The following is a 121,896-nucleotide window of genomic DNA, read 5'->3' as shown; positions in this document are numbered from 1 at the left end:
AGTCAGTGACCGAATTGAAAAGTGGGTTATTCAACAAAGTTATAGTATAGTTAGCTATGTCCCTTTTAAAACAAGTACCTCGGTGAAATTTAAACGGGGCGAAATCGTTTTAAGTGTTACAGAGGGTAAATAACAAAGGGCGAAAATAACCCCGTGTTTTAAATTTTGCTATCTCGTTCTCTTCTTCATCGCTGATTCTTTGTGTATGTTATTTAGGAAAAATCATTCTGCGATTATTGAACCAAAAATATTTAAATATTGTACTTTTAAAGTATTTAAACTTTCTACTCGATAGGGATACGCAAAATCAACGTTATGAGGCGTGAAACAGAAGTAATGGAAAGTTACTAACCATCAAAGTTTTAAGGTTCATGGATGCAAGCTTATATTGGATCTAAAAGAAATTTTATCATATCACATAATGGATGTTTTTTGCTGGTGTTAGAGGTATGTGAAAATTCTTCCATAATTCTTAATTTAAACAAAATACATATTGTGGACAATCATTTTTTCTAAAATTATCATTAGCATGCAATCAATTACTTGCTTTTAAAATCAGTAAACGATTTTAACTGGAAATCAAGTCTTAGCAAATTCCTAAAAGGAGACATCAGACATTTCTGCAAACAAGAGCCTGCTGTCATAAGGTTTTAATTAGATTGTTTTGAAAACCACAGTAAGAAACAAATGATGAGTGAAGAATCAAAAAGTAATGCCAAAAAAAAAAAAAAAAATAATTATTTTATTTGCCCGTATTTTCCCCATTTCTGTTAATCAGTACTGTTATCTTTGGATTTTTTTTCTGAGAGTAAATGACAGTTTTCATATGTTGAAAGTGATAGATCCCACTCCGAAAAAAAAATTCATTAGTCTATAGAGAGTCCTTAAAGCCAAAAAAGGTTCCGACTTTGCAAATTTTAAACACATTAGAAACAATTTCAACAGTATAATAAAAAAGGCGAAAATTACAACACACCTCACAGATATGTTTCAACTTTATTTGAAATTATGTTTTCAAAACCAAAGTTGCCTCTGATAAATCATATTACAATATACATCAGAAACTGATGTAAATACTTAAGGACAGATTATGCAAAGACCATTTTGTCAAAAATATTGAAAATAAAAACTTAAGTCATGTTCAAAGGAGTAAAACAAATAACTTTAACCGAGTAGATTTTCATTTTTGATTCAAAGTTTTACAATAACTGGATTGAAGGTGACGAAAATGTGTTTAGATTGATTAGGATGGTTGCAGAAAGGTTGAATTTTGAACATCATGGAAAGTTTTCTTAATATTTTAGAAATTTATTATATGCACCAAGATAGGTCCAAAAATATATACCAATCCAGGTATCCATTTTTTGTTTGTATCATCTGTCCTTAATACCTATTTTACTTCTGTTTCATCTTGATAACAGGCTGGTAGAAAAAAATGTGTACACAAACATTTGTTTACCTTATATGGCTATTGTTATCATTGTGCACGGCCGAGCTTACCACGAACAATTGTCCAATTAGTGACTGAATAGAGGAGTATGTTGGCCTGCTACATGTTTACATTGTACTTCTAAAAGGTGGTTCAGGTCAATCTACGATGCGATATTTAATTGACTGGAAAAAAAAAAGAAAACATTTGTTTTTGTTTTGTTGTTGCTTTTTGTTGTTGTTGTTGTTGTTGTTGTTGTGTGTGTGTGTGTTTTGGTTGTTGTTGATTTTTTTTTAATGCAAGGATTAGAAATTATGAAACATGTCCCCGGTCGTGCTCTAAATAAGAAAGATAGGAAAATGAAGGACATGACTTTCACCTAATAACTTGATATTGGTGTATGTAATTAGTTGTCACTAATTGTTGACTGGAAATTCAAAGATATACAATATACATAATAAAAGGTAGTCTGTGTCAAGTTCAGAATATTTTCTAATTTATTTAAAGAACACCAGCGCTTTATCGATACGGAGAACGAGCAGTATCTCTTTGGCATTTAAATGGCCAATAAAGGATTTTTTTACATTACAATACGCGGGAAAACGTGTGTTTTGTCTTTGGATAGGGAATCCACCTGACATTTGTATTCACCGAAAGGCAGACGCAAATCGCAGTATAGCTTTGAGAAAGTTAATTTAACAATTGTTTGTAAATATGAACATGGAAATAATAGATAATGATAGACATACTGTATTTCATCTATGAAATGCATGAACAAACGGTCATGGTTCTTTTTTTTTTTTTTGATTGCTATGGATTTGGTCTTTTCCAAGGTAAAATTCCTGCAGTATTCATAGTAACCCGTTATGCAATTCAATTCATCCAGCTGATTTGTAGGTTTTAAGTCACGTTGATACCTCATTTAGCATGAAAATGTAGTCTGCCGCCAGAAAATATAGTTCCCATGAAAGCATGTTTGTCAAAAGAGAAATTTTAATACATAACTGCAGAAAAAAATGCCAAAAGGAATACTTATTAATGAAGTTGAATGAATTTTAGACATATTGAAGTGCATTTCCATTGAGATTATGCAAATACTGAAACGTAACATAACTTTTCTGCTTAAGATGTTTAAATGTGCTAGTCACTTCTTAGCTATACTTCCGTGAATAATTTACCTTATTCATTAACAGTCTTGCTGTAGTCTCACGAAATCTCGCCAGAGCTTCTGTGAACTCCTCGGGTATTATAATTTGCAGAACATCGAAAAATAAAAAGGTTCCGAACACATGTTTAGGGGTGTATAGACCAATTTCATTGTTAAGGTGTGTTGGAAAAATTATGGAACGAGTCGTATTCAGGTATATTTAAGGAATTTTTTTTAAAGTTTTGTGTGAATTATTGGTGCATAAATCACACAGGCTTGTCACGTAGGCATATTTTAAGGAGCGCGCTATTTTAGATACACATGCTTTATTATAGAGGTTAGAATCATTGAGTTGCAAAGAACAGATGAATTTTCTCTATTGTTCAAAATTGTATCAATCATTCTGTTAGATTTAGCCGTTTATGTTAATATTTATTAATGACACGCTTAAAATACATTTATGTATAAAATGCATTGATCTGAAAACATTTATTTAGTATATTTCATATTATGTAATTAACTGTAGCTAAACTTTTAATAAAATTGTAGGGAAAAGGTGTTATAAATTTTAAAAATCTGTTCTCAATCCATTTTTATTTATAATAACAATAAAATGCATGTATTTTCATATCACATCAATTTCATTTTCTTGCCCTAATAAGGTCTGGGCAGTACTAATGTTATGATCCAAATACTGTAAACGTATTACATTTGGCTGTGTATTCTTTTTAATATTTCAAAATTTTAAAATAAATAAAATAAATAAATAATAATAATAATAATAAAAAATAACATAAAAACTCCAAAACGAGATGTTCCATGTAAGATCCCACAAGAATCACTTTATATCATTTTGAGAAAATGTGACTCGCATTATTTCAATTTAACATTGGAACTTTAATAGACACATTCCAAAAGTTTCTTAGAAGGGTAGTACGGCTCAGATTGTAATTATCATTCAAATAATAGAGGGAAGTCCCTTATAATAAAAGTGAAAAAGACAAATAGAATAGTTAAAGGCTTTTGTTGGAAATGGAAGACACTAAATACCGTGACGATTCTTAAGATGACAGCAAGGTCATTTCCGACCACCTAGTGTATATGTTCATTACAATAGAAAAGAGAGAAAACATTATGACATGAAGTGACATTATTCATCAAAGCAAAATGAAGCCTTATCATCAACATTCTTTATGCTTGTTATTTTCCATTCTGAAAACCTTTGTGTTCAATTGAATAACAGTGGTGCATAAATGGCTGTGCCAGTCAGGCGTATTGCACAATTTTAAAGAAAAATGCATTTATTTCTCATATGCAATAAAGATTTATCAAGTCAATGTATTTTGAAATAATTTATTCTCTTTTTGGCGATGTTCTCACGATCAATATATCCCCCTTTTTATTTTAGTGAAATACAAATACGCACACGTCACGTCCAGGTGATCATGAAGAATTACCATCAGAGGAAATCTCAGATATATTCTCCTGATTGTGCAAGTTATGCAAAGAAAAGAGCAACATTTTAATACAGATGCTTAGAAAGAAAACACGTACGTAGCTGCTCTCATACTAGACAAGTGATTGTCATCAAAACAATACGTGCTACGCCTAATACTGTGTACTACATATATGCCAGGTTCTTAAATATACCAGATAATTCGCTATAAAACAAGCTGGTAATTAAGGTCTTCTGTCTTCTATGGAAGACCTTCTTGTTATTCTTAAGTTTCTTTTTCACTTTTATTTTTATTGAGATCTTCCGTCTTCAGCGGAAGACCTTTTTATTATTCTTAGGTTTCTTTTCCACTATATTTATTATTATTGTTTTTTGTTCTTACCGATTTCGTGCACGCGATTTCTCGGAAACGGCTTGCTCGATTTTCATGAAACTTTCAGGTCTGATAGAACGTCAGAAAATCTAGATATATATATATTTTTTTATTTTGATGACGTCACTTTCGGTTTGGACATTTCCGCGATTAAGTGATTTTCGGAGGGTCACTTTGTCCGAGCTTTTTCTCGAAAAACCACTAAATACAGAAGCATAATTTCAGTGACGATAAAGCTACATACATGTATGTAGAAGTGAATTTTGTATTTCATTAGCACCGGAAGTACGAAACGCCGATACTCGCTATGGACCTAAAAAAGTCATATCGAGAATTTCAGAATTTCTATCAATTTTTTTTTCAGTATCTCTTTACCTGTAAATGTTTTGTAAAACATATAGAACAAAATTAGTGCAAAATTACAAGATCTTTCCATCGATATCATAGAAAAGGGGCTGGCCCCTAAAATAAGGGGTCTAAAGGGGCCGAAATATTTTTCTTGATATCTCAAAAAGTATTGAGAATTTGTAATATATCAAAGAAGCATGTTGTTCAAAATGACAAGTAACAGCTAGTGGGGCCGTCAAAAGACGTCGAATGACGTTACTTCCAGCCAAACAGGAAGTAGTCAAAAAATGCTTATTTTCACAGATATTGGCATGGAATTGAATTAATAATATTACAGAGGATGTCCACCCGTATTTTCCAATAAGTATCGTCACTTTCGTTTACTTCCGGTTAAGCCGAGTTTTCAAACTCAAAAGTCCACTCAACAAATACACCAATACAAATAAGGAGCAGATCAACCACGGACCTCTAAAACATCAAGATGTGATCAGGTGCCATGAAGGAGTGAGCTTCCCCTGCCGACAGGTCGGGATCGGGAAAACGAAAAAATCTGTAAACAATTCAGTGTGTTTGTTTGTTTATTGTTTAACGCCCCTCTTGAGAATTTTTTACTCATATTACTTATTTTTGCAGATATTGACAGAAAATTAAGGTATTCCATCCCCAATAGCCTCAGACTAAATGAATCTGAATACATAACAGATGTGTAAGGGTGGAATATCCAGTATATTTAGACAAAATTCCCATTTATTACTATCAGCAAGTAAGAATGGAACGTGTCCTAATTTGTGACCTTGACCTTTGTTGACGAGTTATTCCCTCTTTTTCTTAAATGATAAAAATCAATTTAAAAAAAAAAAAATTATACGGTAAAAAAAAAGTTTTCAATTGTCATTCTATTTTTAACGATTTAATGCATCTTTCCTCCGCAGTATTTTACGATATTCTTATTATTTGATTTTTTTATTTTAAAAATAAATTGCTTTTCTCCATACAGACTTCAATGCAATTTCTGTTAATTAATTACTGCTTAGATAATTACAATTTTGAAACTTTCTCTTGGTAAATCCTTTTCTACTGTAAAATACTGTAAAATGTGAAATAATATCAGAGTATTATATACGTGATGGATATTTAAGGATAGAGAATTAGGTCCTATTAGGGATGGAAAACCTTAAATGACTAACATGACTAAACCTCATTTTCTGTGGGTTGGCGTCACTTCTCACGTATTGTCAATTAACAATGGCTATTTTCATATTTATGTCGATTCGATATATCCTGGTGAACTTGAGATAAAAGATACCACAGAGTCTGACACATATGTTTCATATTTGGATATTTTACTTGAAAAAGACATTAATGGTAATCTAACAACCAAGCTTTATGATAGACGTGATGACTTTAACTTTTCAATCGTCAACTTCCCTTACTTATGCAGCAATATACCTTCATCACCTGAATACGGGGTATATATCTCTCAGTTGATTCGATACGCAAGAGCATGCTCTACGTATGTACAATTTCTAAAACGAGGTAAATTATTGACAAATAAGTTGATGATATCAGCTGTCTCGTTTAAAGTCATCATTTCGTAAGTTCTCTGGTCGATACAATGACCTTGTCAGCAAATACAATTTATCATTGAGTCAAATGCTGACTGACGTTTTTCATACTAATTGTTAGGCCATTATTTACACACTGAATTGCCGACGAATTTTTCCGTTATTTCCCGATCATGACAAGGAGCACACTGCGGGTGTGACCGGTCGGCAGGGGATGCTCACTCCTCCATGGCACTTGATCCCACCTCTGATGTTTGGAGGTCCGTGTTTGCTCTGCTCCTATTTTGTATTGTATAATGGACTTTTGAGCTTGAATACTGTTCGTTATCTCCATATATTTCATTCTCATCAATCCAGAAGTAGTTATGAATTGCTTAATATCACGTATATCATCGTAGATTGCAATTAGTACATATATATATATATATATATATATATATATATATATATATATATATATATATATATATATATATATATATATATATATATATAAACAGATCAACATCATTTTTGGTCTAGTGGCCTTCTTCATGATGAATGGCTTACCCTCCATTATTTTTTTTTTTACAGGCAGTGATACTTAAAACCTACCCGTTGCTTTACAACGAGCTTTGCTCTACGTATTATTGTTTTTTTCTTACCGATTTTGTGCACGCGATTTCTCGAAATTGGGTCGATGGATTTCCGTGAAACTTTCAGAACTTATGTATCATCACTTGAACCTTATGCATTTTGATATTCTGTTTTGATTATGTCACTTCCGGTTCGGAGATATTGTCGATTTAATGATTTTTGAAGGGTCGGGTTGTCCTGAAATTTTCTTATGAATGGTTCTAGATAGAATCATGAAACTTTTAGGTATGATATACCTATGTCTGCAGATATGCGTAATGTATTTCATTTTTACCGGAAATGCCGCACGTCGGCGCTCGCTATGGTCCGAAAAAAGGAATATCGAAAATTTCAACGCTTTTTCTACAATAGCTTTTCACCTGTAATTAATTTGTTAAAACGTGTGGAACATAATATATATATATATATATATATATATATATATATATATATATATATATATATATATATATATATATATATATATATATATATATATATATATATATATATATATATATATATATATAAAACTACAAGACCTTTCATCCACTATCAACAAAAAGGGGCTGTCCCCTAAAAAAAAAGGATCTAGAGGGACCGAAAGTTTTTTTTTCTCAGTTTATCAAAAACGCGCGAAGATTTGTCAGACATATTGAAGCAAAATTGTTCAAAATAACTAGGTGCAGCTGGTGGGATCATCAAAAGTCGTCTAATGACGTCCTTTCCGGTAAAACAGGAAGTAGTCAAAAATGCATATTATTTAAGTTTGTACACGTTCATGTGTCTTTTGAGTCATCGGAAGCGTCCAAACTCATTTTAGGCCGATCGATGTCACTTCCGGTTAAACCGTAAATAGTCAGAAAAGGCTTATTTTTGTAGGTATTGGCAGATAATTGAATGATTAAAGTCATTGGAGATGTCCGATATATATATATATATATATATATATATATATATATATATATATATATATATATATATATATATATATATATATATACATATATATATATATATATATATATATATATATATATATATATATATATATATATATATATATATATATATATATCGAACGTCTCCATATCGGACGTCTCCAATATATATATGATTTTATTGTCTTCATTATGTGTTTTGAATAATTTTTAAATGTCTTTGATAAATATCATATTTTAAATATTAAATAAAACTATGTGCATTTATACAAATCAAGTCATACTCCTGTTAATCTGAATATTAAATCTCGGGGAAAAGAACAAACTTGATTTATGCTATGGATTTGCTACCCGAATTTCACACCTTCACAAAAGTATCCCGTTGGATATCGAGTACTTTGAAGTAAAAGAGAATACTTTGTTAACCAAATAGTGTGTTAGCATGAACAAATATCACGATTTTATTTATGAACTTGTGTACATGAAATTTGAACATTACTGGTCAAAGCAATTTCATTTGAACGATAAGTTTCAGTTAAATTTATGAGCGCCGTTCAAAAATTACGCGGACTCTGCTATGGTTTACTCTTACGGACGTTAAATAGTAATGAAATTTCATAGAAACACATTTCTTAAACATTCCAATAAATTGTTGGCAAAAGTTTTGGATTTTTATAAAGAACTAAGTACGTTACGTATTATTCGAAGGCCCACAATTTTTCGTATTTTGATATACAAGTTTGCAAAAATATAACTACTATGTACATGTAGAAGAAGATTGGTAGTTTTGATATATGCAGAACAAAATTTCGCAAGTACGTTGATTAGAGGTATTCACAGGATTTAAACATCCGTTCTTTCCGGAAATTGCTATTTTTTTCCACTATTTTTACAACAAATTCCCAAAATTGAAGTAGTGCACACCCCTCGAGCAAAATAAAACATATATATTTGAAAATAATTTGATAAAAGACAAGCAAAAGTAATGGTAAGAATTTGCTCGAGGAATGTGCAGTATGTTAATTTGGACATTTCATGACTATTTCCGGTGGCGGATACCAAGTTAGTCGAGAGGCGAGTTCTTATCTAGGAGCAATAATAATGGTGTATTTCGTGTAATAATGTAAAAGAAATAATTTTATCATTGATTGACCATATTTATATTGTTCATACAAATATATTTGTCATGAAAGTAGCATAAAAACTAAAAAAATGTTTTATAGAAATGACAAATTACGATATTTTTTTAAACAACTAAGCCTTACACTTGCTAAATGTTGCCAGCAAGAAGGGAAGAGATCAATTTAATATACTAAAGCAATAAAATAAAAATGTTCAGCTGACAAATGAAATCACTAAAAGTATTATTGCAGAAAAGAAAATGCTTAAATCCTAGCCTTTATTTCATCTTGCTACTGAAACGGCCTAGTTTTTTTGGAAAGGGGGGGGGGGATAAAATCCCAATCTTTTGGATGCTGTTGGTCAGGACTGATCAGATTAATTAATATTCTGAAGTCTTGTATTTTCAGTCATTTATACAAGTGCACGGTTGATGTTTCAATATATTTTTAGATTTTATAATACACGCACAATATAAGCGTGTTGCATCTGCATCTGTATATTGTAGACATTGCCGTTAATATTATGCAAAGCAATATAAAAAACAAAGGCTCATATTTCACCTAGTAAAAGAGCCACAGCGCATTTGATAGGCATTTTCGCCTACTCTACTGGTGATTCCTTAAATTCATTGTTTAACCAAAATTTTGTCATACAATCTTAGTTTATACATGCGTAAAACCATACCACACATTAATGATATTTCAATATTAATAGTTTCCTCATATGATAAATATGAAAATTATCCAGTTTGTATGGAGTATATAGTAAATATTGAGGTATCCACCTAAAGATGACAAACTGTTGTCAAAGACCACCCTTAACCAGAAAAAAAAAAAAAAAAAAAAAAAAAAAAAAAAAAAAAAAACACTTTTGAAAGATTTTATTCGGATATCACTGCACTTTTAATTTTGGTTAAAGGTGGTCTTCATATTGAAAATGATGAAAATATATATTCAATTTTTCTTCTCATATAATCGTAAGATTTAGCAATCTGTCTTAAATTTATTCATTCAACGTCATTGACTTCGTTGGCCTAAACTATTTTATAAAAGTTTGCAAATTCATAGCTACTTGTTTTATTTTTATTGATTTTATAAATCTTTTGTCTCAGAATTTGAGTACTGAACAAATTAAATGATTGTCATTTGACATACGTGCAACTACGAATATATAACACTCCTCCTCAAATCATATTACATAGTTTGATCTTGAATTGAAAAGGTATATCTATAAATAGAATCAGGTGATTTCCTTTTGCATTCTTGAGTCAGCCGTGTCGTCTGAGAGGCAGCTATGGCTCTTTTTTTTTACCCGTATATTCTACTTAAGATCATTCCACATATACCAGAGTTGTAATTTCTTATCTGTCGAGGATCCAGTGAAGTTAAAAGAAGACTGGAATGAGAAAGCGACAGAAAGGTCCAAAAAGGAATTTCGGACAAAAAAAATAAATAAATAAAAAGCTGTATCGAATGATGGGTTCACTTTTCACAATGTTACCTGTATAGAAAATTCTTTCACCCCATTACGGCAGTGTAAGTGTATCACACAATATAAGTACTGTGGAACAAAATTATTTGTCAATGTGGACAAGTCTGAAAACAAGTTATTTATCAGGCACGAAGAATCAGGGACGCAGGGCCCCTTCCCACTTTTTTCCGAATTTTGAAAATGTTCATTAAAAGACTACCCCCCCCCTTTATTTGCTGTAGCATAGGTAAATTTTAGGAATTTAGTGTCTTGGGGGAAAATTGGTTGTGAAAAAAAATGAAAGAAAAGTTTGAACCTACCGTGACGGTAGGCCTCGGTTCTTAGGTCTCATCCGAAAGACCCGCAACTTTCACTTCAAAGTGCCGAGCGCTTGACGAAGGAACAGTTGCTACCTATTTTTTATCGACTTAGGTCGGTCGTAGCCGTGATTTGAACACACGACCTTCCGATCACGGCGCGAGAGCTCTACCTGAAATGGATTGATAGTGCCTATATTCATTCTCTCCATAGGTTTGGTATCAAAGGCTCACAATACTTACTTAAAGATAGGCTCTCATATTGAGCAAAACTTCAAGCAACAAAGTCGAAACTTCAAGCAACAGTAGTTATTTATAATTATATTTACGTATTTTAAAAAAAAGATCGTAAAAGTGTTCTTCAAAAAAGTAAATGTTTATACATGTTTATTTTTATTTTATTTATTTATTAATTTTTTTATTTAATTATTTCTTAATTTATTTTTTTTATTTTTTTTTTATTTTTTTATTTTTTTTGAGAAGCTATACTAAGTTGGTGAGAAAATTCGATAGAAGGTTGCCCATGCCAACTATCCAAGAGAAGTGCTACAGCTTGTTTAGGGGGGGGGGTTACTTGATTCGTGCATTTGAACAGAACCATCTGGAGACATATAAAATTATTAATCGAATGACAGTTCTTTTTCAGTTTTTTTTTTTAAACTTTTTCAGATGACAAGACAGAAACGTTTTAAACACACTTTGCTTATATAAATTCGTGAATGGCGTCGCGATAATGGGCTGGGGAATTTGCCCTTTCAATGTTATCTATTAATCAAAATTTCAAATACTTTTCGAAAATATCTTTAATGCTTTCTCATAAACTTTTATAGGGAATTTGACATTTATAAAATAGTGTTAAAAGTTTTAAGGACATACTTAACGTAGTTTGAACTTTACTGTCTTTTTCCCTGGAGTTAAAGAGTTCCAATACTTAAAAGGAATTGTGTGCTACATTTGTATGTCTATATATGCTGTTGTACACTTCTTCTTAAACAAGTTTGGATAAACAAAACATCTAGAATATGTGCTTAGTAATTCTTGTGTATTTTTCTTTGAATTATACAAGAATTTTCATCAATTGATATCTTTTCAAAACCCCTGGTAATACATGCTGATTTTTTGTCGAAGAACATCTGATGGCACTATAATCTTAAATTAAGAATATCTTGAAAAATTATCAGTAGGTAAGGTACGTTGCGTATGTCCTTAATGCAATCTTAAAAACAAACCAAGTAATTCGCATAAAAATAGTCTAGCTTTTAAAAATCAAACTCTTGCTTGAATTAGAATAATCGGATAGTTGTAATAAACGTACTATTAAATATACGTTACGCATTTCTCTCTCACTCTGTCCCCCCCTCTCTCTCTCGTTTTAAAATCATATAAATTAATCTTTTATTTGTACGTATATTGTCGAACCCAAAAACCAAACTGTTTGTCTCACTCTGGGGCCTTTATTTAACCGTTCGATGGGTCAACAAAACGCATTTTGCCCGAGAACCTAGTAAATAAATGTTTTGTTATACCTTTGTATCTTGTGCAGGCTTCCATGATGTAAATTTACTTAAATCACACTGCGGTTAAAATTGGTCAATTTCGTCACTGTCGAACATCAGCGATTGCAAATGAAATTCAACTGATCCCGCCCACAATTTTAACGTAAGCGGTCCAATTTCTCATCGACAGGTCAAATATCTTACTCCGCGGCCAAACGTCGATTTTTTTTTTTTATGACCGCTCAGTACAACATTAGGAATGCGTATAGATTTATATAGAAACCAATTTTAAAGGTATATATAACAAAATTTTGTGTTGTACTCTGGAAATCTTCAGAATAAACTCTGAAATATTGTAGGAAGCAAATGTCAAAAGCGATTTGTGCATATGTGTATAAATGATAGAGGCTGTATTCGAATGATTAAAATTCTGTATCAGACAAGGGCGGTCGTCTGTGAGAAAATGGATTATCTGTAAAAATCTGAACAGAAACTTTGAGTTGCTAAAGTCATGAAAAGAGAGAGGCGCTTCACAGTTGCTGATCTTGTAAATGCACAGTTACGCAGTAAAATAAAAAAGAAATTAAAAAAAATGGACAAACAAAATTAAATTATACTGGTACGATTGTTAGCAATATAAGTAAATTGATTTCTGTTAAATCGAATGGAATGAAACTTCAAATAAATATTTTATATGAGAAAATGTGTTCTTTTTTTAATATTTCTTGAAAGTAATATAACAAACTTTCCAACAACCCTCGTATTTGCGTAGCGTCGCTAGGTTGACGTCATAACGTCATAGTGTTATTTTCCAAAGAAACTATCTAGATTCAGATAGCGTTGTAGGAAAATTGAGTTCAGATAATTACAAAAATTAAGCTGAATTAAAAAGATGACATCTTAGGCATGTTTCAAAAATATCTTCATCAGATTTGGGGACAGGGCCGATTTTGATCCTTAACGTACTTTCTTCTTTCTTCTAAAATTATTGCTGTTTTGCTGTCGCTGATAGAGATGCACGGAGCACGACAAAAAAAAAAAAAAAAAAAAATGAATAACAGGCGTGCGGATTCCAAAATTTTACGCATTTATTTTATATAATTTGCGATATTCTTCGACAATTTACTCAAAGGTATCCTTTTATTGTTCTATAATTTTGTATGTAGATTTCTGACGTAATAATTGAAGTATTAACAGAAATATTGTGATTTTTCTCCGATGCGATTTCTGTGAAAACAACTGCAAAAATGACGTCTCGTGAATTGACAGAGCATCGTACTTTTATCAAATTATGTGTTATGCTCGAAAAAACGCCAACATAGACCCAAAATATGCTTGACAAATCATGTAATAAAGCAGGGTATTCCCAACATTTGTCTACATATAGCAAAGTGGAATTTAAGACTGTTAGACCTCTGTAAAAGGCAATAAATGAGGGGATGGGAAGAAGATCATCGACGAAAACTTGATCTGGACTGTTAAGAACGCGATAGTGACCAATGTCACAAAATATTTCAGAAATATCGACAGCTTTGGGGTTAAACAAAAAAGAAAATGTCCGGCGCGGATCCAGGAATTAAAGTTAGAGAGGACCCAAAAAGTAGGCAGGGGGTCTTGGGGCCGCCTTGGGGCCCACAGTGGTTCTAGGGCGAAGGCCTGGTGAGGGCCCAAGGGGCGAAGCCCCTGGAAGCTCCTGGATTCTAGAGATTTTGTAGGTTAAAAATGAGGTCTACAGAGTAGACAATTTTTACATTTTCTCAACGAAACTATGATTTACGCTAACTTTGACAATTTTAGGGCGTGTGTGTGCTCCCCCCCCCCCCCCCCCCCGTCAATCCGCCACTGAATGCTATACTAGTTTTATAAAATTTAAACTTGACAAGAAATGGTGTATGGATGTTTTAAATTTAAAAACTTGTTGCAAAGATTTTTTAAAGTCCGCCGGTTTGATATGACTTTAAACTAAGGTCATTCCGGCAAGTTGTTGCCACGTGGCGCAGTGGTTAGAGCGGTTGCTCTAGAGAGTTGATCCTTACGTCGCGGTTTCGAATCCCACTGTGGAACGTGGAGAGCGGTCCTTCGGATGAAACCGTATAAACCGATGTCCCGTGTCGCAGTAGGTGCTGGCACGAAAAAGATCCCTCACTGTTCAATGGCTCTGAGTGCCGAGTATAGGACAAAATTTGCAGCTCTCCACTGGCGTCTTCATAGGAGACACAAAATCTCAAGAGGAACGGTAAACAACAATAAGCAAACAAACAAACATTCCGGCAAGTTCAGGGTCACTGGCAGAAAAAAAATTGTAAAATTTCTGTCAAGCTATAAATTTGTAAAGGAGTATCACTGGAAGCTCTTTCTAAAAATAGAGGTTGATTGAGATCGAGGGTTTGTCCTAACCTTGACCCAAGGTTATTCCAGAAAGCTCAGGGTCAAAGACAGAAAAAATATTTTTTTCCGTGGTTTAACTTTGTAATAGAAAATCACTGGAAGCCCTTTCTTAATTCAGAGATTGCGTATAATCCGAGGGTGCGTCATGACCTTGATTCAACGTCTTTCTGGCAAGTTCAAAGCCATTGTCAGAAAAATACATAATTCTTTTCCGGATATAACTTTGTAATTAAAAATCACTGGAAGCTCATACGTTGTACAAAGGTCTTACAAAGGTCGTTTATGACCTGAGGGTGTTTAATGACCTTGACGAAGGTCATTCAGGCATGTTCAAAGTCATTGATATATAAAAGTAAAATTCATAACAGGTAAATATTTTTGTAATGGAGAATCATTGCATGCATCCAAATTTTACTGAAAAATTATTAATTACTAGAGGATATGCAATTTTTAACTTACTGAATTAAATATTTTCTTTTATTTTGTTGTAATGCAGAAAATATGATCTTTGTTATAAAACATTATGTGATAGTGTATAATAATGCATCAAGTACTTTTATTTACTGAGATGTCTCATGGGTTTGGAATCAAAGTTTTTAGGCCAGCGCAAAAATCAAAGGAAGCCAAATTTTTTTTTTTAGATATCCAAACTGGACTAAAAAAAATCACAATGAATCTTTAAATAATTGAGGTGAACCTTATAAATTACAACTATCGAAGGTAACATTTTTTGACTTGATGTGTGGTCTGAAAGAAAACAGATGATCTTGTCCATTCGGAAATCTACAGAAATGGATTGACCATAACTGGAAACAGTTGTGGTCTTGATGCAAGGCTATTTGGACTAATTAACTGTCTTTCCACTGGTGGAACATTCGAAGTTAATGCTTCATTCTAGATTCCTTTTCACTTAAGAAAGTGTAATAATTTTGACCCAAGGTTAGTACTTCCTGTCACAGCTTCAATGAAAGACTTACTCGTTGCTTTGCAGCGAGCTTTGCTCTAGTTAAATATATATGTTTCAGCCATTCAGACTTAAGGGGTGTCTCTTGGCTCCATAAACTTGCTTACTAGCCACTTTGTAATTACTAACACTAGCCACATTTTAACCCTTTTTTTCCAAAATATAAGAAGCTAGTCACTTGAAATATTGTAGGCTTATATTTCACACTTGGAACTTATCATCAACTACAATACGACCCCTATTTGTCTCATAACGATTTCACCTAACAAGATCTCTGCAGATCACATCACCTGCCGTGACACCGTATAGTGTACATGAAATAAGATATATGTGGCCATTCTGCGACACAGATATTTTTGATATAAATCATTTAAAAGTATAATGAGAATTTAGGAATATTTCGCCTTTGCTTTAATTATTTCGTTTTGATATATATAACCTTCTTTCTTGCAATGTTATTTAATCAAATGTCCTGATCACTATAAATACATTCAACGATTTCTTGATAGACACAACTAGAATCCGGCCTCTGGTTGATTAATTTAGATCTTGAATCTCGAAATTAGAATTTCGAATCTCGTATCTCGAATGATCCTTCTAGACTTTCGTACCTACGCTATGCATTTTCTTTTTTGTCATGTCAAGATGCATTAAGAAATAACTTGAAAATAGTTGAAATACTCACCCCATAAACTATATATTTTCTTGCTGTTTAGGCCAGGATACATGATGTGGTTGGTCGGTCAGATGTCCTTACCGTCATCCGCACCCCTTTCATTTTATAACTGATCATAATAAATGTATCCTGAAAACAGTTGAGATTCCCACCTCTAAATGCATATTCTTGCTGCTTATGTCAAAGTGAATTAAATATTATATGCAAATGCCCTCTTCATTTTATATTTGGTCAAATGTCTTGAAAATGGTTGATATTCCCAATTTTAATACAGATATCTTTACTGCTTATGTCAAGATTCATTTAATATTCATATGGGCAAGAGCCCCGGGGTAATGCCCACCCATCATTTTGTAAATATATTTTTCAAATATCATTTAAAATGGTTTACATCCCCAACGATATACTATATATATTATTGCTGCTTTTGTCAAGATGCATTAGGTATTCTGGGTAAGTGCCTCCAGGTTATTCCCATCCCCTACTTTTATGATTCTTTCATTTTATAATTGTTTGATTGAATTTTTTTTATATTTGATATTTGACACTTTGCCATGGAACATTTTTGAAGACTCAAAACCTTCATATTTCTTAAACTACAAAAATACCACTGATTGAATTTTTTGAAAAAAAAAGTTAATATATTTCCTTTTAATATAAGAAAACTGCTTTTTTACAATTAAAAAAAATGATAAAATATAACAATATGCTATTCAATTGTAAAAATACTTTGCTTAAGGATTTACACCACACTCATACTTTTTTTTCTGACGTAATTACTCCGAAAAAGACGCCAGATTCCCATGTGTTAAGCATACTGACCATAACAATGACGTAACAAGACACATAATTTCAGCAAATTAAATTCAACTTTTCCTCATTACTCGGACTAACGGACACAAATTCCAGATGGGAGAATGTTTACATAGACTACAGACTTTCATATGGTGTTTAATTTCGTAAATCCTATAGTTCTGAGGTGGTTTAAGCGTGTGTCAAACATAGCATGTTATTGTCAAATCTCGCTCAAAATATTGCATAAAAAAGACCTAGCTGTGAGAAAATGACAAAGTTGACAATCAAAGGAGAAAAGTGGACGATGTTACAGAATTAGTTGGCATTAATTCGTCAGGTGTTTTAACCAATTTTGTGGGCATGATCAAAGCTCAACAGATGTTAAGTTTAGGCTGCCCCATAATTTTCTTGGAAAACCAAACTGGCGCCGGCGTACTTGTAACCCCACCGTGACTAAATATATTCGCAATCTTTAACTCATGTAAAATAAATAAAATTGTACATGACAATGTTACTCAGATTCATTTTTTTTAAGTTGAAAGTCATAAGCAATAGTGAGTTTTAGAGCGCCGAAGTTGCAATCATATGCCGAAGTTGAAATAATATGAAAACAATACGCACAGAAACAAATCCGGGAGAAGACTTTTGTACCTTTAATTCCTAAGCGATAAGAGTCTTGTAACTCAAGATAAATTTGTGGAAATCTGCATTGATACACTCCAGTTTTATACAGAATATGTTTTGTATAATACAGTGGAGAGCTATAAAATAGATCGAAAGTCCAGATGTACCATGTAAATAAATAAAGAAAAATAAATGAATGCCTATGATAGCATTACCGGACATAAACCGTGCATATAACCAACCATGAAATGAAATATGGAATTGCAGATAAAGAGTACCATTCCTTTAGTCTTACTCTACCTCCATGCAAACTTTCTTTGAAATATCTTCTCAAAGAAGCATTTGACAGCCCTTTTCCATTCTTCTCATGTGGAAAAAAATGCGACTTTTCAGTATTCTAGTTATTCGAAATTCTGACGTCATTTCGTCTTTTTCGGAGTTGTTACGTCATAAAAATAAGAAAATGACATCGAAACAAGCGCAGAATTTCCAGCTCTTTCCAATGGTATTAAATTTATAAACTTTAGTGAAACGGTTAATATTTTATCAAACAGTTCTCAGTCTCAGAAGTTTTCAAATGCCCCATATATATATATATATATATATATATATATATATATATATATATATATATATATATATATATATATATATATATATATATATATATATATATAATAAAAAGAGGTGAATATTAATTTTAAGAAAAAGAGAATAACAATTCATTCAAATTTTAAAATCACATATAATTTAACTTTATACACATTTAACACTTTATACACAACCATTCCCCACGATAAATTAAAATCCAGGCTTTTTGATCTCATTGACAGCTGCTTTTTCCATAAAAATGGAACTCGTAGATTTAATTACCTTGTCATTGGTCATTTGCAAAATTATTTTGTTAAAAAAACATTCTGATTGTACACACAAGTACTCTGAAGTTGACATTAAAAAGATGCTTGAGTTTCTGATTGACAATATCTATGTGGTTTCTGGAGACCAGGTCTTCCAACAATCTATTGGAATTCCCATGGGTACCAATTGCGCCCCGTTATTAGCTGACTTTTTTTGTATTCATATGAAGCAGATTTTGTACAAAATCTTATACGTGATAAGAAGAAATCACTTGCTGTGGTCGTCAACTCGACATTTAGATATATCGACGACGTATTGTCAATTTACAATGGTTATTTCCATTCTGATGTCGATACGATATATACCGGTGAGCTTGAGATAAAAGATACTACAGAGTCTGACACATTTGATTCATAGTTGGATATTTTACTTGAAAAAGACGTTAATGGTAATATAACAACCAAGCTTTATGATAAACGTGATGACTTTAACTTTTCAATCGTCAACTTCCCTTACTTATGCAGCAATATACCTTCACCACCTGCGTACGGGGTTTATATCTCTCAGTTGATTCGATACGCAAGAGCATGCTCTACGTATGTACAATTTCTAAAACGAGGTAAATTATTGACAAACAAGTTGATGAAACAAGAATATCAGGAGTCTCGTTTAAAGTTATCATTTCGTAAGTTCTATGGTCGATACAATGACCTTGTCAGCAAATACAATTTATGATTGAGTCAATGCTGACTGGCGTTTTTCGTACTAATGGTTAGGCCATTATTTGCACACTGAATTGTCGATCATTTCCCGATCATGACAAGGAGCACACGGCGGGTGTGACCGGTCGGCAGGGGATGCTCACTCCTCCCTGGCACCTGATTCCACCACTGATGTTTTGGAGGTTCGTGTTTGCTCTACACTTATTTCATAATGTTTAATGGACTTTTGAGCTTGAATACTGTTCTTTATCTCCATATATTTCATATACAAGTGTTGTCTGGTCAAATCGTGGACAAGTCGTATAGAGTGAAAAATTATCAACATAGCTTTTTTTTTTTTTTTTTTTAAATTTTCCATACTCTTTAGTAAATTTTTCATCGATAAACATAGCAAATTTCAGAGTTATATGCTCATAAAAAAAATGGGATGTTTTTGTTGTGTGTGATATCGCCTTAAGGCGCACGGACGATTACGGAAAAAAAATGTCTCAAATAACGTCGTCTTTCATCTTTGCTAAAAAAAAGTTGGATAAGTCCCACTTAAATTCTAGGAAATTTACTGAATTTACACTCTAGTTCCCCTTTATTCTTCCATAAACAGTTAAGGATCAGTTAATCTAGCACAAACATGGGACCTTATGAAAACTTGTGTCAGTAGGTTATGAAAGGGATTCTCTCTTTCACTGAACGAAATAGGTAGATATTTTTTTTTCTCGACGGTCTGCAATAAAAGCGTCTTTCGTTATTGCCAATAGCTGATTGTATGTATGTTTTGATTTACCTAGAAACTCGATCAAAAAGCTTCCACTTTAAAAAATGCCAATTCCACTTGTATTCTAAACTATTAGTGATATTTTATATTTGATTACCTTCTGCTGTCATTTAAAGTGAATTTACTCATCATTACTCAATCAACATGTCACTGAACTGCTCTCCAAACGTCGTAATTTTTCATGTATTGCGTTTAACATTTTGCCATTTCAAAGTCTCGGAAAACTGCCATAAATTAAGCGAATTTCCTTGAAATTTTCCAAATGATAGTGAATTAAAAATATGATAATTTTCACACCAACCTTATCTATTTTGTACTTTTATTTCGAAACAGTACTCGCATATTTCTTGATATAACCTTGATTTTTTTGGTTGTGCATCGTAGAACCATACCCTGTGCACATTCAAGTATGATATAATCCTTATTTTTGCTTATAATTCATCAAATATATTAAGATGGACTTAAATATGACGAATAAACATTTGCTGAAAATTTCAACTCAGCGCGTCCCTAACAAAAAATACTATAGTAAACTATAGTTAACTATAATTTACTATAGTTAACTATAGTTTCGAAGTAAAAACTTTGGAACTTTGATTTACTATAGTAAAAACTTTAGAACTTTTATTTTCTATAGTGAACAATTTGGATTAACTATAGTAAAAACTTTGGAACTTTGATGTACTATAGTAAAAACGTTCGAACTTTGATTAACTATAGTAAAAATGTTCGAACTTTGATTAACTATAGTGAAAACTTTGGAAATTTGATTTACTATAGTAAATACTTTGACACTTTGGTTTACTATAGAAAACCCCATGGAATTATGTTTTTGATTCTCATTCTTGACATTTTATGATATTTAATGTTCAAAACTCATAAAAGCTTCAGATAACTTTTTATAAACCGGATCCTTCCCGTAAAAGATTGTACAAGAAATGAATTTTAATGTAAAGTTGTCTGTCGCGCCATAGATGAGCAACATTTTAATGTATTTATTTCAATGCAGATGTAGTGTTATTTTTTTTTTTAATGGAGAATGTACAATAATAAACAATAAAATAAAATTTTCGTCATTTAGATTTAAAAAATCTCCAACAACTTCAGTAAAATGTTTTTTTTTAAATTTATAAATGTATATATTGCATTTGAATTAACTAATTTGTAAATTTAAATTCATATGTACAAAAACCTCCAGCCCCTACCAAACCCCAAACACACCCCCTAAAAACGGTAAAATAAGCAAAAAATATTCAAATGCTTTAATAAGTTGATCAACTATTTTTGAAAACGTTGATATTGTAAAGTGTAAAGTGATGCTTTGAAACTTTGATTAACTATAGTAAAAAAGTTGGAACTTTGATGAACTATAGTGAAAACTTTGGAACTTTGATTTATTATAGTAAAAAATTTTTTAACTTTGATTTACTATACTGAAAACTTTGAAACTTTGGTTAAGTATAGTAAAAACTTTGAAACTTTGATTTACCATAGTAAAAACTTTGATACTTTGATTAACTATAGTGAAAACTTTGGAACTTTGATTCACTATAGTGAAAACTTTGGAACATTGATTTACCTAGTAAAAACTTTGGAACTTTGATTTACTATAGTGAAAACTTTGAAACTTTAATTTGGTTAACTATAGTAAAAACTTTGAAACTTTGATTTACTATAATAATAACTTTGATACTTTGATTTACTATAGTGAAAACTTTGGAACTTTGATTTACTATAGTTAACTATAGTAAACTATAGTTAACTATAGTTTACTATAATATTTTTTTTTTGTTTGGGGTGCATTATATTTCGATAAAAACGCGATAACAGGGATTATACATGTATCAAGAAATCCTCAAATATACTTAGGACATATCTAGCACTACTGAACCGACCTCCCTGAATGTTATTACGCTACTACATGTAACAACAGATAATAAGCAAGAGATACGATCTCTTTCATGCAAAAATTATGTTAAAGAGTCACGGAGATAGAGAGAATATCTTATTAGTAGCCTGTTTTGTCTTTTTTTATAACTCAGTACAATCGTTCGTATGTAGAAAATTTACATTTAAAAACAAAAGTAGTAATATCCCACCTACACAACATACTGATTGTGCACACACGATTGCAATAAACGAAAAGTATTTATTGACATAATGACAAGTTCTTATTTTGATGTAGTTGCCAAATTTCCTGCAAAGAGGTATCAGAAATATCAAGTTGTAAAAAATACATGTACCTCCTGTCAAATGGGCAAAAATACTAACTGCATCTGAAATGTTCAGCATGTCTTACATCGACTAAATCTGCTACATACTGTATGATTTCAATTCTTGCACAAAAATACCCTCATTGTCTTTATATACCCCCTCCAACAATTCTGCAGATGTTGTTTACATTTTTAAAATCTATATTAACCGTAATTTTAAAACTAAAAACGATTAAATTCGCCTTCCGATTTGCCACTAGTAGTCCCCTACTTTAATTATTATTATTATTTTATTGAATTTTATTTATTATTATTATATTTTCTATGTGTATGCACATTTTGGACAAAAGCGTTCGGGTAGTAGTTGGAAAGGGTTTCCAAAAGTTACCCCTTTTGGCTGTTCATGAGGAGAGAAAATTTTCATTCGACTAAGTGTAATTTTTTTTTTTTTTTTTTTTTTTTTTTGTATAAAGTCAGGTTAGACTAGCAGTCAAATTTCATTGTCTAATTCTTTTACTTTTTGAAAACACGAATAAAGTTATTTCGTAGATGTACACATGAACAAAATCAACTTTGAAGAAAAAAAAAAAAACATGGTTTATTTTTACCTTGGAAAAAATGCATATTTTTCAATTTAAATATTTTTTTTTAATTAAAAAAAAATGTATAAGATTGAAAACAATCCTTATAATTTTTCGTACTTTTTTAACGAGCCTTTTTGAATTTATGGAAGAAAATCAGTCCCCTTTTCTCCTTAACTCAGGTTTCTCACGGCGTCTTTCAGACTTGTAAAGAAAACATTTATATGATGAATCTAGAAATACACATTAAAAATTCCAAGCTTGAAAATATATTTTGCTTTTAATTTGTTGTTTACATTATGCTTTATCACAAACCCTAAACCAAACAGTGCAGTTAAATGTACGCAGCAAGGATAAGGCTGTCCGTAAAATATCAAACTGTACGAATTGCAGAAACCTCTCTGAACTACCTAGATATGACTTCATGAGAGCATATTACGTCACGTCACTGCATACTTGAGCTGACATGACGGAGAAAGTGTCTTAATTTTACATTCTTTTCACATTTTCTGCTTTGTTGTTCAATTCAATTCTCTTGATTATTTTGTAAGCTCCAGTGTTCTGTTGTGATGTTCAATATTTGCAATTTAATATCGTTATTCCTTTCGCTCGTCCGGTATACACATACTTAAACAATTAACAAAAAAAGTGAATGTGAAACGCACCCTTACACGTCCGTAGACAGAGCTAAAATTTATGAATTGTGTATAGATGTTACTGGCACAAGTGATTGATAGGATAATTTGAAGATATTCTTTGTGGATCTACAAGGGAAGAATGTCCTCTAACTGAATTTGGCTGGGGTATTGAATGTTATTTATCTTATTTTCTATAAATTGCGATAAAGAGTGGAAAATGCGTCCTTGTTTGTGGGTAAGTTGGAATTCTCGTGAAATATTTTCTTCAGAAGTAAAGATCAAACTTGCCCCCATCACTTTATATGTACAAAAGATCACGATGAATTGAATTATGTAACAATTTTGTTTACCATTATTTTTTTTTGCACTTGTACAGATGCAATTTTTGTGCAACATATATGAACTCAAAAGTGTCCATCACGTGATCAAAAAAGTCATGTGACATCACAAAAATGCTTTATTATCATACCTGATTAAACTCTTATTGCAAGTTGACTGCAAATTTATACAGAGATTACATATTAAAATTAAAGTCTAGCTCAAAATAAAATGTATATTTTTAATGCATATTAAGCCTTCGGACAGCCTTAACATAGCTGCGTAGACGTTAAGACAATTTCTGAAATATTAAGACCTCCTCCAATTGCTCCTTTCTTCTTTGTAACACAGGCTATTCGACCTTGATTAAAGATCGGTTACATCTGCAGATATATTTAGTCTTTTGAATCCCTGTTGTATTGATTCGTTCAATCATGACATGTGCATGTATTAGGACTAAATTTTGAATACTTGTTAATTTGTGTTTATTAAAACTCATTTTCTAAGGATTTTATGTCCATTGTCGGATGTATTTCATACAAAATACACATGCAGTCTCATACCTGCTTATGAATTGGACTTGTATTGAATTTTACTGTATTTTTTAAGTGAACGTATAATGTTGTATGTACCAACTCTCTTTTGATATAAATGGTAAATGGTTTCTTAATTTATTTAAATAAGAAAGGGATTTATATGCATCTTTCTGTTGCTTCTATAAAAAAACGGAAATTCTTTTCGTTCATATGAACCTCTATCAAACTGTAAATTCATCTATTTTTAAATCATTCATATGTATGAATAATCATGTACAGTTGTATCAAACTTTTTTTTTTTTGTTTGAGGAAATGAATGCGATCTGAAATCATTTGCAGAAAAATATAAAGGTATGAGTAAAAAAGGTGAGACCAGTTTGTCGTAATTAAATATTGTATTCAGCTAAATTCAGTAAACAATTTTTCTTTAAATACCTCGTATAATTAAAGGCTTTCAGTTCTCGTGTTCATCATAACTCACTGTAAATGTGTCTATATATTCGTGAAAATTTGTAATTCTTCTGATTACGTGAGGACCCTAATAAAAAAAATACTATAGTAAACTATAGTTAACTATAGGTTGTCGCTTGCGCCGATAAATAAGCGATATTTATTTCAATGTATTTAATTTTAATGTTATGCAGATGTAACGTAAGTCTTATTTATGAAGAAAAAATAATATATTATAAAAAATTGTGTCATTTAGAATCAAAATATCTGCTTGACCAGTTTCAGTCAAAATGATTATTTTTTTAAATTTATAAATGTAAATATTGCATTTGAATTTACTACTTTGAATATTTAAATAAAGATGTACAACAAAAACCAGCCCCAACCAACCCCATATGCACCCCCTCCCCTACAACGGCTAAATAATAAAACAAAATTAATAAAAAAAAAGTTGTTGAACTAATGAAAAAAACTTTGAAACTTTGATTAAGTATAGGGAAAACTTTGAAACTTTATTAACCGTAGAAAAAACTTTGGAACTTTGATTTACTATAGTGAAAACTTTGGAACTTTGATTTACAATGTACTATAGTAAAAACTTTGGAACTTTGATTTACTATAGTGAAAACTTTGGAACTTGATTTACTATAGTTAAAACTTTGGAACTTTGATTTACTATAGTGAAAACTTTGGAACTTTGATTTACTATAGTTAACTATAGTAAACTATAGTTCCAAAAACTATAGTAAACTATAGTTAACTATAGTTTACTATAGATTTTTTCTGTTAGGGTAATAACTCAACTAAGGGGGAAAATACTCATCTTTTACATATTTAGAGTTATTCCTCTTTGATTAATTAATTATGAAAACAAACGGTATCGATATTTTATAAAAGATAAAAAAAAAAACTATTTTTACTTGCATAATTATAAAAGAGACCAGTATCTGAATGTTATAATTAGTAGCCAATTGTAACGGAAAAAGCTAATGTGACAAAAATTTTAGATAGATAATGCAGTGGTATCATCATGAATACAATTTACAAATGAAATAAAAGAATTTTAATGGAAAATCTTTCCTTTCTTCCTTTTTAAGTAAGTGAGGGGGTTTAATGCAATTGCGCATAGACCCAAGGGTAGGATTTGGTATTTTTAAAGGAACCACAATCAGAGCCTTTAATGCCATATTTTTTTTAATACATCGGGATTGTATTGCTAGTCATTTTGACGCTGAATAATTAACTTAAAATTGGACATAACTTAAACGATTAATTGCAAGAGTTATCTCCCATATTGTGTTGTTCGTATCTAACTATAATAAAAACTTTGATATACTATAGTGAAAACTGTGATATTAAAGTAAACAATATCTAATTATAGTTAATTACGATATATATATATATATATATATATATATATATATATATATATATATATATATATATATATATATATATATATATATATATATATATATATATATATATATATATATATATACGAAATATTCCAAAACATTAATTGGCTACTGCATAAAATGAGAGCAAAATATGTGAAAGGGGTTTCTGTAGCAAAATTATTTTATTTTATCTTATTTTAAGCCCTTAGGGTGAAAGCAAAAGTTCCAAAAACTTTATTGCACATCTACATCACACTACCAATCATATTCCAAATTATGATTTGGCTAATGTGTAAAATGCAAGAAACGTTTTTGGAACCACGTTTTTGAGAGAAACGTCTTTTTTCACGCCTTTTGGTCCCCAGGATGGAAAAGAAAACTCGGGCACCTACACATCTACAGCGGGGACACCAACAATCATATTCCAACAGATTAATTGATTTTTGTATATATATGGGAAGTTTGAGAAAGAAGATGATGTAAAAGACCGACCAGAACAACAACAGTATACCAAATCTTGAGTTAGAAAAACAAACTGGACAGGAATGTGTAGGTATTAAAAAGATGTGTATTCAAAAGACTAGTTATCGTTGCGCAGTTGATTTGCATCACCTGCTATCAGGCTACAAACTTGATATTCCAATGCCAAAGCCCAAGATCGAAATATTTTATGAAAACTGAAAAAAATACGAATCTATAAAAATCCTTTTCAATCTATTTTTGACAAAATAATTAATGAATATTGAATGAAAACTGTAAGTATTGTAGAATGTATACGTTTTACAAGCTTTTAGGAGTATTTGCATTGGAACACAACATCACTGGTGGGACTTTTTTAAGAGGACTAAAAATAATTACTGAATTCATGGCTTTCCAAAAGTATTCCTTAGGGAGGGATTCTTCTCGGGTATCTGACTAGATATTCAAAGTACATCTGCTTATATGTCTTATATATTTACATGTAAGTGATTTAAAAAAAATCATATTTTTCTTTCCTCATCATAGTTGTACAACTTAAAATAGAAATGGTAAACTGAGTTTGAAATCTAGCAGGGACTATATTTTTGGCGGAACCACGGCGTATGAAAAATCCCTTTTCTGCTTCTCAAAATTACTATAGAACAATGAATATAATTAAAAAAATTCAAACAATCAGACTTTAAAAAAATCAATTGTAAGTAAGATTAATAATAATGGACTGAAGTTTTAAAATATATCAAATAATTTTTTTTTTACAAACAAACCACGATTTTATTAGCTTTTAAAAGCTTTAAAATCTAAGTAAAGATTTGAGCAAGAGATCTGTAAAAAGTGTTTTTTCTCCCTTAGTAAACGGTCAAAACTTGTTTTTGTATCGATTTGCATCTTTAAAAGACTGCTTTACCATCTGTAAAAATAAGAAAAATTCAGATATACCAAGCATATAAAAATGCTAAAATATCCTAAAAATTTAAGAAAAATTGAGGAAATTTGAATTAGCCAATATCTATTTTAGTTGAATTATGCATGTCGATTTGGTAATATCATCTGAAAAACCCTATATGGTAGTATCTTTTTACCCAAACAGAAAAACATTTTAACTTTTGAAATAAAAGTAGGCATCGCATGATGGGAAACAGTATTTTCTTTACTTTTAAAGTGAATGAAATAGATATGACCTTGACCTGACCTTGGTTCTAAAATAAAACGGTCAAATTTAATCTTACTGATACCCTCATTTAGTGATTATGTCTTCTTGATTCTATGAAAATTTCATCAATTTTTATATCCAAGATATATGAGAAGAATCCCTCCTTAACTGCAACAGCAGAACTTGCCAAATGTCAACTAATGAAGTCGATTCGTCTAATATGGATAAATAGACATTAAGATCAAGATTTTCTCTATTATGTTAAATTTCTTAAACACACCACCTATAATTTGATTCACTTTGTTCGAAGATCAGACATGAATTTAAACTGTACTCATAGTTTCGGTGAGGCATTATGAAAATGTTTCATCACTGTATCTTATATCCTAATCTGAACGCTGATTTTGACGTAATGTTTAACGGCAGGTCGTCATATGAACACAAATGATGAATTTTCCTACAGTTCCTTTGATACATATTCCATTGTCTTTGCTAATTATCAGATCTTTAATATTTTTTTTTCATTACAAAAAGTCGATATAGACGGTCCATAGACAAGGCTTTGCAAATGAAAAATATGTTAAGAAATATTGAATAAATTTCTTCCATTAATCAAATAAATGAAGGACATACATTTACAAGTCCCCACGCCAAACATTTTATGGATGCGTTTGGCATGAACGAATAGGACGATTTACTTTATGTATTAGTTGTCTTTTTAAAAATATGCGAATTTCTTTTAAGGCATCTGTAAAAACTATGGTGTAGCCAATGCTATGCTTCAAGTTTAATGATGGAAAATAATTGACTGGTTTCTCTCTCTGAGAAGAAGATGCTGAGATGCATCATCTTGTTGAAAATCGTAATAGGGTGAAAGCTGAAACGCAATATGATGTTTATATAAATAATTAAATGAATGAATAAATAGATAATTAAATACACAATTCAACAAACATTTATAATGAATCTACACATTTCCCTTTTTTGAAGTGAGCACTTAATTTCAAGTAATTTTAATAATTTCCATGCAGAATTCAAATCTGATAAACCTTTTAACACACTATATATATATATATATATATAAGCTAGACTTATTGAATTGTGAACGGAATTAATTTTAGTTGTTTGAAATGTAGTGCCCAATTGTAAACTAGGAAATGGTCGCCCGCGTGGCGCAGTGGTTAGAGCGTCTGCTCTAGAGTCGCGGAGTAAGGAGTTGATCCTTACGTCGCGGGTTCGAATCCCACTGTGGGACGTGGAGACCGGTCCTTCGGGTGAGACCGTATAAACCGAGGTCCCGTGTCGCAGTAGGTGCTGGCACGAAAAAGATCCCTCACTGCTCAATGGCCGTAAGTGCCGAGCATAGGACAAAATTTGCAGCTCTCCACCGGCAAGTGGTGGCGTCTCCATATGAGTGAAAAATTCGCGAGAGGGACGTTAAACAACATACAAACAAACAAACAAACAATACACTAGGAAATGTATTCACATTTTTTGTGAATTTTAACAAAAACTCCTAGGCTTTACATATAGATCATCTTTGCATGTACCAGGAAACATGCAACATGATTGTAGGGAAGTATGTTAAGAAGACAAGAATATTTACTGAAATGTTTGGTGGTTTTCTCAAAGTATTCCTTAATTGCAACTGCATTACAGGTACATGAAGAATGTCGACTCATGACGTCTGTTTATATAATACAGATAGATAGCCATTACAGTCTTCATTTTCTCAATTTTTGATAAATTTCTTGAAGGGACTGTACTACTCATCTCATAAAAACTGACGTAATGAAATTTTCCGATCGGGTATTGATCATTTTTAATACTCATAAAAGTCTTAAAATTTGAAAGGTTCAAATTTCAAAATTAAATAATTTTGATTATATCATTATAATTAATAATAATTTATGGCCCACAAAAATGCACATCGTAACGTGCACTTTAGCACTTATCTCGATTAACTTTATATCTTATTTATTTATATATATTGGGTAAATTTGAATTTTAAAAAAATGTTTAACAACCATCCTTTTAAAATTTGATTTACTTTCCTCAAAGATAAAACATGAATATAAACTGAGAGCGCTATGAAAATGCTTTCATGACTGTGTATTTTTCCCAGTCTGCTGAATTCATGATCATCATATGAACACAAATAACAAAATTTCGTCTTGTTGCTTTGATACATTCTCCTTTGTCTTTACTGATCATCAGGATTTTACTTTTTTATGAGAACGTCTTAAATGCTTTAGCATATAAAGTTTATTTAAGTGGACTCAATTTAACCTGACTACTGTATACAGGGTTATTTTTGCCAAGTGTTTTTTTTTTTTTTGGCCCTTTCACATATGCAAATATTTTTGCCCCGTTTTAAATTCGCCCAATCACAGTTTTGTTTAAGAAAATATACTGTATTTTTTAAATCGCTCCGTTTTAAATTCGCTTACCTGTGAGTAGGGCGGAAGGGGCGAAAATAAAATGGGGCGAAAATTTCCCTGTATACAGTTTCGTTAGGTTTTTAACAATATTTTGGCAAATATGTGAAAACACACAAACCTGCGGAAACAGAGCGAACAATATCATTTATTTAACGTCTTAGTTGAATACGCCATAGCAAAGCCACCAGGAAAAAAAAAAGATTTTTAGGGGCTCTGTGTTTTATGCCCTGTTCATAGATTTGTATGGTTTGTGGATTTTTAAGGATCTTTGTTATCTTCACATATTTTAAGATGTAAATAAATTCTTATATATCAATACTTGTAAAAGAAAAAAAAACAGTTTGTGTTTGCCAAAATCCTATATAGTCATGTCCCCTTCCTACAACCGTACTAGGCAACACTCTAGATCTCAATGGTCGAATGGAAGCAAATTTATTAACCGAAATCTGCATAATATCAACGACAAAAAGTCCTTTGAAGTAGAGTTGATTTTGCTTATAAAAAGATGATATTTCTTTTCACCATATATAATCATTATGTCTACTTATACACTGAAAAGTAAAAGAATAGAAGATTACGAAGAACATCTAGTGGGAAATTTATCCAAATTCTACAATTGTGCAGTAAATATAATAGGATATATAGATTTAATATGGAAGGTTGGAGTAAACTACCCTGGAAAGGTCCAACTTCTAAGGATCCCGTGTTTAACAACTGGACAACAGCAAAGTTGTTAACATGGGCGGTAGATGACTCCGTCACTGTTAATTACTTATGTTTGCTAGCTAAAAAGATTGATACCCATATATATATATATATATATATATATATATATATATATATATATATATATATATATATATATATATATATATATATATATATATATATATATATATATATATATATATATATATATATATATATATATATATATATATATATATATATTGTTTATTAGAATATTTCTCGTTTTCCAGATGAAAAGCGTCAAAAATTTAACATTCTGACCTCTTATGATCCCTTATTACATAATATATGATCAAAATGTAAATATATGTAATTGCAGATTATTAAGAAGAACAATTTTGCTTTATTAATTTATAATAAAATATTGAACCTTATTAAATTATACCTTAATCAGCTTAATTTTTTATCTCAAACAAAAAAAAAATGTCAAAAACTATACCAGCACTCTAACGATCACTTTTTTGCCCAATAGTTTGAAATATCCAGAGAGGACCATACAAGAATAATCAGATTTCTATTATTTGAAGATCATGAAGATGTGTTGCAGAAGTTAATTATCTCTTTTCAGTAATTTAAGCTTTCTTTTACTACATGTAAAATCCATGTTTGTTATTAAAATTATACCCTAGTAGACATTCCTGAATAATGATGTAATTCATATTATGTAACTTGTACCTACATGTATATGACCATGCATTGTCAAAGTTGAAAAGTTATTGTGTTTTGAGTATGTGATTGTTTTTTTTCAATGTTTTACCTGTTTCTGATATATTGATAGCAAATTGTAAAGTATGCCCAGCTTTATTTCGAGATTCTTTTTTGATGACAAAAGCAAATCCAGTTACATTTAATTCAGTTCATTTCAAAGCAAATTTGTTTTTACAAGCAACAACTGAGTAAGCATTTATAACATGAGAGCGGTGGCCAGACTGCCACATGGGATACCCGACAGCTTCAGGAAAAAGGTTTGTACTTGCCTAGAAAAAGAAATATATGTAACCTGGGAGGAAAATTTCCTTATCAAAATGTTTATTAAGGAGATGAATTTAATTTTTGAGAATTCCTGAGGACATGAACTACCTGTTGGGATGTGAGTACACGCAGCTGGCCACCCAGTCTCTGTTAACAAAATCAAAATTCAAAACACACAAGCTATTCCCATTGTTGACTTTTGAAGGTCATGTTTTTTTTTTTCATTTACTCATTCACTTCATTGTCAATATGGTTCATACAACATAACCTAGCTTCTGAATTTTGTAATTTTTTTTTTCTGAAATCAGTTTCCAAGAATCTGAGTGATCACAGACATCAACTCTTGCATACAGATATGAGAGAGGAAAGGAGGGACAACTGTGAGCAATAACAGGATTCAATTCTTTCATGACTACTTCTACATCTAAGCTTCTGCAGTGTTTCCTGCAATTTACCAATTAACACAAAAGGCATATATTTAACTACATGTAGTAACACAATGTGAGAAACAAAAAACAATGAAATGGGTTACAGGAGAAAAATAATGACCTTCAAATATCAACAAAGAGGGCAAATTTCCTTTCAAGGAATCCTAAACACTGCACTTTATAGAGTTCTACTCGTAGCGTAGTTGTATGCAGTTAGAGTTATCTGCCTTTAGAAATAAGATAGAAAAAAAGATTATGACTAGTTAATTACACATTTGTAATAGGGTAGAACATTCGTAACATTTTATTAGACTAAGATTAAGTAACCGAATTCATTATTTCCATGAATTTTTCCAATGTTAGTAAACAAAAGTGATTTCTGTTCACGAATACCGGTAATCCATTCTCTTGGAACATTTTTACCTGTGGAAATAAGGCAAAAACTCTATGTTGAAAATGAACTAAATAGTCTCATTATACACACCTTTATATGAAATATTTAGCTCCAAGCCCAAAAAGCGCTTTTTGTTAGTGTATTTATCTCCAAGCCCGAAAAGCGCTTTTTGTTAGTGTTTAAAGCTTCCCTGAAAGTAAAACCTTAAAAAGTAAAAAAAAAAAAATAAAATAAAATAAAATAAAATAAAAAAATATCCTATTTTATAAATACATGTAATTATACATCTGAATAATTCAATCATAAATGCAGTTGTTTGCTATTTATCTGCTTAATTTTAAAGCTGTCACGTCCTCTTACTAGGTTTGTCAGTTTAGGATAGGAGTGCAGAGTTATATCACCTAGTCTTTGCCATAAAAATATATTAGGTGATCCTCTTTGCGACATTTAAAGGTCACTAGCTTTTTTGCTGCATCGACTTCATTTCCTGTCTTTTTCTTTGACAAATCCAAAGTGACGTTGCAAGGGAGAGATTGTAAGAGAAACTGATTTGTTTTCAAACTTTCTGACCGTTCACGGTAGCTCCGTCGGAAGAGCGCTCGCTCCGTAAGGTCTTGAGTTCGAATATCGGCCGCGACTAACCTAAGTCGATAAAAAATGGGTAGCAACTGTTCCTTCGCCATGCGCTCAGTTCTTTGAAGTGAAAGTTGTGGGTCCTTCGGATGAGACCTTAAAAACCGAGGCCCCGTATCACGGCAGGCGTTGACACGATAAAGATCCCTCGCTGCTCAATGGCCCTAAGTGCCGAGTAAAGGTCAAAATTTGAAGCCCTTCACCGGTATATGGTCTCTATATGAGTGAAAAATTCTCGAATGAGACGTAAAACAATATACAATCAATCAATCAATCAAACTTTCTGTACTGTGACAATACGGTTTTCTCTCCATGAATCCACATACATGTAACTCCACTCCACTCATTTTTTACCCCAAGCCCCTGCACAACATACCGATTGTGCACAAACGAGTGCAACAAACGAAAAGTATATAATGACATAAAGACAAATTCTTATTTTGATGTAGCTGCCATGTTTTCTGCAAAGAGGTATCAGAAAATATACCTCCTGTCAAATGGACAAAGATCTGCATCTGGAATGTTCAGCACTTGGCCTCGGGCTTGTGTTTTACATCGATTAAATCTGCTACATACTGTATGATTTCATTTCTGCATAAAAATAACCTAATTTCTCTATATACATCCCCTCCAAATTTCTACAGACGTTGTTACATTTATTTAAATGCAATATGAGCGGCAAAATTTAAACCGAAAACGACTAAATTCGCCTTCCGGTTTGCCACGAGTAGACCCCACTTTAATTTTCATTTTTTTAGTATATGCTTTTCATTACTATATTTACAATGTGTATACGCATTTTGGACAAAATGTCGTAATTGGATGTGGGTTCCCAAAGTTAACCCCCCTCCCATTTTGGCTATTCATGAGGAGAGGAATTTTTAATCGACTAACTGTAAAAATCCTTTATTTTCAAAAAAGTCAAGTTAGACAAGCTCTCAAATTGCTTACCTTTTAAGCACATGGATAAAGTTTTTTTTTGTAGAAGTACACATGGACAAAAACAATTCTGAAGAACTTAAACGGAAAACAATGGTTCATTTTAACCTTGGACAAAATGCGTATTTTTCAATTTAAATATTTTTGTTACGTAAAAATATGGTTTCATTCTGGAAAATTACTTTCTTCATGTAGATAATTAAAAACATAATCTTGATTTTTTTTCTTGTGTCCTTTTAAAAGACCCTTTTTGAATTTAAGGAGGAAAATCAATCCTCCTTTTCTCCCTAAGCCACGTTTTCTCACGGCGTCTTTCAGACTTGGAAAGAAAACAATTTTACAAGGGTTGTTCGGAAAGTTCACGGACAATGCCAATCTTCGTAATAATATCTTCAAGAAATTTAAAATTATCATATGTAAAAATATTTATTTTGTTAATGTGTGAAGTTTCATTACATATGAATCAATAGAATACATGTAATTTTATCTTAAAATCAACACGTTTTGTAACAACTGAGCAATCTCAACAACAATGTAATGTCAAAAACATACCGGCAGGAGGTTCTAAAAAATACCCTCTCTATTCTTTCACATAGTGTTACTCAATACCAAGGTACTCATTAAAAACGTTTCTCAATCACTTGAAATCTAGTTTGCTATCAATTGTACATGAGTAGCATCATTTTGTTTGTCAATGTTATATTATTTAACTGTATAAGTGTACTTTCACAATATCAGCATCTGTGAAGCGCCGAACTCTTAGTATGACGTTACTGGCTTTTCAATGTTTTTGATCAGATTTTTCCAGATAACCCGTTTTCTCATACATCACCATCTTCTTATGCAGAGCGTCTATCATTCAAATATTGCTTGTACCATGTACGCACACATGCATGGTTCCCTTTTGACATATTTCCTCCGCATTTTCAGAGTTTTTTCTGGAGTTTTCCAGAGTACATCACAAAATTGTATGCTTAACTGCTGCTCCGTGCCGTTCTACGACGTCTTCTTTTTTGCCTTTTTCAATGTGGACTTCCTATCATTTGAAAATGATTTTTCTTCAACGAAACTAAACATTAAGTCATATTTTTGAATCAGAAACGATGAAACAATTTGAACGTGTAGAATTTTACTGATTTCGTGTCATTTTACAGAACATATGACTTCAGACATTTTTTAGTATCTTGATTGTGAATTACAAAATTTTGACCTGTTTCGTGATCCGATTTTTGCATTTTTAAAGTCTAAAAAAGTTTTAAAATAACCCACGATATTGCCAAGTTATTGAATACACATCAATTGAATTTATTGTCCAAATATTTCTTCCAAATTTGGATATAATATGACGTTATGTAAATCAGTTATGACGGTAGTGATTGAACTTTTCAAACAACCTTCGTATTATGAATCAAGAAATACACATTAAAAACTCCAAGCTAGAAAATTTATTTAGCTTTCAATATGATATTTACACTATGTTGTATCACAAACTCAAAACATATCAATGCATTTAGATATAGATATAAAGGCAATTTCAATTTCTGAAATATCAAGACTCATTTCTTATTTGCAACGCAGGTTATTCGAACTTCACGAAAGATCAGTTACATCTGCAGAAAAATTTAGTCTTTTGAATCACTTATGTATTAATTCGTTCATTCATGCCATGCCATGTTCATATATTCAAGATTAAATATTTATTACTTGTATGTTTTGTGCTTATTTAAACTCATTTTCTAAGGATTTGAGGTCCAGGTGCCGTTGGAATTCCATATACCATACGCATGCACTCAGATTCATACCTGTATATAAATTGAACTTTAATTTTAATTTTATTTAATTTAATTTTTTTTTTTATAATTTTAATCATTTTTTTAAAGTGAACTCATAATGTTGTATGTTACAATTCTCTTGTGATTTAAATGGAATATTGGAATATATATATATATATATATATATATATATATATATATATATATATATATATATATATATATATATATATATATATATATATATATATATATAAAGCACTAAAAACCAACAACAACTAAAAACCAACAACACTGTATATCCTAAATGTCGGATCTACTAAGAAGATACAAGGTCACGGATGGAAATTTATATAAAGCACTAAAAATGACCAACGACACGAATAATAATTGTCAAATTTTCGGGACGACCTGTCCCCTCCTCAGGACAAAGAAAAAAAAGTTAAGAAGTCATAAAAACAAAGGAAATAGAGAAATAAAAACAACTAGTACTACTACTAAACTACCAAACGCTAAATATTTAGTGTTACTTGTTTAATTTGAAGTTTATAAACAGTTGTGAACAAAGAAATCCGGAGCGATATGAATTGCGTCCGGTCTATCGGATGTACTCTGGTGAAGTCACAACTAGTAGTGCTAGTTGTTTTATATATATATATATATATATATATATATATATATATATATATATATATATATATATATATATATATATATATATATATATATATATATATATATATATATATATATATATATATATATATATATATATATATATATATATATATATATATATATATATATATATATATATATATATATATGAAGATCTGTATTTTTTTTCATTTCAAACAGTTGATAAAGGCAGTGTTTTACAACTTTCGATATTATACATAGAGAAAGCTGTGCTTTTTATAAAACCAAAAGCAAAATGGAATAAATTCCTTTCAGTATTACCTTAAATGAAGGATAAATGAAGGATAAACATAACGTTCAGTCCCTGAAAATATCATAGATGTGTTAAGCGCCAGTTGAGTGAATTGGAAAATTTAGCTTATGAACTAGTAGTCTGAGAAAATATGTGAGTCTCTTTGGAGGAATCTGACAAAACTAGTATATTGTGAGTGCTACGCTTCAAGTAAAATGATGGAAAATAATTGACTGGTTTCTTTCTCTGAGACACTGAGAAGAAGATGCTGAGACACATTATCTTATTGAAAAATAATCCAGGGTGAAAGCTGAATACATTCATGCATATATATATATATATATATATATATATATATATATATATATATATATATATATATATATATATATATATATATATATATATATATATATATATAAAATACGAAATCGAATCGACTACTGTTAACTTCCTTTTAACCTAACTTAGGTTAAGATAATATTGAAGTATATAGATATATTTGCCATGACACACTCAACATGATCGTAGGGAAGTATGTTAAGAAAACTAGAATATTTATTGAAAATGTTCCTTGGTTTTCTCAAAGTATTCCTTAATTGCAACAGCATTACGGGTGGAACGTCAAATTATGACAAAGTCTGTTCATATAATACAGATAGATAGCCATTACAGTATTCATTTTTCTAAATTTATGAAAAATTTCTTAAAGGGACAGTATGGCGCATCTCTCAAAAAACATACTTAATAAAAATTTCCGATGGGATTTGGAATTCATTTACAACTCAACGTTTTAAATATTTAGAAAATTATCTGATTTATAATTAAATAATTTTGATTATATCATTAAAATTAATAATTTTTGACCCACATAAATGCACATCGCTACGTGCAAGTTTTTGCAACCTATGCTATTTATGTATGCGCTACAGTACCTTGACAGAGTCGGCCCATAAAACACTAAAACTGTAAAGAGAGCTTGACCTAGCCAATTTCCTGACCAAAATTTATTTGAGATATCAATATGACCGTCAGATGAGGAAGAAAAGGAAAGGAAACTGGGCAATATTCTCGCAGGATCTCGAAGATTCTCCGTTACAGGTTTGATGATCGGTGATTTTTTTTCATTTTTCACATTTCCATCGCTTTTAAAGAAAAAGTAAATAGGTGCAAATTCAATATAAAAATACACATATGTTCTATGAATATTATTGTCATTTAAAGTGCAAATTTTAATGGAACTGTCATCAAACATGTTTTGATGTTTTGGCGCGGTAACGTTTGATTTGGTGGTTTCCCTCTCTCGATCTTCAATATAGAAAATATCAACATCTGTACTTTTGTTTCTTTCAAATGCGTCTGAAAGCAGATTAAAAAGGATATGACTAATAATTCATCGGAAAAGAAACGATATTTGCTTTTGAGAAGTGGTCTTACCCCATATTCTATTTCAATTGTAAACTTTGCTGTTCAGTAACATGTGATTCAGAATTCACATGGTGAAAATAACTAGATCGAAAATTACCCCCGTTGGTACGACGCTTGAATTTCCGGGATATATCTAATTATGTTAAGATCTAGTTTTGCCGAATAGAAGGAGATTTATTCGCTCTCCAAAATGTGCATAAAATACAAAATGGGATATATAGGTGGAATATAGAAGGTTGGAGTAAACTACTCTGGAAAGGTCCAACTTCTAAGGATCCCATGTTAAACAACTGGACAACAGTAAAGTTGTTAACATGGGTGGTAAATAACTCCTTCACTTTTAATTACTAATATTTGCCTGAAAAAAAAAAGCATGATACCGTTGTTGAATGTATATATATATATATATATATATATATATATATATATATATATATATATATATATATATATATATATATATATATATATATATATATATATATATATATATATATATATCTGTGTGTGTGTGTGTGTGTGTGTGTGTTTGTAAACCCTGTCAATTGGACACGTGCTTTAGACGGCACACGTTTAAATGAACACGGAAAAATCCAAATGAACACGAAATGGTGGTGTTCAGTTGGATTTTATCATAAATCAACTGGAAAATGTCCTAGGATGCATCCCATTTCAAAAAAATGAAGTGTTAATTTGACCGGATGCATGAGATCTGTGTAATGAGTGTGTATAAGATGACCACGGATCCATCATTTTTTCTTCTCGGCGAGACTTACACACATTGCGAGTGCGCATGCTCGTTACATCAAATGACGTCGTAAATGACATCATAATACAGTACCCGTTTCACACTTAGTCATGTACATGAGGACGAAGTAAACTTTGTAAAAGGTAAGTAAAAAATCTGTAAATAAATAAATGAAAAATTTTGTGTATTAAATATGGCCTATGAATTAATGAGTAAAGATATGTGTCCATTATGACATTACGGCATTATTGTCTACTCAATATTTTTCCTACGGTATGTATACATGTATATGCTGTATAGTTACAATGTGCATCGTTGCATGATTGCAGTATAAATGGTTTTAATCAATATACTAAAAGTTATTATTATTAATGTTAGTAAAAACATAAAGAAATTTTTTTCTATATCTACATGTATGTCTCTGGGAAAATAAACACGTTCCGTATTGGCATTTGTTGTACTCGCGGAGAGAAACTATTTCTGCATCTAATATTTCAATTTTATTGAATCAACGTTGATCTTTTGCAATGTGTAGCAAAATATATTGTCAAAAATTTTAAATGTTTTCTTGCGTTTCGCATCTTGTTTATGTGTCATGTCAAGTTCGAAGGTTTCGTATTAAAAACGAAAGTAGAGTCGGTCACGCCATGTGTTATGGGCAGGGGAAACGTTCAGTCTGCCTGGGTTATATATAGGTACGTGGGCTGCTAAAATCATTGTTAATATTGTGTACACATTAAGCTGTCAACTAAAAAAACACATGTACTTCTGAGGCGTGAATATTAGAAATAATTTCTGCACATTTAAATTATGAAAGGGGAGGGGGGGGGGGCAGCTGTTTACTTCTCCCAGGGACATAATGATATAATTGTTAAGCATGTATAGGTCCCTGCTTCAACGTGATCTTCTAGCCCTGACAAACTGAAGATATAGTGCAGCTTATAATATAAGTTGATATTTATGTCAAAGACATGCTGTGCATTTAGACAGTGACATGCCCTAATTTTAATGTACAAAGATTTCAAAGTATGAGAATTTAAAGATTGATACTTGTCATTTTATTGACATGCACTCATTATTGCATTGGGACAATTTTGAGAGAATATGTAAATATAGCTGTGACAGGGACCTATATACTAGTATAACAGTATATAGGTCCCTGACTGTGATGATTCATGAAAATGATGCGACTTCTACTAAGTTACAGTCATTGAAGAATATTTTCCTATTTATTTATCATCCTGGAATTCATGTTTTAAAACTGATGTTATTATTATAATACATTTCAGGTAGATTCATTGATTTCGGATCAGAAAATTATCAATGTTCATGGATTCCCAGAACACAGCAGGGAGAAGTTTATGGTATGAATGCAATTATATAATATTCATTCATTTAATAGTATAATTAATTTAAGCTACATGTCAGGAAAAAAACAAACACTACCTGAAGTTCTAATGAGCTGAGTTCATGTTCATGATAATGTGTTTGTGTATCAGCATGATCTGTATACCTTTTCCTGCATTGTTTCATACTACAGTCATGAATCAGTGTTTTACATGTAATATTTATTTACCATAATGACAGTCTGTTGGCCCAAGACCGGCAAATATTTGGGAGGATCAATAAATTTAAAATTAAGTCTGTATGTTATCAGTTAATTGTGCCAGTATAAAAAAAATTAAAGGTTCAGTTTAAAAGACAAAGATGGAACTTCACCAGTGATACATGTAGTCCAGATAAAGAGTAAAATAAAATTAATGAAATGGGATATTAAAAAAAAAGATGTTTGCAACTGACAGTCATACCAATAATTTTCATTATTTAGCTATTTTCCATAATCAGTCAGGGGTGAGACTGAAAATCATCATTTTTAAAAATGATGATTTCTAGTCATAAACTTGAGTTTTAAAAATGACTAAAATTCATCATTTTGTAGAATAATGATGAAAAACAGCCATAACTATTTGGAGTTTATTTTAAAATATAGAGTTATTTCTAAAACTAAATATGACTGTATTTCATCATTTTTCATCAAATTGTTTAATTATCTCGTTAGTTTTACGGGGCGCACTAATTTATTTTGGTTTCAGTTGTTAGTCAAGATGTTTCTCTACACATGGGTCCATGGCAGGATAGTGTACTTTATCTTATTACTGTAGTAAATGGGTTGGAAGAATTCACTTGGGAATGGAAATATGATGAAAACAAGTCATATTTACAAAAATAATAAAAACATGTACCTTATGTAGTTAGAAGAAATGACAATTATCAATCATTTTTAAATATGACTGATTTCAGTTTCACCCCTGACTGATAATAAACAGGACAGATAATTAATACTACACCATTGGCCATTGTTGTCATTGGGGTATACCATGTAATGTATTAATATATTAAACAAATAAGAACTACTATAAATTCTCTTTTATTGTGTGCACACTTTTATTTTCAGCAAAAAAACAAAAAACAAAACAAAACAAAACAAAAACAAAACAAAAACAAAAAAACAAACACAAAACAAAAAAACAAAGAAGGAGGGATACACACTTATACATGTATTTATTGGGGTATAATGCAACCACTGAAATTCAAAATGAAGAGATTTACTTCCATTCAGGGATTTAAAAAAAAAAATAAATGAAAATTAAGATTTTCCAAATGCAGAGAATACAAGTATGTTATATGGAATTATGATTGAACATTTACAAATATTCAAAATCCTTCAAAAGTTTTCTGTCATCAAGGGTGTACATCATAGAGACATAAATAACAGAGATTTGCAGCTGTTTGAAATCTTGCAGTTTTTTTTAACTCACTCCCACTCTAACATGAGGCACTGGAAAATGCAGGGAAAAGTCATTTTTGTTTTTTTTTTTTTTGAATATGGGATTAATTATGCATAAATTAGTGAAGCTAACATTGGCATTATGTAAAACTGGATCTATTAGCAATTACCGGTAGAATAAAAAAATCAAAAATTTCAACAGGTTTTATGATTTTTCCCCTCAAAGTAATAAAAAATGTAATCACACTAGATGACTCTGCTCACTTATTTACATTATCAATAGAAAGGCCAGAGAAGCTACATTTTATATATATACATGCATATATATATATATACAATACATGTATATGCTTTTAAAGCAGAAACATTCCTTTATTTCGACAGTTGTTCATTGTTAACCATAATTGTTAACATTATCTATTCAACGAAATTAAATCCCACATGAAATTTTACATTTCAGTATAATGAGTAGGGTTACATTCGTAACAACGAAATTTAATGCCCACAAAACCTTCTCAGATAACAAATAACAAAATTTTATCCCCACGAAAATTTGTGCTTCTACAGTATATAATCAACACCTTAATGCGAGTAAAACTTACAGCAGATGCATTTCGTATTTTTAAGTGCAGTGACTGGAAAAGCACAGTAATTACTCAGACCAAAGTCAACTTAAATCATTATTTAGTGTTATGGAAAAAGTTGTTTGTAAGTGTATTAAAAATACTAAACAAGACAATAAAAGACAAGACAATAACAACAAAAAATATAAGAGGGAATCATTATTAATTAATGTTTGATATCGATTGACTGGCAGACCCTGTAAACCTGAGTGATCAATTATGTTAAGAGAAGTTTGTTAATAAAGAGTATCTGTTACCACTTTAACCAGATATTAAAATTTCATTTAAAAGGTAAACATGTTGTTGATAGTGAACAAGTCTGTGTGCCAAGAATATTATATGTAATTTCAAATGAACAAGAAATGTTATCATCTGTGTATTACTTAGATTGCATAAATTAAGCTCTCTGTATATATTTTTTGATGGAATTAGAAGAAATCTGAAAGATTGTAACCCCTTCCCAATTTTTTACCCTCCATGATTATTTTAATTTCAGTTTTCACATACAAATCAATTACACTCTATGTCAATTTTAAATTATATTCCACTTGAATATACTGTACACCAAAGAGCTCTGATTTTATGGTATTTTATGGAGATAGAGACTAATTCGCCCTGGGGTCTAAATCAAATTTAATAAATCTATTGAAATCCTAGCAGTCTGTTATTGAATTTTAGTTAATGCAAGCATTCTTAACAATTGAATAAGAAAATCATATTATATAAAGGCATACATAATGAGCTAATCAGATCTACTTTACTTTCTTGAATTTCAACATGTTCAGCATAGGGTACATTACACCCTAAGAAAAATATTCAAAGACATTAAAGTATTGATGAACAGAAATCTCTACACATTGTTTATTTAAGTGAGAAAACACATGCAAATAAAGTATTCAATTTATTTATCTTGGACTAAAAACATTTTTGATTTAGTGTATAGAGGGTCCTTAACAGTCCTTTAATTGTCTTTAGTCTAATCGGGATCGGTATTCAACTTAACATTCACTTTCATTTTAATCATGCGAATGTGATTTTGACAGCTGAAAAGAATATGTATTAACTGGTTGTGAAACTTTGTTGAGGGTGTACAGTATGAGATATGTACATTTTATGTCGTCTTCACAAGGAGGGTTTAATTCGAATTGAACGTAAGTTAATACAAATTAAATTTGAACCACATTCACATGGAGAATTTATGCAAATAAGTTAATTCAAATTAATTTACTGCGCATCAAATTTCTTTGCATTAACTCCATGTGAACACTAAGCAAAGCAATAATTAGAATTAAATTTTGATGCATGCGTAATATAGCACGATTACATGTAAGCCACATGCCATATGTTTGTGGTCAGGTACATTATTTACATGATTAAATACAATGAAACAAATGAAAGCCACCAGTCCTCCTCAATGTTTGGAAATATAGGATTTTTTTTAATATGATGACCTGAAGTTGAAAATACACTGTTTTATAAATAACTATATTTTGTATTTCCTGTCCTATACATACTAACGGTACATTACTAGATATATTATGTATAATGATATACTGATGATGCTTTATCAATGGATAGTAATTATTCATTTTTATTCCTACATTAACTTATTCAGGTGTGACCGGTTAACAGAGGATGCTTACTCCTCCTAGACATCTGATCCCACCTCTGGAATTTCCAGAGGGTCCTTGTTTTTTGCCAGGCACTTCACAGATTTGTATTGCTTATAGATTTTCTTAGATTGATCACTATTCATTATATTTAATTTTTTTCATTCACATGTATATCTCTTTGAACTCAAAATTGAAGACACCACAGAGGCTTATACATCTGTTTCATATTTGAATATTTTACTAAAGACATTAATGGCAAGGTAACAATTAAACTTTATGATAAACATGTAACTTTAATTTTTCTATTATTAACTTCTCTTACTTATGTAGCATTATCACCTGCATATGGAGTTTAAGTCTCCCAATTGATTCAAAGGGCAAGAGCATGTGTACCAAGTACAAACAATAACTAAAATGAGGCAAGCTATTGGCAAATAAGTTGATGATACAGGTATAGCCAACATTTTGCAAATTCTGTGTTTGTTACAATGACCTTGTTAACAAATACAGTCTACAGATAAGTCAAGTGTTTACTGATGTTTTCATACAGAAATTGTTAGGCTGTTATTTTCATACTGAAGTGTCTACAGATTTATCCATTCACCCTATTATGACAAGGAGCTCACAGCAGGTGTAACTAGTTGACAGGGGATGCTTATTCCTCCATGATAACTCATCCCACCTCTTTTGAGCTTGAATACTGTTTGTAATCTTGATATTTCATTAAAGGTCTTCAACATTCTAATAGATGGGAATCACTTTATCTTTTCAGTTATGAACATTTCTTAGCAACAAACCCTGTAAAAAGAAGGACGTCTGTTCTACAGCTTGTGGTGGATTATAGAACACATGATATCAACCAAGTTTAAAGGAAGCATGTATAGCCACATTAGAAAGATTTAAGGATTGTGAGAAACCAAATATGACAAATCAGAATAACTTCCATGGGAGTGTGAAAAAAAAGAATAGTAGAGTGTAATCCTCAGGACTTTCTTCAGACTTCCATAAAGTCAGGAAATACTGTTGAACTGACAAAATTAACAAAAATCATGATTGTCAAAAATTCAAGGAAGATGTGCAAGTTAAGACTAAGAAGGATTTTAGGAGTTTTGATGACAAAGAATCAACCTTTGGAAATATGGCTTTAAACTTGGATCTCTTTATTGGTAATTGAATTAAACATTTATCTTGATTGTTAATAATCTAACAATTATGATTACTACCATTTAATTTTAACTAATTTTTACATGTAGTTTCTCTCATTGATTTTTTTAAATACATATATTTTCAATTTTCATGAAAGCTAAAGGACAAGGTGCATGTATGACTTTACACCCCCTCCCTCTTTTTGAGTTTTTAGCTCACCTGAGATGAAAGCTCAAATGAGCTTTTCTGATCACATGTCTGTCCGTCCATCTGTAAACTTTTCACATTTTCAACTTCTTCTCAAGAACCACTTGGCCAAATTTAAGCAAAGTACAAAACATTCTTGGGTAAAGGGGATTCTAAATTGTTAAAATGAAGGGCCAATTTCCCTTCCAAGGGGAGATCATCAGGAAAATGCAAATAGGGTGGGGTCATTGTAATCATTGTAACATCTTTTTTCAAGAAGCAATGAGACAGAAAAGCTGAAACTTATATGGAAGCTTCCTGAGGTAGTGTAGATTCTAAATTATTTAAATCTTGCCACTGGGGGGGGGGGGGGGGGGTCACGATGGGGCCACAATACTTACTTACTTATAGGAAAAATCTTTAGATATCTCCTTCTCAAGAACCACTGTGGCAGAAAAGCTGAAACTTATATAAATGCTGCCTAAGGAATTGTAGATGATGAATTGTTCAGATCGTGGCCCCTGGGGGTAAGGTGAGGCCTCAATAGGGAATGGATGTTTTACATTGAAATATATAGGAAAAAAAATCTTTAAAAATCTTCTTCTCAAGACTACTGGACTAGTAAAGATAAAATTTAGTTGAAAGCTTCCTGAGGTAGTGTAGATTGTAAATTGTTCAAAACATGTCCCCCAGGGGTAGGGTGGGGCACAATAGGGGATCAAACTTTTACATTGAAATATATAGGAAAAAAATTTAAATATCTTCTTCTCAAGAAATATTGGACTAGAAAAGATGAAAATTAGGTGCAAGCTTTCTGGGGCACAATATAGGGATTATATTGGGTAAATCTTTAAAACGCTTAATTCTTCTCAAGAACAACAAAGCCATGATGAATCATATTAATGTGGAAGCATCCTCTGGTAGCATAGATTCATTTTTTTTAACAAATAATGGCCACTATATATATGATGGGGCCACAAAATACAATCAAAATTTTACATAGAAATACATGTATATTGGGGGAAAACCTGTTGCAGAACAGCAGGGCCAAAGTGACTCAGGTGAGTGTTGTGGCCCATAGGCCTCTTGTTTTGTTGTCAGCCCCTAGCTTTGCTTTGAATCTAATCTCATAAATGCTTTCTCATTTAAAAATTACAAAGTCTAGAGTAAAGATTCATTGAGTTAAAAGTAGGGATGAGTATCGAAATGCAAAAAAAAGATAATCATGACAATATTTTGACTTAATTGTGTTTTATGATATATATTGATGCATATCACTTTTTTTTTTACTTCTGTTCTACGTGTTCTACTGCAGAATATAAAAAATCATAAAAGTTTTCACTGTAAAATTGTTAGGAATAAATGCATTCTTCAATCATTATGAAATAAGGTTTGTTTATAAGGCCAAATAAAAAAATATGTGTGGTTCCGGTTACCCGACCTTCCCTATTTTATACCCCCGACCCTAACTTTTTTTTTGGCAATTTTCATATTTTTTCCGGAATTTCGATTTCCATCAATGGCTCCAGTTTAAGTTTTAGTTTCAGCAATGACGGCCTCCTTGCAAAACATATTGCAAGTGTTTAATAGTGTTAAATCCAAAGCAAGCTAGCATATAGGTGTCCCCGACCAATATTGACTAGTATATTATCACACCACATCTAAATGCCATTTGCAAAGCAGTGATAGGTATTATTTAGAAAAAATTAAGAAAATCATTTTGTTAAAAAAAAAAAATTAAAAAAAAATCCCTACCTACCTACCCTAATTTTTTTGGAAGTGTAACCGGAACCACACATATTTTTTTGTTTGGCCTAAATATAATTTATAGAATAATTAATACAAAATTCTATATCTCAAAACAAAAACAAACAAAAAAAAACCAAAAAAAAAAGAAATTACATTTTGTAAAGTACAGTGTACTTTACGATGACTTGAATTCTTTTCTAATTTTTAAATTGACAAATAAAAAAAAGAGTTAAGATAAATTATTGCTTTTAACTGGAAACCAACTTCAGTTGAAAGGTATCTCCATACATGTATTATTAACTGGTATAACAATACACCCCTAATTAAAAGACTATGTGTGACAAATAAAGGACATATAGATTTAATGAATTTATATTTGCAATAAAATCATTAGATACTTTTAGATAAAATCTGTTAAAAGCAGGCTGAAGACATTAAGTGTATATGTAGACAACATATTTAAACAAGAGTACATGTTTCAAGGAACACATGTGTCACCTGCTTTGTAGTTTCATTTCAGGTGTAAACAAATCTATGAGTGCATGGTCAGCTTTTTACTTAATTACTATATATAAAGTATGATAAACTGATAGTTCATGCATTTGCCTGTAAAAAAAAAAGACATACATGGATTAAGTATACGACTGCAATAGAATCTGACAATCAAAGAAAATATGGTTCCTTAACCCTCAAAGACATGTCAAATAAACATTTAAATTTGAATTTATTAGAAATAACTATTTATCATTTTATTAATTGTTTCCAACAATCCTCCAAAAGATTTCAGTCTGTCTTTACTGCAACCATTGTCAGTCTTCACGATCCATTGTTGAATACTGATTCCGATGTATTTTTATGGTATTTTGAATACATGTATAAGTTTGTGTGGTATCAGAATATTATACAGTTTCAAAGTACTTTTTCATGAGCTAAACATGTTTCCAATAAGCATTCAAAAGAGATTTCAGTCTATCTTTACCATGTGTTTACTGCAAATCTTAGTCTACATGATCCATTGTGAAATACCCATCATGATTTATTTTCATAGTATTTGAATATATTAAAGTTTGTCTGGTAACTGAATATCATAGCCGGTTTCAAAGTACATAATCATGAGATCATGAACATATATTAATGCTAATTATCTAAACCCTGCCTCTCAAAATTCAATATTCATAAGTTTAATTAACTGCCCAAGATATTTTTTGCAAATTAGGTCAAATGTCAAGGTCAAATGGATTGTAATGCTGATATTTTTTATATTGCCTTATGACAAATAGTATACATGCTAAATAGCATAGACTTACCTCTTAAATGTCAAATATATGTTGTATATCAGCACTATGAACTATTTTAAAGGTCAAGGTCAAAGGTCACAAGGTCGGTACCTCCATGATAATTTACAAAAGCTGTAGTGCCAAGCAATGTATGTGCAAAATATCAAATCCATACCTCTAACAATTCTTGAGATATAGGGTGTGACAGACAGACGGACAGCTAGACACAGACAGATGCTTGGTAAAGTGATCCCTCAGTGCCGATCTGCAGGCGACACCGAATAGTGAATGAATTCTAGCAATGGACAGGCTTTCTACAGCGCAGTGTATATATGTGAAAACTTCCTACACACAATATTGTCATTAAAAAGCCCCTGCAACCTTTACATCTAATATTCTTGATAATTACTTTCTTCAAATTTTAATCTGCCATAGCAAGAATGATGCAAGTGATGAAAAATATTTGCTAAAAAGGATCAATTAAAATTTCTAATGTTTAAAAAAATGTTTTCTTTACTCTTTATTCATCATAATTTTATGTGAATCTAGTTTTAAATTTTATATTCTGTTTTAATCACCAAATGTAAGATTATCACTATTTAGAAAAAAAATTCTCAATTAAAAAAAAGTTGGGTCTTTTAACTTTTGAGGGGGTGTAAACTTCTTATTTTATTAGTCCCCTGTGGGTGAAACTGGAGGGGACTATAGGTTTTCTCCTTCACGGTCTAACTGTCAGTCTGTTCCATTTGGTTTTCCACACTTCTTTGTTTTATTACAGCTATGCTCTGAAAAGTGGGGTTTTCCTTTTAATTTATTTAGTAAGCATGTTCTACATGTTCTACATGTATATGACACATCATGTTCATGTACACATGTACTTAGGGATCAATATTTTTATGATGTTCATTTTTAAATTAATGAATAAACTACTGTTTTAGAGAGTCTTCAAAATATTTGCACACCGTATGTAATTATTTTAATCCCCTACCAGTGACACCGGAGGGGAGTATAGGTTTCCCCCTTATCTGTCCATCAGTCTGTCTGTCAGTCTTCGTCACTTGGTTTTCTGGATTTTTTTTTTCTAAACACTCGCAGATACATGTGTATTCAGCTGATTTTAAGTATATGTGAGTGTACCTGGATAAGTTACAGATCAAGTTTGCATTTCATTACACTTTGTTGATTTTTGACAGAATTATAGCCTTTGGGAACCAGATTACTGTGACTTGCCAGTAGGCTTATGCAATACTCTCAAGATGATTGTTATTTTGAAATTTATTTTCATTTACAAATAACAATTAACATATACATATAACAGTAGAATGTATAAGGATTACATTTAAAACAAAAATAGCACATCATAAGTACATGTACATTGTAGGGCAACATACAGTTTATAAAATGATAATGTATAAATATGCAGGAAGGATTTTATGATTGGAAGTGGTTTTTTTTTAAAAAATGCTTGATTAAATGATCATTTAAATTTAATTTCAATATATAGATGCATGCATGATGGTGGGCTGAAGAAGAAAACCAGGACAAATGAAAATTCCTAGTGTTCATCAGAAAAAATGATCGAATCATGCAGCCATTTTGAGTGCTTGAATGCCCAACTGAGAGAGCCAGCCAATGCGGAAAATATTTCTTGGAAGTTACACCAAATCTGCTGTGACAATTGAATTAAAGCTTTAAAAGTACATTTAAAAACATACTGCCTTAAAATTACATTTGTATATGGTGTAATTATTTCAAGGAGATACAACACACCTGGTTTAACAGTAAGGTCCATAGCTAAACATGGATATGGAATTTAGCTCACCTGATCCAAAGGCTCAATTGCAAAGGTTCAATTGCACAATTCTGATAAAAAGAAGTCTTTGGTGTCCAACAATGCATTATTTATATGTTTGAGTGTTTACCTCCATTAACTTTTAACATTTTCTAATTTTTTTTAACATTTGGTCAATGTAAACCACATTTGGTACAATGTATCTCAGCTTAAAAGGAGTTATAAAGCTTATTCAAATAAAGGGCTGCATCCTTTTCCAAGGGGAGATAATGAAGAAATATGAAAAATGGGATAATGTCAAAGACATTTAAAAACTTTCATTTTATGATCTATTTGGTCATATAAGACAAATGTTATCCAAGAGTTTTCTTAATGAGCATAGATTCAAGTTTTTTTCATTGCCCCTAAGGCGAGGGTAGAGCTGCAGAAGGGGTTATATGTTTTGCATAAAAATAGGTATAAGTGAAAAACTAGCAGGGTGACATAAATCAAAGTCATATGCAAACATTACAACATCATATGGATTTAATTTTGTTCAAATTATAGACATTGGGGCTAAAAGTAAGGTTTTCATTTTGCATGTATGTATGTGTCAACATTTAAATTTGTTTAATTTATGGGCATTGGGGTTAGAAACGGACTGAAATTAGGGTTTAAATTGTACATGTATAGAAGTGTCAACATTTTTTATAGGAATATGGAGGGGGAAAATCTTTAAAAACAATCTTTTTAAGAACAGTAGACACAAAATGTCTCAGGCAAGCATTTTGGCTTTTGGCATCTTCAGTGTATTAGATTTTCATTCATATAATTTTAAGATCATAAAAGTACACCCTAGCTTTTCTGAAGAAACAAAGTGAGTTTAATTTTTTAAAATAATAAATGATTTTAATGGAAAAAGATGAATTAAGCCTAGTCATAAAGGTCCAGTTTTCATTTTGAAGTCTTTGTGAGGGTTTTTACTTATTTGAGAAGTAATTTGAATTTGTACTTGGTTGTGTGTGGCACATAATTATATCTGTGTAAACCAGTATATTATATGCAAATATTGTTCAGAATTAGTTGACTTATTAATGAAATTAATTGTAAAGATTCAAGTGATCCTTCTGGTCAGGTGTTTTTTTTATTACAAGTTCTTTTTTATCATTTTTTTTTTAAAGCAAATTTGAAAATATGTAAAGAGATAGGCATTATTTACTATTTATATTTCAAGTCTCAGTGGAAGTAATGTTTGAGGTCCAAAATTGAAATATATCAGTCTGTTTTAATATTTGATCTCCTAGCCTAGCCCGTATTCTTCAATGTGATAAAATATTCTCATTATATAAATGAATTAATAAAGTAATAAAGTAAATTTGTATTCATTTTTATCAAATATCTATGTATATCTTAAAAGATTCTTTGTTTGCATTTGCAATATCCGGTAACATGCCTCAGGCTGGCCCTACCAAATCTAGGGACCAAAATGTGTCACTCTCCCTGCCACCGTCCTTTACAACTTGGAGTTTATGATGAACTAGTGAATTGTGTATGAAATTACGTATGACTTGGGGTGTGGTGAAGTTTGAGACTGTGATGGCTGGGGCCATGAGAGTAACTTTGTTCAAGGAAAAAACGCTACTGAAAGACACACGCTTGGGTTTTTCTACAATACAGAGTACTAAATTTCATGGGTGATATTGAGGATATCAAATCTACATCCAATAAAGAAATCAGTGACAATGTTAAGCAACCTCAACTCCCCCCCCCCCCCCCCCGCTCCACATTTTGTGTACTTGTATGAGAATCCCCCCCCCCCACTTTTTTTTTCAAATTTCCACTTTGATGATACTGATGGAAGGGGTTAAGAAAAATAATATATTATTTAATAAGGTTGGATACAGGTGGTATTGAACCAGGGCTTTGGAGCACACTCCATTAAAGAAATTCTGGAAATATTTAAGGAACCTAAAACCACTTTTCTTCCTTCTATTGATAGCACATTGCCGAGATCACAAATCCACAAAAGTTCTGTTCACTAAATTCAATTTTCATACTACAAGAGTTGAAAGGTCTTGATTTTATTCCTTAGTAATAATTCATCATTTATTTATTCAAAATGAAAATAAAAAAAATAATAATTTAGCACGAGTTTCAGTGCCCCCCCCCCCCCCAAAAAAAAAAAACTCATAAAGTTCAACGAATGAACGCATTATCTGAAGACTGGGTATAAAATTGTTGTCCTTCCTCTTTGTGTTTTATGTATGCATCAAGATCATATCCCAGTCACTGTGGTATTTAAGAAATTTTATGTAGTACAGTGTATGTAGATAACCACTACATGTACATACAACGTTGACTGGTGTAATTTCATGTGCACCATGTAGTTAAACCTATAATTACAAGATTGGTGAAATCATAGTGCACTTTTGAACGTCACAGAAATTCTTTTTTTGTGACCATGGCAACACCGTTCACTGAAATAAAAAAAGTGAAACAAAGAATTCTGTGTATCTTAGCGTACTCTACTTGTATATACCAAGTTTTATTTAAATCGGGCAAAACTGTCGGAAGAGATACAAGAAGTCCACACTTACAAATGACGAACACTACCATTGCATAAAATCTTTCTATCATATAAAATCGACAAGTAGAGCTTAAAACTAATTCAATGCATGCTTTATTTTGATAGCATCAGTCACTTCTCTTTAAAGGAAGTACATGTATTACTTGTCAATTTATTTGTATTTCTGGGAAGTTTTTTTTTTTCAGTTTTACTACATTTTAATTTGAAGGAAAAAAACCCCTGCTCGCCCGGGGACGCAAAACAAAGCATTTATTTACTGTGGCCTAATGAAATGAGCTTGTTAGTCCGTTGGCCTGTATATTATAGATTTTTGCAAGAGTATCTGAGGGCCCGGAAATACAACATCGTTATTTTGGTATATTATACTTTTATGTAAATTACTGGAATTTGATTCTTTGAGAAACATTTGTTTAAAAAACACTGTTACCCTCTGAATGATGAAACAGATAGAATTTAGTAACAGTCAACATTGCTTGACGACGAGTGATATCAAACCCCCCCCCCCCCCCCCCAAGAAAAATACCGCCCAGAATGTATGCGCGAGCGCTTCATCTTTATTTACAGTATTTGTATTAAACACCCAGAATAATATAATAAATACTACATGTAGTAGAGGGTATCATTTGAAAATTTACAATGTTACCCTCAACTATATACATGCAGTATTTATATAATATGATGTCCATGGATACTATAACCAAAGAAGTCATTTTTTTCGTTTATGCGATATAATGAATTACCTTTATAACGGATTAAAATTGTTCGTCCCTGGCACCTGGCTACAAGCATGTTTTACTTTGTAATGCGGAGTACACTGTATCTATTAACAATAGTCACAAGAAGTTCTTCAAAAGCGCGTGTGTCAACACAAACAAGTTATGTGATTTGCTGTTTCATTTTAATAATTTTTTAATAATTTTCCATACATGTTTATTTAATATCTTTCATAAATGAAATTCAATTCAGTAAACACTGTGCCGTGTCAGCATAATGTGCATAACGTAACTAGAAAACGTAATTAAGATAGGTTGCGGGTTTACTGGGAAAAAATATTCACGAGAAAACATATCCCAAAATTTTAATTGTTCTAATGTTCAGTGCATTTTGAGACATAACGGTATTATCTGTATTATTTATTTAGTTTGCCTATCTAGGTTAATTGAAATATTACTATAAACGCGGTGTAGTTTGTTGTGCATTTTTTTTTATTATTGTTTTACTGTGGAAATGCGTATTTAGAAAAATAGCGCTTTCTACATTTTTTTTCGAATGGAGATATGATTTTAAAAATCAGATAATTTTTTTATAAGGACTTAAAGGAATTATTCAAGAATATTTAAATGTTAAGACGAGGTAAAATTAAATTAAACCTATTGATATATTAAAAAATTAATATGTCTTCGGTGAAAATTTAAACGGACGAGGAGCAATGCAGTTACATTGTGTATTCCAAAACGGGAGGTCATTACTGCTACATTGCGAAAAATTTCAACTCATTACCGCTACATTTCTTTGAAATTTCGGGTGATCATTACCGCTACATTAATATTTTATCTATAAAACTATTGGCGATTACAACTCATTACCGCTACATATTCAAATCTGGCAGCAATGGCACGAAATATGCATGAGTTCTATTCAGGCCGGAAGGAGAGTAACAACACGAGTCAGAAAAAAACTGTACGCAAAATATGAAAATGATGAGATTTCCAGACAGCACTAGCACAGACGTCTGAAAGGAACTATTTGACAAGAAAAAAGTCTGTCGAAGCGAACGATATAATTTTAAAGTAGGTTAATGATTGATATATGAACAAAATACGAGCTTGAAGCGGGGGTGCCTGAAATGGAGTTAGGCACCTTGTGGTAAAAATAAGTATGGGTGCCCCGTATACGAAACAAGTGCCTGTGAGCACTAGGCCCACGTCAAGCAAATGGCCTTCATAGATCTATCAATTCTGTGAAGACTGTGTGTTTTATCCACAGGTACTTCGGGACAGGACCCCCCCCCCCCCCCGATATTCAACCCTGGGGCTTGTTGGACATTTTTTTTCACAAATTAGATTTATTGCACTTATTCATCATGTGTACCATAGGAAAAAATCGTGAAAACCCCAAAATAATCGTTCCACACAAAAATACCCCACTATACATTATAATGTATAGTGGGGTATTTTTTTTTTTGAGGGGGGGGGGGGGTACTGTCCACAAGTACCTGTGGTTTTATCCATGAACAATTTCTCTGTTTTAATATTTTCGAAAACGTTTTATTACGTAGATTTTATATACTAGTAAAAAAGTGAAAAAAAAAATCTGCTGAAAGTCCTACATTCACTTCCCTCGTGGTGAGCAGTAAAAAAGTCTTATACATGTGTTTGTTGTACTTTTAATCAATATGTTCATGAAAAAGCTGTTGGCTATAACAAACGAGGCAATGTAGCGGTAATAATCTTTTTTATAGCGGTAATGAGTATGTAGTTGTAATGAAAATTTTGAAAATGTAGCGGTAATGATACGCACCCTCCGAAACATATGACTCGATCTACACCCCACCCCATTTGGTCGACTTATTTCAATACAAACCCCTTTTGATAATTTTTTATTCGTAACAACTTTAAAGATTAAAACGTTTTTATTTTATTTTATTATTTACGGATTTGAATTTAATATTCCAACAAATTTGTCTCTATTAAAAAACTATTGAAAACTATTACATGTACATGTATTACAGTAATAAGTAGATACATGTAAAAGGCTTTTTGAATTGAACAGTTTCATATTTTTTCCCGACTAATCAATCATTTAAGACGACAATAGTATTAGAATATGCACGTACTGTAGTCCCACGTGCAAGCCTATTTTCCGAGGCGAAGTAAGCAAGATTTCAGTTCCCCAAGAGCAAGTCTATCTCCCGAGGCGAAGCCGAGGGAAATAGGCTTGCTCGAGGGGAACTTGAATCTTGCTGACTCCTTCAATGATATACTTTAGCTGTTTTATTACACCGATACAAAAAATATTTTCAGAGAATCAGGAAAATGAGTCAATTTACTCTTATTTGGTGAAAATCAGTAGAGGTACAATAATTTTTTTTTTTTTTTTTTTTTTTTTTTTTTGTATCGGATAAAATTCTGGGAGAAAACTTTTCTAATAATCAAGATATATTGATAACGTATATACTTGATATATCTATATGTTGCGTTAAGTTTTTTTATTTACTTGTTATTAAGCGTTATTTTTCCCGATTTCTCTTAGTTTTTTTTTTATTGGTAAGTATCTATCGATGTATAATGGGGGCCTATAGCATATAAATTTGCACTTTCTGCCTGTATTTCACAAACACAGAATTTTAAAAGAAACCACTTTGTATGTGTATTGTTGCCACCACCTTTCCTTCTCTTAAATTTTAAAGTACTGTGGGTATATACTGTTCCTAAAAATAAATCAGCGCTCCGTTCATTAAATGCTGGAAGATAAAAAAGTTAATTTTGGCGACTAAAACTGACATTATTTTGTAAACCATATTGGAAAAACACCATTTCATCATGTCTAGAAAAGTAAACTGTTATAGGTGAATTAAAGCGAACAAATGCTTCCAGTCGAAGAAACCCTAAGGGAAAGATAACGAAGTACGGAGCTAGTGCCAAAATGGTCCGTATTATCGGAGGAAAAGTCACTGTGGATGAGTAAATTTGCACAAAATGCACCCTTAATTGGAATATATATAGACGAAGCTTCAGACTTCTTCTGATGATGGCAATTCAAATGCTAAAACTTTTTATATCGACACAAAATCTCACAATGTACCTTTTGTAGATCATTTAGAAAAAAAATCTTAAAAACTGTTTCTAAGGAAGCCTGCACACAGTTATTTTTGAAGTATAATGTGATATTGCACGACAATGCACGTGCATCCCCCTCTCACTTGTCTAATGTACATATGATTAGAGATATAGATGTTATTGAAAACCTCCATAGGACTGATGAAATAGGGCGTTAAAATGTCTTAATTGGAATGAGAATTATTTCTCTCACTGGAGGGATATTTTGTTAAAATCAGAAAGTACATCAGTGGATTTCGACAATGAATCCCTAAATAATGAAGATTATAGTGACTTGACTGGAATAAAAAAAAAGGAATAGGTCACTTTTATATCGACACAAAATCTCACAATGTACCTTTTGTAGATCATTTAGAAAAAAAATCTTAAAAACTGTTTCTAAGGAAGCCTGCACACAGTTATTTTTGAAGTATAATGTGATATTGCACGACAATGCACGTGCATCCCCCTCTCACTTGTCTAATGTACATATGATTAGAGATATAGATGTTATTGAAAACCTCCATAGGACTGATGAAATAGGGCGTTAAAATGTCTTAATTGGAATGAGAATTATTTCTCTCACTGGAGGGATATTTTGTTAAAATCAGAAAGTACATCAGTGGATTTCGACAATGAATCCCTAAATAATGAAGATTATAGTGACTTGACTGGAATAAAAAAAAAGGAATAGGTCACATTTAAAATAATATTTGTTTGCCCTTTCCTGACTCAGGGTAATAAATAGTGGGTCGATAGGTAGGTAGGAAAAAATGTTTCCCCCTAGAAATTTCAACATACACGTTGAAGGGATGAAAAAATTCAGAAATAAACAAGGAAAAAAAAAATATCGTTTCCTGGAGGTTTAAAAAAAAAAAATTGAGTCGGGCCATTTTTAGCCGGTCGGTCGGAAGAGGGCAAACAAACATTTTTTTTTAAAGATGGCCCTATGAAACAAATAATGCGTCCCAGACTCTGCAAAAGATACTGACACTGATGTTTCATCATCCAGCAGCGATGATACTGAAATTTGATTTTTTCAAAGATTTATTTCTTACACAAAGAGCGTAGTTCTCTATTATATTTCAACCTCATATTTGTCGGAGCACTTGGATTTTGCCAAACTAATTAATAAAATGTATATGCAATGAAATAAATATTCTAATTATGCACTAAATCATTCATCTTTGATTTTCTCTGTAACAGAAATTTTTTAGCAAGACAATTACATCATAACTAAATTATGAATTAATCATGATATAAAGAGGGGAAAATGTGTTGTAAATAATTAAAATACAAATGAAAAAAATACACAAAAATGCAACAAGCAGAAAATAACACTTATATGGTACACAATTTTATAGTAAAGGTTAGCCAGACAAGGGGGTTTGACTCTTCGTTGACAAATTCATGCCTGCAGTCTGTTGTAGAGTTCACTGGATGTGACAACATTTGAGCACTGAGTTTTTCAAATTCGATCTCCTCCTCTTCATACAGGATAAGTGTTGGTCGTCTAAGAAGTATGTTCATCTTTTGGAAGACCGCATACATGTAGTTCAGCTTCCAGGTGAACATTGAACGAGCTGATAAAGAGTTCCACCATATGTTTTGCTGATTGACTAGGACCGGAAAAAGGTACTGTTGCATGTGAAAAGACGTTTGTAATAGCGTAACCGCATAACACACATGCGAATGGAGTTTGAGCGGGTTATGACCCATTAAGTTGCAAATGAATTTAAGGTTCTGGCCTGGCCTGAATTTCGCTCATAAAACTTAGTACATCTCGAACACGAGCTAAACTTTTAGTTTTTAGGCATATCTATACAGACCATGCTTAGAGTTTTCAACTAAAGTATGACAATGTTCTGATTTGAAAAGGTAAATTTTGTGTTAAAAAAGGGGCGAAATCGCAATGTAATGAAGAACCATCCTTTAAAGTGACATAGTGTCGTTCACTGGCACATATTGTCATCGTTGACATAATGTGCCTATATAATAATTATGCCTTATTTTTCTTCTGCCGAACGACTGACAATGTGTGCAGAACAATTTTGCACAATGACGCTACAGGCTATACGGTGTGTGCCATGAATTTTCAATTAATTGCTAAATAGTAAAATTAATTTTAATTGCAACCAGCGATTATCATCTTGCAAACTCTGAAGTTCAGGCCGGCAACATGTGTCACAAGGGTCTGCACACTTTGTCGCCGGCGACAGTGTGTGCAGGTATGTGACGGTACATATTGTCGTTTTGTACATATTGTCGTTGGCGACAAATTGTACCTACCCTCACTGCACATATTGTCGTCCATAGGTACATATTATCGCCGGCTGAAAAGTTACACATGTACATATTGTCGATGGCGACATTATGTGCCTCACCCTCACTGTACATATTGTCGCCCCAAAGATAGTATTGCTTAAAAATTTCTTTCGTTGTTTTTTGTTTTTGTTTTTGTTTTTTGTTTTTGGTAGTTTTGTGAATGCAATTGGTGTCTGAATCACACTGACGTGTCTCGTATGCTATTTCATGCAACGTGATTGTGACGGTACATTTTGTCGTCCTGTTCATATTGTCGCCGCCGTTCTCAGTGGTGGATCAAGAAATTTCAGACTGAGGGGTGGGGGGTGGGTGCGGGCGGTTCAGAATTTTTTTGACAAGCAAAAAAGTCATTTGTGTGAAAAGGTGTGTTAGTGTATATGTTAAGTAAATTATTTAATTATGACATTTTACCTGTAAACTAACTTGAGAGTATCTAAAAGTTAAACAAACAGAATTTACCAAAGAAGAAAAAACAAAATCAAACTACCCGTATATACTCGCCTATAAGTCGGTTTTTTGGGAGTTAAATTTTGGTCCAAAACTCTATGTCCGACTTATAGGCGAGTCATAAAAAGATTGGTATATTTCTGAAGGGCGAAATGTAGTATTTTATAAACATTTTGTGGATATTTTGTATCATTTATGTATTCTAAGATTATGCATTTACACATGTTAAGGTACAAGTATTCACATATTTTCATAACTTTATTTCTATCTTTAGTCTGCATTACTTATTTTTTTAAATGACTTAAGATTACATATCTGCGTCATTTCTTAAAATGTAATTGAAACCAGGTTACATTTGATGTAAAAGATCAGAGCATTGATTTGAAATTTTCAATCGATTCTGGCAAAAATATATACCGACTTATAAGCGGGTCATTGGCAAATCCCTCCAAACTAACCTCAAAAAATACAACCGACTTATAGGCGGACCGACTTATAGGCGAGTATATATGGTACCGGGCGGGGTTGGGGGGGGGGGGTGCGCCGGTGCTACATCTGTTTGGTTTTTGAGAAGATTTTTAAAGATTTTCTTTGTATATTCCTATGTAAAACATTTATCAACCATTGATTTTTTTTTTGTTTGTTATAATGTCCATCTCGAAAATTTTTAATTCGTATATAGACGTCACCGCTTGCCGGTGGAGGGCTGCAAATTTAGACCTTTACTTGGCACTCAGGGTCATTGAGCAGTTAGAGATCTTTTTCGTGCCAGCACCTCAAAATTGATCGTACGATACGTAACGAAGCTTTCACATAAGTATCGTCTCCTCTGACCAAGCACTTCTTGAAAAAAAAAATTGAAAGAATTTTTTCTAAACATTCTATGAAAAACTTTAATCACCTATTGTAGCCACACCCTTTCCCTGAGGGACATGATCTGAATAAAACTGAATCTACACTTCATAATGAAGCTTTCACATAAGTTTCATCTTTTCTGACACTCAGTCGGTAGAGCGCTCGCTCCGTGATCGGGAGGTCGTGAGTTCGAATCTCGGCCGCGACAGACCCAAGTCGATAAAAAATGGGTAGCAACTGTTCCTTCGCCATGCGCTCGGCACTTTGAAGTGAAAGTTGCGGGTCCTTCGGATGAGACCTTAAAAACCGGGGCCCCGTGTCACGGCAGGCGTTGGCACGATAAAGATCCCTCACTACTCAATGGCCCTGAGTGCCGAGTAAAGGTCAAAATTTGAAGCCCTTCACCGGTATATGGTGACGTCTCTATATGAGTGAAAAATTCTCGAATGGGACGTAAAACAACATACAATCAATCAATCAATCTTTTCTGACACAGTGGTGCTTGAGGAGATTTTTAAAAGATGTCAGAAAATTTTTCCTAATTCTTAGCTACTTCCCTTGAAAGAGGGCATGGTCCTTCATTTGAACAAACTTACATCCCCTTTATCCAAGGATGCTTTGTGGAAGTTTGGTTGACATTGACCCAGTAGTTCTTGAGAAGAAGCTGAAAATTTTACAGGCAGAGGGACGGTCAGATAAAATGTGACCAGAAAAGCTCACTTGAACGTATAGTTCAGGTGATCTAAATATGTCAACCCCATACCTATTATATCGGCACATGATTGTAAATAAGAATAACTCAAAAAGAATAATTTCCAAAATCATAAAAAATCATATCTACTGAACAAAAAACTAACACATGTATTTTATCTCTAAATATATTTTACAAGAAAAAAAAATAGGCTGATTTATCAGATATCTCAAGAATTACGGCATCTTGACATATCATAGTGATGTATATCAATCCTGGACACAATTTTCTGACCAAAAAGTTTCCTCCCTACAGTATTGCGAGTAATGCCGTCTGTCTCTCTCTGTGCGTGTATGTTTGTCAAATTCTCAAGTAAATATTCGTCAATAGAATATATCGACGACAATATATGCCGACCTTGACTGTACATATTGTCGCCGACGACAATATGTGCTTATGCTTGACTGTACATTTTGTCGTCCATTATGCAGGAGGAAAATAAGGCTCGTTTCGGTACATATTGTCGCAGGCGACAATATACCGATGGACGACAATATGTGCAGTGAGGGTAGGTACATATTGTTGCCGACGACAATATGTACAAAACGACAATATGTACCGTCACAAGGTATATTTTATCCCTGTAAATTGTACCGATGGGCGACAATATGTGCCACAGCTCGATTCTTCATATAATGTCGCCAGTGACAATATATGCAGAGCAACAATATGTGCCGCTACAGTTCTCTCTTGGCCCATTTAAAAGATATAGGTTTTAACCAGTTTTCACAAGAAATTCTACAGTAAACAGATTATCGCTATATGGTCTTTTTCTTGTAAATTATAATGCTTATTGTTTTGAAACTACGTATGTATATATGTTTTAAAAGACATAAAAAATTTTTGATAGATAATTGAAAGTGCAAAAATAATTACTGATCAAGGACATAAATATCCGATTGAAGAAGTTTGAATGAGTACTCCAGAAAGATAATATTCAGGTGTATTTGCAAATTGATGAAAACTGAAACGAAATAATCTCCTGTTGACAAGTCATCAAATGCTAGTCAATAAAACACTACTCTCTGGCTACATATTCACTTCCGTGAATAATTTATCTAATCAGCTTATTTAAGGACATACGCAACGTAGTTTGAACTTTATTGTCTTTTCCCCTGGAGTTGAAGAGTTCCAAAACTTAAAGGAACTGTGTGCTACATTTTAATGTCTATATATGCTGTTGTACATTTCTTCTAAAACAAGTTTGGATAAACAAAACATCTAGAATATATGTTTAGTAATTTTTGAATATTTTTCTTTGAAGTATACAAGAATTTTCATCAATTGATACTTTTCAAAACCCCTGGTAATGCATGCTGATTTTTTGTCTACGAACATTTGATTACACTATAATCTTAAATTAAGAATATCTTGAAAAATTATCAGCAGGTAAGGTACGTTGCGTATGTTCTTAACTTATATTTTGGTAGTCTAGTTGAAGTCTTGCCAGAGTGGCATGTACTGATAATTCAACTTGTATTATAATTTACTGAACACCGAAATATAGAGGGTCCCAAACAGGTTTGCGGGGATGAAATATGGAGCTCATTAAAGATACTGTAACAAAACGATTTGTGCCTCCACTTGAGATTGAACCCAGAATTAATCTCTAAAATGCCAGTCCAATACTCTTTCAACAGAATTCCAATTTAAGGAATTCGAATAAAGCCACTAGCCCAAGCTTATAGGAATCAACGTATCACACAATACAAAATTATACCCCTCCAGAGATAGATATGTCCTTATTTCTTAAGGAGTGCTAAAACATGAAGGGTAGTTCCTAGACCGGGGGGGGGGGGGCATTCACATTCACCCGATAAAGAATACACAGTCACAACTATGATCATCAAATGTAAGAGAAATCCGTTTGTGCTTGGGATTGAACCCTGGACGTCTTGTTTGTCCAGTCCTCTACTAATCGAGCTAATGTGTTAACCGTAGAAACCGTGTTAACCGTCTTTGCATCACACACTGTCGTAATTTTACATAAATATTGCATTTAGTTGAGGGCAACATCGAAAATTTTCACCCCAAGGAAACAATTGTCAACGGAGGCGCAGCCGCGGTTGGTTTGAACATATTTTATTGTAATTAATAAATACAATGGGATTGGGCACAAGTTCTGAAAACTTATTACGCCCTCTCCCTACATGTAAATTACATATTTAAATCGTCACAGTTAAACATGAAGTTTTAAAGTATACAATAATTGCAAAAGTTTACAAAACGATGCATTTTGCTGATATATAGATACACTTAATTTTGTACCAATGCATATACTGATACATTAGTTAATGCTAACAAGGAAATCTACCAGAATGTTTAATAAATAATTGAACAAAAGAAAAGAGACGTTCATTTTCTGCAGCATTCAATGAATCTACCCCCCATAATAAGACATGAGTATCTAGAATGTGGATCTTGTCAAATTGTAAAAATTTACTTAAGAATTCTTTTCTGGCTTTCTCATACTTTGGACATACAAAAAAATAGTGATATGTATCCTCAACTTTACCACAGGAGCATAAAGGATTTGATATTAAATTGCATCTATAAAGGTCGCTATTCAATACGCAATTATGCCGTAGTCTGGTTTGCAGAACATTTAGTCGTCTGTTACCGTAATCAAAGTATGATGGTGGAGCAGATTTTTTAGTACTAATTTTAGATTTGAATTTTGACATTGACTGTAAATTTCGAATTTCGAGTGGAATTGAGTTCCATTCATTAACTACTGTCGGAATAAATGTAGACTTATAAGTTTGTAATCGACATTTTGGAATATCGTAATTTTGAGAATTTCTTGTAGAGTATTTAGATGTGTTACAGCGCATATCTGGAAGTATGTCCATTAAGTACTCAGGCACTAAATTATTATGAAGCTTGAACATAGTTTTTATTCTAGCTTCTTGTCTTCTACAACTAAGAGGTTGAACTTGGTGGGTGGAAATTTTCATTGTCAACTACATGCAATATTTATTATATTATACTAAATATTTTATACAAATACATCTAACGGTTAACCTTACGCGTAGTAATTCCACGCATCATGATTTTTTTGTAATATCACCCGTCGTCAAGTAACAGGCATGTATACATGTAGCTGCCCCCTTTTTAACTGATAATATAGTATGGAAAAAGTTCATTGACTTAGCGGACCCCCTCCCCACTTTTTGTTGCAGCAGAGCCAATTAATCCTCCGATGCGAATGTTATTTAAAAGAAAATTCTTGAAAACTATCTCCTTAACCCCCCCCCCCCCCCCCCACCACCACCACCATCCCCGTGAAACATGGTTTCGAGTTTGGATAATTTTCCTCTTTTGGTCAAAGATTTTCAGGTACATGTAAGTTGTCATTTCCCCCCGGCTGTCCCCCAGTTTCAAAATTATGCTATGTGCATAAGTTATGGTGACTGTTGCTAAGTTCTATACCATGCTGGGGGCGTGGTTTCATCATTTAGATGGTAATATTGTTTTTTTAACAAATGTAACTCGAATCAAATTCAACTAATTAACCTAATTTACATGAAAAATGATATAAAGAATTATTTCAAGATATCAATTTCCACACTACCTCTAGTTAATATTTTTATCGAAATATCATCATAAAGAGTATAATACATCTTAAATATAAAGGTATAACTATATTTTATATTCGTCTTGGGGAATCTACCTTGGCTATTCTACTTTCAAATATAAAATTCCTTAATTAAACAAAATTAAAATTGTGATATGTACATACAAGACTATACACGCTACACAAACGATGATACTTGATTAAATCTTTGTTGACAATAAGTTTTAGCCACTGTAAATAGCATAAAAGTTCACAGTCAAAATATTTCTCATCTCTGTATTTCTTTTTCAGTGCTAATTTCCTTTCAAAATAAATATGCAATTCTCCTCTAGAAGCGAACAAAATACTAGTAATCAAAAAACGTATTACAGTCCCTGAATCGTTCTACTTTCCCACTTGAATGGTGATCGAACGCTGAGTAAACGGCGAGCGAACACTAAACGCAACTTGGTGAAGGGTGATTGAACGTACACAGAAAGCGAATGGAGCGCAAAGTGAACGAAAGATGAACGATTTATTCCGAATTTCCTTGCCTTATACGTATTCCATTGTATTCTTTTGTCAGGTAAACAAAAAATTGTACATTATATATGTAGTCACAGAAAAATGATCGCCGTGGAACATTGTCACAGATATCGAACTCTGCCAGTAACTATAAAGAAAATTATTCTATAAAATGGACATGGTTATTATTTTTGGCCAATAAAATCATTACATAGCTCGCCTTTCAGAACAGTAGATGGCCTATTTACGAAATGAATTACAAGCACATTTCTGTACAAAGGCGATTCGGTGTGAAATGATAAAAAAGTGTCTTAATCAGAAATATTTTTCATAGGTCTGTGGATGTGTCGCAGAAATTATACATGTAGTCAAATTTACTATTTTCCACGATGATTTTTTCTGCAGATACCTTTGGACACCTCCTCCCCGTGATTTATATTTGAAGATTATACAAAGAGGCATCTATATTATTTTATTATAGATTCAAATTTTAAGAAATTGATATTTAAATAACATGCTGTAATAGTTTAATGAAAATATACAAATTATATGGCTATGGATTACATGTGATCACTGAGATTTATATTCAGTCTGTATTTTTTCACGTTATTATAATGGGACTGAAATGTCAAACATCCCAAATTCGCTGCAATACACCTGGCGGGGATGCTGAGATTTCTTATTATTGAATTAAGGATCAGTTAAAAAATGTAAATATAGGGAAAAACTGTCTGTTGATTGGAATAGATAACCATACTTGTAAATCCTTTTTATGTTGCATATATCGCCCTCCAAACTGGGATAGAAGTTTTTGGACTAAACTCACATGGTGCATTGACAAAGTAGACGAACTTCAAATATTATTAGTAGGTGACTTGAATGCAGATCTTCTTAAGTTCCACAAACAAACATAATTCGTGAAATTGTTTCAACACACAATCTTTTTAACATTGAACCGACTAGAACTTCACACACGTCGAGCACGCTTCTTGACCCAATTCTTACATCTGTTGACATTCAAATATGCGATTCGGGCACTCCAACAATAGACGCTTCTATTAGTGACTATAGAGCAACTTATATACTTGAGGGAAAAAGAAACGCAGGGTAACATAATATGAGAGTTGTTTTTTACTGCTCAGCCAAAAATTATGAAAATTGGTCAGAGGGATATCTTGGTTACTGTGCATTAAAATCAGTGTTCAAAATTACTCAACCGTGACATGTATGTCACGTAGGGAAAGTGGTAAAAAGTCGAAAACACGTACATATTGATGACGACATGTTTTTCAACACATCTTTTCGAACCATTTGCTGCACTTAAGTTATACACATCGTTTTTCGGTATTTACAGACGATGTGCATTTTTTGCAATCATGGTACGGTTGACGGAGTTCCATGGGGTCTGGCTATTGCATTGCCTAAGTAAGGACAAAGGCAACAACAGGTTTCTGTGACGTTTGTTGTGTTTTCCACCATGGAACGTCTTATCTGTCGTCAAAGAGGGCGTAGAATGGTTTCCAACCAATCGTGTCGATGACGTTGAAGCGTAACAGCGCCATGTCAAGATCTGGCTATTCATCCTGCCACCTGTATAATCACCACCACATTACCCCAAAACTGCTATTATTGCAAAAGGCTATGATAGTCGTTACATCCATGCGCGAATTTGGTTTGTGAGCTCGTCAAATTTACGTTGGTGTCCCTCTCACTCGCGCACGCGTGCGTCGTTTGCCTATTTTTTTTCGGCTTGTTAATCCCCGTCCCAGTGCTGCCAGGGTTTGTCGACTTTCTCGCAAACTATCACATTCATCCACATGACTGGTCTCCGTAAAGTCCATCTTTTCCGGAGATCTTTGGGAGTACGTGGACGATAAGGTTCAAAATGCCCAAGCTGGTCTCAATCAACTTAAGGCTGCCTTGTCGGAAGGGTTGAATAATATCCCTGTTGGAAGGATAAACACACTGAATGGGAGAATCAAGGCTGTAACAGATGCACGAGGGAGACATGTGAGATAATGAGAATTTTCAATTTTCACTTTTGGGGGGTACCGTCATATGAGGTTCAATAACTCATGAATTATTGGAGAAAATCAAATGAGATTTTGGTTACATGTTTATTAAAGATGAAATTTAATGTTAGATAAGGAAACTGAAAAATACGTCTGAAACATATAACCTTACTTCACCTAAAAAGTTTACCATGCGCTTCTTTTTCCTTTCAGTATATTTCGCTTTCTTCCAGTATAAATTATGATCGTTCGTACAAGTTTAAAGTGTGGGCTCATAACAATTCAGATTTCAAAAACTAAACTCTCGAAAATTGTTATTGGATTAAATGCACCAACGAAGCTGAATCTATAGACCTTGCAGCTGAAATTTTTACATTGAAATTCCTTTCCTGTGTTCATGAATGTTCACATGAACAAACTATTACCGTTCCTTCTTCGTGACAAGCCATGGTTTGATTCAGTGCTACGTGAAGCAAAAAGAATTAGAAATCGTCTTAGTAATAAAGCACTAAAAACTAAAAAAAGATTCCGATTGGTCCACATATAGAAAGGACTGAAATTTAGTTCACAATAAGAAAAAGCATGCAATATCAAATTATTATGACAATATAGAAACCTACTTGGAAGATTCAAGTAATATAACAATAAGTTGTATTGGAAGTTGATGAAAGACTCATTTAATATGAAATTATCTTACGAAATACCACCAGTACAAATATTTACTGACCGAGGTTTAAGACAAGTGGCTTATTCAGACTTTAATAAGATTGAAGCATTAAATTCATATTTTTCATTTATTTCCTCTATTGATGATTCTAATGAAACACTGCCAAACATGTATGTGGTGCATTATGCAACATTATCATTGATGAACAAGAAGTATTAGATAATATATCAATACTTTCCGTAAACAAAGCTATTAATCCTGATTGTACTAGTCATAAAATGTTAAAATTTACTCTTTTTTACTGTTGTTAATCCACGTACTATGTTATTTAGTAGGTCTTTGTCAGAAAAGGTTTTTCTGTCTTTTTGGAAATTAGCTGATGAATTTTATTCCTCTTTTTTAAAAAGGATGGCCCATCTGTGGTTTACAATGTAAAAAATATACTAATGCAAGAATTAATCTTTTCAATCGCTTGTTCATGCTTGAATTGGACACTATTGATATAAGTCTATTATTATGTGGTGATGTTGATTTGCCTTTACAGATAAATAATAGTATAGTTGCTGCTGTTCGTAAATTTATTGAAGAAACATGTAGATTCTCTTACTTGATATGTTATTTAAGGTTAGTCGACACGTTCCTCAAAAATATATAATTTTCCCCAAGAATATGTCATTGAAGTATTGCTACTTAAAAAAGTTTCCTCACAAAAAAATTGAGGTACCTTACCAGGCATTTCTGCAAGATACCAGCAGTTGGTGTTTCTTATTGCCTGATGCCACGTGCGTCAGGCAGTATTAGGATTAATTAGTTTTCCATGGTCCGAAACTAGGCAATCATTCTTAATGAACTAGATTTTGTGCAAGCTGATTTGCATCGGAATTTGTTACCTGCATTTAAACAAATACAGATTGCAAAAGAAAAAAATCATATTACTGATGCAAAATAATGATGTGTTTAATTCCTCCAGTTTTTTTTTTTATGCACATGTTTATTCTTTGCGATTATCTGTACGGACATGTCCGTGTAACATTTTGTCTGCATTTCTAAACTACTGGATCAGTCCATTTGTTTCTACGAAAAGGGTGAGCAATCATTTCGCGCCAAATGTCAGAAGTAAATTATCTTGGCGCTTTTTTTTCTGGAATTGTTCTATTGAATGGGTTTGATAACCTCTATGGAAATAAATAAAGTTTGTTCTTTTAACCTGATTCTTAAGCTTCAGGTATTTTTTATTAACTGCAAATTTTATCTCATTTTTTAAAAGAACACATTGTATATGGGCAGGCAACACTAAAGCAGTGGATGTTACTCTTTTGTTTCCCAGTGATCCATTAAATGGACTAGTCCAATCATAAACAAACTCCCTCCACCTAGTAAAGTCATCTCTTCTTGATTCAGTCTGTTTTCCATCATTTCTTTCATTATTACATTTATTAATAATGTACGTTACAAGGTTAGGTTTGTACTCGTAGAGGAATGGGATTCACTCCCGTAAGGTTCTTAGTAAAGAATCGGCAAAATGAAGAAGACATCATGATCAGTACTGATTTTCATTTCATAAAAAAGCACGTTATTATAGAAGAAACGAGAAAGGTCCTAAAATTGATGGAAAAGAAAAACTAAATTTTAAAACTGTACATAAAGATGTCTTTTAAACTCATTTATAATAGATGTATGTAGACCATCATTGCGTGAGTTGTGTCCGGGGGTGGGGGGGGGGGGGGGTATTAGTATCATGTTTTGCTCTAGCTATAAAGTGTACAGGCCATTTACTTTGAGTCCTAGAGCAGCATTGAAACATTTTCGTCTCAAACACTTCAAGACAACTTTCCCTGTTAAAACTGTTCATAATTTACTTCGTCGTCGAGAACGACGGAAAACAGACTATTTTTCCCAGAATTCCAGTCTACGCTAGCTCACTTGCAGTTTCATCCGAACATAACTAGTCAGCCCGTTGGCTAACTAATAAATGACCAAATAGTGGCATGTCTTCGATATTCGTTAATCTGTAGTATTTGATTATGACATTTGAGAAAGTCAATTGTACATATACATCTTGTGTAATAAAGTATCTATGTCGCTCCTTGATTACGGAAACGTTTAGCACCTCTCTTGCTTATACGTTCCATAGATATTGATTGATTAGTCAGGCAAGCTTTTTGAAAAGCTATTACTTGTATAATCCTATAAGAAATAGCTTGAGTTTGCCAAAATCACAATTTTTGATGTACTTATTTTCAAAAACCTTTTCAAAATAGTTTAGAATTCACAAGAGAATGGCAATTGTCAATAGATTTTGAAACAGTACAAAGAGAAACAAATTAAATATTTGAGGAACGTGTCATCAGACCTTAATCGCTTTTCACTTAATATATCAATTGTATTATTTTTCCTAATTTGCACGACATACCAGTACTGTATTGTAATACATGTATAAGTACATTAGAAGAACTATTCAGTTATAAGAACTTGTTTCCAATCCTTTTGATGTTCAATAAAATATGTTCAAAACAATGTTTTGTGAACAGTTAACGCGAGCGGATGTTGAAAGCTGAACGCAAAACTGTGAACATTGAGCGCATGATGCTCTCATGGTAAGCAGACGTTGAACACACGGTGAACGAAAGGTGGGCTACCGGAAAAACGGGAAAGCAGAACGTTTCCTAATATATCAATTATATGTGTTTAGATGACAGTGTGTGTCAGATGTGCTCAGTTGATCGTGTGTATCAGCGGTGATAAGTTGACTGTGTGTGTGCTAAATGTGTTTAGTTGACTGTGTGTATTATACGTGTTTAGATGACAGTGTGTGTCAGACGTGCTCAGTTGATCGTGTGTATCAATAGTGATTAGTTGACTGTGTGTGTGCTAAATGTGCTAAGTTGCGTTTGTGTATTATACGTGTTTAGATGACAGTGTGTGTCAGACGTGTTCAGTTGACTATGTGCTTTATAAGTGTTCAGGTGATAGTTTGTAAATGAAAGTGTTCAATTGGTTGTGTATCAGTTAAGTGTATACTTGGTATGTGAAAAATCAAGGAATAAAATAACCTTTTATATACATATTAGGTCTGATATTAGTATTATGTTTAGTGGTGTTGTTTGCAGTGTAAATAAAAACTTGGCCTTTAAAAAAAATGAAGTTCAAAATAGGTAGGAAAAACTTATCAAAATTGTATTTTTAATTTATCAGACTTATGCTTGAATATGCTTGAGTAGTTTGGGATGGCTGCTCTAAACAATATTCTGAAAAGCTTGAAAAAGTACAACTTACCGCCGCTAGAATTGTAACAGGACTTCCTATTTTTGTGTCTAGAGAAGCACTTTATTCTGAAACTGGTTGGGAAACTTAAAAGATCAGGCGATATATTGCAAAAATGACTACTATATTCAAAATTCGCAGGGGAAGAGTGCCTGAATATTTGCACAATAGTGTTTCCAAAAAGCGTTATCATGTATCCATATACAAACAAGATTATATAGTTCCGAGATGTAGATTAGAATTATTTAGAAATTCCGTCGTACCTGATTCTGCAAATCAATGGGATTTATTAAAAATAGAGGTCAGAAAAGCCATCTCAATAAATACATTTTGAAGAAAAAAAACTTGATAACAAAAAATTAAAAAAACCACCATCGTACTTTTCTTTCGGTAAGCGAGATACCAATATCATTCATACTAAGCTACAATATTACTATAGAGTGTTTACTAAAGTATGATCCATATAAACGAAATTATTAATAGTCCATTATGTTCATGTGGAAAAACATGAAGATGTGTAACATTTCTTTTTTGCATGCAGATGAATAATAGTATATTTGCTGCTGATCATAAATTTATTGACGAAACATGTAGATTATCTAGTTGATATGTTATTCAATTGCTTTTTCACATGTATCAATTGTATTATTTTTCTTTAATTTGCATGACATAATGTAATACATAAGGAGAGAAAATAGTAAGTTATAAGAACTTGCTTCCAATCCGTTTGATGTACTCAATAAAATATGTTCAAAACAATGCTTTGTAAATCGGTTAACGCGAGCGATTGGTGAACGCTGAACACAAAACTGTGAATATTGAGCGCATGATGAGCTCATGGTGAGCGGACGTTGAACGCACGGTGAATGAAAGGTGGACAAACGGAAAAATGGGAAAGTAGAACCTTTCCTAATATATCTATATATTTACAATATTTCAAAATATGTTTATTTACAATTCTTGGCTGTGCTAAAATTCAGAATAAGATGAATTAATGGACTTTTCCAAAGTAAATTCTCAAAAAAGATTCATTTCTATTGATATTATTGTGCTTCAATTGTCAAGATTAAACGTTTTCCGCTGTAAGTGTTCTCACCTTGAGAAACCAAAACACGAGTGGACACTTGTTTGTACGATTCGGTTCATCGGTGATCATGCATGAATTCCGGGATGCGTTAAGGAGGCTGGGGGGGGGGGGGGTCAACAAATTAACCACAAATTAACCACCAGATTTAACTTAATTTTTTAGATATGATATCTTAAGCTGTCAACTATCATTTGGCAAAGAAAAATTTCAAAAATTTTAGTCTTAAAATTTGATCATTTTCTATATCTTCATATGGAGCTCTTCTTCTAAAGGAGATCAATATAGTCTAAAAATGGCCACAACCCCCCAGCCTCTTTAAATCTTGTCCATAAAGAATATTTACATGTATACCTGACTATGTTAACGAGTCAGGTCGACTTAATATTTCTATCTTGTTAAACTGTTTTTTTCATTTAAAAAAAATCTTGTCCATAAAGAACATTTACATGTATACCTGACTATGTTAACGAGGCAGGTCGACTTAATATTTCTATCTTGCTAGGTTGTTTTTTTCTGGAGATGGTATTGTTCATCGTATGTTTAAGATGCTTTTAATTAGTTGACTGTGTGTATCAGATGTGGTTATTTGATTGTGTGTTTGACAGTGTGTTGGAGGTGCACAGTTAACCATGTACAAGTATTTAAGAAGTGAATACTTGGCTGTGTGTGTTGAACGTGCTTAGTTTACGGTGTGCATTATATGTGTTTAGATGACAGTGTGTGTCAGACGTGCTCAGTTGATCGTGTGTATCAGTGGTGATAAGTTGACTGTGTGTGTGCTAAATGTGCTTAGTTGACTGTGTGTATTATACGTGTTTAGATGACAGTGTGTGTCAGACGTGCTCAGTTGACTGTGTGCCTTAGAAGTGTTCAGTTGATAGTGTGTAAATGAAAGTGTTCAATTGGTTGTGTATCAGTTTAGTGTTCACTTGGTAAGTGAAAAATCAAGGAATGAAATAAACCTTTTTTTATACATATCAGGTCTGATATAATGTTTAGTTGTTATTTTTAGTTAAAAAATTAACATTTCTGCCTTCTAACTCTCTTTTACAAAAAGTGTCCATTTGCATGTGGGAAGTTAAGGTGTTCAGTCGGCACGTCATACACGTATGTGTGTGTGTGTGTGTGCGTAGGACTCCAAAGTGCGATGTGCGATGGGACTCCAATGTCCGATGGTCACGCCAAAGTCCGATGGTCTGCGCCAGACCCCGATGGTTTGACACGCCAAAGTCCGATGGTGCGGAAAAACGATTGACGTTTTTGACGTCATAGAACTACTGCTCCAAACTGCAATGCCGCGCCATGCCAAGGTCTTAAATAACTATAAATAAATATCATTATGCGAAAACTAATCCTTATCTCTCGGATAGGTGTGAATCTAACCCTACTCACTCGAAAAGTGTGTAACAACTATAACCTAGATATCTTGGGTGGGTGCGAGACTAACCCTAATCACTGGACTAGTGTGCGAGGACAAACCCTAAATCTCTCGGGTTGGTGCGAAGCAAGGACTTACCCTAATCAGTCGAGTGGTGTGCAAGGACTAACCCTAATATCTCTGGTGGTGCAAGCAATAAGCAAAATCAGTAAAATTGTATGGAAGGACGAATACTGAACTGATGGCTTTTGAATGCAGGACAACGGCCTCAAGGATTGACGTCGGAATATTGTGACGTCATAAACGTTGATTGTTTCTCGACTTTGGTGTTTCAGACCATCGCACTTTAGCGCAGCGCGTCTCATAGGAAACGAGCCATCGGAATTTGGCGTGACCATCGGACTTTGGCGTCCGTACCGACATCAAACCATCGGGGTTTGGCCCAGACCATCGGGGTTTGGCGAGTACTAAAAAACCAACAACACTGTATGTGTTCGATCTATAATTGGAAAAATACCTACATATACATGGGCGCAGACATTTTGGACTCCCAAAGTTGTGCGGATAAGAAAATGTTACAGGGCACATGATTGCCCTGTTCACACGGAGAATATAATTCGCAGTAAATTAATGCTATGTAAATAATGCAAATTAAACTACCGGTAATGCGAATTAAATTGCGTTCACATGTTTGCTTACGCGAAGTAAACTAATGCGAATTAAAATTTTATTTCTACACTAGTTAGTTATTCAGTAATGCTATTATGACGTCATTTCCAAACCACGTCACATTGTGCAGAGCAGATCCATTTGATATAATGTCATAGTGTATGAGCACATTTCAGTAATTAACTTAATTTTTTTTTTTTTTGTTTTTCACAAAAAAAGCGTAAATACTTACATATGACCACCGACATGTTGTATGTGACTTAATTTTGCCATTGCGCATGCGTCAAAATTTAATTCGCTTAGAATTCACACAAACATATACGAAGGAAATTACGCAGTAAATGAATTCGAATTAAACTAATTCGCATTATATTCCCGCGGTTTGAACACAGTTCAAATTTAATTCGCAGTAACTTACGTTTAGCTCGAATTAAACTCTAAGTGTGAACAGGGCATAAGAGAAAAGACTTGATATGTATTCGACAAGTGAAATTCACAAGACTTAGAAGACTTAGACTTCTTTGAGATATATAAGAGTTACAGGTAAAAAATTGAAGGGGGGATAACTTCGGTTAGATATTTTCATTTGGTGCTGAACGCACCTACATGTAGATGTAGGTGCATTCATAAACGAATTTATCAGTAATGGGAAAATATTTGATGGTGTTTGTCCTTAAAATACAATGCGAGAACTATTTTTATTACAGAAATCAGCATCAGCATAAGGAAATAAAGCATCAGCATCCAGCTAGCATCAGCATCAGCATGTTAAAAACAGTATTGCCAGAATCAGCTTCAGCAAGCAAAGGATAGAACTAGCATAGATAGCTTTGACCTTCATAAATGTCAGCATTGACCTACTTAGTATCAGGAATATTCTAGTTTACTGATATTACAGATTCATTTTTCAAAAAACGAAACCGCTAGAAGCTATTGTTATTTAAGTCGGGAATAAATATGAATAATGTATTTTTTGCGATTAATGCAATCAAAACAATTTTAAGATAAATATCAAATCGATTTAAGAGTAATAATAACGCGATATTCTCCATTCTGAATCAGATGATCCCCATCCTGATGTGATTGCTGTGGCCTCGCCACTATTGTCATGTTTTTACTTATTGAACTTGATAATAAAAAGGCAACATTTGGTCATGAAAAATAAGTTAATTGATACAATTAAAGTATGATGTTTTGTGTATTTACTGTATTTTTGTTGTTCTTGTGTGTGCATAGACTTACCTAGTAAATCATTTTGCGAACTTTGAAAGATTTCTGAACATTTAAAAAATCAAACTTAGGTTTCATATCAGGTTTCATATCATAAAAATAGTGATTATTTTACACTATACATGGCATATGATGGTGACTGATCAATAACAGAATTTATATTTTTTTTTATTCATGATTTTAGGAGCTAGACAATTTATATTTGGAATTGTCTTCTAAAAGATAATTAAGCCATTAATATCAAAGCACTTACTCAAATTTTGAAAACAGTGATGGCAGAGACACACGCAGGTAGGTTAAGGCTTCCCGTAGAATATCACAGTGCACTCTGTGCCTTCACATCTCTGAAGTACCAAAATATGACGTCATAATGGAAAATGACGTCAAGTCACTGCAAACTTGAGGTGTTATGATGGGGAGAGTGTCATGAACTTTAGACTTTATTTCAAACTGCATGTAAAATGCTAGATAGCTCTTGCAAAATTCACGGGTCGTTAGAGTTTTTTTAAGTCTTATATGTCCGAATATTTTAAAATTACACCGCTTACCTACCCTTGATTGAAATTCAGCATGTTCAAAATGCTTATGAAAAATATACTTTTGAAATGTACTCTGTTTTATACCCGTGGATGGAAGTAGAATTTATTTTGTGTGTATAAAAGAGTATGGAGCAGGCGATTAATGAGGATTAATCTGAGAATTTTTTTGGAAATCTGTAAGAAGAGGTTGTTCTCTAACTGAATCTTGCTTGGGAAAAATGTGTGTTGGCTTTGTTTTAATACAGATTACGATATTGTGTGGAAAATACCCTCAAATTTGTAGGTAAGTTGAATTTCTCAGGAAATATTTTTTACCCAAGTTATACTATGACTTTTCCCAAGCACATTTCGGATACACAGGGATACGATGAGTTTATTTATATAACAAAATGTTAATAATTATTGTGTTAACTAGAGCCGAGCTCGTTGCAATGCAACGAATAGGTCTTTCGTCGGAGCTCCGGACAGAACATAGCGACCTTGAGTCAAGGTCATGCAACATTTTAAGGTTATAAACAATCCTGTAAGGGGCATCAACTTCCAATGTTTCAACAGTAGAAAGACAGTAAAAGAATGTAAAATTCCCCTGTCAATGAACTTGAACTTGTCCAAATAATCGTGCGTCAAGCCAGGACACATTCTGCAGCTGGTTAAGAGCAAACACCATCTGTATGTCATCGACAAAAAAAAATTCACAGTCACGTATTCTTTCAGACTATTCATCCAAAACATCATATTCTAAGTGACCTCGAATTTAAGTCAAGGCTATTACACACTTTGGATGATATATTTATCATCTTTTCAGTGAAATGCAAATGCATGCAATTTTTTCTATTACAAAATTAAAGACCTTTTTGTTTGTTTGTTTGTGTGTATGTTGTTTAACGTCCCTCTCGAGAATTTTTCAATCATGTGGAGACGCCACCATATTTGCCGATAGAAATCTGCAAATTTTGACCTATACTCGGCACTCATGGCCATTGAACAGTGAAGGATGTTTTTCGTGCCAGCACCTACTGCCAGACGGGACTTCAGTTTATACGGTCTCATCTGAAGGATCGGTCTCTGCGTCCCATTGTGGGATTCGAACCTGCGACATAAGGATCAACTCCTTAATCCACGACACTAGAGGAGACACTCTTACCACTGCGCCACGTGGGCGACTAGACCTTTTTGAATTTTACACTTATTCTATCAGTGACCTTGAACTTTCCTAAATGACCTATTTTAAGGTCAAAAACAACCTTTGAACTAATTATGAGCTTCCAGTGATACTCAATGACCAAGATATTCCTGAAAAAGAATATTGCACTTTTCTGTCAGTGATCTTGAACTTACCAGAAAGACCTTGGATCAAGGTCAAAACACATCCTTGGATCATAAGCATTCTCTGTATCAAGTAATAGCTTCCAGTGATTTTATATTACAAAGTTATAGCATGGAAAAAAAAAATATTTATCTGCCAGTGACCTTGAACTTGCGGGAAAAACCTCTATTCAAGGTCAGGACAAACCCATCTCAAGCAATCTGAGAAAAAGTTTCCTGTGTTCCTCCCACCCCTTATAAATTTATAATCCAGGCACGAGTTTTGCCACTTCTTCTGCCAATCTAGTACTATGTTATCTCAAACCGGTGGATCATAAGCAATCTTTGTTCCTAGTATGAGCTTCCAAAATTATAGCACATACAGTAATCTTACACTTTTCTGTCAGTGACCTTGAACTTACAGGAATGACCTTGAATGAAGGTCGTAGCAAACCGTTTTTGTCATAAGCAATTCCTGTATCCAGTGAGCTTCCGGTGACTCTCTATTACAGATAAATGTGTCGGACAAAACTTTGCTATTTTTTTTTTTAGTGACCTTGAACTTGCCGGAATGATGTTGGATCAAAACCATGACACACCCTCGGATCATTAGTAAACTTTGTACCAAGTATGGCCTTCCAGTTTCTTCATAACAAAGTTATATCCTGGGCAAACTATCACGTACAGACGGACAGCTAGGCAGACGGACAGTGTGATTCCAAGACTCAAAACACCCCCACCCCAAATCAACACACTTCGTTTGGGGGGATATATAAATTCCTATGTTAAATTATGAACACTCTTTCCGGCCCAAACCTTCTCCCAGGGGTTCTTGAGAATACTATTTTCAAATGACCCCATGCGCGGATCTAGAGGGGGTTGGGGGCAGTTAAATGTATATACTAAAGCAAGTAAAAGTAACCATCCCCCCCCCCCTAGAAAACGCAGACCCTTCCTCGATAATGCGGATCTGTGTTAAAATGGTATGAAAAGTCTTAGGTATGAAGCTTTAAAAGTCAACGACCCCCCCCCCCCCCCCCCCCACACACACACGCACACAAACACACACACACGAAATAGGTTTTTCACGTTTGTGAAAAGAATTTCTTTTTTTTGGCTTGTCAAGAAATTTCTGGGTTGAAATATTTTTTTATTGGGATCCCCCCCCACCCCCCACCCCCCCCGTGGAAAAAAAAATTCCTTGATCCGCGCCTGGACCCCATCTAATTTTTACTACATGTATCCGTTAAAAGAGGATGTGACCCTTCATTTGAACAAAACTTTATCAAAAATATTCTATGTTAATTTTCGTTGTTATGGCCCAGTGGTTCTTGATAAGATAAAAATGAGAAAATTTTACAAGTAACTTTAGAACGACAACGACGATAACGCTTATATACGCCAAGAAAGCAAACAAAGCTGAAGAATTATGAACAGAAAAGCTTACTTTGGGCCTTTGGGCTTGGGAGATGAGATACTTATTTAAGAAATAAACAACAATGTTAAAAAGTTCTCTGGGAAATGAACTTGGTTGGTCACGTGATCAAATCCTGTGAAGCCCTAGGAACCTACAGGTGTTTGAGATTTGTACGGAAGATTCTATAATTGGAAAGATACACATGCAGTACAGATCGACCCGTAGTCACGCGGAATTTTTTTTCGGATCCCCCCTCTCCACTTGAAAACACTTATAGACCTGTAACAAGCTATTTGTATTGCGAATGGAGGTCACGTGACGAGTTCAGGGACGGTTGTTGTTTTCTGACTTCCGCTAGTTTTGACCAAAAAATTATCTTCATTGAGTATCTACTCACTACTCACTGCTCGATTGTGAAAAGCCTTAGTGACGGTGACAGTTATTCTGAAATGGAAAAACCAGTCTATCTTAAAAACAGTGAACTTCTTGAAATCTCAGATAATTCTGTGAGAATTATAGATTTTACAAGCCGTGAGCGCAGTTGTGGGAGATAGTGTAAAGTGTATACAGCTGGACAGGGACCTTTGGAGAATATATCTTCATAACAAAGAAAGTAGACAAAAGCTCCTACAACAAGGGTATGAATTTAAAAACCAAACTGTATCTGTATATGACTCTATCTCCTTTCGTCTGGAGCACTATCTCTGTTTAGAGAGTAGGGGCTTTTGTCTACTTTCTTTGTTACGAAGATATATTCTATATAGAGAACAGGTGTTAAAAGTCACGGTTTCAGGAATTCCGCTTTCAGTGCAAGATAATGAAATTATAAATATATTTTAAAAAAATAACGTTGTATTCAAAAGTGAACTTCGTTATGAAAACATTCGAAACCAAGATACTGGAAAAATGGCAAGCGTCTTAAATGGAAATCGCTTCATTTACAATTCCCCACTAGCGAACGGCAGAGCACTTCCCCAAGCTAGCTTCTGTGCAGGTCTAAAATGCAGAATTCACCACTTTGGTAAATTTTCATCAAAACAAGAAATAAAATGCCGTAAATGCTGGCAAACAACAAGGAACTGTCAAAAATGAAATCTGTTATAAAGTCTGTCAAAAACCGGGATATGAATCCGGGGATTTTCAGTGCCAATTTTATCAAGAACAAGAAAATGTTATCACTTTTCAGGGCTTCAAAAACATCCTCTCAAATTTCCATATGAGTGAATTCAAAGTTTTCGGAGAAAATCACGGGTCAGCAGAACATGCATTTCAAATTACTAAAGCGATTCGTAATGGCGATCTTGTGGCCGACGAAAAAAATCGCTCTGCGATGACTGCATTAGACGCAAAGCGCATTGGAGACTGCATATCATTAAAAACGAAATATGAGAAAAAGAGAAAACCATTGTTTTGTTTACTATTATAGATGCTAAAGCTTCTCAGATCAAACCCTTTCAGGAGCGCTACAAAAATGTGGTCCAAAATCAATCATAGCGGAAGCCACGTACGACGATTTCTTGGGGACTGGTATCAACATATCGGCTACTCTGAAAAACAAATCCTGAAGCTTGGAAAAATGCATGAAAATAAACCTGGTCTTACTTGCCTCAATGCAAACAATACTCCAAGAAGCAGAATAAACTATATTTTATTTGCAGAATAATTTTCAGTATCTGTAGATTCCTATTCTTTAAGGAAATGTCCCAGAGTAAAGAACAATAGGATGAGTGATCATATATGGCTAAAAATAAATTTTATTCTCCAAAAAACAAGGCAGGTTGTTGATATTGGAAAATCAATACTTCATATTTAGTAAATGAGGACTTCTGTAAGTAACTAAAGGACATTTTGAAAATAAAGAACTAGAGCTCAGAGATGTAAAATGTCCACAAGAAAGATTGGAAATGGTCTTATTGTTAAGGAGTACTCTATAACCCACTCTAAAACCAAAAGTAAGAGTACTAAACAAAGAGTAAAAGAAATTGAAAAAAAGAATTACAAATATTGAACATAGACCTTTTAATGAAATTAATAATCAAGAATAATATAAGTTAGAAAAAGAATTACAACAGGTGTATGATAAAAAATTAGAATGAACATACATTAGATCTAGAGCAAGCTGGGTTAAGTGTGAAGAGAAATGCTCCTCTTACTTCTTAAAACTAGAAAATGAAAATCAACAAAGTAATGTTATTGAAAAAATTAACCAAGATAACCAAACTTTTTTTAGTAGTAATGATATCTTGGGACAATTATGCAATTTCTATAAAAAAAATTGTATACATCACAAAACCCCAAAACTGATCTACTTGTCTGAAGAACTTCTGACTTCAATCTAACCACTTCAGCTTGTGAGTAAGTCACAAACGTTTGTGGTTTACTATTTACCTATTGTAGCTGACCAATTTGAAGAAAAAAAACATTTACAATTGATATTCACAACAAATGTATAAAGACATTTCAAAATGGTGGGTGATCCAAGCCAAAGCGATGGTGAGTGTGGTTTAGCTATTTATGAGGAAAAATTTGGAAGTTTGGAAGTTTTCATCGAGGTAGATTTAAGAAGAGCTTAGGTGCACTAAGATTCTCCTGAGAGCATAACAAACGTAAAGCAATGCCTTTATGAAGTAGCAACTGATCGTTGACCCGGGACACCAAAAGGTCAATTAGTTAAAAGAATGCAATAAAGGGTCATAAGGAGACAGATTGCATAATCTTTGGCGCAATATATCGTGAAAAGGAAAAATATTTTGATAAGCAATATTGAACAAAAGACGTTGAAAATAATATTCTTTATTATATGCAATCTTTCAATTTTTGCTAGACGTCCCCATTTAGGACTTAAAGGGCCAGCCCTTAATATTTCTTTTGCATATATCTCGAAAACGAAAAGAGAATTTATGAATAGATGTTGAACAAAAAGTGTTCAAAATCATGAGAGTTTTAAGATGATATCAAGAAAAAGGGGCTGACTACTCATATAAGGGGCCAAGGCGGGCTGAAAATTTTTAATCTATAACTTTTTAATGATCAATATTTTGTTACATATTACTGAAGAAATATTGTTCGTCTAAACAATTTTTTATATCACTATTTATTAACGAAAATCTCAGTCAAATTCTTATCTCATCTTATCGAAAATCGGACGGAAGACCCACCTGTTGTTCGCAACGAGATCGCATCTAATTAGGGTCTTCAGCGGAAGACCCTTCTATTATTCTTATGTTTCTTTTTCAAGCTTCTTCTTATTATTAGGGTCTTCCGTCTTCAGCGGAAGACCCTTCTATTATTCTTATGTTTCTTTTTCAAGCTTCTTCTTCTTATTATTTTTTTTTTCTGCACAAATTTTGTGCAGACGATTTCTCAGAGATGGTTTGATGGATTTAGTTCAAATTTTCAGGATTGTTGCTTGGTTATCTGAAGTTAATTCCGGCCAAACAATTTTTTGAAATTCACTTCCGGTCGAAAGTTGTCGCCCTTTTATCAAAATTTAGAGGACCTCCTTGTCTGCGATGGAACTCAAAAACGGCTTAAGCTAGAGCGCTGAAATTTTCAGTGATGATAGAGGCCAGGTTGCCATTTTGCATCTGGGTTTGGTTATTTTCCGGAAGTGCCTAGTATGGAAGCTCGGTAGGGGTCGAAATTTAGGACACGAATCATGAGTGAATTTTTGAGACATTTCGTATCATATCTTTTAAAGTATAATTATTTTGTGAAAACATAAAGAACAATATTTGTGCAGAATGACAAGATCTTTAAAACGATATCAAGAAAAAAGGGCTGTCTTATCATATTAAGGGCCGAGAGGGGCCGAAAGTATTAAATCAATAACTCTTTAACGATCAATATTTTGGTATACATTACTGAAGCAAAAATGTTTATCTTAACAATTTACAACTTATATTATAATATTTATGTCATATGTTACATAATAAGGGGCCATAAGGGGCCAGAATGCTGAATCTTTGACGATTTATATCTCGAAAAGGGGAAACATTTTGAAAAGTAATATTGAACAAAAGTTGTTTAGAATGATGTTCTCAACAATGTGCATCCTTTGAATATTTCCTAAACAGCCCCTATAAGGACTTAAAGGGACGGCCCCTTAATATTTCAAGTCTACATATCTCGAAAATGAAACGAAATTTCTGAATAGTTGTTGAACAGAAAGTCTTCAAAATTACAAGACCTTTCATGTGATATAAAGAAAAAGGGGCTGACCCCTAAAATTAGGGGTTCAGAGGGGCCAAAAGTCTTTCATCTATAACTCTTTAATGATGAATATTTTGTTATACGTTATTGAAGCAAAAATGTTTATCTTAACATTCTGCAACTATATATTATAAAATTTTGATTATATGTTACGTAATAATGGGCCCATAAGGGGCCAGAACGCTAAATCTTTGACACATTATATCTCGAAAAGGGGAAATATTTTGATAAGCAATATTGAACAAAAGTTGTCAGACTAATGTTCTAAACAATATACACCCTTTTAAATTTTGCAAGACATCCCCATTAAGGACTTGAAGGGCTGGCCCCTAAATATTGTTATTCTATATATCTCTTAAACAAAAGGAAATTTCTGAATAGTTGTTGAACAAAAAGTCTTCAAAATCACAAGACCTTTCATTTGATATCAAGAAAAAGGGGCTGACCCCTCAAATTAGGGGCTCAGAAGGGCCGAAAGTCTTTCACCTATAACTCTTTAATGATGAATATTTTGTTATAAATTATTGAAGCAAAAATGTTTATCTTAAAGTTCTGCAACTATATATTATAAAATTCTGATCATATGTTACGTAATAAGGGGCCATAAGGGGCCAGAATGCTAAATTTTTGACACCTCGAACAAGGGGAAATATTTTGATAAGCAATAATGAACAAAAGAAGCTCAGAATAATGTTTTAAACAATATGTATCCTTTCACTTTTTACAGACGAATATCTCAGTCAAGATATTGACTAATCTTATCCAAAATCAGACGGAAGACCCACTCGTTGCTCGCAACGAGAACCATCTAGTTATTATTCTTTTTTTCTGCACAAATTTTGTGCAGACGATTTCTCGGAGATGGATTGATGGATTTGCTTCAGATTTTCAGGATTGTTGCTAGGTTATCTGAAGTTAATTCCGGCTAAACAATTTGTAGAAATTCATTTCCGGTCAGGAGTTATCGCCCTTTTATCAAAATTTAGAGGACCCTCTTGTCTGCGATGGAACTCAAAAACGGCTTAAGCTAGAGCGCTGAAATTTTCAGTGATAGTAGAGGACATGCTGCCATTTTGCACCTAGGTTTGGATATTTTCCGGAAGTGCCTAGTATGGAAGCTCGGTAGGGGTCGAAATTTAGGACACGAATCATGAGTGAATTTTTGAGACATTTTGTATCATATCTTTTAAAGTATAGTTATTTTGTAAAAACATACTGAGCAATATTTGTGCAGAATGACAAGATCTTTAATATGATGTCAAGAAAAAAGGGCTGACTTGTCTTATTAGGGGCCGAGAGGGACCAAAAATATTAAACCAATAACTCTTTAACGATCAATATTTTGGTATACATTACTGAAGCAAAAAATGTTTATCTTAACACTTTACAACCATATGTTATGAAATATACATCATATGTTACATAATTAAGGGCCATAAGGGGCCATAATGCCAAATCTTTGGCACTCTATATCTCGAAAGTGGGAAATATTTTGAAAAGCAATATTGAATAAAAGATGTTCAAAATAATGTTCTAAACAATATCTAATCTTTCGATATTTGCTAAACGTCCCCATTAAGGAAATGAAGGGCTGGCCCTTAAATATATCTTTTGCATATAGCTCGGAAACGAAAAAGAATTTCTGAATAGTTGTTGAACAAAAAGTGTTCAAAATCATAAGAGCTTTAAAGTGGTATGAAAAAAAGGGGCTGGCTCCTAAAAATAGGGGCCAAGAGGGGCCGAAAGTCTTAAATCAATAACGTTTTAACGATCAATATTTTGCAATTCATTACAGAAGCAAAAATGTTTATCTTAACAATTTACAACTATATATTATAAAATTTATGTCATATGTTACATAATTAAGGGGCCATAAGGGGCCAGAAGGCCAAATCTTTGGCACTCTATATCTCGAAAGTGGGAAATATTTTGATAAGCAATATTGAATAGAAGATGTTCAAAATAATGTTCTTAACAATATTTAACCTTCCGATTTTTGCTAAACGTCACCATTAAGGAGTTGAAGGGCTGGCCCTTAAATATATCTTTTGCATATAGCTCGGAAACGAAAAAGAATTTCTGAATAGTTGTTGAACAAAAAGTGTTTAAAATCATAAGAGCTTTAAAGTGTTATGAAGAAAAAAGGGCTGGCCCCTCAAAATAGGGGCCGAGAGGGGCCAAAAGTCTTTAATCAATAACTTTCTAACGATCAATATTATGCAATTCATTACTGAAGCAAAAATGTTTATCCTAACAATTTACAAATATATATTATGATATTTACATCACATGTTACATAATTAGGGGCCAGAAGGCCAAATCTTTGGCACTTTATATCTCGAAAGTGGGAAATGTTTTGATAAGCAATATAGAATAAAAGATGTTCAAAATAATGTTCTAAACAGTAAGTAACCTTTCGATTTTTGCTAAACGTCCCCATTTAGGAGTTGAAGGGCTGGCCCTTAAATATATCTTTTGCATATATCTCGGAAACGAAAAAGAATTTCTGAATAGTTGTTGAACAAAAAGTGTTCAAAACCATAAGAGCTTTAAAGTGGTATGAAGAAAAAGGGGCTGGCCTCTCAAAATAGGGGCCGAGAGGGGCCGAAAGTCTTAAATCAATAACTATTTAATGATCAATATTTTGTAATGTATTACTGAAGCGAAATAGTTCATCTTCACACTCTCTAGCTATATAACATGGTGTTTACATCATATGTTATGCAATAAGGGATAATTAGGGGTCAGATTGTATAATCTTTGGCGCAATAAATCTTGAAAAGGAAGAATATTTTGATAACCAATATTTCAACAAAAGACGTTCAAAATAATATTCTTAATAATATGCAATCATTCAATTTTTGCTAGACGTCCCCGTTTAGGACTTAAAGGGCCGGCCCTTAATATTTCTTTTGCATATATCTCGGAAACGAAAAAGAATTTCTGAATAGTTTTTGAACAAAAAGTGTATAAAATTATGAGAGCTTTAAGATGATATCAAGAAAAAGGGGCTGATCATTCATGTAAGGGGCCAAGACGGACCGGAAGTGTTTAATCTATAACTTTTTATTGATCAATATTTTGTTACACATTACTGAAGGGAAATTGTTTGTCTGAACAATTTATTTATATAACCATTTTTTAACAAAAATCTCAGTCAAATTGTTATCTCATCTTATCAAAAATCGGACGGAAGACCCACTCGTTGCTCGCAACGAGATCTCATCTAGTTATTATTCTTTTTTTCTTTACAATTTTTGTGCAGAAGATTTCTCGGAGATGGCTCGATCGATTTACTTGAAAATTTCAAGGGAGATGTTTCTTTATTTGTACCTTATACGTAATTCTCAATTTTTTAAAAATTTACTTCCGGTCGGAAGTTATCGCCCTTTTATCAAAATTGAGAGGACCTCCTTGTCTGTGATGGAACTCAAAAACGGCTTAAGCTAGAACGCTGAAATTTTAAGTGATGACAAAGGAGATGTTGCCATTTTGCAACTGGGTTTACATATTTTCCGGAAATGCTTAGAGTGGAAGCTCGGTAGGGGTCGAAATTTAGGACACAAATCATGAGTGAATTTTCGAGACATTTTGTATTATATCTTTTAAAGAATAATTATTTTTTTAAAATATACTGAACAATATTTGTGCAAAATGACAAGATCTTTAACAAGATATCAAGAAAAAAGCGCTGACTCATCATATTAGGGGCCGAGAGGGGCCAAAAGTATTAAATCAATAACTCTTTAACAATCAATATTTTGGTATACATTACTGAAACCAAAAAAATGTTTGTATTACCAATCTACTACTATATATTATAATATTTATGTCATCTGTTACATAACTAGGGGTCAAAAGGGGCCAGAATGCTAATCTTTGACGCTTTATATCTCAAAAGTGGGAAATATTTTAATAAGCAATACTGAACAAAAGATGTTCAGAAAAATGTTCTGAACAATATGCAACCTTTCAGTTTTTGCTAAATGTCCCCATTAAGGAGTTGAATGGAGGCCCCCTAAATACTTCTTTTGCAATTATCTCGGAAATGGAAAAAAAATATCTGAATAGTTGTTGAACAAAAAGTGTTCAAAATGACAAGAGCTTTAAAGTGGTATGAAGAAAAAGGGCTGGCCCCTCAAAATAGGGGCTGAGAGGGGCCGAAAGTCTTTATTCAATAACTCTTGAACGATCAATATTTTTTAATTCATTACGGAAGCAAAAATGTTTATCTCTACAATTTTCAACTATATATTATGATATCCACATCACATGCTTCATAATTAGGGGCCATAAGGGGCCAGAATGCGGAATCATTGGCACTCTATATATTGAAAGTGGGAAATGTTTTGATAAGCAATATTGAATAAAAGATGTTCAAAATAATGTTCTGAACAATATGTAATATTTCGATTTTTGCTAAACGTCCTCATTTGGAGTTAAAGGGCCGGCCCCTTAATATATCTTCTCCATATATCTCTGAAACGAAAAAGAATTTATGAATGGTTGTTGAACAAGTGTTCAAAATCATGAAAGCTTAAAAGTGCTATGAAGAAAAAGGGGCTGGACCCTGAAAATAGGGGCCGAAAGGGGCCGAAAGCTTTAATCAATAACTCTTCAACGATCAATAATTTATAATTCATTGCTGAAGCAAAAATGTTTATGTCAACAATTTTCAATTATCTATTATGATATTCACATAACATTTTATATAATTAGGGGCCATAAGGGGCTGGAATGTTAAATCTTTTGCACTCTATATCTCGAAAGTGGGATATGTTTTGATTAGCGATATTGAATAAAAGATGTTCAAAATAATGTTCTTAACAATATGCAACCTTTGAATTTTTGCTAAACGCCCCCTTAAGGAGTAGAAGTGCCGGCCCCTAAATATTCTTTTGCAAATATCTCGGAAACGAAAAAGAATTTCTGAAAAGTTGTTGAACAAAAAGTGTTTCAAATCATGAGAGCTTTAAGGTGATATCAAGAAAAAGGGGTTGGCCCCTCAAACTTTTGACAGAAAGGGGCCGAAATCTTTAATCAATAACTCTTTAACGATCAATATTTTGTAATACATTACTGAGGCAAAAATGTTTATCGTAACAATCCACATCTATATATTATGATATTTACTTCATATGTTTCGTAATTAGGGGCCATAAGGGGCCAGAATGCTAAATCTTTGATGCTTTATATCTCGAGAGTGGGAAATATTTTGATAAGCAATATTGAGTAAAAGATGTTTAAAATGATTTTCTGAACAATATACAACCTTTCAATTTTTGCTAATCGTCCCCCTTAAGGAGTTAAAGGGCCATCCCTAAATATTTCATTTGCAAATATCTCGGAAACGAAAAAGAATTTATGAATAGTTTTTGAACAAAAGTGTTTAAAATCATAAGTGCTTTAAGGTGATATCAAGAAAAAGGGGCTGGCCCCTCAAAATACGGATCGAGAGGGACTGAAAGTCTTTAATCTATAACTATTAAATGATCAATATTTTGATACACGTTACTGAAACGAAATTGTTTGTCTGAACAATTTAATATTTATATCATTATATTTGAACGAAAATCTCAATCAAAGTCTTTTCTCATCTTATCAAAAATCGGACGGAAGACCCACTCGTTGCTCGCAACGAGATCGCATCTAGTTATTCTTCTTTTTTTCACTTTACAAATTTTGTGCAGAAGATTTCTCGGAGATGTTATGATCGATTTGCTTCAAATTTTCAGGATCAACACCTTTCTATCTGAAGTTATTTTCGACAATTTCGTTTCTAGAAAATAACTTCCGGTCGGAAGTTATCGCCTTTTAATTGAAATTCAGAGGACCTCCATGTCTGCGATAGAACTTAGAAACGGCTTAAGCTAGAGCGCTGAAATTTTCAGCGATGATAGAGGACATATTGCCATTGTGCACCTGGGTTTAGATATTTTTCGTAAGTGCATAGTATGGAAGCTCCGTAGGGTCGAAATTTAGGACACGAATCTTGAGTGAATTTTCGAGACATTTTGTATCAAATCTTTTTAACTATAATTATTTTGTTAAATTATACTGAACAAAATTTTTTGCAGAATTACAAGATCTTTATCAATGTATCAAGGAAAAAGGGCTGAATCATCATATTAGGGGCCAAGAGGGACCAAAACTATTTAATCGAAAACTCCTTAAAAATCAATATTTTGGTATACATCACTGAAGCAAAAATGTTCATCTTAACAATCCACAACTATATATTATAATATTAACGTCATATATAACATAATTAGGGGCCAAAAGGAGCCAGATTGCTAAATCTTTCAAGCTTTATATGTTGAAAGTGGAAAATATTTTGATATATTGAACAAAACATGTTCAGAAGAATGTCCTGAACAATACGCAACCGTTCAAGTTTTGTTAAGTGTTCCCATTAAGGAGTTGAAGGGCCAGCCCCTAAATATTTCTTATGCAATTATCTCGGGAACAAAAGAGAATTTCTGAATAGTTGTTGAATAAAAAATGTTTAATATCATGAGGGCTTTAAAGTGGTATGAAGAGGGGCTGGCCCCTCAACATAAGGGCCGAGAGGGGCCGAAAGTCTTTAATCAATAACTCTTTATCGATTAATATTTTGTGATACATTACTGACGCAAAAATGTTTATCTTAACAAATTACAACTATATATTATAATATTCACATCATTTGTTACATAATTAGGGGCCATAAGGGGCCAGAATGCTAAATCTTTGACGCTTTATATCTCGAAAGTTGGAAATATTTTGATATGATATATTGAACAAAACATGTTCAGAAGAATGTTCTGAACAATATGCAACCGTTCAAGTTTTGTTAAAAGTTTCCATTCAGGAGTTGAAGGGCCAGCCCCTAAATATTTCTTTTGCAAATATCTCGGAACAAAAGGGAATTTCTGATTAGTTGTTAAACAAAAGTGTTCAAAATTATAAGAGCTTTAAGATGATATGAAGAAAAAGGCGCTGGCCCCTCAAACTATGGACAGAAAGGAGCCGAAAGTCTTTAATCAATAACTCTTTAACGATTGATGTTTTGTAATACATTACTAAAGCAAAAATGTTTATCTTAACAATCCTCATCTATACATTATAATATTAACTTTATATGTTTCGTAATTAGGGGCCATAAGGGGCCAGAATGCTAAATCTTTGATGGTTTATATCTCGAGAGTGGGAAATATTTTGATAAGGAATATTGAATAAAAGATGTTTAAAATAATGTTTTGAACAATGTGTGACCCCACAATTTGTGCTAAACGTCAATATATAATGTGCCTAGTATGGAAGCTCGGTGGAGGTCGAAACATAGGACACGAATCATGAGTGAATTTTTGGGACATTTTGTATCATATCTATTAAAGTATAATTATTTTGTTAAAACACACTGAACAATAATCGTGCAAGAAAAAAGCGCTGACTCATCAGATTAGGGGCCGACAGGTGCCAAAAGCATTAAATCAATAACTCTTTAAAGATCAATATTTTGTTTACATTGCTGAAAGAAAAATGTTTATCTCAATAATCTACAACTATATATTATGATTTTTACGTCATATCTTACATAAATAGGGGCCACAAGGGGCCAGAATGCTAAATCTTTGACGGTTTCTATCTCGAAAGTGTGAAATATTTTGATAAGCAATACTGAACAAAAGATGTGTAGAATAATGTTCTGAACAATATGAAACCTTTCATTTTTTGCTAAACGTCCCCATTAAGGAGTTGAAGGGCCGGCCCCTAAATATATCTTTTGCAATTATCTAGGAAACAAAAAAGAGTTTCTGAATAGTTGTTAAACAAAAAGTGTTCAAAATCATGAGATCTTTAAAGTGGTATGAAGAAAAAGGGGCTGGCCCCTCAAAATAGGGGCCGAAAGGTTTTAACTCTTTAACGATCAATATTTCGTAATTCGTTACTGAAGCAAAAATGTTTATCTCAACAATTTTCAAATATATTATGATATTCTCATCACATGTTTTTTTTTTTTTTTTTTTTTTTTTTTTAAATTTATTAATCATTGTGCAAACCCATTTACAATTTCCAACTATCCCGGGTCAGGATAGTTAGTATAACATAAATAACAGAGTAACAAATATTTATTATAGCAATTCTACAAATGACACTATCTTATTTTCAAACATATGAGTTTTCGTTAACTTCATTAATAAGTCCATATTTTTTTAATATTATTTTTTACATAAGAGAGTAACATATCATTTGTTTCAGTTTTGTTCTGACATCTACAAAACATTTTAAATTTATATATCTTATACGCTAGGAAAGACACAAAGGTATTCAAAAATTGTATTTTGGAATTCTTTTCAGAATAAAACCCTAATATGACATGTTTCCACTGTATATCAAAATTTAACACAGAACTCAAATTTTTCCATAGTATTTGAACATGTGCACAATCAAAAAGTAAATGTCTAATATCTTCAATTTCATCACACATATTACAAAAAGCAGATGTTCTGTATTTGCATTTAAAAAGAAAACTGTTACAACATAATGTATTGTTTAACAATTTGTAATTAAATTCACATATTCTTTTGTCATAAATGTCTTTTACTTTGTTTCTATATATAAATTTCCAACTCTCTTTAGCAACAGAAAATATTTTTTTAAACATTAATTGATGACTTGGAGCTTTAAATTTCTTAAAGAGTAGATTATCGTAGAAAAATTTACATTTTTTATCTTCAATACAATATGCACCATTGATAAAATTAAAATAACAATTTCCTATAGTCTGTATGTATGAACAACAAGTCATATCTAATCTTAAAGCTTTTTTATAGATTGCCGTTTTTATTATTTTATATTCACACAACCAATTCGATTTTTGTTTCAGATCAAAGGACAATTCTTGTAGAGTTTTAAATTGTCCACTTTTATTAAAAAGGTCTTTAACATGTGTTATCCCACTTTGGATCCAATTTTTAAAACATATTGTTTTGTTTGCATATTTAAACATATTATTATTCCATATTGGTTGCTGAGCAAAACTTACATTAGATAATTTTGTTTCATCGATATATCTTTTACAATCATTAAAACTACAGAATACTTCTTTATAAAAATTCGGGAGGTTTGAAATGATTTTAAAGTCTGAGGGTTTTGTCTCCGATAAAGTTAATATATAATTGATATCAACATTAAGACGATTCAAATAGCCTTCTACTATTTCGCTGAGTATACAATTCTTATCTATTAGGAATCTAGTCCATGCTGCCTTTAAGGCCTTAAATTTCAATTCAATATCTATCACACCTATTCCACCATCTTCCTGTTTTCCGATCACAGTATCTCTTTTAATTCTATCGCGTTTATTCCATATGAAGTCAAATATGCTGCTTTTAATTTGTCGAATATGTTCGGGATCGGGCATTGGTAATATTGAACCCATATAAATAAGTTGTGACGTAGCTAATGAATTAACGACACATGATTTCCCAAAAATAGTCAATTTTCTTTTTTTCCAAGATTCAAAGAGTTTTTCCATATTTTGAAAAGTTTTTAACCAATTCAATTCATAACATTGAATTTTATTATGGCCAATGTGAATACCTAAACATCGAACAGCATCATTAGTTACCTGTATGCATTGGTGTATTTATCTTTAAGACTACTGAATATTTTTTATATCTCTTTTCGTGTTTGATAAATTAATACATTGTTATTTTTAATTTTAAGGGCCAATATTTCTGCCACAAATAGATACAATAGAGCTGAAATAGGGCATCCTTGTCTAATACCTCTATTCATGCTACAAGTTTTAGAAATCCATCCATTGTTTTTAATTCTGAATATTGGTTTATTGTACAGAATTTTCATCCATTGGAGAAAATTATCACCGAAGTTAAATTTTTTCAGAACTTGGAAAAGAAAATTCCACTCGACTGAATCGAAAGCCTTTTCAAAATCTAAAAATAGTAATAATCCATCTCTTTCATTTTCCATACAATATTCATAAATGTCTAAAATTAATCTTGCATTTATACCTATGTAGCGACCTTTGATATATGCCGATTGTTCCTTACTAATTAATTTATCTATGACACTTTGTAATTTTTTTGCGAGAACAAAGGCTATAATCTTGTAATCGGTGTTTGTTAAACTTAATGGTCTGTAGTTTTTAAGACTATTCTTGTCACCCTTCTTAAATAAAAGGGTGATAAGTGCCAATCGCTGAGAATATGGTAATTCTTCTTTTTCAAATACAGTTAATAATACTTCGTAAAAGAGAGGTCCAATTATATTCCAAAAACATTTATAAAATTCCCCTGGTAATCCATCTAAACCTGGAGATTTGTTGCTTTTTAAATTATGAACCACATCTGAACATTCATCAAATGTTGGAAATGTGTCGCAAAACTTTCGCTCGCGATCATTGAGCTTTGGACATTCAATGTCTTGTAAATAAGACGAAATATTGTTATCATCAACAGATTTGCTTGTATATAAGTTTTCATAAAAAAGGCACATTTCTTGTAAACATAACTTGTTACATAATTAGGGGCCATATGGGACAAGAATGCCATATATGTTTGGCACTGTATGTCTCGAAATTGGGAAATGTTTTGATAAGCATTATGACTAAAAGATGTTCAAAATAATGTTCTGAACGATATGTAACCTTTCGATTTTTGCTGAACGTCCCCATTTGTTGAAGTTGAAGGGCCGGCCCTAAATATATCCTTCTCATATACCTCGGAAAGGAAAAATAATTTCTAAATAGTTGTCTAAAAGTTTTCAAAATCATGACAGCTTTAAGGTGATATCAAGGAAAAGGGTCTGATACCTTGAAATAGGGGCCGAGAGGGACCGAAAATATTTAATCAATAACTCTTTAATGATCAATATTTTGTAATATATTACTAAAGCGAAATAGTTCATCTTCCCACTCTTTAATTATGTAACATGACGTTTACAATCATATCTTATGCAATAATGTGGTCATTAGGGGTCAGATTGCATAATCTTTGGCGCAATATATCTCTAAAAGGAAGAATATTTTGATAAACAATATTGAACGAACGACGGTCCGGCCTTTAATATTTCTTTTGCTTATATATCGAAAATGAAAAAAAAAATCCTGGATTGTTGTTGAACAAAAAGTGTTCAAAATCATGAGAGCGTTAAAATGATTTCAAGAAAAAGGGGCTGACCACTCATATTTAGGATCAAGACGGACAGAAAATCTTCTTAATGATCAATATTTTGTTACATATAACTGAAGCAAAATTGTAAGTTTTAACAATTTATTTATATCGCTATTTTTAAACGAAAATCTCAGTCAAATTCTTATGTCATCAAAAATCGGACGGAAGACCCACTCGTTGCTCGCAACGGGATCGCATCTAGTTAAGGTCTTTCGTCTCAACGGAAGACCTTCTTATTATTCTGTTCTTTCTTTTCAACTTTTTTAAGGTCTTTTGTTTCCACGGAAGACCTTATGGAGATTTTATTGTTTCTTATTATTAAGGTCTTCCGTCTCCACGGAAGATCTTACAGTGATTCTATTGTTTTTTTATTAGGTCTTCCGTTTCCACGGAAGACCTTATAGTGATTCAATTGTTTATTATTAAGGTCTTCTGTCTTCACGGAAGACATTATAGTGATTCTACTGTTTCTAATCAAGGCCTTCCGTCTTCACGGAAGACCTTATAATGATTCTACTGTTTCTTATTAAGGTCTTCCATCTTAACGGAATACCTTATAGTGATTCTACTGTTTCTTCTTCTTCTTCTTCTTCTTCTTCTTCTTATTTTGACCAAATTTTGTGCAGGTGTTTTCTCGAAAACTGTTCAGTGGTTTTCAGTGAAACTTTCAGGAAAAATGAGTCATTAAGTAAACTTTGTTCAGTACAAAGAAAATTTGGTAAATTCTCTTTTGGTTCCAAGTTATGGACTAATTCCTGATTTTTAAATGGACTTTTGTCGCTGAACGTTCTAAAGAACGGCTAAAGATATGAACTGGAGACTTATTGGAGAAGATAGATCATGACCTTTAGATTTGCAGAATTACTTTTTGTGCGTCGTCACCACTTCCCGTTGCTACCGAAGCGAATTTAAAAAAGGGCATTTTTTAACTTTTTTTGTTTTTCAATTTTCTTTTTATAATTTTAGTAAATTAAAGAGAGACTCTTTTGTAAATGCTCAATATGCAATTTGTTTTAAAATTGATCAATCCAAACTATAGATATTCGCATTTTAAAATTTGAGGCGAATCCAAAATGGCGGCTGTCTACGACGAGCAGGTTGGCACTCGGAGCTCCTCGGGTGGCTCGTTCCTTGCACACTAACCTCGGACTTCAATGGTTTCTAACATGTTGCTGATACAGTCATGTGATCTTATTTGAAATTTCTTCAAATGTTATATTTTTGAAGTCTGAGTTACTTTGAAACACGCCCAACACTATGTTTTGCTTTCAAAGACTACTTACATGATGTTGTGATCAAAATCAATATCCAAGGAAGAAATAGACAAGAAAAAAAAATGTTTGAAGAACTTTATGTAGAGTAAAATATGAAATGAGTTACAAGGCAGTTTCCGGCGGGGAAATGTAATCGATTTGATGCATATTTCTCCACCAATCACTTACGAGGTTTGTATGGAGCATAGCGGAGTCAGTCGAGCATTGCCGATTGGAGTTTACAGAGACATCCGAGCGTCTTGTTGAACGAAACTACCATACGGGTCAATGAAATATGAATGATGGATCTTTCAGATTATGAAATGGATAATCTGTCTTTGAAAACAAATACTCTGACCTCAAAATGCAATAAAATGAGTAATTTGTACGGTATATACAATAATATATAAGATAACAGAGACCATTCAATAGAGCATACATTTCAAAGAAAAGGCGCAAAGATTTACTCGTGACTTAATGTATCGTGACTCTTCTTTCATAGTAGAAAAATGGTCTGATGCAGAAGTGCAGAAAAAGATTACGAGGACACGTTTGTATGAAATACAGGTACATGGAATTTTGAGCTTGAATACTGTTCGTTATCTCCATATATTTCATGGAATAAAAAGTTGATACACAAAGAATAAAGGAAGTAAACAGTATCATCAGTTCATCAGTAAAAGATTATTTGTTATTGTTTAAACTCAAGTAACGAATTCCGATGTGAATCTGCTTGCACAAAATTTGGCTAACTAGCTCTCATTCTATAATTCCGCACAAAAAAAAAAACAACTTTTAACCTCCCTGACGCTCGTTACTTCAGGCAATGATACAAAGTTAACATCGATGATGGCTGGTGAAATTGCGCTTGTGTAGTGGCTTCCATATTGAATTTTCACGAATTTCTTTTATCTCTTTTTCAGCTTGAATTTTCGTGTGTTTTTTTTTCAGAATTGGACGGAAGACCTCTCATTGCTCGCAATGAGTTTCTAGTTATTATTCTTTTTTTGACCAAAATTTTGTGCACGCGATTTCTCAAAAACTACTCAGTAGTTTCCAATGAAACTTTCACAAAATATGTGTTATTATATGAACTTTGTTCATCACAAGGAAAATTTGAAAAATTCCCCTACGGTTCCAAATTATGGGCAAATTCCTGATTTTTAAATGAAATGTTGTCCGCGGCAAACCTAAAGAACGACTAAAGGTATGAACTGGAGACTTATTAGAGATTATAGAACATGACTTTTAGATTACCAGAATCGCCTTTTTGTGCGTCGTCACTACTTCCGGTCGCTACCGGAAGCGAATTTAAAAAAATGAATTTTTTTAACTTTTTTGTTTTTCAATATATTTTGATGATATTATTAGGGTTAATAGAGACTGTTTCCAGAATGCATAATATATAATTTGTTTGAAAATTGATAATGAATATTATAATTATTATTAATATTTTTTAGACAAATATTCTGCATGCCCTATATCGAGAACTATTCAGTGGTTTTTCGTTAAACTTTCAGGAATAATGCGTTTTAAGAAGCCATTGTTACATTTGAAAGAATTTTGGAAAATTCACTTCCGGTTCCATGTCACGGGCAATTTTCTGATTTTTACATGAATTTTATTTTCCGCTGCAGATCTAAAAATCGGCTAAAGATATGAACTGGGGACTTATTAGAGATGATAGAACATGACTTCTAGATTTGCGCAATCGTCTTTTTGTGCGTCTTTAATAGTTCCGGTCGCTACCGGAAGCGAATTAAAAAAGTCGAATTTTTCAACTTTTTTGTCTCTCAGTATTTTTTTTAAATGATTTTACTAGGAAGAATAGAGACACTTATAAGAAATGGTCCCACTAGCGTAAAGGTTAGCGTGATCAATTTTCACGCGGGCGACCTGGCCTCAATCCCTAGAATGTCTGGATTTTTTTGTACCTTTTTTTCAGCTGAAATATAATACTGTATCTTTGAAATGATATTTGGTATAATTTTCCGTTCGAATAACTCGATATATTTTACGATTTACGTTTTATTGTATGAAATATGGAGATAACGAACAGCATTCAAGCTCAAAAGTCCATTAAACATTACAAAATATGTGCAGAGCAAACAAGGACCTCCAAAACATCAGAGGTGGGATCAGGTGCCATGGAGGAGTGAGCATCCCCTGCCGACCGGTTACACCCGCCGTGTGCTCCTTGTCATGATCGGGAAATAACGGAAAAATCCGTCGACAATTCAGTGTGTAAATAATGGCCTAACAATTAATATGAAAAACGTCAGTCAGCATTTGACTCAATGATAAATTGTATTTGCCGACAAGGTCATTGTATCGACCAAAGAACTTACGAAATGATGACTTTAAAGGAGACTGCTGATATTCTTGTTTCATCAACTTGTTTGTCAATAATTTACCTCGTTTTAGAAATTGTACATACGTAGAGCATGCTCTTCGCGGGTATGTTAAGGCAGTACACAGATCATATTTCGGCGAATTTAGACTTTTTTCGTAAAATGTAACATTAATAAATCGGAAAAGCCATAGATAAAACATTTACTATTATTATCCATTGTATAGACGTCATTGAGTCTGAGGCTAAAAGAAGCACTCCACTACGACGTCATCACGTGACGTCTATAAATAGAAAAATTACCTTAATGAAAAAGTGAAAAGTTCAACACTACCCCGGGGATAATTCATTTCTTTTTGTGAAAATACTTATGTAAAAACATCACTGGACCATGAAAAGTGCTGCTAGAATCCTACTCTCCAAACACAGAAAAAATTATTCCAAAGTTTTGCATGAAACCTTACCAAAATTTTTACATTTTACACATACGATCAAGGAATTGTCATCAATTTATGTTAACCACACGATTCTAGCAGCACTTTCCAAATACTTTAGAATACAAGCTTTCGATGCAAACAAAAATTATGTTTCACAGTATGCGGCGTAGTGTTGAACTTTTGCATCTTTGTCGTTATAGAGCGACAGAGGAAAGGCTGATCGGGATTTCAAAGCACTGTCTCTGTTTATTATAAGAAAACATGATAGAATATATCAGCGTACCTGATTTTTAATCTTTAATTCCCTATGAATCACACATAACATTCAATGTATATACTTTAAAACTCCCATTTCATATATTTGTTTACATGAATTCTCGTCATATTTCATTTTCACTCGGCAAATATTTCATCAATAGTTATGACGTCATGGGTTTGGTATTTAACCCCGTGATAAATACTTAGCTATTTATACCACCCAAAAACGACAAGATTTAGTTTATATTATGTTTTTGAATGATTCCATTCATTTCTTGGATCTGAATTTAAACTTTAAATATAGATTTTAAGAATTCATTATTTCTAAAGATCACGTCATACAGCTTACTATGACGTCATATTGTAAAGGCAAGTAGGATATCTCTGGGTGTAGCCTTAACATACCCGCGTTGCGTATCGAATCAACTGGGAGATATAAACTCCATATTCAGGTGATTAAGGTATATTGCTGCATAAGTAAGGGAAGTTGACGATTAAAAAGTTAAAGTCATCACGTTTATCATAAAGCTTTGTTGTAAGATTACCATTAACGTCCTTTTCAAGTAAAATATCCAAATATGAAATAGATGTGTCAGACTCTGTAGTATCGTATTTCATGTATAAAGGAGTTAAAAGGAATGCACAACGTCATACAGATAGTGTTATGAGTGAGGAATCAACTTCTCTCATGACGGAGAAGTGACGGAAGACCTTCTTGTTGCCATGGCAACAAGTTTCTAGTAATTCTTTTTTTTTTGACAAAAATTTTGTGCACGCGATTTCTCAAAAATTATTCAGTAGTTTTCAATGAAACTTTCACTAAAAATGAGTTATTATATGAACTTTTTTCATCACAAGGAAAATTTGTAAAATTCGCCTCCGGTTCCTAATTATGGGCAAATTCCTGATTTTTAAATGGAATGTTGTCCGCGGCAAACCTAAAGAATAACTAAAGGTATGAACTGGAGACATATGAGAGATTATAGAACATATCTTCTAGATTACCAGAATTGCCTTTTCGTGCGTCGTCACTACTTCCGGTCGCTACCGGAAGCGAATTTAAAAAGTGGAATTTTTCAACATTTTTGTTTTTCAATATATTTTGATGATATTATTAGGGTTAATAGAGACTGTTTTCAGAATGCATAAAATATAATTTGTTTTAGAATTGATAATAAATATTAGAATTATTATAAATGTTTTTTTGACAAATATTATGCACGCCATATTTCAAGAACTATTCAGTGGTTTTTCGTCAAACTTTCAGGGATGATGCGTTTTAAAAAGCCATTGTTACATTTGAAAAAAAAATTGGAAAATTCACTTCCGGTTCCACGTTACGGGCAATTTCCTGATTTTTAAATGAATTTTTTTTTCCGCTAATAGTTCCGGTCGCTATCGTAAGCGAATTAAAAAAACACGAATTTTCCAACTTTTTGTCTCTCAATATTTTTTTAATGATTTACTAGGGATAATAGGAATCTTATAAGAATTAGTCCCACAAGCGTAATGGTTCATTTATCAAGTGGGCGACCTGGACTTAATCCCCAGAATGTCTGGATTTTTTTTGTACCCTTTTCAGCTGAAATATAATACTTTATCTTTGAAATGATATCTGTTATAATTTTCTGTTCGAATTACGCGATATATTTTACAATTTACGTTTTATAGTATTTCATGTATGGAGGAGTTAAAAGGAATGTACAACGTAATACAGATCGTGTTATGAGTGAGGAATCAACTTCTCTGATGACGTAGAAGGGACGGAAGACCATCTTGTTGCCATGGCAACACGTTTCTAGTTATTATTCTTATTTTTTAGACAAATTTTATGTACGTAATATCTCGAGAACTATTCAGTGTTTTTTTTTTTTTTTATCAAACTTTCAGGGATAATGCGCTATAAATTGTAACATTTAAAAGAATTTTGGTAAAATTCGCTTCCGGTTCCAAGTTATGGACGTTTAATATGATTTTGAAATTTAATTTTATCCGCGCGAGATCTAAATAACGGCTAAGAATATGAACTGGAGACTTGTTGGAGAGCATAGAACATGACTTTAAGATGTGCGGGTTTGCCTTTTCGTGCGTCGTGAGTACTTCCGGTTGCCACCATAATTGAATTTAAAAAGTCAATTTTTTTTCAACTTATAAGTTTCTCAATATATTTTTCTTTTTATTTTAATAGGGGTAGTAGAGACTCTTATCGTAATGCTTAATATCTAATTTGTTTTTTAAAATTGTCCACCAGAAGACATTTTAAAAATAGATTTTTTAGAAAAATCTTGTGCACGCAATATCTCAAGAACTATTCAATGGTTTTTCATCAAACTTTCAGGGATAATGCGCTATAAAATGCCATTGTTACATTTAAAAGAATTTTAGAGAAATTCGTTTCCGGTCTCAAGTTATTGACATTTTTCTGATTTTGAAACGAAATTTTACCCGCAAGAGATCTAAAGAACGGCTAAAGATATAAACTGGAGACTTGTTGGAGAGCATAGAACATGACTTCTAGATGTGCGAGTTTGCCTTTTCGTGTGTCGTGAGTACTTCCGGTCGCTACCTGAAGCAAATTAAAAAGGTCATTTTTTTTCAACTTTTACGTTTTTCAATATTTTTCTTTGATTTTAGTAGGGTAATATTCCTTTATAGATGCAAGTTACTGAACATAATAGGTATCAGATTCCTTTAGCGTCATATGGCGAGACGTGTGTTGTTGCGAAACATTCCAGTCTTTTCATTAATGTGTTACTAATTGGAATAATACACTTTGGGGGTAAAGAGGAATCTAAATGTGTAAGAAAACTTAGCGCTGCCCTTATGTTACTTGCCCGTTTACGGTATGTTATATGTTCAGTGTGATAAATATACATTCTTAGGCTCGAAAATCAGGCTAAAGCAACATATTTTTTTTAAAATTTCATTAAAGCTATCACATACACTTATTCAATTGAAGACACATTCTAAAGAAAAGGCGCGAAGATTTGCTCGTGATGTTTGGCGCGAAATAATGTATCTTGACCCGCCTTTCATAAATGGTCTGATGGAGTAGTGTAGAAGAACAGAAAAAGATTACACGGACATGTCTGTATCTGGAATTTCATAGAATAGAAAGTTGAATGCATAAAGAATAAAGGAAGTAAACACAATAGTTTTTTTTTTTAATTTTTGACCAGTAACAGATTATTTTCTCTGCAATCAATTATTGTTAAAACTCAAGTAACAAATCCGATGTAAATCTACTAGAACTTGCACAAAATTTAGCTGACTGGTTTTCATCCTATAATTCCACAATATAAGAAAAAAAATTAACCTGCCTGACAATCGTTACTTCAGGGAATGAGTGCAAGGTAAACATCGACGATGGCTGGTATATTGCACTAGTGTAGTGGTTTCAATATTAAAGAACAAGATTCACTTAGGGCCTTTTTTGGCCCTGTGAATTTCAGAAAAACTGAAACTGCTTGGTTTTAGTTGACAATGCATTAAATATCATTTAGACCTCTGATGACTGTGTATCTATCATGAATGACGTAATTTTCTGGCTAGCCAATGCATTATGACGTCATGAAATGCGTCATTATCCTCATACCGTGAAAAATTCTACAAAACAGCCAATTTTTAAAGCTATTTTTCGATATTTAATATAGAGCGTAACCTCTGATCTTAAATATGGAACTATTAAATGATAAAACTATTTCTGAGGATTACAAAATCTGTTTATTTTTTAGATCAGAGGGTGCGCTCATATTATTTCTCTTCTGTGAAAGTACTCAAATATACTTGTTTTCCTTAAAATTCAAGAACATTGCAATTCCATGAAGCCTGTTTTCCAAGACCTTGGCTTTAAGGAGAAAATTTTTATTAGGAAATGAATACACTAAGTCTCTACTTTATCTTGATGTTTAAAATGGAACATAAAGTGTTAGTCAATAAATTGGTATATCTACAGGTCCATTTCATGCATAAACTGAACCTAGCTCTTTTCGGGCAGCCAATCGGGGTTTAATCCCGACTATATCTGAATTTTTTGCTTAAATTTACGTTTTCATCTTTATCAATGATGTTGAACTTTTTTTTCTCTTTGTGAATTCTGTGCTCTTTTTATTTTTTATTTTTTTTTATATAAATAAAAAATCTATTTAAAGACCCGTGTTAAATTTTTATGTGTCTTTACAACGAGCAGATATAAATGTAATTTTACGTGCAAAGAATATAACAGTTAAGGATGGTTATTCGGACGGAAGACCTCTCGTTGCTCGCAACGAGTATCTAGTTATTATTAAAGGTCTTTCGTCTTCACGAAAGACCTTATATTGATTCTAGTGTTTCTTATTCAGGTCTTTCGTCTCAATGGAAGACCTTCTTATTATTCTGTTGTTTCTTTTCAACTTTTTTAAGGTCTTCCGTCTTCAGCGGAAGACCTTCTTGTTATTCTTAGGTTTCTTTTTCACTTTTATTATTATTATTATTGTTTTTTTTCTTACCGATTTTGTGCACGCGATTTCTCGAAAACGGCTCGATGGATTTCCGTGAAACTTTAAGGACTTATTTATCATCACTTGAACCTTATGCGTTTTTTTCTGTTTTGATGACGTCACTTCCGGTCCGGAGATATTGCCGATTTAATGGTTTTCGAAGGGTCGGGTTGTCCCCAGATTTTTCCATATACGGCTTTAGTTAGAAACATGAAACTTTCAGGTATGGTAGACCTATGTCTGTAGATATGCATAACGCATTTCATTTTTACCGGAAATGCTGCACGTCGGCGCTCGCTATGGCCCGAAAAATGTCCTATCTGGAATTTTAAATTTTTCTATACTATCTTTTTACCTGTAAATATTTTGTTAAAACATATAGAACAAAAGTTGTGTAGAATGTTACGATCTTTCAAAGGATACCAACAATAAGGGCCTGGCCCCTAACATTAGGGAGCTAGAGGGGCCAAAAGTGTTTTCCTGATATCTCAAAAAGTATCGAGAATTTGTCAAGCTTCATAGAAGAAAAGTTGTTCAAAATGACAAGTACCAACTAAGGTGACCATTAAAAGTCGTCAAAATGACGTCACTTCCGGTCACACCGAGAGTAATGGTAAATGGCTCATTTTTACACATATGACCGTAGAAGTCTCTCGATCTCAATCTCATCTCCTTGAGATTTAGACGGAAGACTTATTTGTTGCTTTGCAACAAGCTCGTCTAGTTAAGGTCTTCCGTCTCCAACGGAAGACCTTATTGTTTTCGTTCGGTTTCTTTTTCCCTATTATTATTATTATTATTCTTACCGATTTTGTGCACGCAAGTTCTCGGTAACATCTTGGCCGATTTTCATGAAACTCTCAGATCTGATAGGTATTTATCTGAACCTTATTGGAATTTTTTCGTTGATGACGTCACTTTCCATCTCGAGATATTTAGGATTTTCTGATTTTCAGAGGGTCGGCTTGTCCTGGAAACTCCTCCGAAACGGCTTAAAATATTGAGTCAAGATTTTCAGTGAAGGTAGGGGAAGGTTTGTAGATTTGCAGGCAGGTGTCCAAATCTCTCTAGCGCAAAAGGCGCCGAAGCTCGGTAGGGCTCAAAAAATGTCTCAGAAACATCTCACAAAATTTAACACGTTTCCTTTCATATCTTAATACATGTTAAGAATTTGTTAAAACATATAGAAAAAAAGTTGTGCAAAATGAAACGACCTTTCATTTGATATCAAGAAAAAGGGGCTGACCCCTCAAATTAGGGGCTCAGAGGGGCCATAAGTCTTTCATCTTTACCTCCTTAACAATCAATAATTTGTAATACATTACTGAAGCAAAGATGTTTATCTTAATGATTTACAACAATATATGATAAGATTCTGATCATATGTTATGTAATAAGGGGTCACAAGGGGCCAGCATGCTAAATCTTTGACGCTTTATATCTCGAAAAGGGAGAATATTTTGATAAGTAATTCTGAACAAAAGATGGTTAGAATAATGTTCTAAACAATATGCACCCTTTCAATTTTTCTCAAACAGCCCCATTAAGGACCTGGAAGGGTGGCCCCTAATTATTTCCATTCAGCATATCTCCACAACGAAAAGAAATCTCTGAATAGTTGTTGAACAAAAAGTCTTCAAAATCACAAGACCTTTCATTTGATGTCAAGAAAAAGGGGCTGACCCTTCAAATTAGGGGCTAAGAGGGGCCAAAAGTCTTTCATCTATAACTCTTTAACGATGAATAATTTGTAATACATTACTGAAGTAAAGATGTTTATCTTAACGATTTACAACAATATATGATAAGATTCTGATCATATATTACGTAATAAGGGATCACAAGGGGCCAGAATGCTACATCTTTGACGCTTTATATCTCGAAAAGGGGGAATATTTTGAAAAGCAATACTGAACAAAAGATGGTTAGAATAATGTTCTAAACAATATACACCTTTTCAATTTTTCTCAAACGGCCCCATTAAGGACTTGGAGGTGTGGCCCCTAAATATTTCCATTCAGCATATCTCCACAACGAAAAGAAATTTCTGAATAGTTGTTGAACAAAAAGTCTTCAAAATCACAAGACCATTCAATTGATATCAAGAAAAAAGGGGCTGATCCCTCAAACTAGGGGCTCAGAGGGGCCAAAAGCATGTCATCTATAGCTCTTTGATAATGTTATATAAATCAAAAGAATGAGATTTAATTAGGGAAGTCTATATTTTATTATCTTTTAACGAAGATCATAGTCAAAATCATATCTCATCTTATCGAAAAATCGGACGAAAGACCTACTCGTTGCTCGCAACGAGATCTCATCTAGTTTATTATTATTATTCTTACCGATTTTGTACACGCGATTTCTCGTAAATGTATGGATGGATTTTCATGAAACTTTCAGCAATGACGGCAATTTACATGAACTTAAGCCTTTTTTTTATTTTGATGATGTCACTTTCGGTCGCGAGTTATTCCCGATTTTCTTTATTTTGAAATTTTGTCCTGGTCTTTCCTCTAAAATGGTTAAAGATAGAGTCATGAAACTTCCTTGGATAATAGAACATGATCTGTATATTTGTCTCCGGTGTTTTGTGTCGCTCTGATGTGTCCCCAAACGGGATGTAGTGAGATATTTTAGACATGATAGAGGATTCGGAATATCTAATTTTAATTAGATTCTGTGAAACGGGAACTCGGTTTTTAAGATCTCTTCCGAAGGACCCGTGACTTTCACTTCTAATGCCGGGAGCTTGACAAAGAAAGAGTCACTACATGTACCTATGTTTAAGTATTAGGTGACGTGACTAATGAGAATCGAACACGGGCCTCCTGATCATGAAGTGAGCGTCAGGCCAATAGGCTAAAATGACCGCTGCTTTTAAGTTGATTTAAATCATCATTTAATTTCAGCATATGAAAGCTTTCATCAAGATTAAAGGACGTCATTCATCGTGAAAAACTGTTTACCATAAAGCTGCTGAATGCATGTTTATTGAAAAAAGTGAAACTTTTCTTTAGAACCTTAATCATTTCCATTACTAAAACAAGATGTGTTTGTGAAATACTGATGCCCCCGTATGCCAACTTTTAGCAAAGGTTAAACTTTCTCAAATGCAAATCAAATATGTTGGTACCCAAAGTAAGGTCTTGTCTCGAGGAATATACCTGTAAAATATGAAAGCCCTAGAAGCAACCGTTGAATAGATATAGAAAAGGTTAAAGTTTTTCAAAGGTAAGTCAAACATCAAGGTCAAGGTCTAATGGTCAAAATTAATGGTGTCTTAGGAAAGGCCTTCTCAAAAGAAATATACAGGTGAAAAATGAAAACTGAGGCACCAATCGTTCAAAAGTTATGACCAAGGTTTAAGTTTTTCAAAAATAGGTCAAACTCCAAGGTCAAGGTTAATGGATTACAATTGTTAGTATACAAAGGAAGGTCTTGTCACAAGGATTACATATGTGAAGTATGAAAGCCCTAGCACCAACGGTTCAAAAGTTATTGCCAAGGTTAAAGTTTTTCAAAAGTAGGTCAAACTCCAAGGTCAAGGTCAAAGGGTCACAGTCGTTGGTATCCAAAAGAAGGTCTTGTCACAAGAATTACATATGTGAAGTATGAAAGCTGAAGTACTAATCGTTCAAAAGTTATGGACAATGTTAAAGTTTTTCAAAAGTAGATCAAACTCCAAGGTCAAGGTCAAAGGGTCAAAGTTGTTGGTATCCAAAGGAAGGACTTGTCAAAAGGATTACACATATGATGTATGAAAGGCCTAGCACCAACGGTTCAAAAGTTATGGTCAAGGTTAAAGTTGGATAAAATTTTGCAAATCTTGGTCAAACTCCAAGGTCAAGATCAAAAGGTCAAATCTGGTGGTACCCAAAGAAAGGTCTTGTCACAAGGAATACACATGTGAAATATGAAAGCCATAGCTCCAACCAATCAAAAGTTATGGGCAATGTTAAAGTTTTTGCGGACAGACAAACAGATAGACAGACAGACAGACGGACGGACAGGGCAAAAACTATATACCCCGAACCTTCGATACTGGGACATAATTAGTCCTACGTATGCATTTGCATGTAATCTAAAGATTTTAGTGTTCATTCTGTAACTTTCTCTTTCATAAATGATCAAAACCCTTTTCAAGAACAAATTATCTTTATTATTGAGACGTTAAGTTTAAATGTAAAAAAGCAATTAAATTCATCGTGAATTTATTTGAATTGGAGAGATAAAGGCTTAAAGCGTTCTTTTCATAATTCTTTTTCTGCATTCAAGCATCACAAGAATCCATATGCGTTGCAAAACAAATTTATACAGTTGACACAGTTTATTTATTAATTTCGACTTGGCTTTTCGATGTGGACCGAAAATTAACGGGTAAGCAGTATTTTATATCATGAATTTACGGAATGCTAAATACAAATTTACGTTTTTTTTTAAAATTCTTAATGCAATGTCATGTACAATTTTTGTCTTACCCTGAATGGTCGTTATCGAAAGTTCCTATTAATGCGGCAATAGTCTGAATAATCTGAAATCTTGAACTATATATATTACTGTATTACGTATGAATCAGCTGTTGAACTTTGATATCTAAAAGATTGATATTTCGAATACTGTAGTATGTCATGTATGTTTCAAATCTTTTTTACCAGCAACTTACCCTCCATCTCTTATTAAGTTTTCCTTTGGTCTTGTTAAGTTTGACATAACTACATGTATATAAAAACATACATACAACAATGTTGTAAGAAGACAAAAAGTCTTTGTCATGACGATCCTGAATTTATAGCATATCTCTGACATTCTACGTAAAAATTTGACACAATGTTTAATGTATCAAGTTTTCCTTTTTTTCCAGAATGAAGGGGAGCAATAATCTAAAGAAGATCGTAATATGTGTAGTTGTTCTGTATGTCCTGATCGTATGTTTGAAGAAATGGAAATCAGAATCAAGTGTTCAGTTTGAGAAAGAAAAAGCCATAGAAATAGCATATCCTAGTCTGAAAACTATTGAAATTCCTAAAAAATCTACGAAAAGTAATTTAGCTAAGGACATGATAAAGCACACAACTCAAACAGAGGGGTCAAAATTACATCAAAGTGCAACTTTGGAAGCATGTAAACATTTCCGAAATAAGAGCTTTTCACCATCGATGGAAGAAAATATGAATGTTGTGAAAAATTACAAATTTACAGTGCCCAGTGAATATCTTCAGCGTCTTCAGCTTGATCAACGTGGAATAGATACTTTGATTAAACAAAAACAAAATTGTTCAATACCTGTGATTGTATCAGGGGTATCAGAAAACCACTTTACCGAAATCATTGGACTTTTGAATTCTGTCAATATCCATGTTCGAAAAAAGTATCCAGATTTGAAATTAATAGTGTTTAATTTGGGTCTATCAAACGCCCACGTAAATGATCTACAGAAAATGTGTAGCTGTGATGTTAGGCAGTTTCCTTTTGAAAAATTCCCACCACATGTAAAACGTTTGCAAGGATATACTTGGAAACCAATTATTCTTCAGATGGTTTTGCAAGAATATGATTTTGTCATGTGGGTTGATTCCTCTATTCGCTTGAATGAAAAGTTTAATGAATTATTTGATCGAGCAAAACGCACTTGGATTCAAATTCTGGAAGGAGATGGGTCAATAGCTGTACGAACACATCGAAAATTATTTGACTTCTTAAAAGAAGAACCTTGTATGTTTAACTATCCAGAAGTTCAGCCAGGGTGGATTCTTATGAAACGAACTGAATTTACGCTTAAAGTGTTACTACGTCCCATTTTATCTTGTGCACTGCAATTTGGCTGCATGGATTTTCCAAATGCTGCACAATTTCTGTACTGTAAAGATCCAACAAAACTCTCAGCATGTCATAGGTATGACCAGTCTGTTCATGGAATCATCTTGACCAGACTATTTAATAAAAATCGAAAATCCATCTCGTTTAAGGAGAAAGAATTTGGAATTGTGTGTAGAGGATGTCTTGAAAAGTTTAAGCAAATCAAGACATAAATTATCCCTGCATTTTAGTTAACGATATTCTAAAAGTGACAAAACATTCTACGTCAAAGTAGGTTGTTACATGCAAAAAGAAAAAGTATGTTAAACTGTTAATTTTATCTAAGATATCATACATGTATGTATTGCACATATATAAATAAATGTTAGGCAGTAGATATATCCTAGAACTAAGCAGTATATAATCCCCTATTTACGAAGGATTTTAATTTTAAGAATAATAGATGTATTTCTTCCCTATTTCTCATTAATATTCCTTGTCATTGCTATGTAATTTTCATGTGTGTTTAAACCAATAAAAGCAATTTCAGTGCAATTATTTACAAAAATATTATGACTGAAATATGTTCATTAAAAAGTCAGACTTTTTCGAGATTTCAAACAATATTGTAAACTCCAATTGTCTAGTGACGTGGTTATTAGAGGCATAACTGAATGAAAATCATGATAATGAATGAGAAACACTGCTGGAGTTTATAATTGACAAAACGTATTTATTAATAAAATTCTATTAGCGTTGTTTTTGTATAAAAAAAATAACGATTTTTTTGTACTGTACTGATTTCTTACTTCTCGTCTGATTTCTTTCAAACAATTAATAGACACTCCAAAGATACACCCGACTGATTAAAAGTTAGGGCGTTATCACTTTCCGATTCAGTTGTTTGGTATAATCCTAAACTTAAAGTAATGGTTTGAAATGTATTTTTCATATTAATGATAGTCATATATCCTATCTTCGTCGTCTATATTTTCAGTCAAAAAAGTTTTCTCATATCTTTTTTTTTTTTTGAAAGAAATATATGTAATCAAAAATTAATATGCAAACAACATCAGTCTACCCTGCAGGACAACAATTGGATGTAATGGGCCTTCTACTTGACAATTACTGTTAGTTATGCAAGTTAGAGTTATCTCACTTATCAAAAAGCTGATGAACCTTAATGTAGCTACAATGTGGTTAACTATATCTTATATCTAAGATATAATCTAAATAAAGTGAATTTTGGGAATGGGACACGACTAAAATTCGTAAGGCTTCGCTTCTCTGTCTACTTTTATTTTTTTTGAAAGAATATTTTTAAGTAAAATTAAATTTGAATTGCTCAAAAGATCATACGGGTTCTAGAAGCACATATAATGTCAAAACTTAAGTGAGGAAACAAAAGCAAAAAGCAAGTAGAACTTTGATTTTTGCTGGCAATTCACAAGTAAGACACATATCTGAGATTATTTAATATATATTCTTGTTTTCGGGCACAGGATGATACAGATCACATCATATTTGTTTCCTGTTTCTTAGTACCTTACCAGTAAAACAGCTAAATTTTAAATACTTGCGGTGAAAGTATTGTTGACGTTCTTATTTTAGTCCCTTTTTCAAGTGCACAAAAATCTGCCAATGTGATCGTCGTAGTGTGCAATATGTTGTGGAGTGTAGGAGAAGAAAGGCAAAATTTATTTTTCTGGTATGAATGTATATAATACCTGTAAGTATGTATAAGTTACTATTTATTTTTTATTATACATTTTTTTCTATACAGTCCATTAAAGAACTAGATTTATAAACTTTAGAATCACATGTTTTTTCCGAGAATAAATCCAATAAGTCCAGTAATGTTTCTGTTACAAATTATTATGCTTCCTGTCAGTTTGTCTCTATATAATCAATACCCAACTATTTTTGCAAAGTGTTCTAAGGATTTATATTTACATTTGCAAATGTTTTCCTTTATATAACACTATTAAAAGTAATGTGTATCTATATCCGTATAAACACGGGTTCCTCGTGTCATAAACGTTCTACGTACTTTCTCAGTAACGTCATAAAGGGTCGACGCGCAATCAATGGATAAAACACGTGCCGTTGAGTTTGAAAAATAAAACACTTCACACGGTAAAGGTTATAATAAGGAAAATATAAGATATAAATAAGTCACCAATGTTATTATAAGTTATAAGGTATCATTTTTAAAGATCTATCGGGATATAAATACGGGTTAGTACGAGATCAAATTTACCATAAAGCCCTTCGGGCTTTATGGAATTTGATCTCGTGACCAACCCGTATTTATATCCCGATAGATGTTTAAAAATGATACCTTATTTCTTAAATATAGCGTAAGCATACTATGCCGAAATAGTGCAGCGCCCACGCCAGGGATCGAACTCACGACCCCGAGATTGTCAGTCCGACGCGCTACCGATTACGCCACAGACACCGTTATCTGAAACATCGTATTATAATATATATATATATATATATATATATATATATATATATATATATATATATATATATATATATATATATATATATATATATATATATATATATATATATATATATATAATCTTAGTTTAAAATATTTTACACTTGAAAAAAAAAATGCAAAATATTTTTTTCTAAAACAGTTTCTTGCAATTTTTCCCCTTCACTCAACTAAAATTATCTGAAACTATCTGTACATTATACCTAATGCATGAAACATTTAAAATTAAATAAAAAAGATTATAACGTACATGAAGCACAACGTGACGTCATGATAGGGGTGTACTAACATGAATGATAGAGATAATGAGGCATATGAAATGAAGAAAATATTGTCGTTTTATACAATAGTCAGCATAATAATAACAATAGTGTTGTACTTTGCATGCACTATGCCTAAATAGTAGTCAGGGTTTGACACATAGTGCACGAGCCGGAGGCGAGTGCACTATGTGTCAAACCCTGACTACTATTTAGGCATAGTGCATGCAAAGTACAACACTATTATATAATTTTATTAAACATGATTTCTTTTCTATTTTTTTTTTTTTTTTTGGATGGAGGTGCGGGTCTTACATAGAAAACAAAAGAAAAAAACTGAAAAATTCTTTATTCTTGTTACCTGGGTTTTTTAAAAATAAAAATACAAATTCACCGGAACTGATTAAAATCACAGATTGTTTTTCATGGAAAACAGACGTATTCTATTATAACAGTGAAGATACTGTCTAGAGAAATGGTGAAACAAATGTTACTATATTTAGATATTAACGGTAGGTGAGTAAAACATTTCAATCAATTACATACTGTGGATTTTTGAATATACGCGAGGAATTTGTTGTCGCATAATTTCATGAGAATCACAAATTGCGAATGAAAATGTTCGCAATAATATTTTTTATATTGCTGAAATACATGTAAATATCTTCAACAACATGCCAACGGCGAATTCATGAAGTGATTTTGCGATAGTAAGTACTCGCGTAAAATAAGGAAAGTACTATAGACATAAAATTTTTACGTTATGTTTGACATTATGCTTGTTTCAAAGGACTTTAACTTGATTAATAGTATGTATGATTAAACAATAATTAAACCAAAACAAATAACACCGCTATAGATCTATTATCTTGGAATTCTTCCCTAACAAAAATAGGGAAATTCCCTGTTAAACACACATGACTTTTTTTTAAGTTCGCTTCAACATGACGAAACACGTCTTTTTGTCAAAATTTCATACCTGGTAAACTCAGACTGTTAAATCACTTTAACCGTAAGTAGTTATGTCATTTATAAAGTGTGACAAATCTTTTGGAATCGAAAACGAATGTTCACTGAACTTTGTTTGATAGCATGCCAAGCAGGATTTTGATCACTTACACTAACGTATGCATTTTTTTCTTGAGAAAGTGTGTGTGTGTACGTAGAATGTAGCAGATCAATAAATATGTGGCACTTCATAAATCGTATTATACTCAACCTTCATTCTTTTCTCTTCGTATTTTTGTTAACAAGAGCATTGAAGAATAAAAGTCTCAGAATTGTTTAACTCTTGAGAATTAATCGATGGACTGTGATAATGCAAACATGTTGAATGAACCATTACTCGTGGAAAAAGCCTTATGTGCTTTCTTTAGCGGTTAATATTCATGAAACATCTGAGATATAATCTTTTGTGGATGATTGCCTAGTTAATACATGATATTTTATGGTAGTTGCCTTTATAGAGCATTACCTATATTGAAAACATTAATAAGCCTTTCTCTACTTAAATCTGGCATCAAGACTTTTCCGTGAACTGTCAGAGAGAGTGAGAGATATCAATTATTCTTCCTTTTGAAGGATAAAATCGTTTTGTAATCAAGGCTTAATAAGCCATTTAATTACTTTAAAAATGATAATATTCCTAATGAATTTCATACTTGTATTACACTTTTTCTATGCCTCATTAGGTTTATTATTCATACATCAATAAATCCTTTAAAAAAATAAACATGCACAGCAATAAAAATAGAAAAAAGTGTACGAAATTATTTGGAGATTACCATCATTTCAAATAACATTTGAACAATACATTGTCGTTACAGTACTAAAATGGAGGGAAATAGTCAAAGCAGGTTTAATCATTCAATATTCATGAATTTTGCAAGAAATATGACATCTATTAGATAGAACCCAAATTCTTACTGTGTCATATTTAAACTTGACAGATATGGTTAATAAGTTTTAGTACTCATATATCTCTCTGAAAAGAATCACCAGACTGCGATTTTCTAGCGCACTGAATGGTGAAAGATTAAATTTAAATTCAACGCAAGAACTCAATAAATGTAATTAGAACGGAACATGAAGAAATAATTTAAAGCTTCGTTGTCCACCTGCATAAAGCCTTGTCTCCATCAATGCTTTGCAATAAAATTTGTACTGATTTAAAGCTGATTTCCTGCAAACAGATGAATTCTCAAAAAGAAAGCTTAAAAATAATAATAAAAAAAAACATGTAAAAATAAAAATTTTCCTAAAATTCCTTAGGGTGTCATTGATCTGACCTTCTTATTAAATGAATTTTCCTTTGGGAAAAGTATGAACTAATAATTTTATCACCATTGCTTTTTAGTAATTTATCTTAAAAATAACTACTAGTTATTTTAACATACCTACAATGTTAGCATATTTTACATACCTGGCCTGGAGGTTATAAAACTTTTTGAGTACGTACTCCATGCTCAAACTCGTACTCCGTACTCCAAAACCATACTCATGCTCCAAACTTCCACTCTAAGTTGTATATAAATTTTGAGTATGTTTATGGTATCGGAGAACGGAGTATGAGTTTGAGCACGGAGTATGTACTCAAAAAAATTTATAACCTCCAGGCCTGATTTCCAGTTTTCTCAAGATGTCATTTTGACTGAGGGAGTACGAAATTTGCATGTAGTTTCTCTGTGTGGCATCAAGGGCATGGATGTCTGAATGGGTTTAAATTTCTCGTTTTTTTTTTTTTTTTTTTTTTTTTTTTTTTTTTTTTTTTTTTACCTTTTTTAAAATAAAAGGTAATAATCCTTAAAATCTGTAAGAAAACTTGAATTGAAAACTTTAGAAATGGTTTTTTAGGCTCAATAAGTCATCCTTCATTCTTTTATATAAAAAAAAAAAATTCGGCAGGGGGATCTTACATAAAAATGAAACAAACATGTTACAGGCAAAAACTCTTCTTGTTGCTATGATTTTTTAAAAGTACGATTTCACCACGATTGAAAAGACAGGTTGTTTTTATAAAGAGAAAAAAAAAATAAAAGGAATGGCCTATTCTATCATAAATTAAAAAAAAGAAAATAATGACACTACTACAGTCCCTGAAACGTTCTACTTTCCCATTTTTCCGTTCGCTCACCGTTCGTTCACCGTTCGTTCACCGTGCGTTCACCGTTCGTTCACCGTGCGTTCACCGTTCGCTCTCCGTTCACAGTTTTGCGTTCACCGTTCACCGTGCGCTCGCGTTCACCGTTCACAAAGCGTTCAGCGTTCGCTCTTCGTTCCGTTCACTTTGCGTTCAGCGTTCACCTATCGTTCAGTTTTCATTGTCATTCGGAACTCCGAAGTGAAAGGACTTATCTTTTTGTAGTTAAGGAGTTACAGGTTTTTTTTTTTTTTATTTATTAACTAACATATCGTGTTTGAAGAATCATTATTTCATGAGGAAAAATATCTACGATATATATTTTTATTATTCTAACTCAGCTGTTAGGTTATTTATTAAATTACTCTGGAAAATAAATGTTGTTACAAGCACATTCTGTACCTATGTAGAACGATGCTGAAATATTAAATTTAAATAAGGGCAATGTGCAAATACTTCAAGCACTGCAACATTTTGTTGTTTTGTTAAAGACGACAAATCGTTAATGGAGATATAATTATTCAAGTCAAATAATTACGCAGCAAAATTACGAAAATATTTATTTCTATTACGTTTTTTTTTTCATTTCTACAGAAAATATAATAGAACTAGTTCTGAGAGTTATACATAGTACTGCGGATATCCTGTTAATTTATTATCTTTAGAACGAATTAAAATGATAGTATGGTTAAAGGAAATATTTATTTAAAATGTAATGCACTACAGAATTTCTCTACTGTAATATGTAAAGTCTATAGTTATAGAGAAAAAAAAAATCTTTCTTCACCGTAACTTTATATGTTTGCCATTCGATATGATTAATACCTCCCCCCTTTCCCCTAAATCGGTGACTTAGTCAGTACCGTATTTCCAGAATATTTTAATTAATATTCTAAAAAAAAGCTACGGTCTTTTTTAGAACAAAAATTTCAGTCTCAAAACAAACATGCATCTAAAAAAAGTCACAAAACAATAGTAGATCAAAATGTACACGTGTCGGAGGTGGTATTTGAAATTGGCAGAGAGTATGTTTCACATTCAAATGTTAATGCCCAATGTATTTTACTAATTTATTATTCAAATGTTGGAATCAAATCTAGAAATGATAAAAATAAATGTTATAACTTGTTGGAAATACTCGCACTTCGTCTTCGATGTGACGAAACTTTCACACCCGCACAGTGTCGAATGATTTTGATTGACAGGACAAGCACGTGGACTTCGTGTGAACTTGAAGCAGGAAAATAAAAACGAGTATGACTGTCAAACAAATCGATATGATTTGTTGATAAAAAAAAAAAGTTACTTTCACTGTCTGACGTAATTTAGAAAAAAAATTCAGAGTTTTTGTTCGATATAGGTACAAACATTTGGTGAAGCCTGAAAGGAGGGGGGGGGGCTAAAACTGAATAGTACTCTCTCTCTCTTTCTCTCATTTGTCTGTTTAATAAAAACTATAACACCATATTACTTAAATATCATGTTCTGAAAATTGAATTTATAACAAATAATATGAATATGTATCTTTGTATCATCTTGTCCGAGTATAATCACGGCCATCTAGAGATACATGTAGACGTCTGCTCAATAAATCAAAAATATAAAAAGAATTACTTTTTAGTCTATAGAAAATTTTAAGTTCTCGATGCATCATCTCTGGAGATTTTCTATCATAATTTTGACATTTTATTTGTTCATAAAGATTTATTAGCTTTTAAATAGAAAATAATATAGTATCATTTGAAATCTCCAGTTAAGAAGTTTAAAATAGAAAACATTACGCAGCACTGTTAGGACCTACTACATGTATGAATAAAACAACGGAATATATACTTGCACAAATATATACCTTTTAAACTGAATTCATTTTAAAAAGCTTGTGTATTACCACATGCCTTTATTATAACTTGAAATGACATAGTATACTCCATTCCATTCTGTATTGAATCTAGTTTGGTCACCATATTTGACAGTCATGTCGAACTGGACTCCTCCCTTTGAAAGTCTGTTACTTCATCAATTACGCCACGGCGACTTAGAAATACAGAGGAGAATTATTATCAATAATGCATAGAAATATAGTTGGGACACCAATATCATCTCTTATAGAGGAGCTATTGTTGTTTCAATTGGTTAAAAAGTACTGTGATAACATTAAGGAAATGTAAAAATTCTTTGAGTAAACACAACATTTAATAGACACCACACTACAATTACAAGATTGTATCATAAAATTTTGGCAACCTACAGTGGGATAGACTGGGTATGGATGCCAAAGAACTATATGACTACTACACGACATGTTAAACATTTTCCTTGGCATTTTTTGAGAGAAAGGGTCACCGTCGCTGTTTGCAACCTCTCTGACTACCATCAGTAACCGCCACCCTTATATCAGCGCACAAAAGGTGCGCAATCTGCTTTGGAAAATAAGTATGGCCATTTTGTATTGAAATAAAGATATCGACAAATTCAACACTATAAGGAAGACGGCAATTCAGATTTAATCGTGTCGATGAGGCAGATGCCGTATTTGTATAGTCTGTCCCACCAAGCTATTGTCACCACTTTTTGCAACATATCTCAAAATATATAAATACTTGGCCTTCAACTTAGGTCCGATCGATAGATCATTTTTTTCCCCTAATTTTCCTTCATTTATCCGAACCCTCGAGTTCAACCGGTGTATTGACACGGCGGAAAATTCAAAGTCTACGGGGATTTAAAATGGTAAACTCGTCCATTATCGTCAAGATCACGGGGCGGGAAACCAGTTTATCGAGGGAGTAGTCGTTCTTTTCAAATTAAATTACAAAAAAAAAAAAAAAAAAAAAAAAAAAAAAAAATTAAAATTTGGAGAAATAAATTCAATGTGTTTTTATAAAAAGAATAAGTATTTTTTTTTTTTTCATATTCAAGTATATTTTAACGGGTATTATAACGAACAATGGGAAAGCAGACCGAATCAATGCTGTACAAGTGGATACGTACACTATTATAACAAACAGTGGGAAAGCAGACCGAATCAATGCTGTACAAGTGGATACGTACACTCTATATAGAACGCATGTCAACAAGATGCAAGAGATGTGTTAAGCTTCCTTTCTAGAAAACGTAAGTTTTTCTTACTGCAAAGCAAACATCCAAAAAGAAGAGTTATCAGTTCTAAAAGTATGATAAAATGCACACGTCGGAAGCTGGTAAGTGCAAAAGAAAGAAAGAAAGAAAATACTCTATGCTTCTAAAGGCTATACAGTACACAGCTGATACATACTTCCTTGAAGTAAAAACTTAAACGGTCAACTAAAATTTGATATCAAAACATAGAACTAAACAGGAAAAGAAAGCATTAAAAACTACCCTTTTTACAAATAATCACAATGCTGGCTGATTTTGAATTATATAGATAGAAGCTGGCAAATTTTGCTTTACATAAACCATGTATAAAATATGTCTACTTTCACTTTGTACAGTTCAACAGTAAAAGAAATAAAAAAAATAAATATAAAACTAGATGAGATCTCGTTGCGAGCAACGAGTGGGTCTTCTGTCCGATTTTTGATAAGATGAGATACATGTAAGAGTTTGACTGAGATTTTCGTTTAAATATAATGATATAAATAAATTGTTAAGACGAACAATTTTGCTTTAATAATGTTTAACAAAATATTGGTCATTAAAGGGTTATAGATTAAAGATTTTCGGCCCTTCTTGGCCCCTAATGTGAGAGGTCAGCCCCTTTTTCTTGATATCATCTTAAAGCTCAAATGATTTTGAACACTTTTTGTTGAACAACTATTCAGAAATTCTTTTTTGTTTTCGGGATATATGCAAAAGAAATATTAAGGGCCGGCCCTTCAAGTCCTAAATGGGGACGTCTATCAAAAATTCAAAGAGTGCATATTGTTCAGAATATTATTTTGAACGTCTTTTGTTCAATACTGTTTATCAAAATATGCTTCCTTTTCGAGACATATTGCACCAAAGATTATGCAATCTGGCCCCCTAAAGACCCCTTGTTGCGCAACATATGATATCAATATCATGTTATTTAGATAAAGTGTGTGAAGAAGAACTATTTCGCTTCAGTAATATATTACAAAGTATTGATCATTAAAGAGTTATTGATTGTGTACTTTTGCCCCCTCTCGGTCCCTTATTTACGGGGTCAGACCCTTTTCCTTGATATTACCTTAAAGCTCTCATGATTTTTTACACTTTTTGTTCAACAACTAGTCAGAAATTCTTTTTCGTTTCTGAGATATTCGCAAAAGAAGTATTTAGGGGCCGGCCCTTCGACTCCTTAATGGGGACGTTTAGCAAAAAATGAAAGGTTGCATCCTGTTTAGAACATTATTTTGGACATCTTTTGTTCAATATTGCTTATCAAAATATTTCCCACTTTTGAGATATAAGCGTCAAAGATTTAGCATTCTGGTCCATTATGGACCCTAGTTATGTAACATATTATGTGAATATCATAATATATACTTGTAAATTGTTGAGATAAACATTTTTGCTTCAGTAATGCATTCCAAATCATTGATTGTTAAAGAGTTATTGCTCAAAGACTTTCGGCCCCTCTCAGCCCCTATTGTGAGGGTCCAGCCCCTTTTTCTTCATATCACTTAAAAGCTCTCATGATTTTGAACACTTTTTGTTCAACAACTAGTCAGAAATTCTTTTTCGTTTCTGAGATATTTACAAAAGAAGTATTTAGGGGCCAGCCCTTCAACTCCTTAATGGGGACGTTTAGCAAAAAATGGAAGGTTGCATCTTGTTAAGAACATTATTTTGGACATCTTTTGTTCAATATTGATTATCAAAATATTTCCCACTTTTGAGATATAAAGCGTCAGAGATTTAGCATTCTGACCCCTTATGGCCCTTAATTATGTAACAAATGATGTGAATATCATAATATATAGTTATAAATAGTTGAGATAAACATTTTTGCTTCAGTAATGCATTGCAAAATATTGATTGTTAAAGAGTTATTGATTGAAGACTTTCGGCCCCTCTCAGCCCCTAATTTGAGGGTCCAGCCCCTTTTTCCTCATATCACTGAAAAGCTCTCATGATTTTGAACAATTTTTGTTCAACAACTAGTCAGAAATTCTTTTTCGTTTCTGAGTTATTTGCAAAAGAAGTATTTAGGGGCCAGCCCTTCAACTCCTTAATGGGGACGTTTAGCAAAAAATGAAAGGTTGCATCTTGTTTAGAACATTATTTTGGACTTTTTTTGTTCAATATTGCTTATCAAAATATTTCCCACTTTTGAGATATAAAGCTTCAAAGATTTAGCATTCTGGCCCCTTATGGCTCCTTATTATGTAACAAATGATGTGAATATCATCATGTATAGTTGTAAATAGTTGAGATAAACATTTTTGCTTCAGTAATGCATTACAAAATATTGATCGTTAAAGAGTTATTGATTAAAGACTTTCGGCCCTTCTCAGCCGCTTATGTGATGAGTCAGCCCTTTTTCTTTGATAACATATAAAAGATCTTGTAATTCTACACAATTTCTGTTCAATATGTTTTAGCAAAATACTCATAGTTAAAAAGTTATCGTAAGAAATGTCTCTAAAATTCACTCATGATTTGCTTTCTAAATTTTGACCCCTACCGAGCTTCCATACTAGGCACTTCCGGAAGATTTGAAAACCCAGGTGATCAATGGCAACATGTCCTCTATCATCGCTGAAAATTTCAGCACTCTAGCTTTAATCGCTTTTGAGTTCCATTGCAGACAAGGAGGTCCTCTGAATGTTGATTAAAGGGCGATAACTTCCGACCGGAAGTAAATTTCAAAAAAATGAGAAAAACGTATAAGGTTCAGACAAGATACATCTTCCCTGAAATTTTCAAGTAAATCGATCGAGCCAACTCCTCAGCTATGTTAAGGAAGGAAATGGAAAATGCGATCTAAGTACCTTCTTAAAATGTATTATTTTTAAAAATCTTTATAACAAAGTAACTGTTTACATGTAGGAAAGGTAATATAGATATCCACAATGGACAGGTTTGGGTCCGCACACAGTACCATTTATATCGCATGTATCAGCTATGTGTCACGTGACTGGTATAAAAATAGAATTGATAAGCTGAATGTAGAAAATGACGCTAGTGCAAGGGCATACGCATGTTTTTGGAGAGAAACATTGTTACACATTAAATAAGATTTGCATCAACTACCCGAAAAGTGCTGGGTGCTAGTTTGAACTGCTTCGGAAATGCTCGTAATTTTGCTGAAAATGCGTACAATAGCTAAAGATTCCTACTTTGCTTTATTTCTGTCATGAATAAAAATAATGCTACGCCGACCATAATCAGCTCCCAGCACTTTTTAAAATATACATGATATAAGCAATTGATATTCCGTATTTCAGCTCAAACAGTGTAGCCTATGCCCTTGCACTTTTGAGGTTAATTAGGAAAATAATTATCGTGTTAGCGATATTCTTTACATTCTCTGTCGTTGTGCAGCTTCATAGCACCTAGATAAAATAATAATCTACATATATGTTTTAAATAAATTATTGTCTTTCAATTTTACTGATTAGATTTAAACATTTGCGATGGTTTTATATTTATTTAAGCATTTTTGTAATTATTAAACCAATGGATCCACTCCTCTGGATCACTTGTACTGCGTCAAGTCAAGACTAGTGACGTCATTTCTGACATAAGATTTGTTTCTAATTACTCGGCAGTATTGTTATCAAATGTTGTGATTTTATATTCTTTTATAAATAATTGATAAAATAAATGAATGCAAGTTTTCATTTACGCATTATCATGTAGTTAAATAGACTTTTGTCGCTTGTGAAATTTTTAATGACGTCACAATGAAACTTCCCATACAGTGCATCACAAATGTGAACTCAGGCCTTCCTTAACGTAGCTGAGTCTGAGAAATCTTCTGCACAAAAATTGTAAAGAAAAAAATAATAATAATAATTAGATGCGATCTCGTTGCGAGCAACGAGTGGGTTTTCCGTCCGATTTTTGATAAGATGAGATACGAATTTGACTGAGATTTTCGTTCATATATATATATATAGTGAAAACGTACAATTTCCTTCGGTTATGTTTTTGATCATTATAGTACCTAAAAACGCCACATTTGATGAAGATTTTAAAA

The 121,896-nt window shown here is 32.6% G+C and overlaps 2 long non-coding RNA genes across 3 annotated transcripts; both read left to right on the top strand.

Moving 5' to 3' along the window:
* Window positions 1-347: 347 nt before the first annotated feature.
* Window positions 348-75,566, top strand: LOC133187687 (uncharacterized). Its single transcript, XR_009721229.1, has 3 exons — window positions 348-447; window positions 3,985-4,126; window positions 75,082-75,566. It is a non-coding gene; the product is annotated as an uncharacterized LOC133187687 (long non-coding RNA).
* Window positions 39,939-51,808, top strand: LOC133187686 (uncharacterized). 2 transcript variants are annotated; one of them, XR_009721227.1, is made up of 4 exons: window positions 39,939-39,975; window positions 40,570-40,644; window positions 45,077-45,470; window positions 50,167-51,808. It is a non-coding gene; the product is annotated as an uncharacterized LOC133187686 (long non-coding RNA). The 2 variants fall into 2 exon arrangements; XR_009721228.1 differs by lacking the exons at window positions 39,939-39,975; window positions 40,570-40,644 and adding an exon at window positions 43,793-43,842.
* Window positions 75,567-121,896: the final 46,330 nt, after the last annotated feature.

This window comes from Saccostrea echinata, unplaced genomic scaffold, assembly GCF_033153115.1.
Source record: "Saccostrea echinata isolate AGI-Se365-2 ecotype Australia unplaced genomic scaffold, CSIRO_AGI_Sech_v1 ptg000015l, whole genome shotgun sequence".
NCBI classification, from domain to species: domain Eukaryota; kingdom Metazoa; phylum Mollusca; class Bivalvia; order Ostreida; family Ostreidae; genus Saccostrea; species Saccostrea echinata.
Note: the sequence above shows the minus strand (reverse complement) of the source record. Positions and strands in the feature narration are given on the sequence as shown.